This window comes from Aulostomus chinensis, chromosome 14 (genome assembly GCF_037954235.1).
Source record: "Aulostomus chinensis isolate RoL2024-O1b breed Wild chromosome 14, RoL_Achi_v1.0, whole genome shotgun sequence".
Lineage (NCBI taxonomy): Eukaryota > Metazoa > Chordata > Actinopteri > Syngnathiformes > Aulostomidae > Aulostomus > Aulostomus chinensis.
This window is the reverse complement of record NC_141333.1, coordinates 1,968,837-2,111,105: the sequence shown is the minus strand read 5'-3', so window position 1 is coordinate 2,111,105 and position 142,269 is coordinate 1,968,837. Positions and strand designations below refer to the sequence as shown.

General features: G+C 46.8%; 5 protein-coding genes across 14 annotated transcripts in view; 3 read left to right on the top strand and 2 right to left on the bottom strand.

The window, feature by feature from the left end:
- adcyap1r1b (adenylate cyclase activating polypeptide 1b (pituitary) receptor type I) overlaps positions 1-26,954 on the top strand; it is a 28,329-nt gene extending 1,375 nt beyond the window's left edge. Inside the window, exons 1-14 of one of the 4 annotated variants that reach the window (XM_086225338.1) lie at positions 4,630-5,114; positions 13,052-13,184; positions 15,561-15,663; positions 17,278-17,391; positions 17,627-17,730; positions 17,818-17,915; positions 19,591-19,723; positions 19,871-20,024; positions 20,108-20,168; positions 20,249-20,318; positions 20,413-20,504; positions 20,649-20,778; positions 21,209-21,250; positions 21,648-26,954. In XM_086225338.1, the coding sequence (XP_086081464.1) occupies positions 13,128-13,184; positions 15,561-15,663; positions 17,278-17,391; positions 17,627-17,730; positions 17,818-17,915; positions 19,591-19,723; positions 19,871-20,024; positions 20,108-20,168; positions 20,249-20,318; positions 20,413-20,504; positions 20,649-20,778; positions 21,209-21,250; positions 21,648-22,040 (1,551 nt within the window). In that variant the 5' untranslated portion in view covers positions 4,630-5,114; positions 13,052-13,127 and the 3' untranslated portion in view covers positions 22,041-26,954. Of the gene's footprint in view, positions 1-4,629; positions 5,115-6,928; positions 6,972-13,051; positions 13,185-15,560; positions 15,664-17,277; positions 17,392-17,626; positions 17,731-17,817; positions 17,916-19,590; positions 19,724-19,870; positions 20,025-20,107; positions 20,169-20,248; positions 20,319-20,412; positions 20,505-20,648; positions 20,779-21,208; positions 21,251-21,647 lie in introns of those variants that run through there. The other 3 variants (XM_086225341.1, XM_086225339.1, XM_086225340.1) reach the window with 3 other exon arrangements.
- A 388-nt stretch (positions 26,955-27,342) lies between these two features.
- On the bottom strand, positions 27,343-47,619 carry ghrhrb (growth hormone releasing hormone receptor b). Its single transcript, XM_086225342.1, has 13 exons — positions 47,299-47,619; positions 43,314-43,422; positions 36,041-36,145; positions 33,550-33,650; positions 32,751-32,848; positions 32,465-32,597; positions 31,132-31,285; positions 30,963-31,023; positions 30,414-30,483; positions 29,903-29,994; positions 29,691-29,820; positions 29,564-29,605; positions 27,343-29,334 (listed from the first exon to the last, which is right to left on the bottom strand). The coding sequence occupies exons 1-13, from the start codon at positions 47,401-47,403 to the stop codon at positions 29,131-29,133; spliced, it is 1,404 nt and encodes a 467-aa protein (XP_086081468.1). The 5' UTR covers positions 47,404-47,619; the 3' UTR covers positions 27,343-29,130.
- An 8,309-nt stretch (positions 47,620-55,928) lies between these two features.
- cyldl (cylindromatosis (turban tumor syndrome), like) lies at positions 55,929-63,095 on the bottom strand. 2 transcript variants are annotated; one of them, XM_086225384.1, is made up of 15 exons: positions 62,619-63,095; positions 61,979-62,420; positions 60,988-61,266; positions 60,442-60,520; positions 60,266-60,354; positions 59,757-59,886; positions 58,862-58,997; positions 58,163-58,273; positions 57,987-58,078; positions 57,849-57,912; positions 57,576-57,708; positions 57,167-57,275; positions 56,971-57,089; positions 56,532-56,745; positions 55,929-56,461 (listed from the first exon to the last, which is right to left on the bottom strand). In XM_086225384.1, exons 2-15 carry the CDS (start codon positions 62,411-62,413, stop codon positions 56,277-56,279), a joined length of 2,175 nt encoding a protein of 724 aa, XP_086081510.1. In that variant the 5' UTR covers positions 62,414-62,420; positions 62,619-63,095; the 3' UTR covers positions 55,929-56,276. The 2 variants fall into 2 exon arrangements, with proteins under 2 accessions (XP_086081510.1, XP_086081509.1); XM_086225383.1 differs by having other exon boundaries at positions 60,176-60,354; positions 62,619-63,094.
- Positions 63,096-63,326: 231 nt separating this feature from the next.
- On the top strand, positions 63,327-123,389 carry zc3h3 (zinc finger CCCH-type containing 3). 5 transcript variants are annotated; one of them, XM_086225380.1, is made up of 13 exons: positions 63,515-63,624; positions 64,744-64,899; positions 64,992-66,226; positions 67,136-67,302; positions 96,669-96,819; positions 105,331-105,494; positions 108,890-108,968; positions 109,394-109,549; positions 110,293-110,359; positions 112,818-112,949; positions 119,419-119,573; positions 119,655-119,806; positions 123,155-123,389. In XM_086225380.1, exons 2-13 carry the CDS (start codon positions 64,771-64,773, stop codon positions 123,184-123,186), a joined length of 2,619 nt encoding a protein of 872 aa, XP_086081506.1. In that variant the 5' UTR covers positions 63,515-63,624; positions 64,744-64,770; the 3' UTR covers positions 123,187-123,389. The 5 variants fall into 5 exon arrangements, 4 of the variants coding, with proteins under 4 accessions (XP_086081504.1, XP_086081506.1, XP_086081507.1 ...); XM_086225381.1 differs by lacking the exon at positions 63,515-63,624 and adding an exon at positions 63,674-63,886; XM_086225379.1 differs by lacking the exon at positions 63,515-63,624 and adding an exon at positions 63,913-64,415.
- A 3,110-nt stretch (positions 123,390-126,499) lies between these two features.
- On the top strand, positions 126,500-141,138 carry mafaa (MAF bZIP transcription factor Aa). 2 transcript variants are annotated; one of them, XM_086225382.1, is made up of 3 exons: positions 126,500-126,517; positions 127,390-127,575; positions 130,586-136,428. In XM_086225382.1, exon 3 carries the CDS (start codon positions 131,700-131,702, stop codon positions 132,630-132,632), a length of 933 nt encoding a protein of 310 aa, XP_086081508.1. In that variant the 5' UTR covers positions 126,500-126,517; positions 127,390-127,575; positions 130,586-131,699; the 3' UTR covers positions 132,633-136,428. The 2 variants fall into 2 exon arrangements, 1 of the variants encoding a protein (XP_086081508.1); XR_015119373.1 differs by lacking the exons at positions 126,500-126,517; positions 127,390-127,575 and adding an exon at positions 140,762-141,138 and having other exon boundaries at positions 130,066-135,239.
- The last annotated feature ends 1,131 nt before the right edge of the window (positions 141,139-142,269 follow it).

The window sequence follows — 142,269 nt, the reverse complement described above, 5'->3', positions numbered from 1 at the left end:
TCTCCCTCTGGTTCCTCTGGTCTCTCTCTGGTCTCCCTCAGGTTCCTCTGGTCTCTCTTTGGTCTCCTGGTCTCCCCTGCAGCCGTGTCCCTCCAGGCACTCGGACCCAGAAACAAGCCAGGGACATAAAGTGAGGAGCTGTGGATCAGGAACAGGAGGGTCTGTCTTTCACCTCCTTAATTGAAGAGTGGTCCATGCGTGTCTGTAGCACCGCTAGGAAGCTCTGACGAGTCCCATCATGCACGGCCGCTCGCTGGAGTCTCCATGGCGATGGCAGAGTGAGGAGGAAGAGCGGGAGGATTGTGAGGACCCATGTGGAGATCTCCATTGATCTGGATGAGACTGTAACTGGAGAGGATGATTCACTCACTCAACAAAGACAACAGAGGGGCATGTGGCTACGAGGGCAGTTCAAAGGCTCCTCTGTGGAGAGAGCCCCGGATTGTTAAATTCACACTCTGAATTTGCCAGCAAGAACCCAACCAAGATGCGGCACCATCACCGGCCTGAGGGGATCAATGGCGCTGCTGCCCTCTCGTTAGCTTCTTCCTGTAGGGCGCCGCTTTCATTGCTCGAGTCCTCTGATATCATATCAGTCACAGCTGAGGCTTTGTTGCTGCAGAACACACACTTGAACGGTATTTGATGTCGTTTTGGCAGAGAGTTTGCTGGTAAGCAGCAAGAACAGTCGTTTGCGATGCAGTAAATGAAGGAAGAATTCCAAGAATGGAAGTGTTTCTCTCTACCAGAGGGGGACGCCGGGGCTTCAGTGACAGTGACAATAATGAACTCTATTTTTAAAGCACATTTCATGTCCTACAATGCGTAAAAGTTCCGTTTCTGGAACACAGAGTGACTCCGGTGGAAGTGACACGTCTGCGCGTCAGACTTTACTTGAGCCAAGGAGTCGGACCTCTCACATTAATTTATATGCAATAATTAACAGTACGATTAGCGCGCAGCTACAGTAAAGCTCCCCTCACACCCCAATCATCCGGTCCAGACCTTCAGACATATCAGTCCAATATTAACATGCTCCTTAAAATCTACTCAGGTCCACAGTCTGGACCAACTACCAGCCTACGGGGGTCCTGGACAGCATCAGAACCCAGAACTGTTTCCAGAACCTCAAGTAGAACAACGCAGGAACATTTGTGTCAGCCTTCCTGAAGTTAGCATCTCCTGGGACTTTTACACAGGGTTTCAGATAATTCCAGAACACCTTTTTGTCTCATCTGTCTTTTATGATTTTTTTCCATCCATCATCCATCATCCCTCCATCTTCCCCCTCTCTTCCTGTTGAGGGTGGTGGGGGTGGAGCCTATCCCAGCAGCCTTCCCCCTGGACGGGTCACCAGTCCATGGCAGGGCCAACACATAGAGACAGACAACCATTGGCTCTCCCAGCCACGCCTGCGGTCAATTTAGAGTCTGGATTAACCTGGTCCCTCTTGATGTCTTTGGACTGTGGAGGAAGCTGGAGTACCAGAGAGAACCCAGCAGGAACAGGGAGAACATGGAGACTCACCCAGAAAGACCCCGTGCTGCAGCCGGGGCTCCACCCACAACCTTCTTGCTGGGGGGCCACGGTGAGGACCACTGCTCCACCCTGCTGCTCTTTTGTGATTCTTGAGAAGTAGTCTTTGTTTTTGTTTTTTTTGGCGTGATGAAATCTAAGAAGCTCTCTCGTCTGGTTCAGCCTCCAGTGCTGCCTCACCGCCGTCTTTAAGACGCATGAAAAGCCTCGAAATTCCTGCGAGCGCTGTTTACTGACGTATTTTATGCAGTAGGACAAAATGTCACAATATCCTGGTGTTGGTGGAACCGCTGACGATGCAATGGGACACTCAGCAGTGCTGCTCACTGATTCCTGGGTTTTAGGGCTCATTCCTGCCTCACCGCCACAGACAGCAAAGCCTAACCTCCAGACAGAGGAGAGACGAGGGTTTGTGGGGGGACACGATCATCACTCGGCTCTACAGTCTGTAATTGTTATAATCTCGTCCGTCCAGTTTTTCTTTTTACAGTTTGATTAAAAACAGCAGGACGACCTGGAGGAGGGAACATCTGTAGATAATAGGAGAGAAGAGCGAGCTGGACGGAGAGAATTGATCTGGTCTCCTCGTCTTTAATGCTTCACTTTCTCTCTCAGGGTGAAGGGTTCTAAATGTTCCATCCCAGATGTTCATAAATCATGCGACGTTATGAGAGCCCCCCCCCCCGCCAGCTCCACAGCCTTGCTTTCAGGTAGAAACTCTGTTGCCATGGTGATTTCAATCGTTGTTATTGCTCCAGCAGTGTGAGGCAGGGCCTGCTGGTGAAGGGAGGGATGCTACATTCCCCTCTTCACCAGCAGACAACCGGGTCAGCGTTCACCCCCACCCCACCCTCCACCCCCCCGACTGACGGAGGTGTTTATAAGTCCCTTATGATGTCCCACAGCTGCTGCTTAGGCCTGCAGGTCCTGCCTTTGCTCAGGGAATTCTGGGTATTTTATCTGTGACCTAGCGACCTCCAGCTCGTTGCTGGAAGATGGATTTGCAATTTTGTGTCTTTGTCTTTGTCATCACTGGTTCTTTCTCCTTCCTGCAGGTCATTTTGTGTGGTTTCAGTCTTTACGTGAACCTGTTACTCAGAGACGTGGTATTTTTCAGAGCTCGTCCTGACGACTGCGAAGGAACGTGAAAGGTTGATGGAACAGAAATATGAAAGAACGCCCATTTTTTGCGAAGAAACCCTCGAACACGGTGACTCTTTATTTGCTTCCCGCCATGGTTGCAGATATTATAAATAGATGAGTAAATCCAACATGGAGGATGGATGCGGAGGCGTGGAGCTCCACCTGCTGACTCCATCAAGCCACAGCTGAGGAGTGAGCAGAGAGGCTGCTTAAATGATTCTTTATCATTTTCCAGATGATGGGAGTGATATGATGGCCCCGCAATCAACGTGAGTTTTTCCTCAGCTTGCAGTCAGGGAGAGCATTGAGACTGATTAATTGATTAATTAATTGATTGATTGATTGATAATTAATTCTGATTCAAGGCTCAGTGGTCTGTAGTTCCACTGCTGCTGTTGCTCTTATGATGGATGAAGGTGTCTGTGTGGACGCGCTTTATTGTTTGTGCTGGTTGGAAACACAAGAGAAATTCACTCAGATGATCTGAACGCATTTTGGTTTTCACAAGTCTTTCTTTTCCTTCAGGCAGCAGAAATACACACACACACACACACACACACACACACACACATACATAACCCCCATCCTCCCAGCCCAACATCCCCAATTACCCCGTTTCCAGCAGCAGCACTCCACATCCCCCTGCATTGAAATGGGCCAGTTGCTATGGCAACCCCATACAGCAGCATATCATTCCCCTTTCAGAATTCAAAAGAGGACCAATTAGTGATGATGTCACAGCATCAAGCGAACCCCTCAAATCCAGATCACGACTCCTCCAGAGCTACCTGAGTGTGTGTGCACGTGTGCGTATGTGTGTGTGGGTGCGTGTGTGTGCGTACGTGTGGGTGTGCACGTGTGTGCGTGTGTGTGTGTGTGTGAGGGAGCTATTTTTGAGACATATAGTGATTTGAGGAAGAGGGAAATGAAAGAGCGAGGCTTCGTTCTTCTCTCTGCTGCTCGGGAGGGAGATGAAGGCAGACTTGAGGTGCCTGAGTCACCGCCACTCTGAGTGGGAGTGTTGGATGGCAGCAGGCTAGGGAGCAGAAGCAGCGTGAAACCCTTCCACTTCCACGAGGAGAACCAGAAATCAGACACCAGAGAGGATGCACGAGCAGAGAGTGAGACAGGCAGAAACGTCCTCAAATCCTTTGAGGCTTTTTTTTGTTCCAAGAGTCAGAAAGTCACATCAAACAAGTCCCACTTCTCCAGCCTATCTGCCCCTCCCTCCCTCCTTCTTCCTGGAGAGGAGAGGGATGGATGGCTGCCCTCTGCTGTGGACGGTGGATGTGTGGAACCCTGGTGGTCCGTCTGCTTTCCCTGTTGTGGTTTCAAGCTTTTATTTTTGTCATTTCCACTTTTCTTTCTCCCCAGTCGTTCATCACCACCCAGCTACCTGCTCCTGCTCCTCCTTCCCCACTCCCACATTTCATATCACTACTAGGAGGTCTGGGGGCTGTGACATGACACCCCCACTCAACACCCCCCCCCCCCCCGACCAGGAAATGACAGCATCCCTCCGTCTTTCCACTCCTCCCTCCATCATCATTGCTGTGTCAGGGAACTGAGGCTCGAGTTAGAACAGTTGGAGAAATCCAAGTGGAACAAGAACTCAGAGCTAGAATGTGAACTGGAACCAGAAACTAAACTGGAACCGAGGCTGAGGACCAGAGCTGGTCTTGGTGACTGAAGGCTGCAGGACTGGTGTCATCAAACCTCCTTGCTTGTGTGTGTAATGTTTGATTCCTGACATTTCCAGATCAGTTTTCTTTCTTTATTCTTTTCTTTTTGCATAAGCCATCACGTGATCATATCATATTCATAAACGGAATCTCAAGATGGTTTCCTCTGTCCGTGGTCCTGAACTCTGACGTTTCAATCACCCGTTATGGCTACTTCAGGACTGCAGGCGCGCGCGCGCGCACACACACACACACACACACACACAAAGTCCCACCAGCCCTCATCCACATCCTCTTTAACAGAACCAGTTTAATGTCCCACTTTGATGAAGCTCAGCTGGGTTTGTGCTTGCTGGCTCGCGCTGTGTTCATCCTGAGAGAGAGAGAGAGAGAGAGAGAGAGAGAGAGAGAGAGAGAGAGAGAGAGAGAGAGAGAGTTAGTTGTAATGCGCAGCGCATTCTCCTGTAGTGGGCGAAGCGAGCAGCCATCCGCAGCGCAGCCGGTTTGCTCGCTAGTTCGCGGGAGGACATCGTCGCTCATCCCTGATTTGCTGCTGGCTTATCGAGAATCTCCTTCACCTCCGTTGGAAAGTCCGTCATTTGTCGTCCATTTCTCCTCGAAGTTGCGCCGCCGGGAGCCACCGGGGACCCCTGAACCTGCGGAGCCCCGCGGGGGTCCGTCTGCCCCCTGCCGAGGAGCCTCCGCGGCAGCCGCGCAGGAGTCGCATTTTTGGAGGAGAAAACGATAAAAATGGTGAGTTCAGTGAGGAAGAGATGAACTGGAATTGTGACATTTCGACGTGAGCGCCACGTTTGTGCGCCGAAGTTGATGTGAGGTGGCGCGTGCGTGAGTGCGTGAGTGCGAGGAGGAGAATGGAGAGCAGCAAGCCGGGATCCTGCGGCATGTGGCGGCTGGGACGAGAGGACGGTCCCCTCCCTCACAGTGTGTGTGTGTGTGTGTGTGTGTGTGTGTGTGTGTGTGTGTGTGTGTGTGTGTGTGAGAGTGTGTATGGAGGCTGAACCTGCTGGTGAATTTTCAGCCTCTCATCTCAAGGACGCCTCCTGGTGCTCATCGGTTGGTGGGTGAATTCTCACCCTCTCATCATCAGACCTGCAGCCTTGACGGCTCTGGCAGGAGTTCACCGCCCGCTCGGTGCGGCCTCATATCGTACTGGTGGATGTTTGTGAGTGGAGCTTTACGACGTGGTGGTAGAAGCTGAGAGTGACCTTGTGATGCACCCTGCTGTCACTGAATCACAATTGATGCTTCCTCCTCCTCCTCCTCCTCCTCCTGCTGCCTGTGGAAGCCTCAACTGGAGGTTAAAACACCACAGAAAAGCTGTTCAGTCACTGTGTGTGTGTGTGTGAGCGTGCGTGCGTGTGTGCGTGTGTGTGTGTGTCGGATTGCTAGCTGTTTGTTTCCTAAATCCTCTGCCTCATTCATAAATAGTGATGAATGAGTGACACATGCACCCAGACAGGTGTGTGAGCATCAGTGTCATAGTGTGTGTGTGTGTGTGTGTGTGTGTGTGTGTGTGTGTGTGTGTGTTGACGGCTGTGATGTGTAAACGCTGTGAGAGCTGTTTGAACATCAGCTTGATCCAGAAGCACAACAGTAGATCGTTTACTCTCCTCCCAGCAGGCAAACAGGTGATTCCTGTTCAGAGATTTGATTGGCTGACGGCTCCCAACTGAAGCAGGACGACACCAAGACAGCAGCAGTTGGTGGGACGGCGTGAGCAGGTTTCAAATCAGCCCTGCCTTCACACCAACATGTGGAGATCCACTCACCTCTGCTGCAACCTGCTGCAGCTGAGACGGCCTGCTGAGGACGTTTGTATTTCCACTCTTGGAAGTGATTTTTTTCCAGCAAAGAGTTCAGATGCAGGGAGAGGTCGATACAGGAGAGTCAGCCTCGGGGGGGGGGGGTGTTCAGGGTGAAAATCAGACTGTTGAATTTAAACTCCGCTTGAAAACCAACAACAGCCTGACAACCAGGCTCCGTGTAGCTGCTCGTGCCCCTCGCCAGTCTCGACCCACGTCTGGTGCGTGTTTCTGTAGAAACGAACCAAACGCCCGTTGGGCGTCGCTCACTCACCGAGCTCCCACACAGGCAGAGCAGGCAGCCGACGGCCCTGTGCTACTGATGCATTAACATCAGAATTATTACCTGCGGGCCTCCATTAAGAGGTTAAATTAATCATGAAGCAATCAAAAGTAACTCCTGATCTTCGTCAGGTCGCGTATGGACTCTGAGACGAAGCATCTCCCGGCGCTGGAAGTCTCCGGGTCAGTCGCTCGTTCAGCGGGTCATTAACTGCTGGCTGCTCCAACCATTAGTGAACACATTCAGCTTGGAGGAGCTTCTCTGTCTCCCAGCTGGGGGACGCTGACATTTGAACGGCCCAATTAGCCTGGTGTTGGCTGGCCGAGGCAGCGGAGGGGAACATCAGGGACGAGAGGACATTGGGCAGCGGGCCCAGTCTCAGAACTGACCCAGCACCAGACACGGTGTCATTTAGTCCCGTCAACGAGAGCCAGTGGTGGGCGCAGGATCTACCATGACCAGGCTCCGGTGGATGGTAGTTTCAACAGAACTGCCCTCAACTTTGTGCGTATTGCTGAACCTTCTGTGATTCCAGCTCTTTTTCTTTCTGCTCGTCTCGGTTTGTAAATGTCATTTAAATGGAACAGTTTTTCATCCCAGACTGGGGATTGAAGGAAGAAGCAATTTGTCCATGGAAACTTTTCACACGTTTCTTGTTATTGATCAGAATGATTGGCTTGAAGAAAGGAAGATGTTAGTTAGTTGCAGCAACTACAACAGGAAAGAAGAATCCTGGTTGAGCAGCAGAGTTAAACGGTTCGAGCACCACAGGAAACACGCCTGCCAGGGTTTCACCATTGATGGTTTATGTTGAAACAGACAGTACCTGAACGAAAAAAATGCAGTGGAATGAACTTCAATCACTGTCTTTTTAAATTGTTGGCAAAAGCAAACGTCTGGCACAAACCAGATCCTGTAAAAACAAGCCTGACTCAGGTGAGACCAACAATCACCTGACAAAATGCTGCAACACCTGGTCTGAGCTGCAGGCTGCGAGGTCAGAGGTGTGCCAGTTGTTCAGTGTTTCCTACAAATATTGGCAACATTTTTCCCCCTGATTTGTGGCATTTTGACTGTAACACCTTGTGATTGAAGATGCGGCAGGAGCACAGAGATGCTCAGAAACGTGCAGGTTCCAGTCAGGGGTGTTTTATTTCCTCTCTGTCGGTGCAACGCAGCCGTTTGCAGGTGGCCATGATGTCGGGATCCAGAGCAGCTGTGATGAGATGATCCAGGCAGCTGATGCTGGCTGCAGCCGTGCAGGAGGAGATGCTGCTGGGGACCGGAGCAGGTCTGAGAGTTGCTCCGCTGCTCCGCTGCACAGCTGCACAGCTGCACAGCTGCACAGCTGCACAGCTGCGACCTGCTTCTTGTCTGTGCTGCACTTCTTGTTAAAATAAAAGCCAAAGCACTGGAGCGGTGCTCTGTAGCACTACAGGGTAAAAACATTTGAAAGGAAAAGACATTCATTTGTTTTTAGTACAGGGAACGTCATAACACAGCAGATGGCTCGTGTGTTATCAGGAGCTATCGTCTATGTCCTAACAGCTGTTTAGACAGCCGCCATGTCAGACACGCACACACACACACACACACACACACACACACACACACACACGGCTGCATGAGTGGAGACGTGTTGTTTCAGCTTCAGCTACAACAGAAAAAACTCTACAACACTTTATAACACACACAACACAGCCTCATGTGTGTCTGGAGTCCTGGTCTGTGCCAGGTTCAGTCACACACACACACACACACACACACACACACACACACACACACCATGGATGAACAGCAGTCTGTCCAGCCGGTGCTGGCGTACTGTGGTGTGGAGGCTCTGACGGTCACACCAGCGTCTTTAGATTGTATAAAAAAGTGGATGTAGCTTCCGAAGGCGGAAACCTGTAATGTCTTTGATGGCCAGCGGGGGCGACTCCACCATTGGCGAAAATAGCAGGACTGAAGGAATCGTATTCACGTCTTAGAAGCTGTAGGAGAGAATCCCTGATTCTTAAAAATAGATGTCGAACTGACTGAGCAATCGTTCAAGGAATTTAATCGTTGCATTTCTCGTCCCCTAGATGATAAATCAGGGTTCACTCGAGAGGACACGGCGTGTGGAAGCTGGCGAGGCAGTTGGACATAAAAGCAAAGAACCTGCAGTTTTTACTTTCAACTTTGATTTTGCTCCTTTAAACGCGAGTTTTGAATTGATCGGAAGAAAAGAGACGGAGATGTGGGTGTAACTTCTCATTTCCAGTCTGTCTTACAAATCATTTTGGTGGTTTATTACATCGCTGTACGACTCGACTCGTAACTATTTAGACCCCCAGTGAATTGTGGGAAAAACGGGACATAATGGGGGCAAGAAACCAGGACAGTTTTCTCCCACTGTCTCTCAGTGAAATATGCACGTCCCTCCCCCTCCCCTCACCGAAGACCAAGTCTTGTCTGTGTATATTCATGGCTCCCATCATTCCCTGGCTAAATTTAGAGCAGCAGACTGGGATATTCACTGGGAATCAGACAGTCCACCGCGAGATTACCACGAGACGGTGATTCTGAAGGATTTCTATCCCTTGTTTTCTCTGAAGAAAGCAGCATGAAGAAGAAAAGAAGGAGGGAGGAGTTCAGGGTCTTTGAGGGGATGAGCTGGTGCATGCCTTTGCTCCTCAGGCCTGAACGGCTGTCAAAGCCAGACCAGAACAAGTCCTGAGGGGCCGAGCTGCTCCAGGTGCCCCACCAAACATGACGACACACACATTCTCTCATCCCCCTCCTTCTCCACGTCCCTCCTCGCTCTAATGATGCGTCTCATCAGAGTTTTCAAAGCGGCGGCGTTGAACAGTAGGTGAGTGATCGTTAAGAAGCGCTCGCCTCTCGCTTCCCGCTGGTGGAGATAATTCCTGGTCTCCTGGGAGGAATTCTTCTTCCGCCTCAAACATCCACTCACTCTCTCAGGAAAGGAGCTGACTGTTCATCTTCCCCTCATGAGGTGTGACACCTAATGGATGAGGCTAAGTTATCATGCTATACAACTGATGAGTAATGTGAAAGGAAACACTTTGGTTTGTGTGTGTGTGCGTGTGTGTGTGTGTGTGTGTGTGTAGCAGCTGCCCAGGACTCTCTTCCCTGAGCTGTAATCAGTGGCTTAATGAGTATCAGCGGCTTTCATGTTCGACACTCTCGGCCTGAGAGAGTTTGTGTGATGTTTGATGCACCGTCTCAAGAGCATGCGCGTGCACACAGTTTGCACACGTGTAACAAAAGTGTTATGCCAGTGTGTATCTGCTGCATGTGTGTGTGTGGGTGTGTGTCTGTCCTGGTTTCCCAGATTAGCAAAGCTGCAGCTGAAGATGTTTGCGGTTATCAGGATCTGTTTCGTGATCAAATTTGACGTGTTTATTATTTGGTGATTGTCCCTTCACAGCTGGTAGAGGCCCATCAGACTTCCCTGTGGTTCACCAGTGAACAAACGAAGAGGTTTAGAGGGATAGATTCTGATTCTGCTCACTGATTCGTTCGCGGGTTTCCAGTCAGACGTCGACTTAAACTCAAAGGCATTCAAAGCAGAACAGCTGACGGAGCTGCAGGGTTTTTCTGGTTTGTCAGCGTTGCTTCTGCCGTAGTTGCCCTCATGTTGCCACCCTCGACTGGGTGAAGCGCCGCCGTGGGAGGACCAGCCCAGTTTGGGCTCCACAAACACGATGGAGCAAATCAGTCTTGAACATGCTTCAAAAGTACAATTCTAGTTGGATCAGAGCGTTCATGCGTCTTTACAATCCTCCTTTCATCAGACTGACACCGTAAATTGAGGGATTTTGATGGGAAAATATCTGACATGACTTGGTGAGTTTATTTTAGAAACACACTCAGGTGGGAACCCAGCACCTATTTGTTGCTCGGGGTCGGAGGATGTGCTGCTTCTTCCGTCTGAATTCACACCTCCACATCCTTTTCATGTTCAGACCTTCGACCTCGTGGGAATCGGTGATGTCACAGACTGCATCCGCGGTTGAAGGGTAAAGATTTCATCAGGCCCAGTTACATCAGGAGGTAAATACTGCAGAAGTTTCGACTCAAAGTTCCCAACAGAGTTTTGCACTCGCTGCTCTGTCTGTTAACAGCTGCACACACTCACTGCGCCATGGATGAGATGGCGTCGGAGTTTTGCTTGTTTGTAACATGTAAGCGTTTTCTTCCTTGGATGAATTAATGGCTGTTTGTGCTCGAGCACTCAGCATGAAAGCGTTCTATGGCACAGCGTCAGCAGTCATTATGTGGCCTTGGCAAAGCTGCACGCTCCCATTCATGTTGTGTCATGTGTTGTTATGTTTCTGTGCATACCCCTGTGACTTACTCCAGCGCCACACCAGCGCAGCTGCTCCGTTTGTGCCCGCGAACAAAGGTGTGATTAGATGAGGAGCTCCAGTTTTTAACGTATAGAAAATGACCTCGGCGATCGGATCTCAGAGTCTATTTACAGTAGAAGAAGCAGAAGAACGAGCAGAAGGGGCTTCCAGGTCCACGTGGTCCAGCTCCGATCCAAACTCAGCAGCTCTCTCAGCTGTTGCTCCTGACAACGGCAGGAGGAGGAGCTCGGCCCTGGCAGCTCTGCGATGGCGGAGCAGGACTGCCAAGCTGCCAAGCTCTGCTTGTGGGATGAAGCCCGAGTGCTCCGTCCTGCTACTTGGCTTCACTCATGCGATCCCTCCGGGCCTGCAGAGTCAGGCTGCATCATGAGGACACACACGCTCACACACACATGCACGCACAAGCTGACATGCTTGTGTTCATGTACAGAGTTAATCTGTCAGGTGATGAACACACTGGGATGGCTGCAGTAACAGATGCAGCCTGGTTCAAGTTCTATTTTCATGAAAAGTGGAGAGATTTCAGTGGAACTTCATGGAACGTTCGGCCACCAGCCAAGAACCAGTAATTGCAGTCTGTGGTTTAAATCCTTATCGTCATGAAAGGTTGGAGCTGCTTGCCTCACAATGTTCTCATGACTTGCTGTGGCCTCGTGATGGCGTTCAAGCACTTCTAAACATTTTATATAATGAGACATTTGTCCTGATTTGCTGAAGTTCTCTTCAAGCTGAGCTGTGAGCGACTGCCACCATTCACGCTGCGCCGGCACGGCGGTGCCAGAGTGTTTACAGGATTAAAGAAGCTTGCGTACCTTGATGACGTGTTGGAGGTGTCCATTTCTGTCTCAGCTCACTTTGGCGGCGCCTGCTCACACGCTACACTCATCTACTCACTACAGAATCATACCACTTCCATACTGGGTCCCATATCTGCTCCAAAAGAAAAGCCTCCTGCTGGTCCCTCAGTGGAAAAAGTTCAATACACAGTAGAAGAGCAGCCGCCGCAGCAGCAGCAGTCGCAGCAGCAGCAGCAGCCGCAGCAGCAGCAGCCGCAGCAGCAGCAGCAGTCGCAGCAGCAGCAGCAGCAGCAGTCGCAGCAGCAGCCGCCGCCGCCGCCGCAGCAGCAGCAGCGTGACAGTTTCATGAGCAGAAGCTTCACACACTCCTGATATCTCCTGGAAGTAAACAAAGCCAGTATCTGCAAGTACAGATATTCAACTGTTAAACTGCCAGTTTTAAAGTACGCAGACTCCAGAGCTCTTCCTCTGGTTTGAAGTGTGTGAAGTGTTTAACAAACAGGTCCACTTGCATTTCTACAGCGATCTGGAGGAAAGAAGACGGACAGAACAAACTCCAGGACCAGCACCGGGTTCATGATTCACGTTCCTGCCACGTGTGCTGCTGGTCATGAACGAAACTACCTCGGTTCACTGGGAATGTTTTCGAGGAGTCCAAACCGAGGACGTGTTTGTAACTCAGTGTCTGAGCTGGAAACAGTCAAAGAAAAGCAGCGCCGCCTGATGGAGCGCCTGCTTCTCACGGAGGAGAGCTACCTGTCTGTGTGGAAAGCATCGTCACTGCAGCTTCCTCACTTGCAGCAGGCCGCCATGCATCATTCATGCGTCACCCAGCTGGAGGCACTCACATGGACACACAGTCGCTGCTGAAATCTTGTGGGAAAAAAATAACAAAGACGACACAAAGGAAATGATGAAGGTGATGTTGTGTGTTGAGCCGCTTCTCTGGTCTGGGCGAATGAGAGGGAGAGAAGCCGCTGGCCATGTAGCACTAAGGAGACGTGACAGTGGAGCAACTGTCCTCTTTGGTCATGGGGGGCAGGGGTTGCCAGGCTGTCCCCTGAAACACTCCTCCTCCCCGTGTTTTGACGAACTCCTTCTGTCTCCTGGAAAACTGCAGCTCTTCAAATGAGTCCAGGCTCCCACACTGACTCTGAACGGTTCTAGAACAGCTGTCTGCGTTACTTTCTAGGCTTTAGTAACAAAACCTGACCGGGCCAGACCAGAACTGTGTGTGTGTGTGTGTGTGTGTGGGGGGGGGGGGGGGGGGGCTGATGAGATGATTCGATCAGGCAGTGGCACTCGGCATTGAGGATTTCTGTGACGTGGTGGGAGCAGCTTCCACCACGACACCTGCTTGTTACTCCAACGTGCACACGGCATCTCACGTTCTCTCTCTCCTCTCCGTCAGATCCCGAGGTGAAAGGACCTGCTGCTGTGTTCGTCCGTCCAGCTGTTTAGAGAAGAGGTCCTGACCGAGAAACAAAATGTCTGCTGCTCACCTGAGCCCGCTGATCCTCGCCGTCCTCCTCCTCCTGCCCTCGGTAAGACCAACCCCTGTACAGTTTCCTCATTTCCTGTGTGATGGAGTGAGCACAAGTGTGTGTGTGTGTGTGTGTGTGTGTGTGTGTGTGTGTGTGTGTGTGTGTGTCAGGATGCTCAACAGGTGCAGCTTCACCTGAATATATTCAGCAAGCACAGATTGGTCATCGCCCATATGGAGTGTGTCATTAATAATTCACTGACGAGTGTGAGGCAGGAACAATGGACCCCCTCATCCTTTCTTCATTGTTTATTCAATGTTATTGTTAAAACTGTGATGGAGGAGCTCCGTGTTCGTGGCCGTTACCTCCCGCCTGGTCTCCTCCCATCACGAGCTGCCAGCGGAGCCATCTTTTCTTACGGCAGTAAAGGTTGAGTCATCATCACCCTGAGCTGAAGGGCTGTCTTACAGGCTGAGAGCTGAGCTTTACTGAGCAGAGGGGAAGATGGAGGATGCCAGCAGATGGTGAAAAACTAGTGAAGAAGAAAGTCAAAGCTCATCATTTCAACGGAACCTCAAAGCAGGAATGAAGGAGCGGGAAGTTTTAGCAGCTGAGGGGATTTCACTGATGGTTAATGCGGTTGCAGCCAAATATGAATGCAGGGACTGAAATATTGTGTAAATGTTTTATATGATGTCACAGCAAATGACTTACAGCAGAGAGGAAAGACCTGACCATTGGTTGTGAGAGGAGGGAGGAGAGGGGAGGAGGGGAGAGGAGGGGAGAGGTTAAACTCCTCTCAGCTTCAGAGGAGCTCTTACGTTCGTTGTGTGTCCCGTCTTCTTCTGCTGTCTGGGTTCATTTCCTCTTTTGTGGATCTCCAAATTTTAGATTGAATCTCTGTGTGTTGGGAAGCGTCACCCTGGTTTAAGATGAAGGAGCTGACAGAATGCGTCTGTTGGTTTGTTCAGTCGCAGGAGAACATTTGCCGTCAGACAGAGAGGTTCCTGCATGTTTGCCCCCTGACTACAGAACAAGCCTCTGTCCTGATGGCCAGTTTGAAGGTTCTCTGTGTTGGACTCTTGCTCTCTTCAGAGGTTGATGTTGAATCACAGACACACACCAACGTTCTAAGACTCACACTCCAGACACCTGAGACAGCAGCAGCCCGACGCTGATCGGCTGGCCTGCGTCCATCCTCCGTGTCGTCTGCTGCAGCTGCATCAGAGACAGTGGAGGATGTAGCGAGTTTGAGGTGGAGCAGGGAGGAGGAGGTGTGGGGGTCTGTGCTGAAGTACCCAAATAATGAACTTTAACTTGAGAATAGAGGTGAGCAGATGTCTGTAAGCCGCCAGTTCCACCATCACGCTTCCTCCTGGAGTTTCTTTAAAGGTTTAATTTCATCCATGTCCGGTAGATGAAGGTATTTAGATCGGAATAAAGAAAGAGCCGCCTCTATTTCCTCCATACACGAACACCTGGACTGCTGATGCTGCTCGTGACAGAATGTGCTTTTGTGAGTTGCTTTGGCTGAAAGAATCGGCTAAATGACACATCACACAGTCATTGACCCCGGTTCCCGCGACCTGCACGCTGGCTGATGGCTCCAGCCCTTTAACTGTGTTCAGCTGGTTTCTGCTGCTGTTGTTCAGAGTGCAGCAGATAAATCATCCAGCAGCGTCGTGGTGACAGCGACACTTGTTCCATTCTTCGCCTCCAAACTGTGAATCTATCATGCTGCTAAATCTTCACTGCATGAATCTCGAGCCAGCGCCGCTGACGTCAGTGGATAAATGCTCAAGTGCCCCCCGCTACACCTCATAAAGCTGTGACGTGGCTCCTCCCGGGCTGACGCCAGCTCAGAGACGCAGGATCATCTTTTTAGCAGACACCCACCACAACTACCACCTCAACCCCCCCCAAGGCCCAGCGTCAGCCCAGCATTGTGCAGCTGTCATCTCTGGAGAGCTCCATGTTTGGAGTCTGATCTCTGGTCCTGATTGTGTAGAAGTTACAAGAGAGTTCAAGTACAAGCAGTCATGTGTAGCGGGGGAGGAACGCCTGGCACAGCCCAGTGTGAAAGTGCATGTTTAAAAGCCTTTCCTGACTTGTTTTGATTGGACCGGTGCCTCTCTTCTGGGTCAGTTAGCTCGGGGAGAGTGCCAGCAGCTCGGAAATGGTTTGTTTGATTGGTGGTGTTTAAACAGATCCCAGAGCTGAGACGGCTCCCACGCTGGAGCGACCCGCACGGCCAGGCTCATGAAGCTCCATTTTACTGTTGGTGCTTCTTCTCTGCACTGAAGTCTTCTTTAAGCACTCCCGCTGACTCCCTCTTCCTCCTCTGTGGTGTGTGTGTGTGTGTGTGTGTGTGTGTGCGTGCGTGCGTGTGTGTGTGTGTGTGTGTGTGTGCGTGCGTACGTGCGTGCATGCATGCAGGTTTCAAGCCAGCAGGTGCCTTCAAACTGTGTGATCAAACGAGAGGAAGAGAAATGCATGGAAATGATGGCATCGCACGATGCAGCGGACGATCCAGAATTCGGTAGGTTGTCAGCCTGGGCTGGTTTAGCCTGTTTGTGTTCTAACTGGTTGAGATAATGAAAAAATAAAAGAATTAACAGGGACTAATAAGATCATCTTCAACCTGCAGGAAAGGAACCTACAACTGTAGTTGACCTGCTGGCCTACAAAGTGAGATCACAACGAAAAGACTTTGATTTTAAAATAGAAAATAAAACAGCAGAGCAAATTAACTGTGACTCCCAGACAGAGGCAGCGTCAGCTTCAGTCGGCAGAGTCTCATGATGAGGATGATCCCTGAAATGGGAGCTGATGAGTGAGACAGTGAGTGACAGGCGCCTCTCCGGCTGATTAGATCATAAATGACGGCAGGATCACGCCAGGAGGCTTCCAGCTAATTCTCCCTCTTAACACATGTTCAGGAGCCGCACTGCTAAAACAACATTCCACTCTTCACACACACACACACACACACACACACACACACACACACACACACACACACACACACACACACACACACACACACGCACGCACACACACACACACACACACACCTCCTCCTCAGGGTGAGTAGTAATCTGACTCCCTGCCACACACAGACCATCATTCTGTCCACTGCTAAGTCTTGCCGTCACCGCCGTGGTTTGTCTGTCTGCCTGCAGGTTAACTGACGGATTCTCGTTAATCCTGCTGTTAGAATTTACACTGAGAAACAAGATGTTGGATTTGTGAATGAATCCAGATCAGGATGAGGATCTGATGATGTCACATCACCCTGGCGGAGGGATGTACACTCTCAGTGCCCTCAAGTTCCCAATGAGCTGACGCTTTTTATAGTGGGACCAACAATTTAGTGATTATGAGCTGAGCTGAGAATCAGCTGCAGTGTTCCAACTCCTGCTGAGACACAGCTTCATTGCATCGATGGAGGCGACTCAGTTAACCAGAGAGGACTGCAGGGATGAGGTGTTTTTGTAGTCCAACAGGAAGTTAGCCTGTCAGGGATGAGGTGTTTTTGTAGTCCAACAGGAAGTTAGCATCTCCATGATTTCTCAACCAAAAACTAATGAGACTGTTTGATTATTGTAAAAATTCAGCTCTGTGGTGAGCTCTTTTTTTTTTTTAAACCATTTCCTGAAGTGTAATTCAGTGGTTAGCAGTGCTAAGCTAACGTTAGACTATGAAGAAACTACACCAGGGTCACATGACTTTGAGGTCACCACCACTGAGCTTCAGGCTTCTTGTGTTTCCCCCGATGACCTTTAATGACCTCCACACCTCTGTAGGCTCCTCTAGACTTTTGTCTTGTTAGCAACCCAGGTTTTTTGCTACTTCTACATTCACCGTGCTGGTATTCACTGATGGGTCTAAATATCTTCAGTGTGCACCAACCACATATCTGATTTTAGACATTTAAGCAAAAACTTGAAGACGGGAGCTGCCCGTCCAACAGTACATGAGTTGTTCCTGGGTCCTGCTGTGGACTTCATTTGGAATGTGACACTGAACTGACAGCAGCAGCATTCATCAGCAGAATCCTTCACTGAATTGCCTCTGAAACCAAATGTTGAGGGTATAAAACAAGATTCCAGGTGGAAAGCATCTGAACGGAACCTACCTGTTGTGTCCTCAGTGTGTCCGTGGATGTGGGACAACCTGACGTGCTGGCATCCTGCCAGGATGGGTGAGGTCGTCGAGGTCAACTGTCCTGAACTCTTCTCTCAGTTCATGAGTGAGGAAGACTACGGTGAGTCACTGGTGACGGCAGCAGCGTCAGTGTGTGTGTGTGTGTGTGTGTGTGTGTGTGTCAGGCTGTTGGGGCTAAATATTGAACCAAATCTACTTATCCAGGATATTGCAGCTGTAAATCATATATTTGATGTCAACGGTGACCCAGAGGGTCTGCGTCTCTTCCTGAGTTCAGTCCAGAACCGTCTCCTCAGTTGTTTGTCCTGATCTAACGCCGTGCGCTGCGTCCACAGAGCTGGGGAAGGTGAGGCGGAACTGCAGCGAGCAGGGCTGGTCGGAGCCGTTCCCCCACTACATCGAGGCGTGTCTTTACGAAGAGGGCAACAGCAGCCACCCGGTCCGTGCACGACTGATGCTCGACTGATACAAGGTGATGTTGTGAAAAACACTTTGCTGACGGTTGTTGCTGGTGTTGCTGCTGCAGGACATGTACTACGTGTCGGTGAAGGCGCTGTACACAGTCGGCTACAGCACATCCTTGGTCTCGCTCACGACGGCCATGGTCATCCTCTGCAGGTTCAGGTGAGACGAGACGGACAGTAAAACTCTGGTGTAAATACATTTTGAATGTAGAAGAATTTTTTGTTACATTCGCCTGGTATTTCCAGTTTGTTGGATGCTGTTTGTTTTTGGACGTTTCAGGGAACTCCTGAGTTCTGTTGTTTTCCTTGGTTTTTCATTTGCAGGCTGCATGTCTGTGTCTGATTCTGGTTGCAGCCGTTTCTCTGGAATGAACTTGAAGGATTTGCTTTCAAATTTGGCTCAAGTGTCCACTGGGACTCCCAATGAACTGAAAAGATTCTAGTGGTCAAGGTCACCGTCTCAGGCAGTGGCTCCCATCCTGGAGGCGCCGCGCTGTCTCCAGCCAGTCATGTGTGTCTCCCTGCCGTGCGTTTGGTCAAACCCTGTTTTGTCGGTTCCTGTTTTATTTTGGGATCCGTCTTGTGTCCATGCATGTCTCTGTCCCCGCCTTCTTGCTGCGCTCACCTGAGCCTGGTCTGTTCATCACTCCTCGCCAGTCACAGCTCCGCTCTGATCCCATCAGCTCCTTGCAGCCTCCAGTTCTCCCTCCTGCTTCTTGTCATCACTCCAGTTTGTTTTACAGGGTTCTGTGTCAGGTTCCAACTGACCGCCGCTCCATTGGGGTCCACCTGCCTCCATCAAACACCTCTAACAGTTCATTGAAAATCCTCGTCAGGAACTGCAAGTTAGAACGTGGGGCTCAGTCGAGTTTAACACGTAAAAAGGGAGTTGGGCATTTGGAGAAGTGACGTTTCCAGAGCTGCGTGTCCTCACTACTACACACCAGGCGGAGCCAGAGACGTCCCGGCGCTGATCCCCAGATCATTGCTAGAGATAACAGGCATATTTTACAGGATCAGTAGGGGCCACAGTGAAGCAGCTTCATCTCATTAGAAACCATCAAGATAATTGGTCCTAATCAGTTGGCTAATTATAAAGTAGCTGGGGAGAACCGATGTCAACATTGGTCACTCTAGAATATTCAAGAAGAGAAGCTAAAACTTCCCCGCTGACCTTCAGGTAGCATGTTGATCGCGTGTTGATCCACCGGCGTCGCTCTGATTTGTCTGCATTTTTCTGATTTGAGGATTTTATCCTCACTGTATTTGACGGCGCCAGCGTCACCGCGTGTGTTTCCTGCTTCCACATCAAGTCATTGTTGCTTATTATTCCCCCGCCCTTGAGGTCGCGTTTCTGGTGGCATTGGTCCGCTTGTTAGTGTGTTGCAGCCTGTTGGAGGCAGGAAGTGAGGTTTTCTACCTCATCACTTCATATTTTCATTTAAAATACAAAACTTGTCAGGTCTCACCTCGCTCTCACTCTACAAGACACACACACCCACACACACACACACACACACACACACACACACACAAACACTCACACACACACTCACACACACACACACACACAAACACTCACACACACACACACACACACACACACACACACACACACACTCTCTGTCTATCAATCACTTCTCTGCCTTGGTTGGTTGTAGTTCTTTTCCTTCTTTTGGTGTAACAGCTGCTGCTGCATGTACAGTACTACCACAACTACCCTCCTACTGCTGCTACTACAGTACTTTCCTCTGTGCTACTGCTGTGGTACTGCAGCCTCTGCCGGCACGATTCATCTACACACACGCACACACTGACGTCTGGGTTCTACACAGGAAGCTGCACTGCACGAGGAACTTCATCCACATGAACCTATTTGTGTCGTTCATCTTGAGAGCTATTTCTGTCTTCATCAAAGACGGCGTGCTGTATGCCAAGGAGGACAGCGAGCACTGCTTCATACACACTGTGAGTAACACACACATGCACACACACACACACACACACACACACACACACACACACATATTCATATGCCCACATCACACTATCAATTCACCAAGCAGCTGCCAAGTAGATGCTCGTGCTCCATCTCGTCTCGTGTTTGTCTCCCAGCTGGAGTGCCGAGCGGTGATGGTGTTCTTTCATTACTGCGTCCTCTCCAACTACTTCTGGCTCTTCATCGAGGGGCTCTACCTCTTCACGTTACTGGTGGAAACCTTCTTCCCTGAGAAGAGATACTTCTACTGGTACATCATCATCGGCTGGGGTGAGACAGCTCTTCCAGAGACTCAGTGAGCTGCTGGCTGTGTCTGGTGTCAACACTAAAAATGATCTTCTGTGCTACAACAGGGACTCCCACGGTGTGTGTGACCATCTGGGCAGTGCTGAGGCTGCACTTTGATGACATAGGGTAGGTCATGAACGGCGGCATGCCCCCCCCCCCCCGGTGAAGGATGCTCATGAACTGAATGTCTTGCCTCTGTCTCTCAGCTGCTGGGACATGAATGACAATGCTGCCATCTGGTGGGTGATCAAAGGACCTGTCCTGGCCTCCATTATGGTGCGTTGGCCTGCCTGAGACTGGGTGGCACCTGATCACCACTTCCTGTACAACAGCTGCTGTTAGTGACGGCCGTTTCTGTGTTTCTGTGCAGATCAACTTTGTCCTCTTCATTGGAATAATCGTCATCCTGGTGCAGAAGTTACAGTCCCCAGATATCGGAGGAAACGAGTCCAGTATTTACCTGTAAGGGACTCGTTTCGGTTTCCTTGAGATCTGACATTAATGTCCAGCCGCTGGTAGAATGTAACCAAGTACAGTTACTCAAGTACTCTACTTGTAAGTACTCAGTTGTGTGTGCGTGTGTGTGTGTGTGCGTGTGTGCGTCAGGCGCCTGGCCCGCTCCACCCTGCTGCTGATCCCTCTGTTTGGGATCCACTACACTGTGTTCGCCTTCTCCCCCGAGAACGTCAGCAAGAGGGAGCGCCTGGTGTTTGAGCTCGGCCTCGGATCCTTCCAGGTGAACCTCCCGCATGTGAGATGGAACGGTCCTGCTGGTCCATCTGAACCTCCAGCAGGGTGACTGTCTGCGGGCTTGTTTGTTCGCCCAGAGGAAACAGGACACTCATGGCTGGAGGGGCAGCTGGTGGTTGTGGTCGTTGGTGTGATGTTGGTGTTTGGTTCAGAGGGTTCAAGCCTTCAGGTCTGAGCTGATAAATCCTGACATGGCAACACAGTTTAGAAGCTGTAGCTTTTTATTAATTTGATTTGCACCCTGAATTGTAATGAAGGCTTCGTCAGCTCAGAGGGGCAGCGGCTCGTACTTTAGTCACATCTGGAAGAAATCAATGTCGTATTTGCTGCATGTGGACTCAAAAGGTGAAATGTGACGTTTACACTGACGAGGGTCGTTGTCAGGTCTCACATTTTGGACCGTCGGTGTCTTTCAGGGGTTTGTGGTGGCCGTCCTCTACTGCTTCCTCAACGGAGAGGTAAACCTCTTTTACCACGTTTGTTCATTTGAATAAAGACACAGGAACAATCAGCATATTTTCAGGGAACAGAGGAAGTTTGAGATGTTTAGATGCTGGACTTGAATCCATGTGTGACTGTACTTGAGAGGCTCATTATTTTCAGTTCCAGTCAAAAACACTGATGAACTCATTAGAAAATCACTTTAACGTCAGCTTCATTTGAGCTGCGTCAGCTGCTCTAACAAAGACCCGTATCTTGTTGACAGTCGTACAGTTGTCGTACATTCAGGAAGTGTGGAGATGAGACGTGAGGATAATGAGCCTGAGACAGACAGACAGACAGACAGGAGTAGAGACTGAGGGACAGACAGCTTGTGTCTTTCCAGCGAGGTCCATTAATAATGACCTTGTGAAGTATATCCCTAAAGGTGCAATCGGAGATCAAGAGGAAATGGCGCAGCTGGACGGTGAACAGGTACTTTGCTGTGGACCTGAAGCACCGGCATCCTTCGCTGGCGAGCAGTGGGGTGAACGGGGGGACGCAGCTGTCCATCCTCAGCAAGAGCAGCTCGCAGATCCGCATGTCCAGCCTGCAGGCCGAGACCCCGGCCACCTGAGCGGCGGCGCCGGGGATGCCGCGGCCACCAACAACGACGGACCTGACGCTGCCAAACCTACAACGCCCACCATCCTCCCAATGACCAGCCTGGCCAACCCCTTCCTCAACCCGTACCCCAACCCCTACCAAGACGACGCCATGATGGAAACTCAGCTCAACTCCTGCGACCCGGAACAGCCTCTAGTGTGACCTGCTGCTCCCTGAAACGTCCCGTGACCGTCAGGCGACGCTGACGGACGCCACCGGGTTGAAGCGTGCTGAGGAAGCATCTGTACATATTGTATCAAAGCTGCGTGGTGCTCCAGTATCCAGCAGACTGGGACCAGTTTCCCATTCCAGTCTGAGGAAGAGACATTTTTCCATTTGTTTGTTCCAACTGTCGTTTGTCTATCAGACTCCAATGTTCCTGCTGCTGCTCCCTGGTGTGGGAACCTTAAAGGGCCACTTCCACACTCAGTTTACACCCATGTAGCGTCCGGGGTTCTGGAGGTGCTGTAGCTGAGATATAGTGACATCATAGTGATGTCATCAGGGTTATCTCACTTTGAGCTTTGGGGCAACAAACAGAGTGGTAGTTGACAAGGCAGCGAGGCTCGAACCCTCTGGAGTCGCGATGTCGACCGTGACATCGTCAACCACGGCCACTCATCCAAAAAGAACAAAAATATAGAGAAGAATCTTTCAGAGGAGGCGGCAGCCGCTCGGAGGTCAGAGGTGAATTAGACGCTATCAAGAATGTGCTCTTGACATCCTGGCGTTTCAACAGCGAGCAGCCACGTCTTTCATCATGACTGAGAATAAAACGACAAAGACTCTGAACCTGTTGCACGTCTGAACGGGAACCAAGCCGGTAAACACGCGCCCACTCCTTCGCTCCTGGGGAATGAGAGGTGATGAAGAGATCTGCCAGTTCATAGGTTGGGGGGATCAGTGTGGTCAGTGACTGGATAAAAGACACGCGGTGAACTGCAAACACGTGACTGAGTGCAGCAGCCAGTCGCTGTCACTGCACGCCTGCGTCTGTGGCATTGGTTTGTTCCATGGTTGATGCACGGAAGCCACCAACGGCTCGGCCTTTAATTGCTCTTTAAAACTGCTTTCATCCTGACATCAAAGGGTAATGGTTACATCACATCTCAAGATAACGACGCGCGTTTTCTCGTGATAGCGAGTCAGTGTGTGTCTCTATCTTGAGAAAGTTAAAGAATCTGTGATCGTTCTAATTCATTGATATATAATTAGCTTGTGGTCATGGCGGCTCTTGGCCCGCGAGGTCACGGCCATCAATCAGTGACTTCATCATCTGGATAGTGTGGTTCACCGTATTTGGTAGTGAGCAAACCTTTGAGTGTTTTTTTAAACTAGAGTTTCGTTTCATGGTGGTTTCAGATTTAATCTGAAGGTTTTTTGTAGTTTAGAAAAAAATGAGGCGGCGCTCTGCTGAATAAAGGGAGGTAGAATCGAACATCACAACCTAAAAAGGCTCCAGGGGGTTAATGACGCGAGCCTGCTTGTTGCATCATGGGAAGTGCAGTCCTCTGTTGCTGGACCTCAGTTCCAGACCCTCCGCTGCTTCCTCGTGTCCCTTTAAGAGAGGAGACTCACGAACGAACAGAGAATCAGTTGAAGGAGTTCCGCTCACATCAGAGACGAACGCTGGTGTTCGCGATGGAGGGTCAGCTGACCCCCGCTGACCCCTGCGTGACCCCGACTCACCCGGGACCTGCTCTGAAGTCATTTCTAAGCCATTGCAGCGCTCTAATGTATGTACAGTGACTGTGTGGAAGCTCCGTGTTATTTCTGCTGACCGACTGAACTGTCATGACGGTTGAAGACAACCGCACGGAGGAATGTGGAGGAGAAATTGGAATTCAAGCAAAGGACACGTTTTCTACCGTTCTGAGAAGCCAAAAAGAAAGGCAGAACATTGCAGGGTTCTCGATGCTTGAGCCTCTTCGGATGCGCAGCGAAGAGTCGAGGTTTGAGTGCGACCACAAACACGAAGCTCTTTCAAAGCCTCCACACTGGAGCAGCCGTCAGGACAGCACAAGTCGATGGGAGGAGGCCGTGGCCGCGGCGTCGCCAGCGCACCTGCTTGCATGAAACTGCATTCACAGTCCAAGTGGTTTTGTTTACAGATTTATCTTCCTCTTTTCTGTCTTTTGATGAGAATTCGGTGTTCATTGGGATGGTGACGTGTCTTTTCCTTTTTCAGTATTTAACAGGCTGTTGTGGAGGCTGAAGACCTTTCCAAGCCTCCACAGCTGCTAAGACGAGCGAAGGTGCAGACCACCGGAAAAATCCCTGCCCCTCACGGCCTCAGAGACGAAATGTCCTGCTTTTGTCTCTAGAAAATTTGTTTCGGGTCAGGAATCCACGAATCCCCCGCCGGTCGCTCTGCAGTGACTGGCTCCGCGGCCTTGCTCGGGCCAACCTGGTTTGTGGGTCAGTCCAGGTTGAAACTAGTTTTTCGGAGGTTTGCAGTCCGAGTCAAGTCAGTTTGTGGGGACGCCTCCTCCCGTATGTCCGTGCTAGAAAGGTCGGCACTGTGTGACGGGACGAACCTGCTGTCACGCTGAGTCCGACCGGGGCCTCTCTGCTCTCACTCAGGCGATACCGGCCCACTCTCACGGAGGCGCGAGGAATGGAGTCCTTGCCGGGTTTTAGCGGCCGTGTCCGTTTGCGAAGGTTAACGCGACCTCGCAGCTGACGTCACTGCAGGTCGCTCCTCTGGTCCGACTCTGCTTCGTGTCTCCAGAAGTGCCTTTAAGCACAAAATGTTGACTTCTGTTGATTATACATTTAAAAAGAAAAGGATTTTTCCTTTCATTTCAAAAACAAAACTGCAAAGGGAAGAAACCGATTAACGAAGTGCTTTTATGACTAAATCGGTGTTTTAAACCCGGAGGCCTTCAGAGAACTCGTCTTCGTTGAAGAGGAGCGCAACACCCGACCAGCGCCGCGGGAGTCGCTGCGTCCATCCGCGGCGCCACAGCTCGCAGGCACACGCCGATTTAAACGTTTCCAGGTGTCTTTATTTTTCTCTATTACTAGAAAATGAGCAGTAATTAGTCTCATGTACCTGAAGCACAGGAGAGAAGTACTTGTACTCCTATTTTCTACGTCACAGTGGCTTTGCTTTAAACTTTCAATTTCTGATAAAACAGAAACTAAACGAAAAACTGCAGAAAGGTTTTTAAAGCCACCGGGACCTGGAAAACTCCCCAACAACCACGAGTCAATAATAAAAAAGCACATTTCCTTCTTTCATTTTTTATTATATCCTTTGAAGTATTTTCTCTTCATCCTTGTTTGAAGCGACTGAAGCAGGTTTTTGGTTGTTTATTCGTATAAAAAGACGTCCAGGAAGGATTTAGAGAAGCTGACGTCAAATATTCAAACAGATCTCATTAAGCACCAATAATTCTATCAGTTTATTCTATGATGGTTTATCATCTGGTTAGAAACAAATCTGCAGCACCCAAACAAGATTATTCTCTTGAGGGATGATGAATCTCTTCATCTAATTTACATTTAAGTGATGAGTCGGCGTGAAAAGTGGCCAAATTTAAAGACGTGCAGACAAAGAATCACGGACACAAACACGCCCGTGAGCGGACCTCGAAACGTGCAGTCTCATGTGGAACAACACTTGAAATCATAGCTGTCTTTATTAGAACCTCATCCACCTGACAGCCACGCTCCTCCTCTTCGTATCCCGGCGTTCGTGCGTGTTGAGCCCATTCTTTGAAACTAGACGGCGAGTGAGTTGGTATCTCACGTCAGAGCGACGTCAGTGTCAGGAACTGCGTGGTCCCAGCCGCTTCTGTGCACGTTGGAAAACGTAAAACATGGACAAGCATCGCTGCTCTGACGGTCCACTTACAGTGTCCAACTGAGTTTTAATTTCATTCTTCAAGGAAGAACTCTGTCATTCATTTTTCAGACAATGTCACTCTCATAATTAGAGAAGGTCGTGTGGGGAGGATGTTTCTCAAAGGGCAGGGCTGATATTTAGGGGGTTCCTGGATATTTGTGGTCCCAGCTAGGGTCTGCCGCTCGGGGCTGAACTCTAGACCAGCACCTCTAAATCCTCCCGTCCTGGACGTCCAGACAGAGCAGCTGACTGGACTCTGTGCTGTCCTGCTGCTCTGCAGGGGCAGCAGTGCAGATCCAACAGCGGCCATAAGGGGGCCCTGCTTCATCGTGAGACGCCAGAGCAGAGGGCTGGAGGGCCAGCTCCTCTGCTCTGGTCCAGCTGAACCCTCAGTCAGAGACCATCTCTGGCGCCGGTTCCTTTCTGTGTTTGTAGTGGTGGTGTTGATGGGGCCTCCTGTTGCCTGTCGGCCGTAGACGTCCCAGATGTTCCCTTCTTCCTACGATAAGAGCCTGTTGTTTGGATAGTTGGGTAGGTAGACTAGCTCCAGTGTTCCAGGTCTGTAGCCAACCTTTGTGACTAAATAACCTGCAGTTTCAATGTGCCGGACAGAAACAAGCTGCCAACGTCGTTCCTTGTGACTGGTGGTGTGAGTCGCTGTGATGTCATCTCTTTATTTCTTTGATGTGACCGTGTTTGCTAAAAGTATTGCGCCTCCTGTGATGCCTCTCTGATACTCTGATGCATGCGTGTTAAACCTCATGTTGAACCAGCAGCCGTGAGCACACGGGAGCGAGCAGCTGTCTGAGCTGCCCCCGCCCCCCTCCTGCTGCCCCCCCCCCCCCCCGAATGTTAATCTTTCCAGAGGTTTATCATCACAGGAAAAGCAAAGTGCCATCAGAAACTGCTGGAATATTTTATGTTTCTGCTTTGCATGAAGAGAATTTTCAGTGTTTTTCTTTTTGATGGTTATCTTTATTGAACTGCTTCACTGCGTCGGGTCATTTGTGGGGTTAAAAACGGCGCCCAGTATCATCATCAGCAGCAGCAGCAGCCGCCTGCGTGCTGATGGCTGAATGTAGACCTTTGGAGGCGCTCTGCTGTGCGCCCGCCTGCTCATGAACTCACCGTCCCTCATCCGACTGCACAGTGCGCCGTTTCTCTCTGAAAGGTTTTTGTACATTATGGAAGTATCAACAATAAATGTTTTTAACTTGTTGGCTCAATGGAGTCCTGCGTTTCTTTGGCTGAATAATTCAGAAGAAGTCTTGTCTTCTTGTCTAGAAATGCGAAACCACCAAAACGAATTTCTTCTATTATTAAAGACGTGTAAACCGGCGATGTAACAAAATGAACCACAGCGGAGCCCCGCTGGTCAGGTCAGGAGGGACGTCAGGGTCTGAGTGTTCTCTCGTCTTCTAATATTGAAAATCGCTTTTGCCGCGCGGTTTGTTGTCTCATGAAGGGCAAAGGTTTTTGGAGTTTGCTGGTTCAAACTTTTCGACCAGCCAGGAATTCTGCAATCGAACAAGTTGAAGCTGTTTTCAGGTCATTTCCGTTTCTCTCCGTACCGTTGCCTCAGAATCTGATGGCGTTTCCGTTCAAACGTTTTGTCAAGTTCTTCATAACCTTAAATCTGCATGTCAGGGTCCATGAAAACACAGCTACTGCCTAACATGAATAAAGGAGGCTCTAAAGACAACCTTTGTGATGAATCAACCCGCTGCTGGTTTTGGTCACTTGGAGGGATTTTTACTGTCAAGAAGAAATTGATCACGAATCTCATTAACGCCTTCAGTCACAGTGAGAACACACCAAAGCACAGACTTGTATATGCGTAGTACAGCAGAACCTGCGAGGAGAAACACGCACGGAACTTTCCAGAAGAGAAAACCATCATCATGACACTGGAAATGCATCGAATCAAAAGACACAACATGAAAAGCTTTCAAACAGAGAACATTCTTCCCTCTTCGCTGAACACATCTCAAGCTTTTTGTCACTTTAGCACAATTTTCACATCGTGAATCAAAACACAGAAGCACTCATGCAAGACTCAGATAGAAGATCGCAACTGTGTGAAGGCAAACCTGCTGCAGGTTCCATCGACCGCACAGAAACACGGTTACATTTGTGGCGTAAAGGCACTGCAGTGGTCAGGAGCTGAGGATAACCGCCATCATTTACATTTACATGTTGCACAACCATCTCGAAAGCAAAGAGAAATAAAACAGCACAACTAGAAGAGGAGAAGAAGAAGCAGGTCCTGGTTGGCATTAGCAGTAGCATTAGCAGTAGCATTAGCAGTAGCAGTAGCGCGGAAGTCGGTTACTGGGCAAAACCAGCGCAAAGCAAACAAAAGAGGATTTAATTTCAACACATTTAGCGGAGCGACAGCATGAACTATGTGGATAGAAAAGTGTTGAATAGAAACACCTGTTTTAAAATAAGTTGTTGAATCCTCTTCTTTCGAGTATTCAAAATGGAGTGGATTTACATTCACACAAAGACATAAAAACAAATAAATAGCGTTTACAGTCGAGTGCTCCAGTTGTGTGCGAGTGCACTGTGCAACATACTGCATGCAGAGCCTTCGCTAACTCGGGTGCAGTCCCTTAAAAAAAGAAAGCTGAGGAGTGTGAGAGCTCGCTCACGAGTCGGGACGTCCAACATTCAAGAGACCGAGCGGCACCGAACACAAGTCTCAGCTGAAGATGATGACTACTTAGTCTTGATCTGAATATTTCATATAGTTTAAAGTAATACTTCACCCCCAAAGTACTCACTAATAGGTGTCCTGATGTTTTTCGCTCCAGCATTACTTCTTCATGACTCCAGTATGCAGGCAGAGCCAGCCACTTATGTCTAGCTTCAAGCTCGCCATACGCGCTGCTAACAAAAGTGAACCGCCTTTACAAACGTCTTCCTCGCCATGAGCTTCAGGCTAAATGGTGTCGCTGGCTCTGGCTGCATTCTGGCGCTACAAACGTGTCTTTAGCAGCTGACTTGAGAGGTTATAAAACCAAATCTGCAACCTTGCGGGTAAAGCACGACTTCAGCTGAGTGAGAACTCTGAATCAAAGTAAAACGCCCGACATTCAAGGGAGCAAGTGGCGCTGAACCAGAACAAACTGAAATACGGCGACGATGGAGACGCCAGTCACGGCGGCAACAGCTGAGCAGATTGAGTTCACCTCTCCCAAGTAAAACTGCTTCATCAGAAACAATAAAATAGCGTTTGGGGAAAAATCTTGAAAAGCTGCAACTTGGTCGGACTAGGAGGGATTCATGTTGAGGTACCTTAAACATTCATGAGTCAGGCAGGCGGTTTCGTCACTCGCTTGTCCACTCAGCCGGCGTGGTCGTGACATTCCAGAGCACGGCGAGGGCGCGGAGGGCTCCTCACACCGTGGAGATGTTGCTGGTTGTGACGGTGTTCGTGTGGGTCTCTGAGCCCGGCAGCGGGTCTTTGGGGGCAGATTTATCCAGGACGGATATCTGAGTGACGGTGCTGCTCTCGGTGAACAAGGTGCGCCGCCGTTTACTGTATCTCAGGTAGCTCTGCGTCTGCCACTTCCAAAACCTCTTCTTGAGCTCGGCCTGCACCTGAGATCACGGGAGAGGCGCGTGAGGAGAAAATACAAATGCAAAATTGAATACTCACCACTACTTGAGTCTTAAGGTAAAAAAACCCAACAGAAATCACTGGTGAACGTCCAGGACCCGCGTCTCGAAGTCATGGACGTTAAACATCAGAAAAAAGGTTGAAGTTGCTTTTCAGCGGTGTGACGGATACAACGAGATAAAGATGAAGAGTCCAGGTCCATTCACTCACCTCACCGTTGAGGAAACAGTAGAGCAGCGCCACAACGAACCCCTTCGGAGTATAAAACACGTCATCAAATACTTTTGAATACCCAAATTTTTGTGCGCAGGCTTGGAATGTTGTGCATGTGTTTTACCTGAAAGGATCCCAAACCCAGCTCGATGAATATTCGCGCCTCTGCTCCGGTGTTCTCCGGCAGGAAGGCGAACACCATGTAGTGCATCCCAAAGAGAGGAATGAGAAGCAGAGTGGATTTGGCCAGTCTCCTGGACACACACACACACACACACACACTCAAATAACTGAGTTTCTCGACGCCGTCGTGTGGACGGAGTCATTCTGACTCACTTGAAGTGGCTGGTGTCATTTCCTCCGACACCAGGAGACCGCAGCTTCTGCACCAGGATGCGGATCACGTTGATGAAGATGATGAAGTTGACCTGCAGGACAGGACGCAGGCGCCACACTCACTTCTCTTTTACTCCCTGAGGTTTCTGCCTCGTCCCAGCGGTAAAAACAGGTTCTTTCGGCCATTTTTCCTCCTCTGATCGAGGGTCCCGGGACAGATCGTGAGGTGTAAAACCTCTGAGGCAAATTCTGATTTGTGATTGGGGGCTTTGATCATAATTTGATTGATTAATTAATTTATTCACAAGTGGTATTAAAAGACAAGCAGAGCCCAGCAACAGCTTGGTGAGGATAGAAAAGTGCACACTAAACCACCTGAGACGCCTGCCAGACGCCGGTGTGAGATGACCAGCTGGGCGTCGATGCTGATGTGCACGTCAGATATGAGATCCAGAGATGGAAGCCTCTTGTAATCCTTCAATCGCTCCCACTGTAGCTGTTTTGTACTCACCAGTAGTGATGCAGTTATTGGAGCTTTTATGATCCACCAGATGAAGGCCACATCTGTGTCGTCCCAGCAGCTGAGACGCACAACATGAAATAATGAGATAAACAAGACCGTTACGAGGCCTCGATACGGTCGATCTCATCACAAAACCCATTACAACCCACTGTTAGAAATAATGGAGTGAAATCCTTATGAGATTGTCTGAATGCAGATCCCAGATCAGCTTTTACTTTCCAACGTTCTGTTAACACACATCATACATCATCTACATCATCCCCTCACAATAACCCAGATATGAGGGACTTGACTCGCTATGCTAATGAGCTCATTAGCGCATTTGATTCTTGCATACCGCAGCGCCTCTGCGTCACCTGAATGAGGCCCAGTGAATCCATCCTGACCACCGTGATGAAAACAATGTGTTTTTCTGCATTTATATGTTGATTTATGAAGTATATCTGACCGTATAAAAGCTAATCTTTTAACCTGCATCCAGTCAATCGTTTCACAAAGTTGAAGTCTGTATTTGTTTGAATTCCCGCGGCGGCTCACCCTCTGTTATCGTAGAAGTTTCGAGTCAGGATCCACGCCGTTATGATTGTGGTTGGGAGACCTGAGGCCAGAAAACAGCGACCTGATCAAAGGAGTCACAGAGGAAACCTGGAAAACGACAGAGGCAGGAAGGAGGGAAGGACACGAAGAGAAAGAGAGGGTGACCCACCCCAGCCGATGAGGATGTACCACCAGAAGTATTTCTTTTGGAAGACGAAGGTGAGCGCCAGCAGCGTCTGCAGGTACATGCCCTCCACCAGCAGCCAGAAGTAGTTGGCCAGGATACTGAACTGGAAGAAGGCCACCGCTGACTTACAGGACGTCTGCAGGACAAAAGCAATCGCAGCATCAGATGAGAGGCTGGATCTCGTTTCTGAGGTTGGTAAAGGCCTCGCGCGTCAGCCGAGGGTCACGGGGCCTTCATATATTTAACAAAGCCCCGCCGAGGTCTGGGAGACCGTTGAATTCACCGTCACCAGCGTGATGATGAGTCCTTTGTGAATATCTTGCTTTGCATTACTACACAATGAACTAGCCGGTCCCGGGGACGGCTGCCACCCCTCGCTCCTCTCCTGCTCCATCATGTCCAAATATGGTTCCCTCCCTTCACATGAAGCCAAGATGGCCACAACCAGGAGGCAGAAGTGGAGGCTTCAAAATGGGAGTCCACGAACCGATGAGTGATGTCATCCATTCCTCGTATTTCACTCGAGACAAAGGGTTTTCATTAGCAAAGGGAACAAGACTGGCTCTCTCGCCTTGGTCAGCAGCCGTTGATATTTCGGGTGTTTCCCTCCTCATCATCAACCAGTTATCCAGCTGCTGGGATACTGGCACTGAGGGATCGCTGCCCAGTTCAGCAGCTAAAACATTAATCTGCATCTCAACGATGACTTCCTCCCGTGTGCTGGATGATGGATTACATTTCAAACTCATTACCGCAGCCACATTTATTCCAAATTTGAACTATTTGTTGCTAAGCGTAACAGTTTCCCGTTTTTCCTTAAATTCGCAATTTAAAAACTAAATGAAACTAAAGTCGTTTTCTATTTTTTTTTCCACTGACTTCACAATTGGATAATTGTCTCCGTGTATAATTCTCGTAGTGCGTCAGTGAAGGGCGTCTGACCCTGCAGCAACTCACCAGCTGAAGCAATTAGCCAAAACAATAAAACCCCTGACAGCTTTTGTAGAAAGTCTAATTAGGCAGCGCCGCAATATATCCTCTCTCCACGATCGTGCTCGGTTTTACTGGACTGGATTTAGGGGGTTGATTTATTCTGATGGTCAGTAATTTGTGTTGCTGCTGTAACTCGTCAAACACCCAATTAAAGTAATAATACCAATACACATTTTTAGAGCTGAGGGGCCTTCATAAGAATGCTACTTTTAATAATGAAGTACATTCTACTGCTTATTTGTTTGCTGAAGTGGGTTTTTGAACGCAGGGCAGGACACAGCGTGTGGTTCTACTTGTACGAGTCATCGCCCCCGCCCCCCACCGTAGACATGAAGCAGTGGTCCAGGGTCTCGTCAGAGAAGAGGATTTCGTCTTTGATGAAAACGGCGCTCGCTCTCAGGATGAAGGAGAAGAAGAGGTTGATGTGGATGTAGTTCCTGGTGCAGTGAAACTTCCTGGAGAACAGCAACAACAACAAAAACCCTCTCCTGAAGTGTTGGTGGATTGTGAATATTGATAACAACCGTCTGAAACGTGCGAAAGAAAAAGAGGCAGCGCTACAGCTGCATAACCGCGAGTGTTCAAAGGATTTCACATCAGACTGTTACCTGAACACAGTGAAGACAAAAATGGCGGATATGAGCGAGATGAGGGAGGTGGCGTAACCGGCCGTGTACACCTGCTTGAAGTTGGAGAAGTAAGTCGTCTGAAATGAGAGACAAAGGAGAAAAATAGAGAAAAAACTAGTTTGAACAGGTTTGACTTCACACGCGTCCCTGTGCAGAGACGTCGTCGTCAGGGGTGCTGAGCTGAGACAGCGCATGGAGACCCTCAGCGTGCGATCGATGTGCCACGACTGGTCATCAACTCAATGTAAAGGGTAACTGTATGAACACGACCAAACAGGTGATCCTCAGTTTCAGACGTGCAGCGTGAAGCTCGTTGCTGAGGACGAGACACAAGGCTCATCAGGCGGAACCACAAGGTTTAACAAGCTAACGTGTGACCACAGGTCTCGGGGTCACGACCGTAAAGGAGCTGAATATGGATTTGTGACACGGACGACACGCGCCAGACAACTCCGTGTGTTTTGCTATGTGAGCTGCAGCTGCTGCAAGCCTCCTCACAGACGTCTGCAGCTCCCTCGTCTGCACGACAGCTGTTTGAGACGTTCCATGAATCAGCAGACGCTCAGGAGCGCACGGCTAACTGTCTGTCTTACAGTCGGCTTGAAATAACATCGTTCGCTGAGCGTCCCCTGAAAATAACACGTGGGCAGCCAGTAATTAACACGAGTGGGTGTGAACTGAGGGCATCCTGTGTGTTCGACAGTGACTCTGCTCTGTGACTGACCAGAAAATCCTCATTTTCAGACGAAACAGAGCTTCGCAGACATTGAACTTCTACCTCTGGTTCAATTTTCTTGTCGTCGGCGAAGTCGCAGGCCTCCGTATAGGGGGGGTAGAGCTTGGACCATCCCTCCTCCGTGCAGTTCCGGTAGATGTAACCTACGAAATAAATCAATGTCTCTGACACTCGTAGAGAAGAGAAGAACCGCCATAGCCCTGAGAGAGGATGTGAGCTCAAAACCACAATGGGGAGGGACAGAACTGATCAGCCTGGAAGGCGGGAGGTGTCGTGGAACTGAGACGGCCATGAGAGCGAAGTGAGGTGTAAATGCAGGCCTGCCCTGAGGGACGGGGAAGTTTGTGCTCTGCTGGCACAGAAATGAAAAATACAGATGGAAAAGATCGGATGCTGTCGTCTTCCAGGGATTTGGGACTTTGATATGAAATAAACATCCATATGTTCAGCTAGCTCACCTAACCTAACCTAACCTAACCTAACCTAGTGACTAAGCACTGAACTAATAAAACACCTGCAAGGATGATCAGAACTTTTTCCTGATCGATTTCCTTTTAAACATTTTCACGGCTCACAGAATTTAAGGAAGAGCAGCAACACAACTGGTCCTGGTTCGTTTGGTAGATTTGCCAACTGGGAATGATTTTCTTCCACAAAGAAGATGCGGCGTGAACAATTGTCCAGAAATGTCTGTTTACAAACCCCACAGGTCGTCGTCCGGCGTGACCCGGGTCTTCTTCATCCCAGTGGCTCAGGAACCCACCAAGACTCTGACTGAGCTAAAACAACAACAACTGAACGTGCAGCTCGTTGACACCAAGAACAAAAGTGGAGTGCCTGGTTACCAGCCAAAGACTGCTGATGGTACACTTACACTGTTGTTAGCCCTCAGTCTCCATTAGCATCAAGCTAAATATGCGTCGCTGGATCTGTCTACAAAACAACGTTACTCATTTGTGAGAACTTGAAAGGCAAAATCCACCTTGATAGTAAATCCACCAGGGACAAACAGTGATTGGGATTCTGGGCTGAATGAATACGATCTGACTGGACGAAGTGGGCCGTGCTGCCTCTCACGAAGGCCTGCTGATATCAAGATGTACTTTCTGTCTGGGTAATAAATGTCAGAGGAGAAAAAAAAGATCCAGCCTCTTAATTTAATGCAGGGTCCAGAGGATGTTTAACTTTAGCCTGACCAAAATATAAGATTTGAAAAATGAGATTCTCACTTCACTGCTTGAGTGTCTGCAGGTGAGTCAGCCAGGGGAAGCTGGAGTTAAATCAAATCTCCAGCCGCGTTCTCCCACCATGGCCCGGAGTCAGAGTGGCGGCGCTCTACGACAGCGATGATGATGATGCACAAGGTCACCAGATTCTCCATCTGAATGTGTTTATACGACGGAGGATAAGAAAGTTTACAGCCACATAACAGACTCCAGCACAGCTGAGGAGAATGCGGGGGTTTGAGTCGTGGGCGGTTTTACCGATATCACTGGCCACAGTACAGGGTGGCGTGTAGAGCCTGCAGCGGCGGCGTTGGTGGGTGAATGTTGGGATGTGAAAGGCTGAGGCTCCTGGGAGAGTGTGGTGATCTAACCGGCATGCTTAACAAGCAGCGCCAATTCCTTCCTCATGCTCCTGGCTCCCACACTGAACTCTTTGATTTTCCAATTCATTATTTTCTCTACGCACAATCTAACCATACATCGACAACTCCACAGCACTTGACTTCTCCTGACAACTGTGGAGGAGGAACTCCAGCGGGGTCCAGGAACCCACTAACACTGAGTTATGAGGTCACGAGCAGCAACCTCCACCTCCTGTTCCGTCCTCGCAAACTCGACTCTGTGCTTTTGTGGTCTTTAATTCTCACTGTTATTTGAAATCAGTCGAGTGCATCATTTCTTCATCCAGCATCCCACGTTAGAGAGCGAACACGCCGCTGCTGCAGAGAAGAACTCAGCCTCACTGATGGACAGAGAGGAAGGTCTTCATCAGGTTGGTCATGTGACCAGAGCAAAGCTGCCTTGCAGGAATACCTTTGTGTTCCAGTAAAGCTGCACTTGAATATGTTTCACTTGTGAGTGTCAGTGTGATGGCTGGGAATCGTGGCCGCCCTCCTCTCACGTGTTTACAAGCTTGAACACGAGGAAACAAGGGAAAGACTCAAGGAGACCTGAGATAAACGCGAGGAAAGGAGGAGCAGACACGAGAAAAACAGGAAGATGGATGAGTGCTTCAACTACAAAAAGAGCATGATGACAACTTGGCAACTAAAAGGATGACAGGAGCTTTTACAAGAGGGACGGAATAACAGAATGAGACTCGGACGAAGCACATCGGGGCATGACAGCCAATCACAGGGGTGGAAAATCAAACAAAGAGAGGAAGTCAAATTCCAGGAAGGAATCATGACACGTTTGGTGATGTGATGATTTTGGTCCGTGAAGGGCGGGCCTTAATCCTCCTCCAGCGGTCCAAACAGCTCCCAAAAGTTACTGAGGACTGTTGAAGGTGAGTTGTGGTGATTTACCTTGGTTATCAAACAGCAGGGAGATGTTAGCACAGGAGACTCTGACCACCTGCCCCACCTCAGCACGGTACCAGCAGCAGATCTCGTCCCACACCGTCGGACAACCTACGGCGGGGAAACAACGTTACTGGAGTCGCAGTCAGAGCAGAGCAGGACAGGCGAACGGCAGAAAAACCTGGATTTAACCGCAGGTCCCAGCATCCAGCCTGAGACAGCAACTGCAATGAATAAGAACATTTAACTCCGTCATCAACAATCAGGAGGAGTCAACAGCAGTAAAACAAATGAGGAAACCCACAGAAGCCCAATAAAGAGAACATAATAAGCAGTGAAAAAACTGAGTGAAATAAAATATCATCAAACAAAGGCAAAACCCCAAGAGATGATAGACGAAATGTAGCTTTATATTAAAATCAAACCCGAAACATCATTCCTGCTCGCCTCATTGCAACAAAAGATTATGTGAAAGGTGCCACGCTGGAGCAGTGGTCCTCACTGTGGCCCCCAGCAAGAAGGTTGTGGGTGGAGCCCCGGCTGCAGCACGGGGTCTTTCTGGGTGAGTCTCCATGTTCTCCCTGTTCCTGCTGGGTTCTCTCCGGTACTCCAGCTTCCTCCACAGTCCAAAGACATCAAGAGGGACCAGGTTAATCCAGACTCTAAATTGACCGTAGGCGTGGCTGGGAGAGCCAATGGTTGTCTGTCTCTATGTGTTGGCCCTGCCATGGACTGGTGACCTGTCCAGGGGGAAGGCTGCTGGGATAGGCTCCACCCCCACCACCCTCAACAGGAGGAGAGGGGGAACAGGGAGGGATGGATGATGGATGGATGAATGGATGGAGGGATTATGTGACTAGCAGAGCAGACACATAGAGATGCTACAAATGCTGCAGATGCTGCAAACGTTTTATTTTTTGTTACTAAAATTATGTCAATCATCAATGTATAATGATTAAAACGATCAAGAGATCAATCGATTGTCTGAGGAAACAGATGAATACACACATGTATGATATATAATATATCATGGACATTAGAACTTGAACTTTTTGGCAAAAAGTTGCTTGTTTGCATACATAAACAGTTCCAGCCAATCAGAGCCTGCATGAAGCTAACAGCTGCAAGCTAAAGGCGCTACTGAAGCTAAAAACACTTCCGTCGACACTGGCTGGCAAAATGAGGTGCTTTTTTCTCCACAGTGTAAAATCAATAAATGCAGAGAGAAAAGGGCAAAGAGGACAAACGTTTGTGTATTTGTGTCATCATTCAAATCATTTGTGTTTTTAACTGTTTGTGCAATTTAACTGTGAGAAAAAGTCGCTTCACATTCGGTGCGAACACATCTGAACTCTTCAGAGGTGAATTCAGTGTCTGCACCACAAAACGCCGTCATGCGCTGGTGGTTAGCATGGAACCCAGACTGAGCCGGAGGGAATATTTATGTTCATCTGATTAAAGAGGTCACCAGCTTCTCTCTTCATCAGTCCTTTCACGCAACACTTAATATTCACAGTGAGCAACTTGTCCGACCTTGAAAGTCCCTGAATGCATCCTGGCTGCTTCTCCTGACACATAAAGTCAGTCGGATGGTTTCATGCATCCAGGGTTTCCCTCCAACCGGAGACATGAAGGGACGTCTGATTTAGTGACGTCTGGAGCGTCTCTGCCCACGCTCCAGTCTGCTGCTCCCCTCACACTGATAAGCTGAGTGTGTGTGTGTGTGTGTGTGTGTGTGTGTGTGTGTGTGTGTGTGTGTGTGTATCCACCACCACACACATCAAAGCATCCTGGCCCAGCGTCAATTAAAGCAGCAGCAGCAGCAGCAGAGAAGCTCCACTCATTCATAATAAAACGCAACTGTTGGCTGCAGCTGGAGGTTCTGCTGCCAGAGCTGGGACCAGGAACCGTCTCAGCGGGTACTGCTCCTTCAGAACAGCTCCACCATGACGGTTTGGATGTTAGGTGAGGCAGCTCATGGCCTAAGAAGAGTCTTTCAGCAGCAGACTCACAAGAGAGTTTCCAGGTGTACAGTCAGTGCCCTCACATCCACCAAATAATGACTGTGATGATTAAAGTCAAGGATATGAACACGTGAGACATGCAGACAGTCACCCTGATCCTGGAGGGCGGGATGTTCCAGTGTGGATTTTTCTGTTCATCAAGACAAAAAAGGCAAAAACCTTTGATGAAGGAAAAGTTTATACTCCACCTTCAGAAATGGTCCCCATGTCAGTGTTCGCTTGGGATCTTTTCTCTGCTCCAGGTCCTTTGACTACACAACTACCTTTCACTCTCACGCCAACACATTTGATTTTCGAATGTAAACAAAATATGAAATCTGAAAAAGAGCTTGATGGAGCAGGAGGAGGATGAGGGGAGACCTGGAGCCTCGTCCACAAAGCTTCAGCTGACATCTCCTATTATCGAGTCCTTGAAAAGCCTCACCAGCTAATGGACGCCCGTCCATGCTTCTGAGGATGGAGGTAGAATGAAAGGCCTCAGCACGTCGGGGCGGGGGGGGGGGGGGGGGTGGTCCTTCATTAGCTGCTAATTAAAGCCGGTGACATTCTGACTGGATGATCCGGCGAGGGCTGAGAGGAGCGTCGCTCTCGTTCTCCTCCTCACAGCTTTTCATGCTCTGATCTTTTTGTTCTGCCAACACTTCAACACAAACCCTTGTTTTGGTCTGAGCTTTGAATAAATCGGCTCTCCAGGGCCTCAGGGGCCATGGCGGGATCGGGAGCCGTGTGTGTGACAGCGTCTTTACGCTCACGCGTGACTGAGCACCAGTGAACATCCACACACACCTCCACTCCCCTGACCTGCAGGTACTCAGCCGCCAAACACAGAGGACATCCCCACGTGTCTCCTCCCTGACGCTTCCAGCCTCTGATCCTTGGAGGGAGCGGAGGAGCAGACCGCTGCATTCTGCGTAACACACGCGTGTGATGCACCTCCTACTCACCTTTGACCCTCTCAGTCCCACAAGGAGGTAAACAATTAAGATTGATCGATAATCAATACAGATATTGACAGTATTGCTTTGAAATGTGTTTGGTGCTGCTCTATGAAGCATTAAGAAGACAGATCAAACCTGTATGATCTCTCTGTTTGTTCATTACTTCACTCATTCTCTCACCTGCATTCATCACCCCCTCGCACACCGCAGGGTGGAACAGCCTGCAGTTTTTCCTAGTTTAACTGCTCGTTTGTCTCTCTCCCTCCACCAGGGGACTGGGAAAAGTCACAAATGGAGCAAAACTAGCTTTTCAGAGTGAAGCTGTTTGGGTGTGGATGCAGCGTAGAAGGCTGCCGTCAGTGCTTCTTTTATGCCTGAAGCAAAGCTGCCGTTTGAATCTGATCAACAGGACGCTCTTGCTGGGGAGGCCTGGGCTGGACTCAGGGCTCCACCCCCTCCAACTGTGTCCTGTGAGCTTCCAGGACACGGACTTCCCTCTTTGACATTTATGCGACCTATAATAAACACCAAGAACAAGTTATGAGGGGAAATTTGTCATTTCCGGGGGGGCACGATGAGGGAAGGAGAATTAGATTGACTTCATGTCCTGTAAATTCTCCTCAGCAGCGGCGTCGTATCTCAGGGCTTTATTCCTCCTCTGGCTCCACCTCAGTGTTTTCATTGTCCAATAAAAGATTTGTCTTATATTTGCTGTGTATGTCACTGCTGCTGTAATATTGTCACAAATATTGCAGGAAAAAGTTCCGCTGGGATGTTCGGGGTAAAATCCTCCCTTTAATAAACAGAGAGAAGAGAGAACCGAGAAGTGGAAGGTGGAGGCACACAGAGGCCTGGACACACTTGGATCATGAAGACACAGCTTTCATGTTGGGGTTAGACTGAGCAGACGTTCCTGCTCCGCAGCGCTGGAATCTTCTTCTAGTCTTCTTTCAGACTCCTCAAACCCTCCATGAGACCATGAGACCCTCCGTGAGACCATGAGACTCTCCGTGAGACTGTGAGACCCTCCATGAGACTGTGAGACCCTCCATGAGACTGTGAGACCCTCCATGAGACTGTGAGACCCTCCGTGAGACCATGAGACTCTCCGTGAGACCGTGAGACCCTCCATGAGACCGTGAGACCCTCCATGAGACCGTGAGACTCTCCATGAGACCGTGAGACCCTCCATGAGACTGTCCTTGAGACCCTCCATGAGACCATGAGACTCTCCATGAGACCGTGAGACCCTCCATGAAACCATGAGACCCTCCATGAAACCATGAGGCTCTCCGTGAGACTGTGAGACCCTCCATGAGACTGTGAGACCCTCCGTGAGACCATGGGACTCTCCGTGAGACTGTGAGACCCTCCATGAGACCATGAGACTCTCCGTGAGACCGTGAGACCCTCCATGGCTCTGCAGCGATGTCTGCGTCCCTTCCAGGCTCGTAAATCAGTTCAGCTGCGTTTCTCTCCTCTGGTCTCTGGAAGGAGAACTCAAGCCAGACGCTCCTCTAATTGACGTTTGTACCTGTCATGATTTCTCAGGTGTCTCTACAAATATATCTTTTTTAATGATTCAAAACACAGAAACATCAGCATATTTGTGAACTTGCAAAGCTGAGAAGCTTTGAACACTTTTACCTAGAAACTATGGTCCTCTCACATTTTCAAAAGTCCAAGATCAAATTTAAAGTCAGCTCTGTTGTCCAATCTACTATTTATGCACGGCATACAGCACGCATGACATCCCAGTCCTCCTGGACCCACGGTGCAAGCAGGCACCAAACAAAGTGTTGGAAAGAAAACGCACTAAAAAATAAAGAGTCAAGGGCGCTGGAGGTGCTACAGATATTAGTAGATATGTTCGATCATAATCATGACTCTGAGTGTGGACGGGGGAATGTCATGGCTCATTTCACGGCCGGGTTTTAACTGTAAAAAACTGAATGTCAATAAAATGTTCCTCGCTTGCTTTGTTCCTTCATGTATCCAGACTGTAATTAGTTCTGACAGCAGCGCCGACTCAGACCACAGAGACGGCGAAGGCACCACAGGATCCATGGAAATGCCACTGGGGCAACACCACAAAAGCTGGTTTGAAATCAGCAGTGTAAGATCCTTTTGTGTTACGTGCGCGCGCACACACACACACACACACACACACACACACACACACACACACACACACACGCACGGTTGCTCAATGTAAGTCTAATTACACGTAACCTTTGGAAACAGACAGGATTGTTAACCTTCTCTGTCTATTTACTCCTGCGGTGTTTCTCTATTTCCTCTCTGTCACTGACTTCCCATGTTTCTGCTCCGATGGTGTTCCCTGTGGGACTGAAGGCGTGAGGTTAATTAACACAAAGACCCCTAACACCGCAACACCCCCCCCCCCCCCCACACACACACACACACATCCCCCCCTTCTATTGGACAGCAAAGTGCTCGATCTTCCTTCATCACACCATCACTGTTCATGAGCTCCTCCAGTCTCGTCCAGTCTTGATTCTTGGTTCTGGGGATGATGGACAAAAAGAGTCCTAAAAGGTTGGCGTGTGTCCTTCAGGCAAAGACAGTCAGACAGTGTGGGACGAGCGGTTTGCGTGTTCCACTGATCTCCCAGAACCAGCGAGGATGCTGCTCCCCTATGGAGGCTCCCCTTTCTGAAAGGGGGGTGAGGTGTTCATTCAGGATGTGGATGCCTGACATGTCTCTGCTTCAACAATCACAAGAGGGGATGACAAATGGCGCCATCACCTGTGAGCAGCACCGGCGGGGGCGAGCGCAGCCTCACGGCGCTTTCATCACAGCCCTGTTAAACTCTTTATAGTTTGGGTGTCACGGACATTCTATCAGATGGGAAAGGAAGTGTTTCCAGGGTGGGCTTGTTCCTCCTGAATCACTCAAGGGAGGCTAATGGCAGCAGAGGGGCCGTCCAGGTACAGAACCTCGGCCCGGCACCTCCTCACCTGATTAGTCTGTTTGATTGTGTTGTGGCTCTGGCAACTGCAGGGTGGTAATTTGTTAACAGGAAGCAAATGTGCTTACTGCGCCTTTGATTAACAAGCTGCAATCATTAGCAACAGGAAGCCTGGGATTAGCTTCACCCCCCACTGTGCTTGGAGGTGGAGGTGAGTTCCTCCATCGATAGTTGGAGATGGCGCATAAATCATGGAGCCCGCATCACGACATTGTTCAGCTAAAGCAGCACTTCACCAGGGTGTAATTTGCCCTTCAAGTGCTCACTCATGGTGCCTTGAGCTCACACAGATGACAGCTAGGCGCATTAAGCTTGAGGCTAATGGCCAACGCAAGCTAAAAGAGCGACTCCATTTATAGAATTTTTGCTGTTTCCATGCCATTCTTCTGTTTCCTGGATGGAAAACACAGAAAATCTAATCTTGGACGCGTCAGGAAATTCAAACAGAAAAAAAAAAACAGAGGCTGATTATTTGGCCAAAGAATGATCAGAACCAGAAAGTCGCACTTTCATTCCTTACATGTCTTCAGTTGAATGAAATCAAAATGCCATGCGTGTCACGAGAAGCTGCGCCTTCTCCTCTAATGAGGAACCTCCATCCAGTCATCAAACTGGCAGGGATGTGGGAGCGTCTCTCCTCCTGACATCAGCTGTCAGGGCGCCTCTTTCATTCACCCTGGGTGTCTGACGCAGGCATGCAGCTCCTCAAAGGCGCAGCAGTCTGCCAGCCAACTCCAGTGCAAAGAGCGTCCCATCACGATGAGACGCCGCTGCACCAGCAGACACGCGTCCAGGACTAGTCTGTGTTTTCAGTCCAAGCATGGTCTCTCCTGAGCCTCGGCTCCAGCTCCACGTGACATCTGCACCTTCATATGGGGGTGATATTCATGGGTGTAGTTGATGCTGTGGAATGGAAACCTCCCTCAGACGTGTTTGAGAAGCTCCCATTTCCATTTAGCTTTCAGTCCAATTTATTTTATATTGAATACGTTGAACAATGTCAGAGTTTGGATGCACCGCGGCCTTTGTGCTAGCAAAACCGAGCTAATAGGCTATGAAGAGGCTGCCGGCGGCTCTGCTGCTGTCTGTCATTTGCTTTAATCACTCTGCCGTGGTGCTGCACCTTCACACACACTTAAACACCTGGATGAGGCAAAGCTTGACCCTGACACGGTGGAGGTTTGGCGTGATAGACTCTGCTTGTCAATTGTGTCATTCAGGTCAAAGTAGAACTTGAACACACAGAAAAGGACAAACACATGAACGCCCTCTGACGCTCCATTTGAAGACCATGTTGACTCCCGTCTCTTGTCAGGAGTTTTTACCTGAGTGGGCGGACTGGTTGCTCTCCTCCTTTCTGAGGATCTGGTTGCATTCTTCCTGAGCCTTCATGTGCTGCACCACCAGGGCGCAATCTGGGTGGATGGCGTCCGCCTGTAGCCAGACAAACCACATCAGTCACACATGAACACATGGTGAAGTTTGTTCCGTGCAGTTTGTGTTGTCATCAGACTCACAGGTCCAAACACTTGGAGAAGCTGACTACATTCAACAAGTGGGTGGAAACGATTAGAATTCTGCTTTGCAGAACCGACCCTTGTCAGCTGACAAGCAACCCGGACAACAGAACCTGCCAGTCCAACCGTGGTGACTGTCAGGCCTGCTGGACAACAGGAAGTGGAGGACTGAAGGCAGCTGATCATCTATGCCTGTAAAATCCCAACCACACATGAAGCGAACACAAATCCTCAACTGGATCTCCACCTGCAGCTAAAATCAATCTCTACTGTAGGCTGGCCCCTGGTTTAAGCCGACTCTTCCTGCTAGAACCTGTTGAGGGAAAATTAATCCCATCTTTGCTGTGATGGACTCTAATTGATTCCCCTGGTGTGTATGAGGTTTGAACAGTGTGAAGCATGGTGTGGAGCACCTGCCTGTCAAGACAAATGGACACCCTGCAGGTGAGTGTGACCTTTGACCTCGTCCTCATGCACTGCGGCTTCTGGGATTAAAACCACAGAGGAGATGAGTTCTGCTTTCAGAATCACCGAAAAGCCTCAGCAGCAAGAATGTCAATAACTGATGAGGTGAAAAAACTACTCAGATATTTTGGACATTATTTTCAGAATTTGATTTGATCCAAGTGACTTTGTACAGGAAGTCGGTGTTACTGAGTGGACTCAATATTTCAGGCCGTAGCACAAACACTGCAGGATCAGTATCTCTAGCAGGGTTCAGGTTTTTTAGTGAAGCCCCCCCAGCAGTCTTTTATTTCCCTTCTCTAGGACTGATTGCTGCTCTGGTCTGAGACCTCACCCGCTCGCCTGGACGGACATTAAACAGCAGCATGAACGACAACTGAAGCCTCGCCTTCACTGTCCTGCGCTCTCGATTATCACTAATTCTCTCTATTCTAAGCAGTATCAGATACCGTGTCTCCGGCGCTCGCTGCTGAACATGAAGAGAAATCGCCGCAAAGACCAAATCTTTCCAGCGTTTATGTCGGCGCTGCGCCAGCACTGGAACCTCAGACGCCCAGGACAAACACGGCGTCTGTGCTGCTGGAAAAACTCCACTTGACAGCTTCACTGTGACACAAGACAGCGCTGTCAGATCTACGGACCACCACGCCACGGTCGGTGTGTGTGTGTGTGTGTTTGTGTGCGCGCGCGTGTGGAGAGCCATTTCAACATGCACTTTAATTATTTTAACCTGAAGCTCCTAAATGGCAGCAGTTTATCTGGAAGCGGTGTCATTCAAATTCAATCTGTCGCTCCTAAGCGGGTCATTATCGCGCCACTCGCCTCCGGCCAACCTTTCCTGAGCCGCCGTCATTTACATTAAAAGTTTCACAGTGACACAAAGGACATGACTCACCAGTGTCATTAGAATGGGGTGTGTGTGTGAGAGAGAGAGAGACTGGCTCATTCTACTTTATGATTATTGGTTAAATTTCATTTGTGTGTGATTGACAGGAATGTTGATTCTCCCAAGCAGCCCCCCAGCCTGAGCTCACCCTGTAGCAAGCCCCTCCCACTCGGACACTCACCTCTGGGTCGTGTTTGTCAACCAAAACAACAATCAGTTCGACTACAATGCAGCTAAAACTTGAAGACAATTTGTGGAGTTGGAAGGAGATCATGTTTCTGCAGCCTGGTTCCTCCCAAACTGTGGAGGGAACTCCTAAAATGGCCGACAGTGACTGGGCCAGTATGCATTTCCATGGTAACAGCGGCTGCCTGTAATAAGCCGGGTCCCTGTAGGATCTTGAATCCAGCTCTTTTGGGCCTGAGGCTTCTCCAGGAGCAGATACCATCTTTTATAACCTGCTCGCTCGTGGTGAGTCGACCTCACACAGTTACGACATCAACTCCTCTGTGGAGAAGAGGATTGTACTTCCAGAACCAAGGTGGGCGGGTCGCTGTTGAGCTCTACTGGGGGAGCAACTGATGCCTCTGAACCACCAGTGGAGGCTGTACCAGCCCTGAATCAAAGGAACCACCAGAACTGGTTCAGACCCCTGTCACTGGCGTTGGCGCGTCTGCAGAGTCAAAGATGGCTTAATAAGATCACGCCGTGTCCCGGTAAAACTGCTCCCGTGTTTGGTTCTGTGTGAACCAGCAGAGCGTTGTGGGGGCGGAGTCAGTTTGGCCGCGCGACCAAGTCTTTGTGTGAAAGCAGTTGTTGTCTTAGCTGCAGGTTGTTTCACGTCTCAGCGTTACAGTGATGTCACGCTACAATTTGAGCCAAACTGAGGCATAAAATGTGTCCAAGTGCTGACAAACACCTGGAGGCGTCCCTGAGCGCGCTGTCTCGTAGCGGCCTTCTAACCAGCCATCAAATGCAGCCACGAGGCCAGAACGCCCTCGTGAACCGGATCAGAAGTGATTTCCCTCATTCACCTGCGGTCAGCGGGGACCTGCGGCCTTCAGCATTGATTTTAACGCTCTTTGCCTTGTTTTAATGGCAGAGGCAGGAGTTGCTTCAGGCTGGAAGTGTGTGTGTGTGTGTGTGTGTGTGTGTGTGTGTGTGTGTGTGTGTGTGTGTGTGTTTGTGGTGGGGGCCTCCCGTTTGACAAGAGAACCCTCAGTGTCTTCTGTTGACACTCAGACATCAGATTCTTTAGCTAAATGAGCTGTTTAGCACATTTAAGGTGATCAGTTCCGGCCGTGTCGTTCTGCTGCTGCCCTTCGTGGTTCCTCGGTTCAGCGACTGCTCCCGAGGGCTTCACCAAACCAGTCCACCAGGGTAACTGCCTGGAATTAAATCGGAATGGAATCCTTCGCAAAGATTTAACTGCTGCCCTCTCACCTGGAAAATCTTTAATGTCTGTGAACTTCACTACAGTTGTGAGTTTGGAGCACGAAGTCGACTGAACTTCAAAGAAAATGCATCAAACTAAATCTCACTTTGAAAGCGGTTGGAGAGATGCAGCGCGCCTGCTGCCACGGCGACGCATCAAATCCATGTTGCAGCGGCGTGGTGGGTCTGTTGGTGTGGAATATTGCACATCTGCATCTCTGAGGACGTGACCTTTAACCCCCACAGACACACAAACATTATTTGAGGCTGTCTTACTTCTTTTATTTGCATCCCACTGCTTTTTCTCTGCTAGGGTGTCTTAAGATCATTTGTCAAATACGCATAAATCCATAGTTTTCCAGATGATGGAAGAAGCTCTTTCATTGTGTTTTAAACATTTCTTAGTAATTGTGTATTGGATAATACTCCCCTAATTAATATGATTGTTTTTCTAATTATTACATCATCAGGGATGATCTCAGTTGTTGGGGGGGGGGGGGGGCTGGGTGATGACTTGAGGGAGTTTTATTTCTAAGGATCAAGGTCGTTCATCGCAGTATTAGTACTTGGTATTTTCTCTGAAGTATGGAAACGCGACCTGGGATTTTCGTGTTTCTTTGAGTTCCGGGGATCTCAGAAGGATCTGTTGTGTAGCAGCTGATGGATCCAAATAATCAACAAACACAAACACAACGACCTGAGTTATTAAAATGAGATTCCGTCATACAAATACTGCGTTTGCTAGCAGACTCGCAGCCGGTCAGGGAGTAAAACTTGTAGTTTTTGGATCAAGAAGCCGTATTGCTTGTTCGGCGATGACCACCTGCGTGCAACCAAAGGTGGAAGAACTTTGGGATCTGCTGGATTTATGTCGTGTTGCGCAACTCATCGACATCCCGATGTCTGCTACTTTCCCGCAGCAGGTTCGGAGGAGAGCTGCCTCTGACGCGTCTCTGCGCTCGGAGCGGGACGCGCTGATCCCCGCAGCGGCGTCTGACGAGGACTCACCGTCTCCCTGCAGGCGGCCAGCAGCAGCAGCAGCCCCAGGCGGAGGAACGCGCTCATCCGGTCCATCCACGGTCCCCCGGAGACGTAAACACCGTGGAACAACATGTGTGTCCTCCTGACAAAGTACGCACGCGATGGGTCTCCAAAAAAAAACAAAAAACTCCTCAGCAACTGAACAGCAAATTCCCAGAACTGTCAGCAACCCAGAGGAGCTGGCCGGCGGTCCGGCGTGAAGGTTTTCGGGTGGTGCCCGGTGCACGAGAGGGTCTGCGTTCACTCCACGGAGAAGAGCCGCGACTCAACTGAGCCACACGAGGTGCGCTCATTCCTGAAAAGGCTGGGGGGGGGGGGGGGGGGGGGGCTCTGACGCTGCGCAAAGACGCACTGGCACCGTGACTGGCTGAGGGATTCATGAAGGTCTGAGTGAGTTCAATGAGCCTGAATGCTGCACAGCACTGTCACCTCTCTCTCATCAGCAGGGGCGGGGACAGAGGGGTGTCCAGGGTGCTAGCGGGTCAGCTTCCCCTGATATTTGAGTGCCCTCCCCACATTTTATTTCCTGACCCTGATGCCCTTTTTTTTCTTACTGGTTATCAGAATCTCATTGATCGATATCAGGACCCCGTGTTTCCAGATTGAGGGTGGGGGTGGGGGGGGAGTTGGACTGAGACAGCATTGGGCAGGAAGATGATGATATCTCTCAGTAACTTGGGTGTTGATTCCCACTTACATAAACTCTGCTGTGGCAGACCTGCATTTGTCCATGTTCCCGGCTCCTGCTTCTGGTGCAGGTCTTGATGAAGGTGGTGTCCTCTCTGGAGGTCTCCTGGTCCCTGCACGACTGGTGAAATCCAGTCTTACAGCTATTTATAGTGTGCCCTTGCAGTTATATTTCATGAGGACACTTCATATCAACATTTGGGATAAACAGTAACTGTGTGTGTGTGTGTGTGTGTGTGTGTCCTTGTTTAACTTGCAGGATGTGAAAACAATGGAGTCAAACAGGTTTTCAGGCCCGACATGCTGGACCCCACGTCTGAGGGTGAGGACTTGGTTTAGGGGTTCATCTTTTGGAACAAGAGGCTTGATGATCCTCACAGGGTCCCCACATAGATAGTAATACCTGACCTGCAGGTGTGTGTAAGCAACCTCAATTAATTTAGGACAAAAGCTGCCAGCATGTCCTCGATCAGTGTGTGTGTGTGTGTGTGTGTGTGTGTGTGTGTGTGTGTGTGTGTGTGTGTGTGTGTGTGTGTGTGTGTGTGTGTGTGTGTGTGTGTGTCAGAGACAGTGATACTTACAGGCTATGGTTCCGTGTTAGCGAACCTTCACTAACACAGTCGACCAGTTCCATCGTGGCTGTGAGCAGAGGAGCTCCATATTAGCTGAACTGCATTATTCATCCTATCCACCGTCTCATGTAAATTTATTTTCTCTCTCACTTGACACGTAAACAAGAGGCCACTGGGGAATAAAGGGTAGTTAATTTTAAGCTTCCGAACAAAAGGTGCCGGGTGTCTGGTCAGGAGTCCATGTTTAGCTTCAAATCAGCCTCCAGAGGGTGAGTGTAAATCAATACCACGTCCTCACAAGTACACAAAGATCTTGAGTTTGTGTTATTAGCAGCGGATTTCCTTTAACTTGGGGACAAACTGTCCTCCCTTCTGTAAATCACACAAGATTTCTCTTCTTCGAGGAATAAAACTCAGCGGGTTTGCTTGTATCAAAGAGGGGATCACCAGACCATCGGGGAGACGAGACCGTCTCACGAGACGGTCTCGTCTCCACGGCGCTGGCGCTCATCCAAAAGGCTGAGAAACGTTAGCCAGTCTACGAACTGTTGGTGAATTCTTCCACTTCATCCCGGTTTCAGACGTTACAGACTTGAGGGGGACTTGCTGAACTCAAACCTTTTTAGTGGAGCAGAATTATCAGACGAGTCATGGTCAGACGTCTTTGACCTCTGACCTGGACCCCTGCTGCTGACCCGTTCTCTGCTGGATCAGATCTGTCCCCTTGTGGATCAGCGCTGGTTTTCAAACAACATTCCTGAGGGCTGTGTGTGTGTGTGTGTGTGTGTGTGTGTGTGTATTCTTCAAGCCGGACACCTGCTGTTTGCAGCTGCATGTCCCAGAGACGCTGTGAGCCCCTGATGGACACTGATGGACAGGACACTTGTCCAGATGTTTCACATAAACCTGATTCATCCTGTTCCCAGGACGATGAGTTGCTTCTCTGATTTTTAATTTTATGATGTTTATGCACGTTTGACTTCAGGTTGCTGGACCTGAAAACAAACTTCTTCTTACAGTTGGAATCACAGTCTTCCTGGGGAAGGAACGCCCTCGGTCCTGACAGCCTCAGTGGGGGAAAAACTTCACCCATAAAACCCTCTTAACAGGGAAAAAATGAGGGAAGCTGAGGGGGAGCCAGGGAGGAGGGGGCCGCTCCCAGGACCGACACATCAGCAGCCACGGCAGCACGTGATGACAGAGCAGTCTGAAACATGTCACCTACAGATGCGATGATCCCGACGCGGGTCAGATTCACGTGTCACCAAGTGGGTCACGAGTTAAGTGTGTTGGATCCGCGTTGACAAGACCAGAAGCCTGTTTGTGAGGACACAGTGACAGCGACCTTTGACCTTAACCATAAGGCCAGTTCACCCTTGAGCCCTCGTCAAAATCTGCGCCGAGTCTGTAGAAGTGCCATCATGGCGTTTGCGAGATGGTGAGGGAGGAGAGCTGCTTTCTCTTCTCTCTTTGTTCAGTATGAAACCTGCAGCTCAGCAGAGCACATCTGGATTTTCCCACGTGTTCGCCACATGTGCACATCCTCATCCTCCACATGTCCCTGCTGTCCTTCGTCACCTGACTGCAGACGGAGACGCTGCTTTGGAGACACCGGGATGTGAAACCCTTCAGATAAAGAGTAGGAGGCACGCGGGCTGATTTGGACGCTGACACAGCAAAAGTAAGGACTGTGTAATGTTGATATTCCATATTGTGAGAGGATGGATTGACATTTTAATGTCATTGCTTCGCTGGAAGGCCCAACTCTAATCTCTTCCATTTCATCTTTTCCTCTTGTAGCCGCTGCTGCTCGGGGTCGCCACCGGAGATCATCTGTTTACTTCCCCTCCTGACAGCGTCTTCCTCTGTGGCACCGCCCACCCGCCTGTCCTCCCTCACCACCATCCATTAAGCTCCTTGTTGACCTTCATCCTGCAGCTCCTCCAACAGTTTGATCCAGAATCGCTCCTCCGACATTTCACAACTCCCTGAAGGAATACTTCAATGGAAGAGTATTTTCCTTTCAAATACTCACTAACAGAAGTCCTGAGCTAATAAAGTACATTTTTCCTCCTTCGTTCCTTGTTTGTTACTCCAGAGTGCAGGAAAACCAGCCTTGTAGGTTTAGCTCAAGTGTTTCTTCCCTCTGAGGAAGGAGCGTCCTCGGGCCTCCAGGCAAAGTTGGAGGAAGTCATCCGTGATGTCAGAGCGTCTATGCTCCCTCAGAGGCTACACATCCGACGTCTGCTGGAAGGCTTTCGCCATTTTTACTGGCACGTGTTGAATTCTTGAGGTTTTGCCTCCCAGCGTGACGTCTCGCACTCGTTGCTGGGAGACACTGAGACCGAAGATGAACAAAACCTGCACTCACCAACTCCTGCAATCCGAAGCATCTTCATCCTGTCGCCAACACGCCACCAGTGCCTGCTCGTTTTGAAAAACACTGACACTTCAATTAAATCCAAGGCATTTCTGCACCCCCTTCCTTCAACGCCTGGTTGGAAGACAGGAATTCTGTTTGGAAAATTCTGAATTCAGGTTATCACAGCAATACAGGTTAAAGTTCTAAGTAACTTCATTTTAATGAGTGAGCAGCTTAAAAACATGTTTATTCAAAAAAAAGGAAAAGTGCCTCTGATCGTTGGGGAGAAGCTCAGCCACGACTCAGATTATTGGCTGAAGTTGTCACGATTTTGAAAGACAAATGGAAATTTGTTTTTGTTTGTTTCTGTTGTGGTTGAAGGGTCTGTTTACGGAGAATGAGGTTAAAAAGGAGCTGAACCAGAACTATCACTCCAAAGGGATTTACCGAACACAGAGCAGGTCCATGGTGATGAGGAGCGCGTGTCACTCCTGCGCCGCGTCTCCGTCGAGGAGGCCGTGATGACCGCTCGCTCCTAATCATCCGTGTGCCTTTTAGAGAGAACTCATTGATCTCGTCTGTTTACATGTCGCTTCTCCACGGAACCGAGCTTTCTGTGTGACGACGGTTGCTATAGAGTTTCAGAGGTCTCGGCTTAATCAGATGAAGGAGGCGAACAGTGCGCATTTCCTCCCGTTCTGATGATGCCTCGTAATTGAAGACTCCAAGCCTCGCATTAATCGTCATTATCTGCGACGCTCGCAACCGCTGCTCACATTCTTCCCATTAGTGTTCCTGTCATTCATTTGCGTGATTTGTTGTTTAAGGTGCTCAGCTACATTCAAGCGCATGTCTCAATGCGTTCACGTGCATAAAAAGGCTCCAAACACCACAGTGTTCCATTCTTGGAATTGTTACGTCAGTGTTTTCAAGGCAATTTCATGCCTTCCAGGTACTTCCTGTATCCTCTATCAGCCAAGTTTAGTGATGTAACACGTTTCTTTCGACAAGCAAACTCAATGTGCTTAAAAAAACAATAACAAATAGACGTCACACATGACCAAATCATGCATAATAAACATGTATGAGATAAACACGCAAAATAGAATATGCTAACACGATGGAATGGAACCAAGCAAAAGGGTTATTATTATTATTATTATTGTTATAGAGAAAAATCACATCGACCCCTTGATAAAGAGCCACCTGTCCATCATCTAAGACAGCAAGATGTCTTTTTGCTCTGCTTGTGAAAGAGGACACAGTGGAAGCAGACCGTCGCTCTGGTGCTCTTCATTCTGGTTGATAATCATTTCTGTGGGAGTCACGTCTTCTGACCTCTTGGTTTTTGTTCAAACTCTGCTCGCAGCATTCTAACGCCCGCCTTCTCAGTCCAGCATCACAGCCCCACAATGGTCCAGTCCTCTGGAAATAAATTCATCAACCAACTCCGCAGAATCTGACAGAAAGACAAGACGGGACGTTGTGGTCTCTCTTCTGCGACGGCACGACAGCTGTGTTCGTTTGCACATTTCACTGAATGACTGTTATGGATGTTAAACTTTTCCCGCCAGGATTCCAGATCATTCCTCTATCAAGTTACTGGCACAGCAAATGATGTCATGATTCTACACGTGGCACTGCAACAGTACAGTCAGTGAGCTCAGCCATGAGTCATCATTGGTGTGTGTGAGGCAGCTGAATGTCAGGTAGCAGGTAACCTGCTCTGGGTTCGCACTCATCACGAGTTCTTCTTACACCCTGCATCGGCTCGAACGTCCGTCAAAGTGCCAATATTAAAAGTTCAAATCAATATCGGCAGCAGCCACGTGAGTCATGCTGTCAGAGCCGAACAGAAGGCTGGAGCACCGTGGGAGATTGATTAGCGGTTTCTGTCTGAAAGCCTGTTTTCGTGGTCCCTCCATGGGCAAACTCATCTCGCTGTTTACTGAGATGGATGAAACTCCCTCGGGCAGCAACGAATACACAACACGCCTTATTATACTCTTCCCTTCAAGGCTTCAAGCGGCGATCGTCCTCTACAAGGTTGAGTGTTGCAGCCGTACACGTCCACATTCATGCGTCGTCTTCTCACGTCTCAGCTTTGCTGAGTCTCGACAGAAGAATAATGGAGGACGTGGAATTAAAGCTACTCTGGGTCGCTCTTTGGGGAGAAACGCTACACAGTTAACCTTTCCGGCGGTGAATGATGCAGCTGCTACATTGTCCAGCAGCCCTCTGTGAATACTCCCCGCGACGGTCCCTGCGCTCATCACGACGGCTGATCTGCGTCCCGCTGGTGCTGATGACATACAAATCTCAACTAATATCAGCGGAGCCACTCAAACTGATTTCACACTCTGGAGACGTGAGCCTCACAAACCCCTGGAAAGACAACTGGCCAGCGTGAGAGCTTTAATGACACATTTATGAGCTCTTATGCTGATAAGTGATTGAAAGAGCATACGGCAACGAGCGTCATAACTCTCAAGTGGTGGGGAAAGAAGCAATAAAAGTCTGTCTTCACATGGGAGGCGAGGAACTATTTAATGAATCTGAATTGATTAAAAGTAAACTCGGAGCAAAGAGAGATTTATGAGAATTTTAATACATATTTGACCTCTGATGCAAATGTTTTTTTAAAAGGGAAGAGCCAGGAGAACCCATTCAGAGATCAAATGAAGTGTGTGACAGACTGCAGAATAAACCAGACCTGCAAGCCAGTGGGCGCGCCGGCCAACCCCCCCGAGAGTCGAGCCCAGTGGACGGAATGCTGGTCGGACCTCACGCCAGAGGTCCACAGAAACTGGACAGAAACAACTGAGCCTGGTTTCATGGCAATAGGACTGGTTGTTGCCAAGATACTCAGCACTTCCCTCCTGAAATGCGTCATTTTTTGGTTTGTAAATGAGAGGGTCACGCACCTCATGGCTTCCTCTGCTCTTCCTCACCTTCAGCAGATGGAGATTTGATGCACGCTCAGTGAACGTGTTTCCTCACAGACTGGAGCCACGCTAGCAGAGATCTGCTGATTCTGGTTATGAGATGTTATGAAGACGTGATTTCCTTCAACAACCCGAGCAGCACTTCAGCGATCCTGCTCAGACAAGCACAATTCTCCTCTTGATGTAAACACACACATGCAGGATCTCTACTTACTTTGCATAATGATGAATTTGCTTGAACATGCTGAGCATCAAAGGGAGTTGCGGGGCTGTACATTAAGACTCGAGGCTGCTCCGCTCGCTGCAGCTGCCTGTGCCCTTGGGTGTCAAAAACCCGGCCCATCGCAGAAGCCAGTACGGCACTGCTACACCGGGAGAGGTCATCCACGAGCTGCTAGCAGCCAGATGAAGGCGGAACAAAGTGGACAGCACCATCAAAAGCATCCAGAATGAAGACAAATATCCAGCGAGGCGTCATTAGAAACCAAGATGAGACGGAAGAGTGAGCTGCACTTTAATGTGAGCATCCTGGGCTGCATTAGCATCACATTAAGATGGAGCACACGTGAGCTCGGACCGATGAGGTTGAAGTTGGCGTGACAGCGAAGCCCACACGTCTGAGCTGACAAAGCAACATTCATCACGTCGTAACAGACGTTTCAGATCCCAGCAAGGTTGTGGCTCTCGCTGGGATCCTTTGAAGTGCGCTAACAGTTCATTTCCCACGTGTTCATTGCTTCTTTCTAGAGGAAACTCTTAACTAGTCAGCAGGAAAGCTGCGGCCATGTTTTAGTGAAGCCTGATCTGAAGGGCAGGATGGGTGGGACACCCCCAACCCTCACCCCTCCTGAGTCAGACAGGGGCCTGCTCCAGGTCCAGGATGTCTGTGTGCCATCTGGTTTGATCAGACCTAAAGACTGAAGGTGACTGTCAGCTCCTGGTTTTACAACCTCCAGCCTTTCAGGCTGGCCCACAAACCCACTGGCACCTGCCAGCACCTGCCAGCACCTGGCTGCCACCTCCGCCCGGAATCGAAGCAGCTTTTTGTCATCTTGAGCACAAATTGAATCCATCTAACTTTGTTTAGACGACATGGCGATGGAGGAACAGACTGGAGATATGAAGCAGTAACCACAGAAACACTGCCGCCACGCCGTCGACTCACCGTTGTGACGTGTGACTCTGGTTGTGATGGCCAGTGTGACTCTTCAGGAAAACTAAACAGAGGCAGTTCCGCATCGACCTCTCCGACTGCGACTCTACCTCCAAAAACTCAAAAAGGCCATTCTTTTGTGAGGTACTTTTTATTCATGAACAGTATCCACTGTAGCCAGGACGAGAGCGAGGCCGCCTGTGTGCAGGAACAGTTAAGATGCAGACAGAAGCCACCAACATATTTAAAATAAGATTGTTCCAAACAGCCTCAGTACCTGAGATGAAATCCACATGGACCACATCCACTGAACTGTGTAGCATGAACTGGTCCAGTTAAAACATTCTGGTACCGTCATGGTTTTGATGAGTAGCACTGCCATCTGGTGGCAAGAAGAGCAAGCTGCACTAAAATTTCACTCTTTCGTATCGTTTCTGGAAACATCATCACATTTCCCCATGATGACAATTGTCAGACCGCCTAGATCTGTTGCTTTCACACTCCTCTGGTGAAGCAAATTCAAGGCTGATTTTAATCCTGCGACACTTACATTTCCAACATTGAATTCATTTTTTCCCACAAAGTGATGGCTCTACTCCTCACAGATGGGTTACAGAAAATCTGACTTCTCTGAGAAGCACCATGACATGGCATTAGCGTGTCATTTTCATCAGATTAGAGACAGGAAACGCTTCTGACAGGCTTTTCCAGCTTAAAAAGCTTCTGTGTGCTAAGGAAGATTAAAGAGCTTCAACAGCAGAAGAGACCCTGGAACTCCTGGTGCCATCTTTTGGGCCTGCTGGCCTCCAATACTTCTTCTTTGGTGGATTTGGGTAAATTTCACAGACTCATTCATTCTCACTATAAAAACCCAAGTATAACCTTTAACAATCATTTTACAACAGCAGGACAAGACCAAGTCTCAACAGTGCAACACGTCATGTTCCTTTGCAATCACGTTCTGCATGTCAGAGATTGTCATCTTCACTTTCTATGAGCCAAAATGATCACGCAAAGCAATGTCAGATTTTCTGTTTGTTATTTACATTTCCTGCTCCTCTCAACAGTTTTCACAAAGGTCATAAAAAATCGTATCAAAACTTTCCCTGCACAGGACAGAAAAGCGTGTATGTACATGTTTTAGTTCATACGTGAACATCCAGACATTCATGAAAGAACAAAGCGGTGAGGGTCAAGGACGAGGACAGAGGGCCCAAGGACCCCCCTCAGCGGTACAGACACATGCTGGGGCTCTGGTACAGGTACATGTACGCATCACAGAAGAGGCGTTTAGCCACACCTTTCATGTCCCGAGGCACCTGATTGGCCAGCTCTGCGGGGGGCATAACCAGGTACTCGGTGACCTCAGGACAGGGGTGCACCACCGGGATGTTGAAGCCATCGCTCTCTCCTGAAAACAACACACGTCTGAGCCCAGGAGTAACAAAGTGGACGAAGCAGGGAACGGCGAGAACGCTCACCTTGTCTGTCCGCCATGCTGTCAAAGAAGATCCAGTCTTGGCTGTTTGGGCCGTATTTGATGAAAGAGACGTAGTGGCTCGTCTCGATGCACAGCACGGCGAACAGCTCCAGCTTGTCTCGGGTAAGGGGGTGAGTCACGCCTCGCCGCAGGTAACCCTTCGGGATGTCCAGAGCGGCTGTTTGGTGGCGCCGGCGGCGAGGATGGGAGTGAACCTGGGGAGAAACGGAGAATCTCTTGTATTTTCTCTTCACAGTGACAGGAAAAACAGAAAAATGAGATCAAAAAAAAAGTGGCGAGTGATTCAACACTGAAGTCAACCCAGCAGCAGCGTTTTTGGGAGTGGATGATTTGTTGTATTTATTTACAGACGAATATCTTCAGCCCCTAGTCACTGAAACACAGATCAGACGACTCAGACGTCAAGACGACATGCCAACCTGAGAGGAACACTCCACACAGAAGATTTTGCATCCTGTCAGGCTGAAAACTGGATCATTAAAACAGTCGATGCACTCCACTTCGGCCAGTTTTCCACAGAGCATGCACTGCTGGGGACCTGCCACACACACAGCACACGTTGTAGTCACTCCTTCTGTTCTCTGTTCAGTCGGCGTGCAGTCAGAGTTGCTTCACCTTCGGACCGGAGGTCGGTGATGTCCAGCTCCAGGGACGGGATGATTTTCTCAAACATCTTGAACTTCTTCCCAAAGCGTGGCATCTGGAGGATGAGGCACGAGGGCACCTGAAGTTGGAGCGATCAAAAAAGCTGGTCACACAGCGCATTAGAGGAGAGTGACACAGCGCCATCTACAGGAGACTGCAGGTGGTGCATCAAGCATTGTGTTACTACGGTGTAACGGTCATGAAGTATTTTTTATATGTTTTTGTGGTGGAGCTGATTCATTTGTCAGGGTCAGCTCCCTATTTAATGATGATCACCTGTGATAGAAAGAAACAGGAACAAAGTTTAGCGGACGTTTGCTGTGTTTCTGACGCCTCATCACGGAGGCGCAGGCTGCACACACGGGAGCAACTGTCTCACCTCAGCCAGCTTGAGTCTGGCGCTGTGGAAGGAATGTTCCAGCAGCTGCTGGACTGTAGGCAGCACCAGACTGTGGTTCTGGTCCAGGAAGATCTGATAGCAGTAACTCTCCTGCACTTTACCACTAGCTGAGCTGAACAGAAGAGAGCCAGAAACACATGTGACTTTATTAAAAGGTTGAAGGCACCTTTATCACTGGAGTGTGACAAAAAAATCAGCTGATTGTGGCTGTAAAGCAGGAAATAGCATTTAGCCGTGGGGTTGTTATCGTACAGTTTGAGCAGAGGATCCAGTGCAAGAATGTGATGCATGATGACATTGAGAAACTCTTCAGGATCTGAAAGACAACAGTCACATCAGCAGTCACTTCAATCTAAACACAAGCCACACGTGTCAAAGCTTCCCACCGACCCTTCTCATCCGTGGTGAAGGAGCGGCTGTAGCCGTGCTTCTGCAGCAGCTGCCGCAGCTTCATGATGTGCTTCCCCTCCACGAAGCCTTTGCTGTGAAGAACACAGACAAGGCAACGCTTGACGGAGCAACCACCAGAACACTTGGATGCTGGCTGAACACATGAAGGCACGCACCTGCGGAGGGGGTTGACGATGTCATGGAGCAGCGTCTTCTGAATCGGAGCATCTTGGGGCTCTGTTGATTTGAACAGCATGGAGTCCAGCACAGAGGAGCAGGAAAACAAACTGCCGGAGAGGGACGGACACGTCAGAGCACTTAATGTCTGGAATTATGAAGCAGATTCCATCCAGAGCCGTAGGACAGGGCCGCAGTGCCACTGAGTATCAGGCCCGTTTATCACAGGACCACATAAACATTGAGAATATGAACGTTTTCAACTAATTTCTCCACAGTGACTCAAAATCAGTTTAGATTTGATTGCATGAATCTTCAGTGATGGATGAACACTGACGACTCATTGGTTAATGCTGCACTCGGCCGTCTGATGTCATGACTGCAATTTAATTTGGAGACATTTTAGACTTATTTCCACTGGGATAAGTTTAATTTGAATGCAGATGCAAACAAACACAGAACAATATAAAATTTAAAAGATAACAAAACGGAGTCTGGAAAAAACAATAAAATGCATGTCATGTGACCTGATGAATCTAGAAATAGCTGGAGGTTGGAAATTCATTCTAATAAACAGAACTGCGCATGGGAGCAGTGCAGGGCTGTAGCTCATCAACCTCAGGGAGCTTCAGAAAGTCAGACATCGTTCTAAACGCTGAAACCTTTGTGCCATCGTCAAGTACATTCCTCATCCTGACCTGAAGAGGGCAGCATCCATGTAGCAGGAGTTACAGTGTCCTTGAATCCCCTTCATTCGTCCAATCAGGACCTGGTCGACTTGCTCTGCACTGATGGGAAGAACGGGGTCCAAAATCCCTGTACTCTGCTCTCTTTCTGAAACAACACACACACACACACACACACACACACACACACACACACACACACACACACACTCTTATATAAGAAAGACATGTAGCATAACATTCTGTATGCAATTCCAGCAGCTGTTGGCAAACGCTGTGTTTTCCTTTGAGTGAGACATTCATATCGCTCACGATGAAACATTGGAAAATATATGGAACTTACATTTACAAAATAGCTTTTTAAATATTACATGGAAAAATATGTTGTAGCTCACAAGTATTTTCTGAGGCAATCATTGCACAGCTCTGATGGGACCTCCACATCATTTGAGATGTCGTATGCTGATGCTTTTTGAACCGTTTAAGACCACTTTGGCAAGGATGGTCATTTCCATCGAAGCCAAAGTTCGACACTTTTTTGTTCTTAATCACATTTCTCTCTCTACTATGGAGGATGAGAAATAAAGGTTTCTAGTAAACGCCGTCCATGAGGATCTCCAGAAAACCCTCGTGGTTAGGAAGTTATTTTTTTTTTAAAATGGAACCGAAGGGGACGAGGCTGATTGATACTCTAAATTGACCGTAGGTGTGAATGTGAGTGTGAATGGTTGTTCGTCTCTCTATGTCGGCCCTGCGATGGACTGGCGACCTGTCCAGGGTGAACCCCGCCTCTCGCCCGTTGACGCTGGGATAGGCTCCACCCCCCACGACCCTTAATGTGTAGGAATAAGCGGAAGATGACGATGGATGGATGGAACCGAAGGTCATCGGTCGGTTCTGCACAGACCTGGATCCTCACGGTAAAACCTGGAGTCGGGCCGGAGGGAGCTGAGCTTCACGAACAGAGCTCTCTTGGGAGCACATGTGAAGTAACGTTCTTCTTTTACGGTTCCATCACTCACTCCCAAAGGCTCCTCCTACGGACGGAAACGCACAGGAGAGATTCAAGGTTCCGTTTTAAACAATCACCTGAAACCAAAACCAGTTCTTGTTATCTCTGAACGAGCTCTTTAAGTCCATCAGCTCAGTCCACAGTAGAAGCTGAAGCTTGTTCTACCTGCTTGGAATGGTGTTGGACGTCGTCACAGTGAACCGACCACAACGAGGGCATATTTTCTTAAAAATACTCCCAATTATATGGCAGCTATTCAGTTATATGACAGCTGCTCTGTAATAATTTGTTGTTACGTGCAAGACAATAATTACAAGCTCTATTCCAGCCATGAGGTTGTGACGATCAGGCAGCGTGCCGATCCAGCGGATGATTCCAAACGAGTTGCCTGCAGCCAAAGTCACCTCTACCAGAGAGCTGATACTCAGGCCCTTGTTCGCCGCTTCAGGGTTTGGTTCCAGCGCAGGTCTGTCAAGATCCATGTGCTCTGTCTCTACAGGGAAGAGCAGATTTAGATCAACTTCTTATGATCAATATGAAAAATAACTTAATGAGTTGCTGTGTAAGTCGATGCTCCAACCTGCAGGCACCTCCCCCTTCGCAACCAACTGCAGTGGAACGACCAGTTCGCCCCCCGTCTTCCCTCTCTCATCCGTGTCCTGAAAACACCAACAAAGAAAAACCAGAAACTCACTGCAACTTGATGACTTTGCACCTGAATATGTTAAGTTTTGAGGCGCTGCATTAAATCGCCGCGCCCAGTCAGGAGAGTGATTTTACAATTCAGTATCTCTCCATCTTGTTGGTGTCTGCCTACAGTGACAGCAATGCCCAACGCTGCCAGCGTATCTGATAGCTTCTTACAGATGTGAGGTAACCCTTCCCAACCACCATCATTCATTGTGCTAAGCTAACTAGCACTCACCTGGTCTCTCGTGGTTCGGCCCCACATCAAGACCACGAGAGCCATGAGACTCAACCAAAACAACTGAGTTGCAGCTGGACGCTAACGAGCTGAACATTGCTAGGCAGCTCTAGGTAGGTCGGTTCGTCACTGTATGTTGTGATCTGATGATTATTATGAAAAACTGAACAGAAATATCACTTTTGGTCAATCATCACTCACTGTGGAGATCCGAACAAAATAGTCTCCATCCTTTTCCTGCATGTCCACCACCATTCCATGGCGACAGTAGTCGTTGGTGAAGTAGGTGACTCTGTCTCCGGGGGCTAGCCCCTCCGTTTCCAGCTCTGGGAGGGACGTGAGCGCTGCAGGTGACAGGGAGCTTGAAAGTCGCGGCCTGACTCTGGGGAAGGGGGCGAAAATACCACAGTCCTTCTCGCAGCGGAAGAGGGCTTTATGGTAGAAGGAGCCGTCTGTTTTGCCCTTTCCTCTGTCTTCCCCCTGGAGGGAGAGAGCAAACCGGAACTGATGTCACTTCAAATCATTCAGCCACTGATCCCAATTCAAGTCCACCAAGAAATATTTGACTTTGGGTGTGATGGTTCTTCTACTTCCTGGCTACTATGATTATGGCACGTGTGTATCCTCAAGGACATGCAAAAATAATAAATCTTTGAAATAAATATAACAACTAATTGTTTTATCAGGTTCCCACACATACGCAATATGCCATTACTGGCTAATATATGACTCAGGAAACTAAGTTCATCATGCTGGAATTTAGAGATACAGCTGAGACATCGGCTAAGGAGAAAAGAAATTAACCCCGACATAAAAAAACACCATTAAATGTGTTCTTTTGCCACTTCAAATATGCTTTTTTAACGGGTACAGCGCGCCTGTCTTTCATTATTCTCAGTCTAATACGTTCCAGTGATGTGAGGAACACAACAATTCACTTCCGTTGTATTTTGGTGGAGAAGAAATGTGTAATAATCAGGAAACTGCAGTGTTCTTCCTTTGGAAATAAAAGAGCGTAAACAGAGGGGAAATCAAACTGTTCTATTAGTTGAGGAACCGGCTAATAGGAACAGTGCCAACACGGACAGCAAGAGGACGCCACACATCCCCAACCTGAGGATGAAACCAAACGTGCATATCTGGAGAAATTCCTGATTCAGTATGTTTCCATCTTGACTGAATAAAATCACACCTGCAGTTCAATTCCAAAGAATATTCCCGATAAAGGATGTGATGTTGGAGGTGTCAGGTATCCAGTGTAGCGGATGATGCCTTTCAGCTTCTTTCCTCCTTCCTCCACAGTGACCTCACTGCCCTCTGAGAGCGTCAGAGCTCTCTGGAGAGCATCTCTGTCTTTAAACATCTTCAGCCTCTCCGAGTCGCCTTCCACCGAGAGCAGCATACCGGCCTCCTCTGCGCTCACTTCCTCCATGAGTTTCATGTCTATCTCATAGGGTAACAAGCTGTGTGAGTTCAGTGGGGTGACTGGCAGCTTCACGTGACAGCCAGGCTTTGAGACGGCTAATCTGTACTTGGAATCATGGGTGTAACACAGGCAGCCAGCCTTGATGTGTGTGGGGTAGTCAGGCTTCTTTGTGATGATGAAGAAGCGGTTTCCTGATGACATAATGAGGCTGAGACCACACACACACACACACACACACATTAATAACAGCGCACCAGTCGCGAATATGCTCGACACAATATTGTAGCTAATTTAGCCTGTTAGCAAACTACAGAGGAAGCTAACAGGCTCCATTTCCCCAAGTAACTGCTGGTAAATGACAACTTGTGACTTTCAAACCCCAACTCGCCAACAGACTTGGTTCTACCTTCCTCCACCTGCTGCTGCAATAACGGCGAACTTTTCCTTTCCTTTTCTCCTGGATAATTCTGGCTCAACTCCAGTCCGACCGTCTCGCTGATTTCACTTCCCCTTTCACTCCAGCGTCGTCCGTCTCTCTCTCTCCCCTGCTGGAAGCGGCCGATCACCGGGCGCCTATCGGCTCATTTAATGGGCAATAAGTCATCAATATTGTGAACCGCAGAAATCGTGGGTATTTCCAGTGTGACGCTGTTGTTTCGAAATCCGTTGACAGCCAGCAGCGTGAGTAGGTGGTCTGCAAGACACAGTGAAGCCCTCAAATTTGTCTTACAGGCAACAACCAGTTTAGAAACCTGCAAGTCGTAAATTTGTTTGTTTTTCGCCGTTAAAAAGCGGTTATGGCCTCTCCAGCATTTCTGCTTTCTAAAATATTTTCTTTTTTTTTTTTCATTCGGCTCAGCCAACTGACTGTAAATCAGCCACCAACTGTCGTAGCCGTCGTCAGGTGACGGTTGACGCCATAGCAACAACACTGCCGAGCAGCGATGGTTCGGGTTGCTTACAGTCAGAGCAAGGACGTTTAGTTATGGAGCACCGCCCCACACAGAGCAGTTCAAAGTGCTTCAGAGAGTTAAAAGGGAGGAAAAATGACTGCACAAAGACATAATTAAATATAATGATTAGAAAACTAGCCCTAAAAAAATGCTTTTTTGTACATCATAACCAATAGTCAAAGAAGTTAGGCAAAGACAAAGACATGTAATTACATTTTCACGACATTCGTCATTTTAATTTCATAACTTTAGTGTGTTTTGCAATCACAGCCTGTCACACACAACTGAGGGCAAAGTCGTATTGGGTCATGTTAAGCGCCTCCTGCGATTGGTCAGCACAAAGAACCATATGCAAAGAACTACCGTCGTCTTCCTTGGGCGCGCATGAATGACGTCAGAGTTATGTTGTAAACATGGAGGAGAGAGAAGCGCTCAAGAGGCAGATTGATCTTCTTCAGGGTAAGCGTCCTTGAGGAAATGTGGACGGTTTTATTCGTGCCAGGCGAGTTGGCGAATGTCCCCGACTTGTTGCGCACTTAAATTTCCGAGCAGTCGCAAGGATTTGGCCTCGCGCTCGTCCAAGTCTTGGGGACGCTAGCTTCCAGCTCGAGCGGCTCTCGTGACTACGAGGCACGTTGGAGGTTTTAACTGACATGAACTGCATGGACATGAACTGCAATAGACCCAAATATTCATTCGGAGTTCCGGACTCGTGGTTCAAGTTGGCTAAGCCCTGTTTAACTCTCTCTCTTTCGGTGTCTCAGTAGCTAGGCTAACTTCTACAGTTGTGATGGTCCAGGCGTTAATACGACATGGGTGGTCGGGTCGTTTTTTACATTTCTATTCTCTGTAGTCATGATTTGGACGCAGTCGTTGAGGAATATTGATTTCCTAAATAGAGAGTTCCGATAGGTGAAGACAGGGGAGTTTGTTGAGGAACTGTACAGCTTTTTGACCGTCGCCCGAATGTTCTACTGCTTCATGAAAAAAAAGGAAAAAACAAACAAACAAAACGAAAGATTGATGTGTCATACTTGGATGAAATGACAAAAAAAACAACATCTTCCCTGGAGTGGAGTGCAAAACCTCACTGAGTGGATAAGTTGAAGATGTTGGATACAAGTGGAGGCTCATTTTCTACTGTCCACGTCGAAAGAAGCAGCAGAACTACAAACGAACATTTCAACGGGAATTTGGCCTGTGGGTCTGGACAGAGAGTGGGACAGACGGAGCTAAACGGAGGATAAATGGTCCAGTGATAGAAGATTTATCACATGCACGTTGATATTTCCAGCAAAAGGGGCGCTCAGATGATCAGCTGCAGGATTTTGTCCAATTCTTTGGTTGCCTCTGTGGCTCAACGCTAATAGCCACAGTTGCGAGCAAAACAGACGGACAGCTGTCAGCGGTTGAATACATGATGTCATGCCATAAGTCTTTCTTTTTATATAATTATCATCTTTTGAATGATCTCAGCTTCACAATGACACAGATACTTTTACATGCTTTCATAGTGTTTTTTGGTTGTTGTCTCCATGTGTTTGTAAAACTGATTCCTTCCCTTTTGTTCATTTTTAGATCTCATCAACAAGCATAAGAGTGTCCATGGCGATGCTCCGAATCCGAGCGTTGGGCAAAGGCACCCCGAGGCCTCTACATCTGCTACAGGCAGCGGGGGTCGCAGAGTGCATCCTCACAGTTTCAGGGGGGGGCTCTATGCTCCTCACAGCCGGGGTACGTGGCGGAAGACATATTCCCTGAGCAACAAGAACCCGCAGTCCTCTGGTTCACTCCCATTAATGTCAACTTCATCTTCGGTGCATCAGACCAGTTCTCAAGGTTCATCTGACAACACAGCACTTGCCAGCCACCTCGCCGCAGAGGAGGGCGGTGCACCCAGAACCTCTGCCTTATCATCAGGGATTGCTCAAGAGAAGACAGGACATATTAGCAGCGTCTCAGGGATTAGGAGTGTTGCATCAGAGACAACTGCCATACACACTAGAGAAATGGAGATGGCAGTTTCCTGGCATGAAAATGATCCACAAACATCGAGCTCTACAGGTATTCAGCATGAAAGGCGGCGGCAGCAGTGGGCTGAAGGTCAGCAAGGAGCCCCGTCAGGAAAGAAAGTTAGTTCTGAGGGGGTGTCTACAATCAGGGCAAACATCTTGACCATGGCGCCACCCATCTCCCAGTTACAGATCAAACCTTTCCTCACTAGCAAAACCAGCACTGAGGCCAAACAGACCATTCCACGAACCAGCTCAGCCAATACTGCTGCCTTTACCGCATCATCTCACCCTACTCCATCTGAAGAGTCTCAGCAACCTTCAGTTAATCCTGCCACATCTCACACCAGCCACACCCGAGATCGGGCTCCTTTCATGAAAAAATCCAAGTTCACCTGGGTAAAGAGTCAGAGTATAGGGGGGGTGGAGCCCAGACAGAGAAGCGCAATGTCCTCACCCTTGGGCAAAGTTACGACTGTTTGCCCAACATCAGGCCCCAAAGGTGATCCTTTAAGTCGAAGCTCCCCCTCACTTGCTGGCAGTAAGAGATCCCCTGCTAAAAAGGTGCCTCGAAAGCTAAGTCCAGTCATTGCAGCCCCCAAGACCTCCAAGTACAGATGGGTTTCCTCCTCTGCTGGAGCCCAAGCTAAGACATCCAGAAAACCATCATCGCCTAAAGCCTTGATTCTAGCTCAGAAATCTCTGGAGAAGGCAGAGGTGACGAAGAGGCTGAAACCAGGCTTCACTCCCTCTGGAAAATTTAAAAAGGGAATAGCGGGTTCCTCTACCAGTTCCTCCCCAGGTAGCCGTTACAGCTGGAAGGCTGGTGGTCAGAGGACCTCAGCAGCAGTGGCAGGAGGTGCAGCTGCAGTCCGTCGTCGATCCGCCTTCCACTGGACTTCAGACAAAAGCAACAAAGGACTGAAAGCAGGACCAGGAGTCTCCCCTACCTCTCCTACCGTGCTGCAGCGTGCCTCCTTCCCGTCCTCCTCTCCTGGGGGATTCAAGTTGCGCAGCAGGATGAAAATCATCAGGAAGTCAGCTGGAAGGTAAATGGTGGGAAGTAAAGATGCACTGATCCATATTTGTCAGATCTGATTCCAATACACATCTTTCACGGCTGATACCAGAGGGGATTTTTGTGAATGTTCTTGTTGTTGTTTTGACATTATGGTTTTAGTTACATCTATCATAACCTAATTATTTAAATGTGTTTCAAAGTTATTCATTTGAACTGTGTGGATCGATACTGTTGGTTCTTGGTCGGGTGTGAGCTGTGGAAGGGAATCTGGACTGGAAGGTGGATCACTACTATAAACTATATTGTGAATATAATGAATATTCAATTTGCTTTAATGTGCAAATAGGTTTTTTTTAATATCAGCAATAGAACTCAAAGGATTATGATCAATATGACAACACACCTCAGGCCTAATTAAGCCATAAACAAAGGCTTTACACGTTGATGAGTGATAATGATCACTATTATTTATTTATTGGCGTCTCAGCACAAGACACCTAACAATATGTCATGAAAGCCCCAAAGTCTCCCAGTCATCAGAGGTGTCATGGTAACAGCTTGGGGGGGAGGGGCGGGTGCGTCAGTGCCGAGATGGTCCATCCTGCTCAAGCATCACTGCGGTCTTTGCGTCGCCATGTTTGCAGCCATCAGACCAACAGCTTGTAGAGAGGGTTGCATCAGTCGGTAGCACTGTCATATCTGAAAGGTAGCTGGTGAAACACGGTGTATTTATTGAATTCATCCCAGCATCATTAGGACTGATAGTGAGCGTATGAGCGCTGTCACTGGCTGATGTCAGGAGGGAGTGTTGGACAAGAGAGCCTCCTACCTCATGAGCTGGGTGTAGCTTGCTGGCCAATCTTTTAACTATGGTCATGTTTTATTGAACTGATATTTCTCTTTCTTTCCTCTCCGGTCCTCTGTCTCGTGGTCTCAGTGGATGTGGGTCGGAGAAGTGGAGCAGCCCCTCAGCCTCGAGGCACTCCCCCAGGGGCTGGACCCCCACTAGGACTCCCGCAGGAGTTAGGAGGACTCCCTCCAGGGAGCTCGTGTCTTTCGGAAGACACAAGTTGAGGCGGCTCTCACCCACCTTATCAAGGACAAGTAAGCACAAGCACACGACAACATTTATTTTGGTGTTTTCAAATGCCAAGGAGTTACTACAAATCTTTTAAAGTTTAAAAACGACTTTAATTGAAATTATTTTATTTTTCAAGTTGGGAATAGGCTTCAGTTCAGATGTACTCTGAGAAATGCTTGCTGTTCAACACAATCTCATGTTTCCTCCTCACAATCACTCATGTAAGCTAAAAATCTTTTTAGTATTTGAAATTGAACAAATTGATAAGATTTGTTTGTTCTTCCCCGGCGACATGAGGGAGCATCATGTAATCATGCTGGATGGAGAGCTCGAAATGTTCAGTTCAGTTGAAGTGAAAATGCTTGAATTTTACTCTCAAACGCAGAGACAGGCATGAATATCTGACTGGGTCTTTTTTTCATGTGTTTCAGCAATAAATAATGTCACAAATACGTCATACATGTGCAGGGACATGGCTTGCTAGACTTGTGTTACCTTTTATTTCTTGTCATGACTCTTAAGCACTGGTATCAGTTGTGGAACTACGGCTCTACGTAATTCTTGCTGTTTGTACTGGACATGAGTGTTTTACCACTATCACTGTCACTTGCAATTTATAATGAAAGTGAACAGTGTTCCTACTTGTACATGGAACCCTGCCTTCACCTCGGACATCAACTATTCCCTTCATCTCCAGTAGAGGGCAGCAGCTCCCATTCCTGCCTTCCCTGTCTTGGCTTTGTGCTGCTGGCTCTCACAGTAGAGGCTTACAGGCGGACCATAACAGGAGGAGGGGGGAGGTTAATTGATTGCCCAATTCAGCCGTGATGGCGAACAAGTGCAGATAGCGGGTAATTTGCAGAGGTGGAAGCAGGCAGCGCCACTGCTATCAAGCCCGGGCACTGCTCTCCCTCCAGTAGATAAAAAGGAGCTAATGCATAATTATCCTTTTGCAAATTGGATTGTTTTAACGAACTGTAGAATATAGGCCTAACCTGATGGAAAGCAATCATTGTTTTTACAGCCCCCTCCTCTCCCTCCCCCCTTCTCTTGCCCCTCCAACCCTCCGGTCATTCCGCCTGTACCCTACACGCCTCATGCCCATCTTGGTGTAATCTTCCACAGTCAATGGAGTCGGAAGACATTAGAAAAGCCATCACTATTAACATTAGGCTTTATTTGTCCCCATGGCTTTGTTGTCTTATCTGTCTGCCTCTCTTTTTCCAATTCTTCAATCCAACTTTATTTGTCCTGCCACTCCATCCCTCTCCCTCAGTCTTCCTCTCCATCATGTCTCCCCGCCTTTCCTGTCATGTGTGGAACCTAAATGGCCCACAGTGGGAACACATGCATCTCTAATTAAAGATGGGGATTCAGACCTGGAGCCACAGGAGAGGTGGAGCTGAGGTGACTGTAGAGAAAGATGGAGTGAGGAGGGCTACTCAGAGCCGTCTGTGCCTCCGATAAGAGCTGCTAATAAAGAGCAAATTGAATTACTAATGATGGGAAGCAGAGTCCCTGTAGATGAGCCCGTTAAAACCAACCTTATGACCACTCACACATGCGTGATAATACACTCACAAACAATGTTTCTTAATTTCCTCCACGATGGCGAGCTTAAGCTTTCTCCCGCCATGTTAGCGGATGGTTGTTTTTCTTGCTGCTCGCTTATCTGGGGTTTAATTTAAGGTGGGCATAAACCTAAGTAAGCAGTTAAGGCTGAAATGAATCGAGAGGTGTGCGAAGGTATATATCTATATGTGCATGCGCCCAGGACAGCCACGTATCCCAGATAATCTAATAAAGCAGATAAATGTCAGGAACAGACAGAACACAGAGAGGAAGAGTGCTGAGCTGAGCGGCTTGGGGCCCCATGTGACTGGCTTCTGGAGCCTTTTAGGTCTCTATCTCATTCCAGGGTCCTTCTTCCTTTGGAATCTCTGGAGTCTTTATCCTTTCCCTCACTGTCTGCACTCTTCTGCTAATATTCACAGTGACTTTTCTCTAATCCCACTTTATTGAAGGCCACTATTCCACTTGGATGACTGCAGACAATTTATTGTTCTATTTTTGTCTGAATGGTACAATAAACTCCATAGTAAGTTGAAATGCTAATGTAATAGGACAAGCTAAGAAATGCATGTTACTTTTTTCATAACAATATACTGATAACGTCACTGTTCAAGTAGTATGCCATTAATTATGTTATGATTGTTTTTACATTCATTGTGAGACGCTGAGGGTAAAACTGCTCTGTTAAGATCCCAGTTGAACCAAAGACTCGTGAGTGCTGCAGGGCTGCAGTCTCCCAGCTGCGTGTGCTGAGCAGTTTTCTGAGGAGATTTAACACGTGTGCTCTTGCTGTTTACATCGCTTATCTTTGCTCACATAGGATCAGCTGCTCTGAATGGTCTGCATGGATACAGGATCATATAGAGATCAATTTGATGGATCTGTTTTATCCATCTGTTCATTGTCTATACTGCTCCTCCTCCACAGGATGCAAGCCCATTCAATGTGTGAAGAAATCCCAACATCTCAGCTGTCTCATGTTGCCTCTGACGGCATGAAATGTCCGTTTGAATCGTTTTCAGACACTGCTCGTTCAGCTCGTCTGGTTTGACATAACTGTGACATTCTTCTTTGTTTTCACATAAGTAGCTAACACGAATGATTATGGTGTGACTGATGCCACACGAATCTATGAGACATCTGCACACAGACATTCATCTGGAAATCAACAACATTATTCTGTCTCAGTGAAATAATGATTGTTTGGGTGATAGTTGAGTTAAAATAACATCCAGTCTCTGACTTGTTAGTGTCATGTATCTTCAAACATGTGGATGTACTCGATCGTGTCCTCTTCCGTCCACCTGCCGGTTGCTGTAGCAACACACCAACATCACTGCATACCACTGCATTTTTTAATGCAGTCCGATTGCAGTCTAAGTCTCTTTTATCACTCTGAGGCAGTATTTAGAAGTTGAGGGATCTGCCGCCTACTCTAGTTTCACTTCTGACATATTTATGTAAATCATAAAATCACACACACACACACACACACACCAGGGTTTCGATGGTTGACCTGTTGGTGTGTTACTGTAGGAGCGGTTCTCCTACAGTTGCAGTGTTGCGATCTTTCCTTTCCCAGCATCAGTTTACCAACATGCTGTCCCCACACCCCCCTGACACCATGGAGCCATTACCACCTTGATCCCATTTATTTCAGCCATAAATCACAGGAGCTGTTCTGCATTGAGGCTGTGCTCCCCCTGACATTTCCCACCTCCTCCATTGAGACTGTATGTACATGCTACTGTGCGCCCTGGGTAAAACCGTATACATCATGATTGACATTTCATCGATAGCAGTTTTTCAAAGAGTGAATTGAAAACACATTTGTTACATTTTAAAGGATTTGAATGAAATCATCATGAAAGCAAATTACCAAGACGCTGAGTTTGTCTGCTTGAGAGCGAGCGTGCTCCCTAAACAGCCAGTCACATCCTTCGTTGGTGGAGGTCCTGCTTTATTCAAGGGACCAATATGGCAACATTTGCCTGTGTTGTACGTCGCTTTGGACAAAAGCATCTGCTAAATGAAATTGTGGAATTGTAGAACATTTGGTTTTGCCTGTAAATATGACGACTATAAAGGGAGCAGGGAGGTCTGTGCTTGAGTCAGTTGAACTGAACCGTGGTCCGGTCCGTCTCCTGGCCTATGCTCGTATTTGGTGAAACTCAAAGGTTTCCTTTGGAGAGAAGTTGATTTTTGTGTTTTTTATATTCTGTCAAGTATAGTTCTTAGACAGAAAATATGAATCTGCAAAAACAAAAAGTCCCTTGCACACTTGCCTGGCCCCAGACATGTCTGACCAGCCCACAGCTGCAGCACTGCCACCTAGTGTGGTTCATAGTTCCCACTTTGCTAACGAGGAAGAGCTCGATTGATTAACGCAGACCAGAACGTACCAACGAGAGGTGTGAACATACTCACAAAAACAGGTTGCAGGTCTTCAGTGTTGTTACTTTTGAAATAATATAATTTTGATAATATGAGCTTATTGTGGCATTTTTGCCTCTAAATACAACAAGACTGTCACGCTCAGTACCCTTCAGCTGTCATATATGGATGAGGATTTGGTAGTGTCAGAACCAAAACCACATCATGACCTTTATAATCGAAAGTCAATCTTAATAGAATATTCAGAGAATCACGATGGGCTTGTTATTAATAGTCTAATTTTAATGTTTTATTTATATATGACAGGTTCCCAGTCAGCTCTAATTCATAACAACTGCTCCTCAGCCTAGCGTGGCCTTTTTTGACTGCAGCTTGGCTCAAGGCACCTTTGTGTATTTTTGTTTGTTTATTTGCATCACTCTCTGGTTCACACTTCCTCCAGTTTCTCCCACTTTTCCTTCACGCCGCAACCACTTGTCGTGAGCTCTCCTCTCATTGACTCGGTCCAACATTTTCACACACGCAGCACAGACACACAGGCGGCTTGTAGAGGACATGAACTCACGGATTGTTTGTTTGTTTGTTTGGACCTCCGAGCACACAGTTGGTGTTTTCACTGGAAGAGATGTGTAGTGGAAGTGTCACTCTATATCTTGTGTGTGTGTGTGTGTGTGTGTGTGGTGAATTTTACCCAACTTTTTATAGGTCAAATGATTTTAATACTTTGTGTGTGTCGTGTGTGATTCTCCCATCAGCTGCTTTTCTGCATGCCACACTCTAAATGCCATTCCCCAGTACTACCACAGTATTATCAGCTGGACACACACACACACACACACACACACACTCTCTCCCTCTCTCTCTCTCTCTCTCTCTCCCCCTCTCTCTCCCTCTCTCTCTCTCTCTCTCTCTCTCACTAACATATAGGCATTCTGCTCATTCCTTTGCACTTTCTCAGGCTCTCTGTGTCGAACAGGTGGATCTCTGTCTTCTCTTCTGTCTGTCTCTGTCTGTGGCTTTATGTTTCCTCCTTTATCGTTCTATCCGTCCCCATTTGTCTCTGTTAAGCTGCTCGTTCCACTGGACACTGAGACGGAGATTGAAGAAGTAGATTTAATAATTGTGTTTATATTTAGAGTCTTTTATACTACAGGAATGATTCTGTTCCCAGTCTCTGTGTTGCTCTCTATCTATCTATACCTTTGATTAATATCTTTACCCAGAATGTTGTTCATGCCAGTGATCAGACCACCTGTACACACTGTGTTTCCACATTAACTCCTCATCTGGGTTTAAGTCAACCACCCCCACCCCTCCCCCTCCTCCTTCTGACTCTCATCAAACTGTCAACTGGCCATAATTAAACTTCAGACACATGTGAGTGTAGCAGGACCCTGCTTAACCTTTGACATTCATAGAATAGTTGGTATTTCTAATGCTTCGCTGAACTTCATCTTAATTCATAAACTTCAGTTGTATTTCCTGTAATTAAAAAAAAAAAAAAAAAGGATAATCCACAACACGGGCTTCCAAACATTTTTATCTGGACCCCCAAATTGACTTGGCGTGCTGCGGACCCCCGTTTGAAGAGTTGTTGTTTTAGTTAAACCTTGTCAAGCACAAGAAATCAGATCCTGCATCCCTATCAATTAATAGAAAATTATGTATATACACTTTAAAATTTTATGAAGTTTGATCAATGCAAAGTCACATTTTTGCTAATTGTCTGGTCGCATTTGTGTCAATTCTTCAGGAATATTATCATTTTAACTGCAAATATACTTGCTCTATTCAAAGACCATGGACCACAAATAAATTAGAACATTTTTGGTTATTATTTAAACTATAGCTCAAATTTCCGAATTTTTATCTTGGAGGTCGGATCAGTGATGCCAGGTCAGGTTTCTGGAAGGTGTTTCCAAGCGTTAAACACTGCACTATGGACTGATACCAGGCAGGAGCAGCAGCCACTCCTGATGTAAGCAGTGAAATACAGGATGGTGGTTCTGAGAGACATTTAGCAGAGTGCTGCACTATGTGACATGATTTGAGTGGAAACAGCTGATCTGGACAACAAGTTTGGGACACAGAGGAACGGAGGCATGTGTTAACATGAAGGAAAAATGTTCGACTGTGACATGCTTTATGATTCTGGTCAATCTCAGTACCGTGACAGTTGATCTGGACCCACAGCAGTTGTGATGTGTTAAAATGCAGTTGCTAACAGCTAGCATTACACTGGGTGAGGGACATGTCTCATTTTTCTCTTCTTTTCTTCTTAGCTTCCTCCATGAATGTCCTTTACTTTCTTGTAGAGGAGTTCTGAGCAATGTTCCAGTACCTGAAAACGCTACAAGCTGGTGGGGGTATTGAGTCCTTAGGAATGAAAAGAACATCATTCTTTATTCAGTGTACCATCATAATGATGTTGAAGTCGTTAGTTTAAACTAAACATGTATTGCTTTAAATGAAATTCTTCTTAGTTTTGCTGAGGACCACCTGGAAGTGGTCCATACACCCCACTCGAGAACGACTGATCTTTAAAATTCTACACGTCCGTTTATCCATGAGTGGATGAAAGCTGTGTGCTGTCACGTGGGCTGTTTTCATTCGTGGATCTGCTTGCGTGGTTCAGTGCATGTGTTGAAATGTGTAATCAATACTATTGAGTCCACCAAGAACTTAAACCTGAGATTACTCTGACTTCTTCCCAGTTAAGGAGGGAAATGTCTTCTTGGTATCCAGAGGAGTGGCACATGTGCAAGGCTCTCTGAATAAATCAGAAACCCAACAGGCCGCTGGCAGGACCCTACTAATTATTTGAGGATGCATAGCTGCCAGAGCTGGTGTCATGTTTATGTAAATGGCTTTGCTGGGAAAGGGTTGTTGCCATCTTTAGCTGGAGGAGGTTAATTCTGACGTCACATGGGCTCTAACTTTCCAGTCTCTAGTTCTTGTTGCCGTCTTGAGTCTACATGTTTTGTTGAATATATTTAATTCATTGTACCTGATAGTTCCTTTTAGTTCAGTGAAATATTGGTAATTTTATGTAAAAATAATTACAGTATTTTTGCGTTTGTAAGATATTTCTGCCCGACTGTGTGCTTTGGAATTTGAGGCTTGGTGGTGTATTTTCCCTTTTTTTCAGGCAGAACTGGCATTTGTTTGGAAATTGAAAATGGTGTTTGACAAGAGCTTTGAACTGTACCAGCTGCACATGTGGATTATGTTTGTATGCCTGCTTTATTACATCCTGTAGATCTGAACTTACTTTTTAAAATAAGGACTTTTTGGTAGCTAACAGAAATTGGTACATCGTTTTAAATTGATTTATACCTACAGGTTCTCCCTGCTGACATGAATTTGTCCCTTAATTGCAGGAAAATATATTTGAAACTCATGACGAGGTTTGTGGAATAGTGAGTTTGTCGTTTTTTTTATGATGTGTTAAATTGTGTAAAACCTGCAGTCAGTATGACCTTTTCTGAGGCGTTACCCTGATAAAATGTTCCTAAATTATTAAATCAAAAATGAGATAAAGTCTCTAACCTCATTTCAGTGTTTAGTGTTTTTTTCTAGTCTTGGATTTGATTAATTATTATACTGTTAATCGGTGTGTTTCAGTGTGTCTGGTGGTGTTTGGTTGTTGTGTTGCGTAAGGCACTTCTGTTTTGGTGAAAGGGTTGGGAAAGTCAGGAGCCATTATGAGCTGTTCAATAAATCTTCATCTTGTGTCAGTTGTAGAGCGTGCCGGTATGGCTGCCCAGCCCCTCACCCTGCTGTACCCCCGCCCTATGACTGTAACCCTATCCTCCGAAGCTCTCCTCCATATGTCTGCACACACTGCCGTGTTACCATAATAATCATTGGGGGTGGGGGTGGGGGTGGGGGTTGCCGTTTATGTGGGAAGATGAGCAGAGGGCTTGAGGAGTGCCTGGCATGTTAATTATGTCCCCCACACACGGGTCTGGACACATGGTGGAGCAGAGATTGTGTGATCCGATACGGGGGTGGTCACTGGTTGGTCATTAGGGCTGGGGCAGGGTTATGTGGGCACTGGGCATGGCTGTTGACATGTGGGGATGGTTTATGACTTCAGGGCTTGTTGGAGATTTCTAGAGGGATTAAATATACTGTACTGTGTATATACTGTACAATTTAATTCTGCCATACAGCTGTTAGGGGTTGACATAAGGATCTCCATAGCTGTGCAGAGCCAAAATTCATGATTCATGTTAGATTCTAGTTAATTATGATGACTAGGATCAGGATCTTTAAGTAGAGCCTTTGACAGGGGTTTCATTCTCGCTCTGGAATCAGGACACACATGACTGTAACATGTTCAATGGTTTCAACAACAGCTCCTTTTTCCTCTAATTGGACAACAAAGTATTCTGTGGTTGATGAGTTGATATTTTTGGCTCCCCAAATAGACAAGGTGACAGCGTCATTCAGAATTTGGCTGTATTATAATTTGAGTTCATCGTATGTTCATAACGAAGTGTCACTTGCATTCAAGCCCTCACCAAACTCGTTCTCACAATCTTCATCATAAAAATTGCAGGCAGATTTGTGATAGTTCTGTAGATGTTGCCAGGCATATCTGATGTTCTTAAATCACTGCTTCTTCATGTATCATAGTTGGGTGGCTGGTGGAGGTTTGCACTCTCCTGATGCTTTTCAAATGCTTAGTTTATTTGGTTTTACTCAGTTCTTCATAGTGACATTTGGGGTCTGGTTCCTTGGCAGACACCCTGACCGGGATCACACTGACCAGACATGTAAACAGTACACCGTATGTTCCTTCCTCTGACTCGACTTCATTCCTCTTTTCGGCCTTCTATCTGCAGTCATTCTGTAATTGCTCATTCATACCCTCACTCTAACTCTCTGCTTTCTCGCCATCCCTGGAGATTAAACTTATTCTCCTAATTGATGGCTTGGCTGCAGGTCTCGGTAGCCTGGTGGAGCCAACGAGAGGCCGAGACCCATATTCATATAATGTTGTGAATTTTGTCTGGTCATGCGAACCGATCATCCCTTCTTGCTCAGTGCTGAGTATTTTTATGGCCATAAGCTCTTATCATTTTTATATCCATCTCTCAGTCTGTCTTGTACACTCGGCTGTGTCTGTGCCCCCCCACCCGCCATCCCGCCTGCTCCACTTGGCAATCCATTCAATCCGTAGAGCAAAGCTTCAGGTCGAGGCTGGGAAACCTGACCCTTTATCTCCTTGACATATTTTTTTTCAGCCTTTCCAACTTTCCATGTTAGTCATACAGGCCTGGACACTCGAACCCTTCAGGTCTATTCTGGTCTCGTAGAGTTATCCAGTGACCCCCAACAGTCCCCCCCAGTGGTCCCCACAACTCCTTTCCCACCCATCTGAGTGCTCTCTTTCCTCTCTTGGTCACCGCTCGTCTCTTTCTTCCCTTCCTTTTTTCCCACTTGCATCTTTGTCCCTCTCAGGGGAAACTTTAGTTGTGTTCGGTCTCTCAGGGTCTCCTGTGGGCCTCCAGCCATGTCTGGCATGCCAACCGCTGTGCTCGGTGCCGTGACTTTCTCTTATGTTTGTGACCTCTCCCCTGCTGGGGAAAAGACATCCCTAAACCCACTTTAACCTCCTTTCAGGTGTCCCCCAGAATTAACCCTCGGGAATTATTTTGTCAGTGTTGGGGACAAATGTGGAGCAGATGTAACAGAGTGATGGATTGGTGCTGTCAACTTTGTATCTTCAAAAGGCAACTACTCACTATACATGTTAATGACTGCAAAAGTAGCAATTTAATACGTTTATTTGTAAAGCCGCATTGTAAAACAAACGATTACAAGTGTAAGAGAAAACAAGAACAGCAAAAGTACAAGCACATAATTAAACGACTGTATGAGGAAAGTGCAGATCTATCATCCAACGTGAGGTAAGTGGAAAATATTAGAATTTGAAGTTAAGCAAAATGAACTTATGAGGACGGTAGAGTACAGATAGAGGTAATAACATTAACTCAGTTAACCAAAGCTGTCATGTGTAAAACTGATAAGGCAAGTCTTTTAAAATGTGCCTGAAGACAGAATTTGTAAGTAGAGACATTGACTTTGTTAATATGGAGAGTATAAGCTATTGATCATATTCTTAATAAGACAATACTTTGATTCCATTGGTTAACATGAGGTTCTTGTAGGATATTCCTTTTTTTTACATGCTAAAAAGTCTGACTAATGACTTAAGACACCCACACATGACATCATGAAGGATGAGTTTCCTTCTTGAATTTGACATGAAACCTCTCTGGAATATTTCACCTGGTATATTTTGAGTGATTTCTCATTATTAATACAGAAAACTGTCCTTGGTGCTGAGTGTTCATCCCCCAGTGAAAGCTGGACCATGCTTTGTAAAGCACTTGAAACAAGTGAATCACTGCGTTATTCACTTGTTTGAGTTTGCCAGAATGCTGTTTCCACGGCGGAGCGTTGTCTTAATCCTGTTACTGTTCATGTAAACGTTGCCAATGCCATCCGACTGAATTCTGACAGGAAGACTTTTTCTGGTTTGAAGGGCTAAACTTCGATGGCTCTTTAACCTCTAGGCCAGCAGGCAAATACTTTGGCTGAAGCCAGTTTGCTGTTGAGTTCTCCCACAATGTGCCGGAAAGAAGAGTTGTCGTAGCAGTGTAGAAGAAGCTAATCTGCAACGTTTTGAATCATCAGAATTCTCATTGAAGTTTTCTTTCTTTATCTTGTCCATTCATCATTCTCTCTCTGTCTCATTCAAGCTCTTACATCCTCACCTTCCTCCCATCACAATACCCTCAGTGGACTCAATTGTCCTTCCCCCTCCCCTCTGTGCTGTTTGGGTATTTAATAATGGATGAATGTTTGTGTTTGTCCGTCAGTTCCCTCTTGTTAAAGAGCTGAAAGATAACTGCTAATTCCTGAAGGCTGTATTGATTAGCTGCGGTGGGTAAGGATTGTTTTATAGCCCAAGAAAAACGTTGCATCCCCCTCCAGCACCCCCTTCCCATTCTCCTCCAGTACCTTCTCCCTCACTTTTTCCCTCGTCAAGGGTCTCTTTCCCTCTGTGGCTGAATAATTAATGTCTAACCTATTTAATTAGTATTTGCTCTGAACAGAAGCAGAGTAATTGAGTCCTCAGCTCTGTGTGGCTGAGGGATGTGTGTTTGTTTTGTGTGCATCTGTCATGAGTACCGTGACTCCTGAATTGAGTGGCTCACTTCCTCCTCATTTAAAATGGCTTGTATGATTCACAGTGCAGCAGCGGCTCCTCTGCTTGGCTGTCAGTGACTTGGTATTAGCAGCATTGGCATTTGTGGCAAGGGAGGTATAACCTCTTGGTTTGGCAACTCTGTAGTAGGACGAACTGGTCCCTTTCAGCAGCAGCCGTGCCAACATGTTAGCACAGAGGGAGGAACGGTGTTAGCAGTGGTAGGTGGGAGCTGCTGTCTCTTAGCTCTGGTTGTGTGTGTTGTTGTAAAAATGTGGTAGTAGCTAGTACTTAGTAATCAAGTAATCATAATTATTGCTACACTAATCAATTTTATGAAACATTTTAATGGCATCAAATGCCCTTGAAACTTTTGACTATTGTTTGACCTGGATGTGTGTGGTGGTGTTTTTTTTAACCTGTCTGAATATATTTGGTTTGTAACATGGCTCTTTCTTTTTATAGGGTATTCATGGCCTTATAACCACTGGTTCAATGACTGTTTAGTCTTCAAAAACCCTGTGAAAATTTCATGTAATAATCAATTTTCCCCAAATCCAAAATGATGCATCCAGATTCAGTTTGTTGTCAGTTATCCAGAAATGAATCCTATTCAATCAACAATGACTTCAAAACCCAAACACACAAAAATAACAAGCCCTCACTGTTGTGAGCCAGAGAGCATCCATCCATCCATCCATCCATCCATCCATTTTCTTCTGCTTACCCTGTTAAGGGTCGCGGGGGGCCTGGAGCCTAACCCAGCAGCTTTCGGGCGAGAGGCGGGGTTCACCCTGGACAGGTCGCCAGTGAGCCAGAGAGCAGTTTTCTGAATTTGGCTATTTTTTACTTGTAGTTTCAGATCTACAATCAATATATCATTTGTCATCCAGTAGATATTTTGATCCAGATCGATGTACCATTCTTGATCGACCTGGTGGCAAGACCCTCTGGCAACCCAGGAGGGATGCTGTTGGGAGTCATGTCAGGCTCCAGTGTTGTATTTTTCCGTTCTAAATGAGATAGATTGGATGTTAACAATGAAGAAATGTGGAAATGTTAGATAGGTACCTGGAGAGAACTGCTCTGAAAACGAGGTCAAAAAAACAAGCCATCTGGTGGAAATGGATCCTGAATGTAATCATGTGATATCCTGATAGTGATTAGTTGGTCTGTTCCTAAAATAAACCCTGGCCTGGTTGGTTATCTGCACTTGCCAGTGTCTTTTGCTGGTGTTAATAATATGATGGTGGTCCCACATTGACTGGCAGCAGACAACCCTATTGGGCCAAAGAAGACAGCTGCGCCATCCTCTTAGCCCAGCAGTGACTTGGCAGGAAAAGACAGAATTGAGGTCACTAATATTTATACCAGGGGCCCCATAGATTCCCACGGTTACACGTGGATACAAAATGTCTCCAAGTCATTTTTTTTTAATTATGGTGGGGCAGGTAGGTCTTGCATTTTTTAGGTGCCAGGCAATCAAGCGAGAAAGCTGGTGTTCATTTGGGTCAATGTCTAGTTTTACTGGCAAGGTCATACCGTAAGATCATCCCCATCAAACCATTCAGTGACCTGTCTGGGGCTATGAATGGGGGCTAGTGGCATCCTCCTCCTCCCCTCATTTATTCATTAATTTCCTCTCATTTGTCACTGGTCTGCTGCTGCATTCCTGCCTTTGAGCTACAGAGGGGGCTCAGCACATGTGCTCCGCGCCTCAACCTGATACTCCCACAACTCTGCTCTTGGATCGCCACATGAGACCATCAGCAGCAACCTTTTCAACAGAATACAATTTTTGGAAGATGATTGTCAAAGAACGCTGTGCCATGTTGGGACTTCTGTCAGCAGTTGAATGTGACTGCTCTCACAAAGTTCAGTTCTCGCAAGCAAATGAGATGGAACTCACCAGGGCTGATACTTTTCAAAAAGATGAGACAAGATCAGTTCACATTAATTCAAGCAACACATCGTTTGTTTGAATTCATGTTGTCATAGCACATGGTTAAGTATTTACATTCTCGTGGCAGGACTTGCCACATAGATCCTATGTACACAGGAATAAACAGAGGAACAAGACAGGAACAGTTCTGTAATTATAGTTACAGTTTTGATCATTGCTGCTTCATGTTACCTCAAAAGTACAATTGTCAAGATGTCAAAAGTAAACTTTTGACTAAAATAAAGGGTACAAATTGAGCCGACTGGAGCACATTTGACTTTTAAAAGGGTTCAGTCCCAGCGATAAACATTTGCACTCTTGGGTTTGATTCCTCTTGAACCAGTCTCTTTTGCCTGGGCTTGCTGTCATTGGGACCTCGGATGGACTCGAGTAATTGATTCCTCAATTGCTCATCATGAGGAGGAAGCCCAAGGAGTTCATGTCAAGTCTGACTGTGAAATAGAGATGCTTTACAGAATAAACATTAAAAAATTCACAACATTAGAGATCTGTGATGAAAAATGTTTATGCTTATTTTGAAATCAGTCTACTAGCAATGGACAACCTCCCCTCAGTTGGTTACATCACTGGAATAGATTTATAGACTCTACTATTGACTCGTTAAACGTGGATACGGTCGGTGATATCCAACCAGCAGAGGTCTGAGTGTGTTTTTCATGTCATACGGCCTCATCATGTGTCATGAGTTGGCAACAGGCCGTAGATGATGTAGCGCCACTCTATCGATGCCTCTTCTGCCTCACTTGGATGCCAAACCTAGCAGCTAGATGTTGATGGGCAGTTGGTTTTTACAAACTTGGCTGATTCATTCCCAACAAATTGTCCAGAACTCACTGCATCTTGTATGTATTTTCAGGCAGTCACAGGACCAGAAATTGATAGAAATCAGTATCACCTCTCACCCAGTCTCTGACCCATCAGCTGTGCCTGACAACTTAGCCTCGGGGAAAAGGGAAATAATTCAGGGTCTCCAGTATAGAAAGCAGTTATCTCAACCAAGACTACCAATTTCTGTCCGTTATTTATTGTTTATAGTCATTATACCAACTTGAGATGTTTGCATGGAGCTGAAGGACGACAAATACAAGCAGATTTTTCAAAATTAGTCAGTTTACCCTTCGTTAACAGTTTAAAACCACTTCAGTGGCTTTGTTAAATAGTGGTCAGACAACAGACCTTTTCTGCATTTTGACCATTGTGTTCCATCTCTTTTGCACTGCACCCTGACTGTTTACGTGGACGCAACGAAGGACCGGCTAAACGTGTTCAGTCAGAGCTGTAACGGACATCGAATCTTCCCTGTCCTGACATTTCTCCCTCAGCTACAGATTCTGCCTTTTTTATGTAGAATCTGTTTATAGAGATAACCGCTCGTCTATCTTATTTTCACTGGCACAAATAACCAAATGATACTTTGTCATCGGAAATTTGGGTCTTTATCAGTTTTGACAACTCACTTGAGGTATAAAATACTTCAATGCATGATCACCTTTCCCAATGGAAAGGTGATCATGCATTGTTTTCCTCAATTAACTATCACAAAAGTTCCTGTGCAAAAAGGAGTCATTCTCATTCCCTTTAGTGAAATCTTTTCTCTCATCCCACTTCGCTGCCTATCAGTGAGAGTACCGTATTGATCTGGGGCAGTTCATTTTCTGCTGTCCCCTTTGAGTTGTTCTGGGGGAAATAGCTAGTTTGTCTCCTGTCATTGTGGTTTCACAGTTAAAGAGGAGCACAAAAAAAAAAAAAGAGAGACAGAGCGAAGGAAACCACTTGTCTAACGGAGACAAGAGCATCAAAGAATTCCTCAGCCACTAAAGAGCTACAGGATCAAACTCCCTTTGTCTGTTGCTAAAATGTGTTGTTGCTCATGATTGATGTTCTGTCCCCAGGACACGTGTTTGTGTATGTGTGCTTGCACATGCTCTTGTGTTGTATGTATCTGAGCATAGTGCTAATTTTGCGTGGGCCCTCCTGAAGAAGGCAATATTGATTATTTGCCGTTTACTGTCCCCTTCTCTCTTGTGAATTGCTCAGTGGGAAGTGGTTAATTTGTCTCCTGTCCAGGGGGCTTCTCACTGTGTGTGTGTGTGTGCGTGCGTGCGTGCGTGCGTGTGCACACATATGGTGTTTGTGGGTAATTTGTGTCCTGCCTTCGGGGGCTTAGCTGTTAAATACCTCACTCTGTCTCTGTGGAGAGGCACACTGATATCATTGATCGCCGTGTTCGATGACAGTAATGCCGGAGTGATTGCCAAATAGCTGCCATTAATTGTATGAACTCTAATGTAAATAAAGAAATGAAAAGTGATGTAAACTACTGACAAACAAGGCTGGTGAATATGTTAAGATTTCTCATGGTTAAATGGAACTAGGGCAATGAAGCAGTTATTTTTTATCCGCAATTAAACTGGATTTTCTTTCTTATTGCCCTATAAAATATCAGAAAATGGTGAAAAATATTTTTTCCCTGTCATACAGGGGTAAAGAAACAAGAAAAAAATACACATGAGAAATTGAAATGAGAAATGTGGACTTTTTTCTTTTAAGAAAACGGCTCTGTTAATCCAGCATCAAAATAGTTTACAGTTATTTTAATAGCTGACATTTAATCAACGAATCTTCTTTTGCTTCCTTCCCCATAAAAAATGTATTTTGGTAGCTCATCTCCCATCAGAGAGACAATGTTGATCTCTGCTCTGGTCTACACAGTCAAAATAAATAATTGAATAAGGAACAAATCTTTGTAATATTTGGAATGCAAGTATTATTATATGTATATAGTACAAATATGTATCATAATGTGACATTAAAGGCATACTGTAAGTCCTCTGAAGTGCATTTAGAGAGACATTTTTGAGAAAGCTCCCACCTGCAGGTACAAACAAATACACTGGCAACTCTGCAAATGCAGAATTGTTGTACCACATAACTAAATGAATCAATTAGATACGTGAATGATGAGAACTTTTCCATTTAGGTTTCCATCATTAAAAAGCTGAAGGTTAAAGAGATAAATGAATGTTCTCGTTTAATGAAGACAATTTTTAAAGCCACAGAGAGGAAGCTGGCGGCTTTACATCCTGCACAACACTGTGCTTCAACAAAAAGATCAGGACGAATGGTGAAAGTCACCTTGTTTCATCCTGCTTCTGAAACATTAGACCCGTGCCTCCTGCTCACACCTCCTCTGTCTGCACGCATGCCTGCAGATGACACTCAGGAGCATTTCTGTGCTCTTATGGTTTAGCTTGTGCATGTGAGGTTCATGACCCCTGTCCTATCTTAGGGATGATTCACCCTGTTTTCCCTCTTATCTCTTCCACATTGAGACTTCTTTTTACTGTGCATTCCTACTTTTATGGTTTTATGTACCTGCGTGTATATTTGGAGTAACACATATTGAATTATCAAAATAACTAAAATAGTTGAAGTAATTCAACATCCACATTCGTGATTTATCAAAAACGTCACTTGGTACTTTAAATCTTCTCTATATTCTTCATATGTATTTTGTGGTAAAGAAACGTCAGAGACTTGAATTTGCTGCGTATCACCATGGTGGAAGCGCCTGGGAGGAGGCTGTGCGGTAATGGCGATGTGCTGGTGAGGCTGCACTGTCGTGTGTGGGCAGAGGTTGCTTGTGGTTTGCTCACAGCTGTGCAACAATGGGCTTCAATGCACCTTCCGATTACAGTAATTTGATATCCAGATCATAGGGTGACGATCAGGATAATAAAAACCCATCTCTCTGGGTCTCATGATCTTTGGTTATCTGAAAACATCTTCAGATCCTGTGGCCCTCTACTAGAATTGCCCCCTGCTGGCCACTAGAAAGACTGCTGGTACCTCTGCGAATGTTGTACTCTACATAATTGTGGGGTCAGTCCGGTTCTAGGCTATGGTCCAAACGTTATGGAGCTGAGGCAGTCTGTTCCTGACCGTGTCACGATCTGCTCTGACTTTGAAGGACCTTTACAAATATATGCGTCTGTGTACATCCGTTCGAGTTGACCGTGCCAGTGGTTCTACAGTGGTGTCCGCTCATAGCAGATGCCCACTCTTCCTGGTTGTGATCAGCATTTTAGCAGGCCGCTGCCAGCTCTTTGCCAGCCCAGAGGGACCAATTAGGGCCTGGCAGCTGCATCTAGAATGCCATCATGGAACGAAGGAGGATGTGGGTGGGTGGGTGAAGGTACAAAACGAAGGGCATATCGACCAAAGGACACACACGACTAACAACATTGAGGTGTTTGAGAACGACTCCAGTACTGAGACTGAAGAGTGGATGTTTTTTGCTCTCAAATTACTGGAAAGAAGTTGATTTAGAAGAGAAATATGTAAAGTAGTTGGTGGGTTAGAGAGTTTATTTGAAGCTCCTCTTCTGCAAAGCATCTGCTGGTCTTGTACTTGATCAGGAAGGGGAGAGTAGAAGCCCGTTGGCCCCCTGCCCTCACCAAATTAGCACCTAAGCCGACAAGAGACTTGACTGTCCCTCATCACGCGGCTGTCCCCCTTTCTCCATCCTAACCTTTAGCCCCTGAACCCTCACTTTTCACCCCAGTAAATGCAGTGCCATGTCAAGAGCCAGGTCCCCCTGTCACTGAGCTGAGCATGGCTGGAGGCCAGAGTGAACTGTCCTGCACAAGTCCTGTAGTTATTCCAGCAATCCCTCTTCATTACATCCAGACTCAAAGTTCAAATATCAGTATCATTGCCAAGGGTCGTCTGTAAATCTATACTCTATATATTATTGGACACACAAATCTTTACAGTAACACAAGGAGGCCACTTTTTCATCCTAATTCTGTCATAAAATACTTTCATCATATGAGATATTCTTAGTTAAAAGGTTGTCATTATTGTAGATGGGGTAGAATTAACAAAAATGGATGGATAAAGGTAACATATATCTAAATATAGGAGTGGTTAAAGCCTGAAGGACACAAGGAACATCATGTATTCAAGTTACTTGGTAAATGCAGACTATTAAATATAGATAAAAATGTATTCTCTTGTATTATATAGCAGAATAAAATTAGATGTACAATGTTGTCTTGAAGGATGTCTATAAAAGAATGGAAAAATATGAAACTAAAACCACACAGAACGATACAGTATGTAATTAGGATTAAGTGGTCGATGGAAATGTATCATGGTGAATTATTTCATTTCAGTCAATATTAATAGTTATGATTTGTATTCATTCATTAACCTCTTTATTTTAATTTTAATTTAAGCCTTGGTCTTTGAATTGATCAAAATTTGCTCCGACTCAGCCTCAACAACATGAGTGTCTTCCAATCCTGACGTTTGCAATAAGGCATGTTTGGCTCACACTTGACATTCTAGTCTTTATGGACCAGTTCGTGGTTGCATAAACCATCTTAAGTTTCAAACTAAGTTTTGTCCCTGGGGTTCATAGAGTGCCGCAGGGATGATGTATTTTTGAAAGCCAACCCAGAAGTTAGCGTCATCATGGGTTCTCCTGACCAAAAGCCAATAGGGTTTTTTTTAAACTTTTTTTTAACCCCTGTAGTCTTGACTAGTTGACTACTTGTTAGCGACCATTTTAAAAAATGCTTCTAAAATTCTGCCACTTTTGTAGTTAATGTTGTAGTGATGCAAATATGGCATGCCTTAAAATTATATTCTATTGACTTTGGCTGATGGAAACCCCACAATATCACTCCATTATTATATGGGGTTTTAAAATAGGAATAAAAATATAAAAAGAAAAAAAACATATCCTCTTATGTCCCAAATTCCATCAATATCAGTCGAAATGATTCATTTAAATATTTTTCCCATGATGCAGACCTGTTGTGACTAATTGTGTGCTGCAGCGTTTTCCTGTTTGAATTGAGGACCAATTAAAACGCTTAGATATATAACAGTATGGCAAAGAGCCATAATTCGACCATGTAGACAAAGTGTAGCATCTTTATCCCCGTCCTCGATCTGCAAATTCAACATGGAGAAACACATGCAGAAGGGCCAAATATTGCCATTGCCTAAGAGTTGAGTGGGAAACTGTTGCCTGTTTTTTTTGTTCCGTGACCTTGAAGGAGTGCAGCTGTATCTGATCCTAACCGTTACCCCTGAAAGATGCGCCTCTGCTTACAGCCAAGTGTAAAGAACACCTAAATGCCTCCTATATCCAGTGCCACCCTCCTGTCTGTGTGGTTGTCTTTTTGACACTGCGGCACCCCCTCTCCTCCGCCCCATGCTCTGGCCTCATTTGCTCTGAACTCTGATACATTCATGATGTTTGTGTATCTCCCGGTGGGCTTGGACATCACCTCCTTCTCTCTCACTTAGCTGAAACAGAAGTTGAGGGCCGTGTCCAACCGGCTGACTTGGGTCCATCACTCACTGGACCGAAAGAATTAGCAGCTTGATGGATGCACCCTTACTGATGCATCTGCAACCAGAACCTCACTCATGGTTTTAAATCTACACCACAGAGCCTCCCCTGCCCCCTCTATGTGTGTGGTGACTAATAAACTGCATGTGTCTCTGTCACTTGACTCATCATGGTGCACAGTTAACTATGTAGATAAAACCAATATTCCAGCTCTTCTCTCTCAATATTGCTTTAATCCATGGATGTATAGAAGATGAACTGAGCTCAGAGGCCTTGAAATTGAAGGTGAAGTACCTTAAAACTGCATTCTATTGAATGGTCAGCAGGGGGGGACAACTCTGGTGCTTTTCTGCTTTTCTGGTTCTTTTTTTCAATTTTGGTCCAATTTAGAGTAAATGACAGAATTGTCTGCTTTGGGGCGACTGCAGCAGTCATAGTTGAGCTGCACACACAGCTTGATTAGGCAGTTTACTTGGACTACACCAGCAGCATCCTTGTTGAACTGCACATTTAAATTCAAATACTAGTAAATAAAAATAGACAACTCTTTCAGCTGAGACAACATTAAGTTTATCACCTCGTCTGTCCAGAAATGTGTTTGTTTTTGGTTTTGGTTTTTGTCTTGTTTTTTTGCTGTAGCCTTTGACTGTGGAGTTAGGGCAGGTTTCCACTGGCTCACTTCGGCTTGGGTCAGGTCAGTTTGGCCCCTTTTCCAGCAGCCCCAACAGGGTTCTAACCGTTACCATTTTGGTCCCTGCTCTGCTGAGGTTCCACATGCAGGGGAATAAAATGTGACATAAACACATAGCGGGGCACTGATTGGGTAACTTACCCGCTTATGTCATCTACTTCGTACCATCTTGGCCTGAGCAAAAACCACTGACCGAGCAACAGGATAATGCTGCCTCCATGTCCTCCATTGTTATTGTTGTGTCAAACACAAATTACGCCGGGGAACTCTCGGCTGGTGAGTCCACCCATGTTAACGTGGTACCAGTGCCAGTGGAAATGCACCCGTACCGAGCTGTACCGACCTGAGCCGAAGTGAGCCAGTGGAAATGCGCCCTGAAACACCTCAGCAGGACCTACGGAATGTTTACGCTAGAGTTATACATGCATGGAAGAAAAATATTTTTAAAAAAAAAGAATACAAGGAGGAAAAGTTTTAATAAAGGACAATAATTGAATACAGATTTCCTCTCCATATCAAGTTTGCAATATTTTTTACCTCATTATCCCTCAAATTTTCCTCAGACATTTCAACCCCATCTCGTGGTCGATCACAGTCAATAAGAGAGTCCGTCTTCAGACTTGATAATGGCGTACTATTCTGTCCACACACCTCCCTCTTTCCTTTCCATCAGTCAGTCACTATCTGTTGTCATTCCCCTGCCGCTTGGCCCTCGCTCTGGGATCTTGATGAGTATTTTTCAGGGCAGAGGTTCACATCCCCTGAAATCTTGTTGCCCTTTAGGGATCCACTCACTTAACCTTGAAGTGCCCCGGTCACACTTGGAAAAGGTTTCATGACACATTCTCCCCTGCTTTTCATTCTGTCTCACACAAACACAAACACACACTTACACACTCACACTCACCGCACAGAGTTCAACGTATGTAATAATGGCAGTCCTTAAGTGGTCGAAGCCTCAGGCTCTTCCTCCTGATGCTTCTAATGGGATTTGCTGATTGACAGCTACAGTCATCCCTTTGACCTAAGACAACACCGTGTGTGTGACACACACATCATGGGACACATATGACATGTTTGTGGCAAATCACAACCTAACAGAGTCCTGATCACTGCTAAAGATTTTGTCAGCTCTCAGGGTTGGGGTTGGGGTCAAGGTTGAGGTCATAGGTAATGCTTGTTTTGGTCATGTCTTATTTACGTTGTTGATGTTCTTTATGGCTGCAGGAGCATCTGGCTGCCCTGGAAGAGCACACGTGGCTATTATCATTGAATTATTCATCAAGGATGTTGTCTTGCATGTGATGCAAAATTTGGAAAAATACTTAAGACATACATTGTGCTCTTAACGTGTGGAAATTGCTGGTTTTATCTTTTGATAATGTGCATGTATGTATTCATACATGCACATTGTTTGTTGACAGTGAGGCCTGTAGTTCATCTCATCATTATTACCACTGGCAAGCTACTGTTTTCACTACTCTCACTGGGGTGGTTTGACTGAAATCATACTTGTGAAAGTTGGGCAACAAACGAACTTGAATGAGGTGTTCAGGGATCCTATCACTCCCCATCTTGGCTTGATGTTCTGTGCATGCCCCAAAGGTCTCGCTGCAGTGTTGTAATCTGGAAGTCGGAAGAGCGAACAAGGGGGGTCATCATGGAGGCTGAAACTTTACAACATATTTCTGGACGATTGATGGGACAGACACATAACGGTGTTTCATCTAAAGGAGATGTCTGATTTCTTAGTCGTTTAAATCCATCGTTCAACAGAAATGCTGCTTGTGAATGCGTTTGGCATATGATACAAAAGATGGACTGGAAGAAGGCTGATTGTAAATATGATGACATTTTTGTGGCAAAAACTCAAGTGTGTGTGTGTGTGTGTCTGCGTGTGTATATATATATGTATGTATATATATATATGTGTGTGTGTGTGTGTGTGTGTGTATATATATATATATATACATACATATACATATACACATATATACATATACATATATATATATACATATATATAAATATATATATATATAAATGTGTGTGTATATATAAATGTGTGTGTATATGTATATCTATATTATATATATTATATATGTATATGTATATATATATAAATAAATGTGTGTATGTATATGTATATATATTATATGTATATATATATTGTATATATGTATATGTGTATATATATATTATATATGTATATGTATATATATATAAATAAATGTGTGTATGTATATGTATATATATTATATGTATATATATATTGTATATATGTATATGTGTATATATATATTATATATATATGTATATATATATATATTATATATGTATGTATGTGTATCTTTAAGGTAAAACAGCAGCAGGAGCAGCATCTGACCAGCGCTCCAGTGGTGTTTGTATTTGTGCCTGTGTGTGAGGTTGTGTGGAGGAATTCCCCTGGTCAGCCTTAGTTTCCCTGGGTCAGCTGGTATATGTTACACTTGATGGCTCCACTGTGATGATGGACAAGGCCACAAGCCCCACACACACACACACACACACACACACACACACACACACACACACACACACACACACACACTCTTCACCTTTGAACACGCCTCCCTACAATGACATCACCACCATACAGACTGACAGCATCTGGTGATGGCATGGGGCCTCCTGTGTCAGTGTGTGGCCCTTCATCAGCCATTAGTCTGTCAGTTCATGTCAACCCAACTCTTCATCCACACGAGAAATAATGGAGCCTCTTGACTGCCACAAACACTGTCGTGAGACCATCCTTTAAATAAATGCCCTTTTATTTGCTGGTGCTTAACTTGAAGCCAAATGTTTATCCACAAATGACAAAGTGCAGAAGTGAGTCAACTTAGGACTTTTTAGCCCATAGTTTTGATGTTAGAAACATTTACTTTACTTCCATGACTTAGGTTTACTTTATGCTTCAGTCACTGATTGACCCTCACCATTAAAGAAGCCCACGCAATACATTTTGCATTTAATTTGAGAGGTTACAAGCACATGTTAGACAATCAGGAGTAGAGCTGCAGTCAGGGATTCAACTGTTTTTTGTTGTTTCTGAAGAACACACACACACACACACACACACACACACACACACACACACCTCAGCTGAATTGCCCTTTAGTAGAAACTTGAGTAGTATTTTTAATTGATACTTTTCCTTTGACCTGAGTATTATCTGTGTATTATTGTAAGTAAAAGAGCTGTGTACTTCCTCTTTGCTGCAGTCCCCGGTTACCCATCAGTTGACATTTACTGACACTGATGTATCTGAGATACGCTGAAATTCACTAATATTAATGCAGATGAATTCTTCAGTTTATTTCCTGTCAGTGTGAGATGTCAGCAGATGTCAGCACCTCGGAGGCCTGCTTCTCTAACCTCCTAAAACAAGATGTTGAACTTGCTCACCTGCAGCATCTACTGCGATCTCTCATTCTAGTATTACTTGAGGAGTGAACATACACCGCGATGAGTTACAGGATGTGGTGGGTTTAAAACCAGGGGAATGCGGTTCTCTGTTGGAGGGTCATGGCGTCAAACTCTGTTGACATCTCTGGGTAGCCTGTCAGAAAGTATCACAGTGTGTCAAACATCCAGGATCACATTATCATAACCACTCCAGCTTACAGCGGGTTATTAAGTTGTGGTAACTCCCTTGTTAAGTCTGATGTTGGCGTGGCTCTGCTGTCTTCTGTAAGAGCTCCGGAGCAGTGGGAGTCAGAAGATGAGCCCCAGGGGACGGGAACATGGGATGGCAGGAGGAACAGGCGCTGTCAATAATAAGATTTATTATCCATTAGGTTGTCCCGGGGAGGGGGCAGACACTGACTGCTGTTCCCAGGAATTTGCAGTCAGGTGTGGGGGGGGACTACTGGGGGGATGACTAAGAGGATGGAGGATGGGAGGTGCTGTGTGTGGCCTGTCAGTAGCCCCAGTCAGAGGGCGAAGGATAGAGCGATAAGGAGCATGGAAGTCGGAAATCTCGGAAGTGGCAGACAACTTTCTTCAGTCCTGTCCATGCTGCTGAGACGAGGCTCCGTCATCTTAAAGAGGGTTCTCGAGTTCAGCCCCTCCAGATCCACTTATGTGACGTTACATCTGCCTCTTTGTCGCCATAAAACAGGATCTACATCAGTGATTTGTCACAAGTTTGTAGAACAAGTCTGATCCTACTCTAAATGCAAATGAGAAATCCACTCCAGACTGAATCCATGAGGAAAAATCACTTACCCTGAGGGGTGTCAAACCATGTACGTTTCCTAGGGTTTATTAGCCCCTATTTTGAGATAATCTTTATCAGGGCTGGACAATATAATTTTATATATATATATATATATATATATATATATATATATATATATATATATATATATATATATATATATATATAAAAATTTATATATATATATAAAAATTTATATATATATATATATATATATATATATAAAATTTTATATATATATATATAAAAATTTATATATATATATATATATAAAATTTTATATATAATATATATGTGTGTGTATATATGTGTGTGTGTGTGTTACATATCCTGTTTCCTATTAATGCTCCTGTTTTTTGAGTAGCCAATAAGAAAGATGGAAACAATTCAGCAATTTGGAAAGGCTTGATTTTAATGAGTCCAACAAGGAAATACAGCAAAAAAGCACAATATTTCCAAAGTTAATCACTATTCATGTTGAATAATTATTTCCAATATAGAGGTTTTTTGCATTACTCAAGCATTAGTATTCTATTTAATTTTGTTTGGGAAAAGTCGATTTACCAAAATAATGTGGCTCAATTTCAACTTGGTTCTAAGTCTAAAAGAAAATAAAAGAATGTTGGCATCAAATTGAAAATTTGAATTTCCAGGCCTTGAAAAGGATTTTGAAAATAGACTAAACCAGAAAATTTAGAGAAAGACATTAAAATTTGCTTTACAGGTACCTGTATATTTGCGTACCTATGGACTGAGTGAAAACAAGTTATTTTGGTTAATATTGACTGATTTGAACACTGATTAAATTGTATTAAACTACACTGCATGTTTACTTTTGGTTAAATGCACACTGGTAAATTTGAAAAAATAATGGCTTTATTCTTTGGATATAAAAAGAATTTGAATTATGAAAATAGATTGTTACATTGGCAGCCCGGTGGAGCAGTGGTCCTCCCTGTGGCCCCCCAGCAAGGAGGTTGTGGGTGGAGCCCCGGCTGCAGCACGGGGTCTTTCTGGGTGAGTCTCCATGTTCTCCCTGTTCCTGCTGGGTTCTCTCTGGTACTCCAGCTTCCTCCACAGTCCAAAGACATCAAGAGGGACCAGGTTAATCCAGACTCTAAATTGACCGTAGGCGTGGCTGGGAGAGCCAATGGTTGTCTGTCTCTATGTGTTGGCCCTGCCATGGACTGGTGACCTGTCCAGGGGGAAGGCTGCTGGGATAGGCTCCACCCCCACCACCCTCAACAGGATCTATCATTTTTGATAGAAATACCTTGTTAAGTACTTAATCAATCCAGTGCACCCAACACATGAAAATCTGAATACTTCAGATGTTACTGAGGGAACTGTTGGTGTGATTGGCCAATCATCTTGATTAGCACAGTGTTCCAGATGTGATCATCATTAACACAGTTCTATTCACCTCCATTGATTGCAGTGTAGATGCAAATCTTGGCGATAGCTTTGACAGAATCCGAGCAAATAAAGCCAAAGCTGTCGGCACAGATGGATATCTCTCGGGATAGGAAAAAAACAACCCGTAAATGGAAGGCTACTTGCTGGAGGAGTGATGAGTGCAGTGCGTGGTGAGCAGAGTAGATTATCTCTGGATTCACAGCAATAAGTCAGCAGAGAGATGGATGGACGGCGTGTGAGCTGCATGCGTTTGTACGGCGTCTTCCCTGAGCGGGGAGCCCCTTCACTCACTCCCTCCCTGCGTTGTGAGGCAGGCCACTGTCAAAGGTCTATTAAGGGAAGATTGAGACCCCAGGTGTGTATGTGTAAGTGTATGTTTGTGTGTGTGCTCACATGCTCATTGGTCATGGTCCCATAGTGGAAGATTGAGACCCCATTGCTCCCAGAGCCACTCAACCAACACAACCTGCTGTGGTTTACAATCAGAGCAACACCGTCCATCCATCCCCACGGCTGACACACACACACACACACACACACACACCGGACACACACACACACACACACACACACACACACACACCGGGGACACACACACCGGGGACACACACACACACCGGGGACACACACTCACACACACGCACGCACGCACGCACACACACACACACACACTCACACACCGGACACACACTCACGCACACACACACACTCACGCACGCACTCACACACACACTCAAGAATACGTGCTAACCGCAAAGCTCACTATAGATATCATTAAACAGCAGCCAAGGTGGAACAGCTGTGTGACAGCAACATGAATGTGGTGGCCATCAGGATGTTTTTCAACAGTTTAGAAACAGATTGAAGCGCAGGTTAGCGTTGCTGGGTGGGGGTGGGGTGTGTACAAGGGTGGTAGTCTTGGCAGCACCTTTGACAAGACCTATTTGTCATCTGCCAGGACTCCCAAATAGCTCTGACTGCAATACGGATGAATAGTGGAAGAAAAAGTGACTACAAGCCAGGCAAGTAATCCTGCACCAGCCCAACCAGCCACCCTCCCGCCTCCACCCATGCACTCTCTGAGGCACTGGGAGAGAGTCACTGTCTCTAAGGCTGTCTCTTTTCCCTCTACATTCTCCTCCATGTTGGTGATCCTCACATGACTTCAAGCTTCAAGTCAAATCATTTGTTGGTTTATTGCTTGTTTATTTCTTTATCCAAATGGGACAACATCGTGTGCACTGACATTTACTAGATTTTGATTTGCTGTGAAATCTACTTATAGTGTAGTGAAGATCATCTATTTAGAGATAAAATGGAGAAGAGGTATATTTGTGTAATGATGGTAATAATTGATCTTGGCCCATAAATCAGGGCCTGTGTGAGCTGATTGTTGAAGAACAGAATGTTCTTGTCACCAGAAGTTAATCTGGCAACATTTTAAAAACACGTTTCCTTTACAAATCCTAGAGCCTGATGTTCGGTCAGGAAATTGTAGGTAGTTTTATTTAGATAAAACAACCGCAGACTACAGGTTTAAACACCTACATTCTCACATAAAAGATACCTAAAATGTACATAACCAAAGAGTGCAACAGTGCTCTTCTCTTGCCCAGAGGAGGCTGCTGGCAGATTCCTGATCTCCAGGGACGAAGTAACTCAAATGACCCTGCAGCTGAAAACCAAGCAAGGAAACAGTTGTCTGAGCTACTCAACTGCTCGACTTGTTTGGTTTTTCAAACCATAGAGTTCCAGGTGGCAGTAGATATTAAAATTATGCTCAATTAATCAATCAACTGATTATGAGAGAGGGAGAAGCTCTACAATCAAATATGATCTAATCTGTATCAATGAGTGAAAACATGACCAACACTGATAACTTCAGCGTTGTTTTAGATGCCCTGTGGTATTGAAGGACACCTGCCAGTTAAGCATAAGGGTGTAGCAGCACGGGGGTGTAGCAGCACGGGGGGGGGGGGGGGGTGTAGCAGCACAGGGGTGTAACCAGAATGGTGAAGCAGCACAGTGTAGGTGTGCAATGTGTCTATTACTGAGTGAGTCCTGCACCCCCAGCAGTCATTTGTTCAGCAGTAAATGTTGGTCTGAGATGAATTCTCCATCTGATCCAGAGCTGCATCCTCCTTGACAAATGAAAGTAGCGCCTGGGGGAGGAAGAGCGAGGCAGAGGAGTAGAGAGAGAGATGCCGGACTGTGTATTAGTGGAAATCGAATCATTTTATTGTTTGTCACCGCTGCCTTCATGGTCACGGTTTGTTATTGGACGCTAATTAAAACTGCAACAATCCTTACAATTGGCAATTAAAGACTTGTGAGAGAGGTGATAGGAAATGAGCTCCTCCCAGGCTGCATGGAGTCGTTTGTTATCCCTCCCTCACACCTCTCTTCACTCTGTCTTCTCTTCACTCATTAGGAAGACAGAGTGCTGTCAGTGACCACGGCAGTGAAGGATTGGTGGATGGGGGAGAGGTAGTGCAGATTAGCTGGAATCATTTTAATGAATATGTGAGCCCCTGATTCATGTTGCCTCTCCGACTAGTGAGGTTAGGTTTGACCCGTCAGTCATAATTTCATGTTTTTAGCCATCATTTTGTTTTTTTTTTATGCTCTAAGGAAGTTGGATCAGGTCTGCCAAGACCAGAACAATGTAGATGATGCAAATGGGTTGTTAGATTGCATTTTGCAGAATTTAAAGAAATGTATTTAAATGTATTTACAGAAACGTGTTGGTAAAAATCTGTATGAACCCTAATTTTAGCCAACATGGTCTGCATCTTCCGCTCTCCCCACAGACTGCCTGTTCAAACGTGATTGGTCGGTACTTCTCAAATTAAGGAGAGGGTTTATAAATCCACCTCCCTGCCCCGCTCCTGCATATTCTCAGGTTAAATATTTGCCATTGCAGTATTGATGAAAATAATTGGTTGTTGTTGTCGTCAAAATGGTTCATTTCTGACCTCAGGAGACTCCTAGTCTGTGTTCTCTGAATGTGGCAAAGTAGAATGAAAAGGGACTGTCATGATATTCAATGTAAATTAAATTCCTTGTGTGTGTGTCAGCCATGCTACTATAAAATATAACAGGTTCACAGCCAATAAATAAATATAAATACTTCCTTTTTTCTGTTCTGGTCCCTCTCCTCCTGCGCTCCTCTACTGATGGATCAGTAAAATGATATAATGAATGAGACTTAAGGGGAGCGAGGGAGGGATGCCAGGCAGGAGCGATGAAGGCAGCGAGGATCGAGACAGTGGATATGATTTATTAGGCTCATAAAAATTCTGCCTTTGTTATTCCCTCTCATTTTTATATGTGAGGCTTATTAAAGAGCACACCTGCCAAAGTCCTCACACTAACTTGTGTCTGTGTGTGTGTGTCTGCGCAGTTTTATGGATTTAAATGATGAGTGTGTACTGTACATGCATTTGTTCTACGAGTGACTCTGTGATCGGATTTTAATATTCCACTGCCTTTTTTGCTCCTCCCAGGTCTTACCTCTACACCCCTCCGTAGCCCCACCTCCCAGCGGGTGTTTAGGACACGATACAAGATGGTGACCCGCCCGGGCTCCAGTGTTGCATACACTTTCCAGTACAACCCTGCTCTGTCTTGGAGAACCAAGAGGGTCCAGTCTGCCAGGTAGACAAATACAGCCACCTCCTGCAGGTCTGGTTTTAATGTGTCTCAATGGCTAATATCCTTCAGTGCAGAGCGGTGGCTCGTCTTTTATGTCACCGTCAAATGTAGCATGAGTGGAAGAGGTCAGAAATTTATGGTGCTCATTTTTACACAGTAGATAACCCAGAGAATAAACCATTTACGCCAGAGCTCTCCTCACATTAATTTACACCAGCAGAAATGGCTTCTCACCCGCGACAGAGAGTGAGGGAAGGATGGCTCGTCTTCTTAATGGCATTACAACCACCATTTCTCCTCTTCCTCTCCTCCATTCATTTATATAAACTCCAGCCACTCTGTCTGGTCCTCCTGACACCACCCAGGTTGTTTAGACCTCTGTTATAAAGCTGCTACTGAAGATGATCCTTTTCAAGCTTCATCATTTTGGGGAGTTCAACTTTTAGTCCATGTCACAGAATAATATGTTACTCTCTATTATTCAGTGTGTAAGGATTCAGACAGACAGCAGCAGGGAGCAGGTTGTCCGTGCGAGGGTTTGGCTCCAGGGAATGTTTGATAAATGTCTGCAGTTATTTATTTATAAATTCCATTTGTTTTAAACCAAAACTGTTGAGCACTAATCTGTAAAGGAGTGCTGATTTTTTTGATTTGATGATGATTTTCACACAGTATTCTCAGTCCTGCTGAGTCGGTCCCAGTCTGTACTGGTTTGGGTCAGTCAGCATTGTGAGCTGAGACAGTAATCTATGACGAAGACAGATTCTTCGCATCCTGAGTCAAAGTGAATCAAATGTTTCGTTTCCTTGCTGACTCTGGAGGGAGACAGGCCGTGTGTACTCGCCGCCAACCTAAGTGAATGTGTAGTGTTAACAGCCAATGACAGCAGAGGAGGCAGAAGCTTATGTGCCATTAGCCTGTGGTTAGCACCATATCCCTTTGACCTAGCGTGAGCCTACTTAGGCTAGTCCGGACTTCAGTATGTGACATGACTAAAAGATGTTTGATTCACTCAGCTCCAACTCCCTCTGCAGTTCAAAGAGCTCGCCCTTCCGTCATCTGCCTCTCTACCGCTTCACCCTCAGGTTCCTTTTCTCACTTACTTTTTCTGGCGCCGGCAGCGGTGCATATAAAACAGTTGCTAGCTTTCTTGCTCCTATCTTTGTTTACTTGACAAACTATCGTTCTTCTGAGTCTTTACACTAGAGTTGGATGTGTTCAGTCAGAGTGACGAATCCTGTAGTCTGTGAGCTCTGATCTGGCCCAGTCTTTTAAATGTGTTATTGTTTAGATGGATGGATGGATAGATGGATGGATAGATGGATAGATGGATAGATGGATGGATAGATGGATGGATGGATGGATGGATGGATGGATGGATGGATAGATGGATGGATAGATGGATAGATGGATGGATAGATGGATGGATAGATGGATGGATAGATGGATAGATGGATGGATGGATGGATGGATGGATGGATAGATGGATGGATAGATGGATGGATGGATAGATAGATAGATAGATGGATAGATGCATGGATGGATGGATGGATGGATGGATAGATGGATGGATGGATGGATGGATAGATGGATGGATGGATAGATAGATAGATAGATAGATGGATAGATGCATGGATGGATGGATGGATAGATAGATAGATAGATAGATAGATGGATGGATGGATGGATGGATAGATGGATGGATGGATAGATGGATGGATGGATGGATGGATAGATGGATGGATAGATGGATGGATGGATAGATAGATAGATGGATGGATAGATAGATAGATGGATGGATAGATGGATGGATGATAGATGGATAGATAGATGGATGGATGGATGGATAGATAGAGAGATAGATGGATGGATGGATAGATGGATAGATAGATGGCTGGATGGATGGATGGATAGATAAATGGATAGACAGAGAGATAGATAGATGGCTGGATGGATGGATAGATAAATGGATAGACAGAGAGATAGATAGATAGTGTGTAATCCCAGTCTTCTGATAATTTGTTTGGGCTGTGAAAGTCATCTTGTGTGTCTAGAGCTTGTAACAGTGTGGGGAAAGGTAGATGTACATAGTTGGGAAGATAATCGTGTGTGTGGGTGGCATGGTTGTGAGGTCAGCTCTGAGGGTAGCACATTAATTATGTTAAGAGGTAATTATTCAGTGATGGACTAAAGGTTGATGCCCTAATCATGGCTTCGTCACCCAGAAAAAGACACTTTTTTCCCAACGACATTAATTAACCCGGGTTGTTGATTTTGTTTTTCTGAATTTTCTTTTTTTTTAAACAAAAATTTGACACAAGTGATTTTGTTTGCAGAAGCGCTGAACAGGCGGCTGTGGTTGGTTTTGATGATCTGTTAATGTGTGGCGAATTAACAATGAATATGGTGTGACTGGACACACACACACACACGCACACACACACGTTTCTACACTCACTTGGTGTTTTATTGGTAGAATATCAGTGATGATTACTTTGAGTTTTGAAATATTCTTTTAGACTCTAAAATGTCAGAAATAATGTTTGAGCCCCAAGTGGCGATTTGTTCTTTTAAATCAGCAGCCAAAAAAAAGGAAATTCTAACGTAAGCTGAAGTTTGCGTCACTAACTTGCCACAAAACATACAGACTGCCACGAAACCATCAATTCATTTTTAGATGATTTTCTTGGATCATTCTTATGAAAAGTAAGGGGCAGTGGAACTCATCTGAGGTGAGAGCAGGTGATGAACACAGAGTAAACGTCTCTGAGGTGAACGTATCAAATCCAACCTGTGATCACAAGACTGTGTTGCAGTGATTTAGATGAGGCTAAGCCTTTAAAATGTCTTTTGGGCGACAATGTTGAGTAGGCGAACATATTCCTGTGTGTGTGTGTGTGTGAGTGTGTGTGTGTGTGTGTGTGTGGGTGTGGAGAGGTTCATTTGTGTTATCCAGATTTGGTGAGACAGAAGGGCCTGGACTGTTGCTGGACTCCGGTGACTTATTACTATTCATTTAGCTGCAGCAGTAAATATTGATTCATCAAGGGATTTTCAATTTGAGCCCCTTGACATCCTGTGAAATATCACCAAGTGTGTAGAAGTGAGGAGAGAGATAGTGAGGGAGAGGGACAGGTCAGGTCCCCAGGGAGAGTGTATCACCCCTCCAACCCAGCCATCCACTTCCCTCTGGTTCTTATCTATCAGTTTAACTCCAGAGACCATCCACTTTTATCAGCTCGGGCCTATTGAGTGGAGCCTGAGCTCATATTCTCTCCTCTTTACTACTGAGAGCTGCTCTTCATCTTTGGGCCCACTGATCCCTGTCCTCATATGTTCTCGGCTCTTATCTCTGAGCCTGCTCATAACTGAAGCCTCCCTCTCAGGATCTGTCTCCTTAAAACCCAACCTCGCATGATGGTCCAGTGGTAGGCATTTCAAATATATCGGGGTGGTTTTGTTGAAGGTTGAAGTTGTATTCTAGCTTAAAACAAATGAATTTTATCGGAGGTAACAGAAATCAGACATTCTGGGGTAGACCTGGGCGACACAGCTGATTAATCCAGTAACATGAATCAGCAGTGGGTTGCATGAGGTTCGGTCTGGGTGCCGCACCGATCAAACCCAGAAAAGTAAATGTTGAGGCCTGTTTTGCACATTGCTAGTTATCAAAAATGAAATGTTTATGTGCAATCAGAGATGAGCACAATCTTTGTTAGTCCGGTCTGTACTGAAGCAGTGGAGATGGGAAAGATCCCAGCAAAGATGGAAGATGCTGTTGTGTCGTATCAGTCACTCCGTCATTGACAAGTCTGCTTTTTTCACCACTTGGCTTTTTGAACTCTGACCGTATATTCCACAAATCTACGTCTCGGTACAGACTTCAGTGGAAGGCCGACCATACTGATACTTTGATTGGGGGAAGAAGCTTTACTTTTATTTCTTCTCAAACACCAAAAGCCTCCTGTCATGCCACAAAAACGGTTTTGTACAATTTCACAGCAACCAGCCTCACGCCCAGCGAGCCCGAGCCCTTTCCTTCTCCCAGGAGGTGAGGTGACCCGTTCTCCCCATGCCGTACTCTTACCTGATTTCAGCCATAACATGCCTGGTGGGTGATTTAGTACCGGCCAGCAGTTTGAAGGGGCGGAGGAATTGGCAGCAGTATTTCAGCCCCCGCCACCAGAAAATAGATATAATCCCAACATTAACTCCATTAATAGTAGCAGGAGTTGAATTAAGAAAGCCGTAAAGCATGCACACCGGAGTATAAATTACAGCCCAACCCTCCCTTCATTTCCCTCACTCCCTCCCTCCGTTTCTCTGCCTGTTCCTTCTTTAATGCTCTATATTCTGCTATTTGCTCTGTGGCATTTATTTTCTTTTCAGTGTCTATCTTTCTCTTAAAGTATTTAATTAGAGTTTAGTTGATTAGTTTGGGCCTGCACAGGAAGCCGTTTCCAGTGTACTGTGCGTTTGCTGAAGCTAATTTCCATCTTTCATCATTATCTGATTGAATTCATCCAGTTGTCCTGATTCTCATCATTTCTTGTCTTCCTCTCTCCCCCAAATTTCTCTTGAATGTAAGTTAAAGCCGCCAACCTTAACTCTTTTTGAGTACATTCATCTACAAACTCATCCACACACGCTTGGTCCAGGCGCTCATCTCCTTTAGTGCTTCAGTATCGATCAGAACAGGATGTAAGAGTCTGGGCAATAAAGTGAAGCAGCGCTCCCTCTTCTTCACTTCACTCCTCCTTTTCCCGCATTCACAGCCCCATTCATCCCCCTTCTATACCCCAATTCATCCACTTACTCATTAATTATCACATTAGTCATCTACCATCTCCCCCAGCAGCGTGTTATTGTCCTCCCTGCTGCTGTCCATGCTGTACTCTGCACAAATACTCTCACTACTTCCTCCTCACTACTGTGACTCTCAAAGAGGATTTTGTTTATCTTAGTTGGTTGTGATAGCAGTGATGCACACTAACATTTGTGGTTTGGGCCTGGAGAAGAGCAGCAGTCCTTATAGTTGGAATTAGCCAGATGATGTTTTTTTTTTCTGCTGCGCTCTGTTTCAAGGGTAACTGTTTCCCAACATGAGCTTACTAATGCTTGGGTTGCAGACAAATAGACAAGGGCAGCATTATTCTGAGCAGTCGCGCGACCCTACAGATTCTTCCCTGTCACTAAAACAAAAGTCGGATCATTCATCAACTGCACGAGTAGTGCTGAATCGTGCCCTCCTTCATCTGTATATCGCATGGTGAGATTAGTGCACACACACACACACACACACACACACACACACACACACACACACACACACACACATCTGCAGGGCCAAACGTGCATATGCATGCAGGCAAATCTCTAGGGGGGTTCTCTTTGCCCTTGCCTTCCCCTTCACTTCTTCCCTTTTCAATATGTTCCTCCCTTTTCGGGAGTTCTTTCACTCTAACCTCATAGTCTTTGTGAGGATGCATTCACAAAACTTTGTAAGTACTTTACAACATGAAACCTGCGTATTGAAGAGAATTTTAAAATGTTCATATATACAAGTTATAAAATTGGCTCCTAGGTGGAACACTTGTTCATCCAGGGTCAGACTTCATTCTATTTTTTCTTGGTTGTTGCTGCATTTGGCAACTTTAGAGCAACTTAATTTTTCTGATTCTTATCCTCCCTGGAGGAGGGTCAGGAATTGTTGATTATAATCATAAATTGCGAACAATAAACAATGAAGTATACACAACAAATACAACGAATACAACAAATGCAGACCCGGGGCGGACAGGATTCCTGATTGCCTGTCTGAACAGGCAAGCCTCTCCTGCCTTTAACAGATCCCACAGAATCCGCTCAGTGTGAGGGTGCAAGCGAGACATTCCATGGTCCAGGAGCCACATTCTCGAAAACGGGATCACCACTAGGTCTCGAGGTGCATGGCAGGGACTGCAGTTTTTCACATTTGACCTAATGGTTCCAGCAGGTGAATGGGGACAAAGTGTTCAGCCGTGTGCAGGATGCGGTGTGTTGGTGTGATGTCAAGTGCTATAGAGAGATCTTTCCTTTCAAAGAGCAGCAACATGTCACTCCCAGAGAACAGAACAGAGTAACAACAGCTTTAATTTGTTGATGCTAAAAATGAGACATGCATATCAAATGAGCCGTATGAGTCTGCTAAATGCAGCCTCAATTCATTTGCACTTCACTGTCATCGGTTTCCCAACGCAGGCTGTCTGAGCCATGTAGCTAGGTCTCAGTGCATCTGTGAATCAGCAGTGATGTTTTCTATCTGATGTCCAACAGTTGTTGGTTTAAGTCTCCACGTTCTCCTGAGGAAAGTATTTGGAGTTTGAGCTGTGACTCCACTTGTTACCAGCTTCCTCGGCCTGCTTTTTGCTGCTGGGTAGGGATGAACTCTGGATTATCAGAGCTGTGTGCCTCTGAATATACTCTAACACCAGATAAGGATAAAGAGGATAACATACTGGTGACAGTTATATGTGGTTCAGTCACTGTGACTGAGCTCTTTCACATTAAACGGTGCCATTTTATCAATTGTGTATAAAGAACACAACAAGAACAAGGTGATTTTAAATTGTCTGGCCATGTAGGTGATGACCACATGGATGTGTTGTTTCGACCGTGAAGAAGATAAGAAAGCAGTGGCATATATCTACAGTGTGTTTCACTGAAAAGGCTTCCTCCTAAAACAACAAGCTGTCCAGCAGGGTAGGATTTGTGCACCAGACAGGTCTGGAGGGTCTCTGATAACAGATGTCCCTCTGGAGGTCAAGGACATCACAAGAAACAGGCCAAGGAGACTCTGGAGACGGACAGCAACTCTACTAATTTGTGAGGGTCCGACTCTCACGCTCCCCACTTGCTTCTGATCGTCTTCCCTCCTCTTGTCTATGAACAGAGCACTTAATTTCAAAGGTAATCTGTTGACCTAGAGAGAGTTTTCAATACACGAGGAGGTGCCAACTGCTTGAAAACTGAAAATTAGAAGTTTGACCATGTAATGCAGTGACCAGGACACACCCTCACCGAGCTTCCCACCTGCAGACAAGGGGGCGAAGCACAGGTATTCAAACCCGCAACCGCATGTTTGCAGGCAGCGTAATAGACTACTACAGTACCTGGGTGTCTGATTTATGTACTTTTACAAGCAAAAACACCTGGTCAAGGTTTTATATGCTTGTAATAAGTACTCACATAATGGAACAGCATAATGTAAACAAGTAGGACATTAAAACAGCAGTGAACAAGTGTGTAATCAGACCAGCTGGATAATTACTCTGTGATATGAACCCAGTGTGAAAGCGTCCTAACAGACTGGGTGTTATACCCCCCAGTCACCCCCTGACTGCAGCCCTGTGTCGGGGTTAACTGCCATCTGTGTTAACCGTTCATGTCATATCCCCATTAACCTCCATTGTGGCTCCCCAGGCTGCCGGCTTCTTGTTTAAGCCTCCCTGGGTGGCAGTCAGTGCGCCAACATTAGCCTCCATTACAGCTCCCCTGGCTGCAGTTGCCCTGTGTAGGGCAGCCACTGATCTCGAATCAGTGGAACAGAGTGTTGCTGAGTTATGGCACACACTCAGGTATGCTGTGCAACATGAACACCACTCATGGCTGATTTTTGCTCTTTTTTTCTATGTATGTGCAGCATTGCAGCAGCTGTGTCGGCTGCTGCACATTAGGGTCCATGTCAGTTGTTTTGTGCGTGGCGTGCGTTCGGGGTAACCCTCTCTCTTCTCTGTAATGGGAGGCATGAACTCTCGCTCTAAACCCATTTCCAGCCCATCTGAAATACGGCAGCAAATTACCTCCAGCGGCGCCCTGCACACCAGCCCCAGTCCGCCCCAAATAGAAGTGACAGGACAGTGCAATTTATCGCCATAACCCCTGCACCGCCCCACCTCCACCAGCTAGCATCCCTGAACAGTCTCGAACATACACCCAGAGCACACATACACCAGTCAAGTGAGCAGCGCTGGGATGGTGAGCATGTGTGTGTGAGGAGACCTGTGATTGTGTGTACTGTACCTATTGTAGTTGAAGTGTATAGTGATACTGCATGTGTGTGTGGTCTCTACACTCCACTGTAGGGGCCAACCTCGCTGCTCTGGCCCCCTGCCCTGCCTATTATCTCATTGATTTCCTCCTCTCCTCTTTTCAATTCTCTCCATTTCCACACTGCCGTCCTTTCCATTAGAGGGGCAATTTAACAGAGTGCTGTGACATGGGAGTGGGGGGGGGGGGGGGGGTGGACCAGAGGATGGGAAACATAAAGTGAGGAGGGGAGATATAGTGTAAGAGCTGGTGGAAAGACAGGAAAAAAGAGGGGTTGAACTGAGGGAAGAATGAGCAGATAATATCATTGCAGCCTTTAGCTCATCATAGCAAACTGGGTGAACTGAGCTGATTGTCTTATAATTCAAATAAAGTTACTGTTAAATACGTATTTATTTATGTCCATTGGTCTCTTTTCCCTCACAGGAGTTTCCTCCAGAGCCGTCGGAGAGCCTCCCACAGCAGATACCCAACAGCTGCTCAGCACTGGGGAGGAACTGGCATGTGCTGGATTCGTGGTTCTCTCTACAGAGTGTCTGCTAATAAACTGTCCCGCACTGGCTCGTCCAAAATATCGATCAACCGAACAGGTACACTGACTGCACTGTTACCATAACAGTCGTGAGCTTGTCACCTGGTTTAACAGTTATGGCGACTTCCCTCTAAACCGGAGATTACCAGGATTTCAGAACTAGAAGATATTTGGTTTCTTTTGATTTAGAAGGAAATGACTTTCATCTCACAAGCTGATTCTTCTCTTACTAAGGAGACAAGAATGTGATGTAGGTTTGTTGAGGACAAACGTCCCTATATCTCGAGCCCACTTCAGTCCAAAACTAAATATGCTGCAGGCTAACCTAGAGAAGGAGCCAAATATTGATGTAAACAATAGACTGGAAGTATTGTAGGTACAAATACTCATGGATCTACTGCATATATTGATATTACAAAAGCTTTACAACTCTTGAAGGGCACGAGTTTATTCAAAAATAGCTTTTTCCAAAAAAATTTGGAGATGTTTTTTCCAGATTCGGTTTTAATTAAATTCTGATTCATCAGATTTATGGTTCAAACACATTATCATATTTAAACGATATGACAAAGTAAATGTCACAAAAACAGTTTTTTAGAGCAGCAACAGCAAAGTCACTATATGAACTCTACAGTGATTTTAATGTGTTTAATCACTTTTATCCTATGAAAGTATCAGCAAACTTGCTTTAATATTTTTTGGCAAACAAAGCTAAACCTTTGGGATACATAAAGACAGCTGTCATTCAGAATCGTCATGACAATACGTTACAGACCAGGCTGTCCTAAACAACACTGTCGCCTCCTCTGCTGGTCTGTGCTTGTTGAGCAGGTGGTTTGATGAATTGCTCCTAGAAGTATTTGTCTTGCTCCAGTCTCTAACAGAAAAATGACACGATGACTGAGGATGTTGCAGGTTATACAGTTAACTGGAAACTAGTATTACTCTTGACAGTAGCCTAAAACTCTGCAGGGTAACACCTAGAGTGGCGAGCGCTGGAGCTACTGTGACAGAACAAGCTGAAAGGTTGTGAAGGTTTTCAGGATTATGTACACACAGTGTAAGTTTGTACATTCAGGACATGGTTTGTGGGTACAAGGCAGCAAGTGTGTGTTTGTGCACCCGAAGGGGAAGCAGGAGTGTTTATTCATGTTTGTGGCTGTAACTCTGTCCACATCCCCCCTAATGCAGTTAGGAGAGCTGGCTGGATTTGCCATCTGAAATAATAAAGTTGTCATCTGTCAGAGTGGCGAGGGGGAGGGTCTGGAGGACTGGATGGTGCAGATTAAAGCCTGGATCTGCCTCTACCTCCTGCACACTTCTCCTTTCTGTACATTCTCTTGCAACTAAAGCTGCAGGGGAAATTGAAGCGCTCCATCGTGTTAAACACGTGACTGGCATCCAAACGCACTCGCACACATTCTACATTCCCTAGGACAACTCCTCAGGTGTCCTCTCAGTTTTGATTTCACATCTTTTTTAGCAAGCTTCACATTTGTTCTTGGTCTGGGGCCACTGGTGTGTAATCCTGCGCTACTTAAATCACACCCGTGTGCGTACTTGATGAGCCTTACCAGCCAAAAGAGGTTCCAAAATTAGAGGTCGGAATAAGATCAACTGCCACGCCTAACTTACCCTTTCCCTTGATGCCAGACCTCTTATGGCTTTTAGAAACCCCACAAAGACACCTTTTCATCCAGTGTTTGGCGAGCGCATTGAGGTCATGATGATGATGATGATGGTGGTCTCAGACAGAGCGGGACGTCACATTTGGGTTTGGCACCAATATGACAAACCACCACAGTATAAATAACCAGTCACACACCAAGATTCTATTGCATCTGACTGCACAGACAGATACTAACTCCCTCGCTGTTACTTCATCTGATAAACTTCATTCCAGGTAAGCTGGAAACCAAAACCTTGAGACAGTCCCAAATCATTCAATCGAAGCAACGGCAACAAGTGACCTGCGCTCCCCTTTCTGAATACGTATCTATGTCCTTATCACTATGCAAAGCTTATTGCTCATGATGTTGCAGTAATGCTGTACGACATAAGTCACTTAGGTACGGCGGCCCAACAACACGCTTCAGAACACACAGGCTTGCTTTTTTTGTCCCTCTGTTTTTGACCAGAACTCAGATAATAATGCTATCAGGTGAGAGTGAGCTGCCGAGTGCTGAGCTGTGGTCGAGCAGACAGCTGCCTGGATGTCGTTGAACCTTAGGTGTCATGAGATGAGTTCTGGTCACAAGCAAAAAAGAAAAAAAGGGGATCCAGACATTTTCATCCCTTTAAAGTGCCACTGGAAACTCTTGTGTATTTTGTAAATGCTTCCTATGTTGTCATCTTGAAGGTATTTTCCTAAGTTGCAGTGCATTCAGTTCTGAGAGCCGCCCCACTTAGGGGGGGCTCATGCTACATAGAACCTCCTACGAAGCAAAGTGTAACTTTAAAGAAGGAAGTGTGAAGCTCATTGTGATGAATCAATACCATTCACCAACACACTCCATCCATCCATCCATCCATCCATCCGTTGTCTTCCGCTTATTCCTGTTAAGGGTCGCGGGGGCGGGGGTGGAGCCTACCCCAGCGGCTACGGGCGAGAGGCAGGGTTCACCCTGGACAGGTCGCCAGTCCATCACAGGGCCAACACACATAGACAGACAACCATTCACACTCACATTCATACCAACCGTCAATTTAGAGTATCAATCAGCCTCGTCCCCAGTTGCATGTCTTTGGACTGTGGGAGGAAGCTGGAGTACCAGAGAGAACCCACACAGACACAGGGAGAACAGAAAGACCCCGTGCTCCAGCCGGGACTCAAACCCGGAACCTTCTTGCTGTGAGGCGACAGTGCTGACCACTGCACCACCGTGCCGCCTACCAACAAACTCAATTCATGCTTTAGCAGTTATAAAGAAGGTCAAAACCTGCAAACGCAAAATACATTGTCCTTTATTTTGAATAAATACAGAGGAAAAGGTTTAATCTGTGAAAAATTCAGAATCGGCTTTATTGCTGAGCTGGTCTAGTTTACCGCAGCACTGCCGCTATAAGCTTGCTATTGGGCAAGTCCCCTGCACAGACATCAACAAACTTGGCTGGCTGGTGGTGACCTACAACACACGCGGAAACACGCTACATTGACAAAACTTTGGATCATGACATAAGGCAGATCTGCTTGTTCTGTCTGACAGTAGCTGTTCCAGATGTGTCGGTACATGTGGCATACCCACTCCTGCCAACGTGACTACAACACTTGCTTTGACGTTCAAATAAAAAAAAAAGAAATGAAATAGAATCAAAATATTTACGTAGAGAGTAATTAACACGTGACAAAAACAACAAAGTTACGTTGCTGCATACAAACAGCAAAGTCATCTTTTGACTGTATTTGCTTGCAGGTACATTTCACTTGTTTTTGTCTGTAATCTGCAAAATCAGGACGGAGCTCCGGCTCGGGCCACGTGTCTCCTGTGAGTCCTGCTTTCAGTCGTCCCTCCAGCACTCGTCATTTAGCCAGGTAGGTTTCTAGATGTATTAATTCTTTTCTACCTTCAGCTGCTCTCAAGCACAATTGGAGTGAACATTTCTGCATACTTACCTAACTTCAAACTTTTGAATAAGTTATATATTGGCCCTCCTGCTGGCTCTCCTCCGAGGGCAGTGCCATCCTAGAATCTAACACAGCCAAGACTGTTGCATTTGATATCTCTCTCCTCCCCTCCCTCCGAGAACTAAGTCCCTTTCATCACTGTCATCTAAAGCCTGGAAAGCCAGAAGTAGTCCTTTAAAATTAAAAGTCGCATACGGTGGATATCTTGACCCCAGGAGCCTTCTCCGGGAGGAGAAGTGCAACCATGACACGAACAATGTCACTGTGGTTCTCACAAGCAGCTTTTTTTCTCAATTGTGTCTTCCTCTGGTTTATTTGTTTCCTGAAACAAGCCGTGCGGTCCAGCGGAGTCTCGCCATAATCAGACACGCTCGTCAGAAGAAGCAGCAGAGGCAGTACTGTATGTACTACAACCGCTTCGGCAAGTGTAACCGTGGCAGCAGCTGTCCTTACATCCATGACCCAGACAAAGTGGCTGTTTGCACCAGGTAACGAATACATTCTAAGTTTTTGTATGTGAAACAAGCAGACAGCTGTGTGCTTCATGTTATCTCAGGTGAGATAGAGGATGTGTTCAGGACAGGTAAAACACAGTGTCAGGATGGTGTCCAACACCAGCAAGGCATCGAAGATGACAGCTATATTTCCTTCCCACTGAGATGACTTGAAGGCAGCATTGACGTGTCCTTGATCTTCCCTCCTACCCATAAACTTTTGCAACGGCTCTCTGAACAACTGGAACAAATGAACAAAGAAGGAGCCAGAACTCCTGAGAACACCTATACAGATGAAGGTTTTGAGGTTCTCTTTCATGCATATGTCGTATTTAAAGATTTGACCATCTCACAAGTCTGGTACTGTAACCATTACACGTAGTTTGATCTAGACAAGCCATCTTGAAGGCAACTAGCTAATGTTAGCTGTAGCTACTGTGCTAACACCGCAGGTGTGCTGATGCCACCCATTAAGGTAGAGTGCCGACAGGAGTATAAAACTAACGTACATGGTTTCGATGGTGGGGGGATGAAACCCACACAGACGTGGGGTGATTGACATGACTTGGGTTGGACGACATGAGAGTACTGTATTTGCCGTGGAACGGTACATATTCCAAGAATTTTTTTCTTATATGGACTTGAGATTTTGCAGCTGAACTGTGGTAGAAGATAAGTAAACCTGGATCGAATTGGATGAAAATCTGACTTTCTTCACATACATGTATTTTCTGTAGGTTCCTGCGAGGGACGTGCAAACAGGCAGGAACCTGCCCATTCTCCCATAAGGTGGCTAAGGAGAAGGTAACACGCACGCGCACACACATGCACACACTTAACCATGCGCGCACACACACACAGACAAAACCATGGCCTTGACTTCTATGGGTCTCATATCAGAGGCCAGGGTTGAGTACAGTATGTTGATTTAAGGCGGCACACTAGGGGTACAGTCAGCAGGGATCATATGCATGTTCTTGGAACGGTTCCTGTTTCCATGATACAGGAAGGAGTAAGACTTGACCTGAAGGGAGGACTCAAGCAGGTTCAGTGTCAGGGTTTGATGCCTTGGAATTCCATAGCTCCCCCTCCCAGGTAAATCGGTCCAACTAAGTGGACTTAAATGTTCTTTGCCTCTTCTGGTTTACTCACCACAGTGCAGAACTTAGCTCAGGGTGGAGTGACTTCAATGAATTCCATCACATGAGGTTAGAGGAGAGAGACTGAGTCTCAAAGACATGCCTGACAGCTTGTTTGTTATCACTGAAACATGTTGTCTGAAGCTGTTGAGCAGTTGTGTAAAAGCTTGAACAATGATGAAGGGAACACTGCTGCAGCACCATTTAGCATTTTGACAACACAGTGTCTGTCTCTGGCCACCTTTTATATTTCAGTTTCAGCCTAAGAAAAAACAAAAAGAAGGCACCTGTCACCTAATCCATTACTCTGTTAATTTGAACAAAGAAATCCTAATCCAAATAAAATAGTATCATTAAATCAAGACCGTGTGTCCCACTCTTAATCAGATAAAACTTTCGACGTATGGTATGTGGACCTATTTGGTTCATAAGTTTTTAAATCAGTAAGTAGCAGCAGTCTGAACATTGAGCTCTTCGTTTACTTTAGCATATGTTTACCTAATTATTTGAAATTAACGTAGAAAATCAAAGTGTATCAGAAGTGAGCTGACATTAAACAGCAAATGTGTGCCATTTATTAAAAAAAATTCTTCATCTTTGATCTGACATGACTTTCTCTCCATGTCCTCTCAAACTTAATTGATTCCACAAAACTATCACTACAAGCAGCTTAAATAAAACTTGACCTCCAAATTGATGCCAACAAACTGAGTCAAATGACACTTTCACCTGGTGTGTGTATGTACTGTACATTTGTGCAGACGTCCATCTTATGTGGAGGGTGTAGGGTGACTCTCGTCCGTTTAGGGAAAGTGGAGCCTCTCAAAAAGGGAAAGCCGAGTTTTTTCTGTCTTCTATTTTCTTTTCCTTGAGACAAACAACCCTACAACAGGTGTACTGCAGCTTCACCCTCCACACACACACACACACACACACAATGCTGTGCACCTGTGTGTTGGTTGTCACACTGCTGCCCATATGTGCTGAGAGCCCAGCTGTCTGTTTGCAATCCAATGTCTCCACCAGCCCCACATGCTCCCACCACCCCTTTCTGTACGGCCCCTCCCTCCCAAGACACTGCCACTCTTATTTCATATGCACCCCTCAAACAGGACAGGACTGGGCTCTGTTGAAGAAGGGTGTTGACATGCGAGAGGGGGTGCAGGGTTATGCACCCAGCGGCCATCCAAACCTGATCTGGATAGTCGAGCCTGAATCCTGCACCCTGTTCCCTACCCTTCCTGACTACAACACAGATCTCAAAACTAGATACCCCTGAGCCATGAACCCCCTCCCTCCAAACACATACACACATATACATATACTGGAAGCCCACCCCCTCCACCCCTCGCCTGGTCTGTGCACACATCCAGAGCACATAAACACATCATGGAAGCTGGTGAAGCTGCAGCCTGCATAAATATTTCTGTAGCAGTTAATTAGGTAGAACTGATCCCAGCGAGGTGGCTTCCCTTTCATACTCAGCCCCACATCCCCCGACCGCCCGCTGTCCCTCTCCTCTGGACCCCCCCAGAGGTATATTTAGAGCAGGCTCACCCCCGCACGCCAAACACTAGATCTCACCACGCGCACCAGCACACATGCTGTCAAGACGTACATTCACTCTCTCTCTGCCACTGTCAACTGCAATTATGGTCATTTAGCTGCTCGCTTGGTGGGAACAGGACGAACTGCACATGATGGAGGTGTGGTTTAAAAACCGCATGTCTGTTGACAAATAATCTCCCTCCTCATCACGTTCCCCCTACCCTCGCCTCAGGTCTGTTGTTGACACAGAACAGACATGAATTATCAAATCAGATTTTTTTTAACCACAGAATCAGATTGATTGAAAATCAATTCAATCTGTTTTGGGGCATTTTGCCAATAATAGTGGATTTTTAGGCAGTCCCTGGGGTTCCATAAAAGACGGGGCCCCTCCGACCCAAGTCAGATGAATCATTATATTTACATAATGAGGAGCGTCTGTTCCAAGTCCCCCTGTGGAGGGTTTTATGTTGATCAGGACCCAGGACTCTTACACTGTCTGGCCTGGCCCGTGTGTATTAACCTGCATACAGCAAGTTCAGGAAGCTGAAGTTTCTGATGTTCTCCACTTGCAGATGCCGGTGTGCTCGTACTTCCTGAAAGGAATTTGCAACAACAGCGACTGTCCCTACAGTCACGTCTACGTGTCCCGCAAGGCTGAAGTGTGTGAGGACTTTGTCAAAGGCTACTGCCCTGAAGGGGAGAAGGTAAACTTACACACTTGATTTGTGCTTCGTTGTGTGTCTGTACATCAGAGCCTTAGTATGAAAATACTATAATTCTATCAATGCTGTTCACTTCCAGATTGCTCATTATGTTGTGTGTCAGTGAAATATGACCACAAGAATGAAAGCATCTCCTCTTGCCTGACTCGTGACCAGAGTTGAAACTCACGACAAAACTAGACGGACATGCACGTAAAACCAAAGCAAATTCAAGTCAATCTGTCTAGCTTAGTTAACCCACAGCGCACATGTCCAGACATGGCGTCCTCCAACTCAATAGTGTTTCATGCTCAGAAATGATATTGGTGTTAGGGATGTTGCCAGGAAGGGTTTTAAGCGGTTCCATATTTTGGTCTATAGAATAATTTGCGTCTGTCTCCAGCTTCAGTATCAAGCTGCCTGAGCTGCAGATGAAGCTCAGTGTGGCACCTGGATCTTTATCATAGCTTGTTTTTATTGGTTTGTCATTTGACCCAAAGGTCTGTATGCATAGACTGTTACAATAATCTACATATTGAGTGTATAGTGGATGATAGGCTGGAGGCAGTAAACTGGGGCTTTGTTAGAGCCTTGACCAGCAGGAGTGCTGCACATCAGTAGAGCTGCGTGGTCCTGCGCAGGGCCTGCAGCTACACCTGCAGATGTTTGGCCACCACTGGAGTTTGGGATTACTTACAACTCATCAAACACACATGCCAGCAATTCTTGTCTTGAGAGGCTACATTTAACAGACATTTGATCCTTTCATATGATGTTGGTGTCAGGTTAATCGGCTTGTTACTGTTGAGAGAATTCAGCCTGTGGTTTAGTTTCACTTCACTCCTAAACCTCAGACCTCAGAGGTAATGACCCGGCCTGAAGAAGCTCGGTTTCACTTTTCTTTTCCCTCAGTCGTGCACTTGCCCCTCAGTCCAACTGTACTTTTATCAGTTCCTCTCGGTCTCTTTTGAATCTTGAGAAACACATGGAATTTAGTTTTGAATCTTGATTGAAATACCTGCCCAACAAAGCTGGGCGTTCTCTGATTGGTGTGCAACTCAGTGCTGATGTAGGATTGAGGACGCTGCTCAACTGCCATGTGAAGATTATTTTATAAATTGGTTCAGGCTTAATTCTTATCACTCAGTTATTTTAAATGCGCAGTTCCTGTCTTATTTATATTACCATTTAAGTCTTTCCATTGGCCTGTTGTTGTACCAATATACAAGAAACAGGGCGACTGATTTATTGACGGAAGCCTGTCTGCTTCTGGAACAGTAGGAGGCGAAATGCCCCCTCGGAGGTTGGAGCTTTCGTTCAGTTGATCTTCTGTGTCACATACTAAGTTTGCAAGCAGTGTCACTGTCGAACAAAATTAAACCAAAGACTTTTTAAAATCTATTTCTTCACTGGCTTTTTCTCCACACTTGTACGTTGCCACTCCACCCTGCCCAGCTGTCCTGCTTGTTGCTCCGTCCTCTGCTGCTCTGGGTGGACCACCACATGCTTGCCTCGTCATACATGAAGCCATTGGCTTGTACTTCCACCTGGCAAGGAGCTTCACCAAGACGTAATGTGTTATTGCAGCTTTTATTACCGTTTGTGACGTCACGTAAACGAGCAGCCCGTCTGGGATCAATGGGAGGGTTTTGGAGCTGAAGGTTTGACCTCAGTAGAACTTTGTTTAATGCTGCATTGTCATCATGACTGGAGTTCCTCTTCAGTGCTGTGTTCTTCATTAACTGTATAATTATATAGTACAACATGTATACAGTTCCATTCAGTTTAAACTGAGGCTTAGGTAAACAAGTAGTTTGGTAACCAATACCCCCCCCCCCACACACACACACACACATACACACACACACACATACACACACACACACATGTACACATTGACACACAGGCAGGAACAGCTGCAGGGGGTAGTGGTCCATAATGGCATAACTGTGGTGTCTGAGTGACATATTGAGGGCCTGATGGGTAACAGAGAACCCCACCACCACCCCCTCCCCCACCACCACCCACACACCCACACACCCACACACCCACACAGAGACTGTCCTCACATCCACTTCAGACACTTCTTCACCTTCTTCCCCCACCTGGGTTTTTGCCTCCTTTTGTCTCCCCCCTCTTCTCCGCTTGTTTTTGAACGTGGAACAGATGCTTTTTCACACTGTCAGACCTCATTTAAATACTATATGGTGAAATGAGGATATAGAAAACAAAAGGGATATTAATATTTATTCTATTAGCTGAAGTGCTTAGGTCTGTGATTTTGTGTGTGTGTGTGTGTGTGTGTGTTTATGGAGCGCTGCGCTGTGAGGCTTCGGCGCTCTATGATGGATAGCAGGCAGTAATTATAGATGGGAAAACTGCTGAGGATGGCACTATGGGCCACGCAGGCAGACACTCCAGCAGCTCAGGGGTTAAGTCTGCTCCTCGCCTCCATCCTCCTCCTCCTCACCACACACACCCTCTTCATCCTCCATCACCTCACAGGATCTGTCTGTACCTTCCTAATTATCCCTGTCCTCCCTTGCTCAACGGCATCTTTCAGTGGCTCTCACTCATTTCTATCTTTTTAAATTTCCTGACCTGAAATCGGGCTCCTTGGTTCTGTCTCGTCTCAAGGCCCAGCCCAGGTCGTTGTAGTTGGCTCTCATCGAGCCTCAGTCATTTCTCTGACAGAACAGATGCTCCTCAGATGCCTCAGAACATGAAGGTCCCAGGTTTGTGTCTGCCTGGGTTTCCTCCTGGTTCTCCAGTTTTACCTGCCATCAAAAACATCGATGTAGTGTTAATATTCCTGTCAGTGGCGACCAAGGCACTGGCAGAAAAATCTGGAGTCGCTCCACAGTCAGTGCACACGTGACTCACAGGTGTGTAGAGGACATGCAGGAGGTATATGATAACAATAGAGACTTTTCTCAATGCTGGCATGTAGACAGTTGGTCTTAATAACTGAAAGACCTTATCACACACTCACCACCTGGTCCGGAGTTTTCTGTTTCAGTACCAATAAAAGGGGTGAAACCTTTTTTCCTTTGTTAAAGTCGGACGTGTCTCCAAGTTCCCCATGGTTCGGTTCACCTCACTTGAGACCATATAAAAGTCCTGCATTCAACTAACAATCATGAGGAAGACACCATCATTTTCTGATCAAGACATCAGGCTGTCTTTCTGGAACAAGGAGCCAGTTTCAGTCTTACATCAGACCAGCCCCATCTTCTCAGTTTTACATGATCTGAAGCCCTGGAGTGGTTTGGACCCACTTGCAGGAGGAGTCTCCTCTCACGGCACACAGGGAAGTTGTTGTCGACGGACGTCACAGCGGGCAGGAATGACTTCCTGCAGCAGTTCTTATGGCAGTGGAACTGAAGGCTCCCAAAATCTCAAGTCTAATGACACTGAACTCTCATTTTCTCAATATTATCCTCTCTAATTGTGATAATTTGGCTTTGCAAGTGCTGATTGCAAGTTGCTCCAGATGAGAGTGTTGGCTTAATACCCAAGATGTATATGTGTGTGGATGCCCCTCTTTATTTTACTGTCTCTACCATCTCCCACCCTCCCTTCTCTCTTTATTTCTTGCTTCTGTTGCTCCTTTTCTCAGTCTCTTGGTAAATGTGCTGACTCCTCCTGGTTTTGGCCCAGCAGAGAGCTCTCTAATAGGCCCCAGAGACATCCCAGCATTCCTTAAATCAAGTGGAAAATTGTTAACTTGGTGTGGGATAAAGATGTTCTGTCCACTTTAGTCTCTCTCTCTCTCTCGCTCTCTCTCTCTCTCTCTCGCTCTCTCTCCCTCGCTCTTTCTCTCTCCCTCTCTCCCCCTCTGTCCTCCCCCTATATCTCTCTCTCTTTATTAAAATGAGGATGTATGGAGCTGTAGGCAGTGGACAGAGCTTTTACAGTAAATTTCTGTGACACTTTTCTGTTTCTCTGGTAAAGTGCTTCAGCGTTAACTCCTGTTGTCCCGTCACACTCGATGACGAGGACGCAAAGATGATTTTCAGGAGTTCTTTTTTAATTAGTCAGATTAGAGTGAACACCGGCGGATGCAGAAATGGTCTTCGGCACCTTTCTCACTTACAAAAAACTGTTTACTCACACAAACTTTTTTCTGCAATGGGAACAGGTGAATCTGCATACCAGGCCAAATGACCCTCAGTAGACGAGCGTGGGCTCCAGCTCCAGTCGGCGTTGATCTGGGCAGAACACTTGAGTGCAAAAAACACAGGCAACTTCTCATCCGCTCACAATGTGAATGAGACCAACAGGCTTCTATCAGTGCTTCCCCAGGTTGAGAAGACCCACATGTATGTGTCTCTGTCCAGTTCCAGCAAAGAGCTGGGACGCCCTGAGCGTCACGAACGGCTTCAGTGGGATGAAACTTTACAACTAACAATTCCATCTGATTATGAGTCACCTGTCAACGGTCGTCCCTCAGGATGTGTGTGAGCCGCCTCAGTGCATAAACATGACATAAACATACGTGTTAGATCTGCTCAACCAGCTTTACTCATTGGCTCCGTCACCTTGGCTTCAGTTTCACTGTAGAGTGACAGCCAGTAATTTTCTTCACCCCACAGTTGGTTTAAGTTGTTAAACGCTGCAGTGTGTGTCAGCCGCTCTGTCCTGTTTGTGACTGCTGGGAAACCTATAAATACATCTTCTTGAGCTTTGGGGAACTTAAGCAGAGTTTAGTATCTGACAGTTTATCGTCTAATTAGAAGAACACATGCGAGCTCTCCCGTGGTCCACAATGCACATCTCTGCTCCTGTGTTGGTTGTTGAAAACAGTTAAGTCTTTAGAAAATGATGGATTGTGAGTGAAAATGATCAATTTGTTTTTACATTTTCTTAAAAACAACAACAACAATAACATTCAGTTAATGTAGCAGGGCTATTAATATCAATCAACCAGGACCGGCTTGGATCCGTTATGCCCCGAATATAAAACCAGGAACACCATCAACACCAGTGGCAGGTCTGATTTGTCGAGGAAAATGTGTCAAAACCGCAGCCCTATAAGATGATCTGGAGAAACATTTGACAGTGAGCTGATATCCCAGGGCCTCCCAGGCACCGATGGCTGCAGGACCACGGGTGTGAGGGTGGTGAGAGGGGTTCCGATGGCAGGGAGTCAGGGGGCTGCTGGGCTCCACAGAGAGTTGACCAAGACTCCATGGCGTTCCTGGAAAATTGATCTCCAAATCCCTCTCCCCTGTGCTCACACGCACACACACACACACACACACACACACACAAAGAGATACAAGCTCTATTTGTAGACCGATCTGCTTCCCAGTCCCACACTCCTCACGCCTCCTCACCCCTCCACACACACTCTCCTTGCAGCCTGCACCCCTGAGTGTATATAATTAGCTTTTCTGACAGGTGGGAGGGATCAGATCTCGTGGAGAATGAAGCTACCAATTTACACCCGTATTACACTGTCATGCACACCCGGCTGCAAACATGCATGTGGAAGCTGGCTCTCATGCACAATGCTGATCAAAATTACACTAACTGTGACCCACTTGCACGTTAAAGGACAGAGTTAAGGAACGAGTGGCTGTTAAAAGTAGTAAGTTACAAAAGAGAGGGAGGACGTATCAAATCACACTTCTGGAAATACTGTAACAGAACTCTGTGCAGGGAGCCCATTGGAGCCCTCTGTAAGACCCGAATCCTTTACCTAAAAACTGCTGTTTGCCTTTGTCTTGATGATTTTAGTGCATGTGTGTTGGGTTTAGCATGGATGATGAGCAGTTACCTTTGTCACATATACCCTTTTTGTCCAGGCTCATATCCATGTACATGCATAGCACCAGTGAAAGCTTCATGCCAGCAGCGGTCCGCAAGCGACTGTGTTTATCTGGGTTTTGTCTGATCAGAACTGAAGCCAAAGAATACTCATCTCGAAGCAACTGAAGAGTTCTCGGACCAAAGTGAGCCAAAAATCACTGAATTTCAAATAATGAGATTTTGGGGGCGTCTGATGGAATCCCCACATCTGCACATACTGAGAAACTCACTGTTTCTCTTTGTCCCTCGTTTTGACAGGCGGTAAATATTTCTGTCATAATCTAATATTTCCCTTCATTTCCAACTTTTTAGACATGACGACACATCAGTTGATAGCATTTGATTTTCGAATGAATTTGAATGGCTTCTCGTGGCCACTTTGATTTTGTTCTGAAGGCTCTACCTGCTCCCTGTGGTCAAGGATGTGTTTGGAAGTGCCCCCCCCCGCCTGATGCTCACAGTAAAATGACCTTAGTGTTCCAATCAGTCAAAATAATGGACGTTTTTCAGAATTGTCCATCTTTGTTAAAAGAATTGAAGAAAATACCACATCTACGCAACCTGGTCCCATCAGAGTTTCAGCATTCTTACCACCTTGTGTGAGCGGTTGAACGTACGGTCTGTTGAATTGAGAGGTCTCCTTGTGTCTGACCACCAGTGTAAGAAGAAACACACTCTGGTGTGTCCAGACTTCTCTAAGACCGGTTCCTGCCCCCAAGGAACCCGCTGTAAGCTGCAGCATCGCCAACGAACCAAACGAAGTGCCAGCAACACCTCTACCACTCAGGCCCGTGCCAAGGAGCCCTCCAAGAGGTCAGAGATCAGATCGACCATTATGTTATAATCCTTGCTTTGTCAGTGACTAATAATAATAAAGTGTTTTTGCTCTATCAGACCCCGCCTGTCCGTCATCATACCACAGGGCTCTGAGGAAGCTTCAGGCACCCCCAAGAGGTCTCTAGAGCTGCCCTCCTTTATCTCCCTGTCCAGCTCGCCAGAGGAGGTGGACGCACCGGACACTCCAGCAGAAACCTGCCAGGTTAAAGGTGAGAACACACCTGTTGCTGGAATGTCTGCTCGCAGCCCAGCCTGATGTGCACCACAGCTACCTGAAGCTATGCGCATGGAAACGGTTTGGCTTTTTAAAGAATATTTGCCAGGTGTTTGGATGAAGCATCTGTCAACCAGTCAGAACAGCAAACTGACATAGAAGTGAAGCGTGCCAGTAGAAGAACTCTTGTCCTGCACCAACAGTTGTGCTGTTGTCACAGCTACACCTCGCCACTCGGCCCAGCATAAGCACTCAACTCAAAGACAGGCAAGATGGCTCTCTTGTGATGTCGGGATCTTGCAAAATCGCCATCAGGGCGTAATTGATACTAACATTGATATGAACACACATTGAAATTTTTCCTTCCTTATTTATTTGGCTTGTTTTTATCCATAGAAATGTAATAAGTGCGCCTGATGGTGTGAGGTTGAGTTCCTCTTGTCTGTATTTAACCTGGTGAGTCAACGTGTTAATTGACAGGAAATGATGTCCAGAACTATTAAAGATAAACCCCAGTATTTCTTCCCTGGGAGGACACACGGAGGTTTGCGACAAGCTGCTGACTGTCAAATAGTCTCAGGATGTTGTGGCCTCTTGTGCCTCCGTTGATGGGATTGTTGGTCCGTCTGTGAGTCTGAGCTGCAGACAGATAGTGATGATCAGAGCAGAGCTGGAGAGTGTATGTGATGGCGCTCAGGGGAGGAGTAATAATGCTCTGAGGACAGAGGTAATAATATTTAGCTTTTGGGCTGGATGGAGGCACAGCTGAGCTCTCTGCTGACAGACTTGACAGATAGAGGATTAGGAGAGAGACTGCCTCCTCCTCCTCCTCCTCCTCCTCCTCCTCCTCCTCCTCCTGCTGCTGCTGCTGCTGCTTCTCGTCCCACCCCGTTGGACTGTCCCCCTGCCCGCCGGATGCATTTAATCGCTTCAAACAACTTAATTCTCTCTGCCTTACTAACAAACACACTGACAATGGTCTCATTTCTGATAGATTTCATCAGATACTCAACTGGCTGAGTCATTCTGCATTGAAGCATCTCAAAGAATTTGAAACAATGCTACCACTTGCTCCAAATATTTGATCGAAACATTTCATGAAATAAAACTAAAACTTAGTCATTTAATCGAGACTGAGGAGACGTCGGATGCCTCTTTTCTTTCCGACAAACAAACTAAACAGCTGCTGCTGGAGTGGAAAGATTCATCGATGCGTTTGATGAGTGCCAGATTTGAAAAACACAGCTTGATCAGCCATCAGTAAAAAGGAATATGCATTCAAGATAACGCAGATTTTTTTTACCAGAATATGTTTTTCTAATCCAGCTTGTTTTTGTTTTAATTTTTGTGTTCATTTATTCATTCCTCATGATTGGGAGCTTTAAAGGATATTTATCTAATCAGCTGTTTCTTCTGCAAACCCTATAAATGATCCGGTTTGCAGCTGGTCTGTTGACTAGAAGTAACATGGTCCTCGAGTCACAAGAACACCTCAGGTCAGGAGCTGGAGAATCAGAGAGACCAGCGTAGCTCTGCAGGGGAGACTCATGTCACCGCCCTCTTCAGCGTGGACTCAGTCACACCGTAACTGCGCATGTGGCGTGAATCGTCAGTGACCGTATCAAGCACAGATCTAACCTGAGCCGGAACCTTTACCAGAACCGTCTCTGGTAGCCCCCCTCCGTCCTGGTTCATATATACTCTCCTCTGCTTGGAAACAAGCAGGACCTTTGACCTGCAGAGGGTCATCTTGACCCCTGACCTTCTATATGCACACAAATACAAGCACACACAAACACGGTCCAAATTTGTCATGATATTGTCGCAGCATGTTTTCATACATATCCGTGTAGGTCATGGCGTGTTCTTGTGTAAACACGGAGAAGTTCTTCTTCTCATTCAGAACATTTGGTAGCCCAGCTGACGGCCCCTGCCAGACTTCCTCACGTGTCTGGAACTCCAGTGGAAGACTGGGAATAAAGTTAAACCACCACTGTCGGAGAATTTGTTCCTTTTGCTGCTGGAAGTCGAGGCTTGTGTCTTCTACACCCTCATTTTGTCGCTCTCCCACCTGGCAGCAGGTCAGCATGAGGTCACCCATAGAATGATCAATCAGAAGACTCGTACGGAGTGGAGGGATAATTGATTAATTGCTATGTATGCTTTGTTTTTTATTAAGACAAATTTGATGGAATTTCAAACTTGCCCAGTTGATGTCTGTTTGTGATGATGGGTTTTCATCCATCATTCCCAGCTTGATTCATGGAACATTTTACTCCCAAAAACATGGTGAAAAATGACCTCTTATGGCTGTCGACAGTATTTCTGTTTTATGGAGTGATTAAAAAAAAAAAAAAAGGGATCCAAGAGATGTTCTATAAAAACCTGAACTCTAATACATCAACAAAAGGACACAGTGACCCTGCAGCTCTGTCCAGGGTTCAAGTTCCTCCTCTAGAACTTCAAAGCTGCGCATATTAATTAGGAAGTGCTTTTATACATCAGAACGAGGCGTTCACAAGGTTGGTATTATGGCCAATGTTTTCCAAATGATTTGGCCGACTGCTGATATTTAGTGATGCCATCTGTGTAGAAACGCCCTAAAAACTTATACATGTAAAAATGGTGAATTTGAACAAGTGGCTTTTTCCCCCAAACAGTTGGAAAAGCCCATAGATCAAATATTTACAGCATTTTAATGTCACAACAGATAACAGGCAGATGCAAAGATTTTTAACAGTGGTATCTACAAATTAAAATCTTCACTCTTTTGATGGAGACCCCCTTCAATTGTCAAAAAGAAATAAGAATAGTTGGTTGACTCCTAAAACTGAGCGTCTTAGTGCGCATGCACCAGTGATTTGTTGATCATCTCTTTGTCCCTCCTCCTCTTCCACCTCTCCTCCTCCTCGTCTGTCCGGTCCGTTTGCGCTCTTAAGTATTACTAATAACAGTCTGGTTGCTCACTGCAGCACCCAGAGCCTCATTAAAGGTGGAACTCAGCCAAACAAGCTCCTCTTCACTTTGCATAAATTAGCTCAGATGCAATGTATCACTGCCAGACCGCGACCTCTCACACACACACACACACACACACACACACACACACACACACACACACACACACACACACACACACACACACACACCTTCATTCATCGTTGTTGTCACGCTCACTTTCTCATTTACTCATCAGCTGAGATGTCATCGCTCAGCATTTCAGCAGGATTCAGACGTTTTAACACACACAGCGGATCAGTTACACATGAGCGATCACACGCGCTCCGTCTCCTCGTTTCTTACTATCCTCCTCTTTTATTCTTCCGTCGTTCTTTTCTTCCAGAGAGAAAACTGCAAATCAAGCCACGGCTGTAAGAAGATGAGCAGCACCTGTGATTTCTCGGCCCCAGGTTTGTCCTGACAGGTGTATCTGAACTAATTCACTCAGGGCCAGAGGGTTTTATCTTCTCTATCTTTGAACGAGTTTATATGTGTTTACAAGACATGACTCTTCTTCTCTTCAGGTTGTGTCAATTTTAAAGACAATCAATAAAATATCAATCCTTTCACCGTGTGGTTTTTACGCATTCTTTCTGAAGTAGATTGTGAGTGTTTATAGGCTGCGAGTGTGTTTCTCTTTCTGTGCGTCACATGATCCGACTGTGTTTGTGAGCGTTTTCATCGAGAAGGTGTTGACAGCAGGCTCTGGAGACGAGACACATGAGAACGCGGTGACTTCATCCTTGCCGCGCTATGTGAGAGTGCGTGTTTGACGTCAAGTTTACACATTGACATTTGCCTCTTGTGTGTTAAAACAGTCGCAGTTGAGTTCAGATCCACCCTAAAGGCTCCACGCTCTCCTCCCGTGAGGACGCGCTGAGGATCGACGTGACAGTGAGAGAAATAAAACATCCTGCTTAACCGACTCAGAGCTACAGAGCATATATTGTCCTGCAGGGATGAGGTGTGTTTGTAGTCCAACAGGAAGTGGTCATGTCAGGGATGAGGTGTGTTTGTAGTCCAACAGGAAGTGGTCATGTCAGGGATGAGGTGTGTTTGTAGTCCAACAGGAAGTGGTCATGTCAGGGATGAGGTGTGTTTGTAGTCCAACAGGAAGTGGTCATGTCAGGGATGAGGTGTGTTTGTAGTCCAACAGGAAGTGGTCATGTCAGGGATGAGGTGTGTTTGTAGTCAAGCAGGAAGTGGTCATGTCAGGGATGAGGTGTGTTTGTAGTCCAACAGGAAGTGGTCATGTCAGGGATGAGGTGTGTTTGTAGTCCAACAGGAAGTGGTCATGTCAGGGATGAGGTGTGTTTGTAGTCCAACAGGAAGTGGTCATGTCAGGGATGAGGTGTGTGTGTAGTCCAACAGGAAGTGGTCATGTCAGGGATGAGGTGTGTGTGTAGTCAAGCAGGAAGTGGTCATGTCAGGGATGACGTGTGTTTGTAGTCCAACAGGAAGTGGTCATGTCAGGGATGAGGTGTGTTTGTAGTCCAACAGGAAGTGGTCATGTCAGGGATGAGGTGTGTTTGTAGTCCAACAGGAAGTGGTCATGTCAGGGATGAGGTGTGTTTGTAGTCCAACAGGAAGTGGTCATGTCAGGGATGAGGTGTGTTTGTAGTCCAACAGGAAGTGGTCATGTCAGGGATGAGGTGTGTGTGTAGTCCAACAGGAAGTGGTCATGTCAGGGATGAGGTGTGTGTGTAGTCAAGCAGGAAGTGGTCATGTCAGGGATGACGTGTGTTTGTAGTCCAACAGGAAGTGGTCATGTCAGGGATGAAGTGTTTGTAGTCCAACAGGAAGTGGTCATGTCAGGGATGAGGTGTGTTTGTAGTCCAACAGGAAGTGGTCATGTCAGGGATGAGGTGTGTGTGTAGTCCAACAGGAAGTGGTCATGTCAGGGATGAGGTGTGTGTGTAGTCAAGCAGGAAGTGGTCATGTCAGGGATGACGTGTGTTTGTAGTCCAACAGGAAGTGGTCATGTCAGGGATGAGGTGTGTTTGTAGTCCAACAGGAAGTGGTCATGTCAGGGATGACGTGTGTTTGTAGTCCAACAGGAAGTGGTCATGTCAGGGATGAGGTGTGTTTGTAGTCCAACAGGAAGTGGTCATGTCAGGGATGAGGTGTGTTTGTAGTCCAACAGGAAGTGGTCATGTCAGGGATGAGGTGTGTTTGTAGTCCAACAGGAAGTGGTCATGTCAGGGATGAGGTGTGTTTGTAGTCCAACAGGAAGTGGTCATGTCAGGGATGACGTGTGTTTGTAGTCCAACAGGAAGTGGTCATGTCAGGGATGAGGTGTGTTTGTAGTCCAACAGGAAGTGATCATCTCTATGGTTCCTTCCACGAGCAGCCAATGGGATTGTTCCATTTGGATGATTGAATCAGAATAGCAGCTCTGTGGTGGTTAAGTTTTAGTTTTGCTACAAACCACAACTCTGCAACATTTTCAGCTTATAGATCTTTTTTTTGGAAAGGATCAAACAAACAAATGCTGAAAAGACGATGTGTCTGTTAGTGCTGAGATGGGTACCTCCCCCCATCGCTCGGTTCTGACAAGCATATCATGCAAGTGTTACCACCCAAAAATAAGTAGTGGAAATAAAATGAAGAATTAGTTTTGGAGATAATATGAACTCCAGGTGTTGAGGAGGCACGCGAGCTGGATCAACTTTGTAGAGTACATTTTGTCTGGATGGTTATTTGTGTGTGTGAGACAGAGTGAGTGTGAGTGTGTACGTGAGTGTGTGTGTGTGTGTTTAACTCGATTTTCCCTCTGATGTATTGACAGCAGCGAGCTGAGATGGAGAGCACGACATGTTTCTTAGAAAAGGCAGGAGACAGGGACCCATCACTCTTCTCTTCTTGCCACGTTTTTTTTTTCCCTTCCTCCTCCTCCTCCTCCTCCTCCTCCTCACCCATGATGCTTCTCTCTCACGCTGAAGACATAAGTGCCTGAGACAGATGTCTTCTGCCTCTTGTCTAAAACCCTCAACGCCAGCTGCTGAGCTCGGCAAACTCTAATTAAGATCAATATTTCAATTTTTAGTAAAAGCGCATGAGACCGAGAGAGAAATCATCCGTCCACGGAGACTTGGAGACACGAAAAGAAAGGTCAACTGTGATTCTTCATCGTGTGTGTGAGTTTGCGTGTGTGTTGGGTGGGGTTGGTCGGTGTGAGAGTGTGTGTGGGGCCCTTTTACGCTGCAATGTCTCTGTAAGCGTTCTCTGTCTTTTTCAAAGTTGGATCAGAAGGTGGTTATTGCTGTCAAGTCTCCAACTTTGGATTGAGATTTTGATGTCATGGGTCACGTGACAGACGCAGAGATCCAGGATCCAGGATCCAGGATCCAGCCTCGGGACGTCCACAGAAACGTACACTGACACAATGTTAGACCAACGCTTCAAACTGTAACTTGTTCACTCAACAAAGTGAAATATGTGGATGTTGTCTTCTATATCAAATACACGCACAGCCACATCTACATTAGCAGGGCGCCATCAAGACCGCATTGTTAGTGTCTTGGCTTTGGTTCAGTTTGTTTTGTACATTATCCATCCATCGTTCTTCAGCGGCGCTGCCAGGCCCGAGTGGAACTATAGCCCCTCCCTCTGGTGCGGTTCTCCTCGTGGCCTCCTCCCTCCTGGGTGTGCCTGGAACACACAGCATCCGAGTTAGACGCCCGAACCACCTCCACTGGGTCCTCAGGTGATTGAGCTTCTTATTCCTCAGGGTGACACCAGCGACCCTCCTGGGGAAATCCCCTTCAGCCGCTCATATTCACATTCTCATTCTTTCAGTCATGATCCATAGTTTAGGCTGTAGGTGATAGAAGGAAAAAAAACTGGGCTCTCCCTGTCTTGCTGTCTCTCTCTCTCTTTCTGTTCCCTGAGTCCCTGGAACCCCTTTGTCTTCATTCCATTCTTAAATTGGACGATCCACAGTTTTCCTGCTGAGAACTATTTTTTTATTTTTGTTTTTTTAAATCCAGGAAACAGAAACATCCCCAACATGAAATCATTTGCTGTCATTTAGGTTTCTGTCTGCACTCTGAACCGGGGAGTCGGAGACATCAGGAGGACCTTTGGGGTTTTTCCTCCACGTCGTTCATGTTAGGATGAAACAGAAATGTGACCCTGACAGACAACGTCACTTTTCTACCCTTTTCACTTCTTTCCATCTTCATATAATCCAGATGAATTGAAAAAAATTGCTAAAAAGGTGGACCAGGTCCAGTACTTGGAATGATAAAAGTGTGTGTTTATGGTGAGTCGGTGAACCTGATCTGACCCAAACTACCAGCTGAACTCTGCGTGTTTGAGCTCCTGCTGTGTTTTGCATTTTGCAGCAGACACAAAGTGTCGCAGCTTCTTTGGTAAGAGAGTAGAAGACATAGGCTCACTCGTGTGTTCTGGCTTCTTCCCACCCACACACACCTGAATGAGAAACACAAACTGAGCACTTATCAGTGATGCAGTCCTGAAAAGCAGAGCTGCAGGGCTCCTGATGCCTTGAGCTCGCCAGCGCTCCTGTAAAAGAAGAAGTTAGGCTGATGAGTGTGTGTCTCTGTTGTGGTTCAGGAACACAAGAACGTTCTGGCAGCATTTCTTCAGCTGATCAGTGACTGACATCTCAGCCTGGCCTCTGTGTTTACTGCCGTTCAGTGTGAGATCCTCTCTGAATATCCAGCCTGAGAATGAGTGAGAGCCGGTGGAGGAAACACTAGTCATGTGCAGTGTGTCCATCCAACAGAAGAACATGGCCAAGTAAGTTGTAATAAATCCTGCAAGTTTTCCTTCTTTCAGCCCAGATTCTGTCCTCATATTTCCTGCGTCTTTTAGGCCAAAACCCTTTTATCTCCCAGGTGATAAAAAGGATTTCTGTACGAGCGAGGCCTCCTACATCCTGATTTTTAGAGTAAGCCTCCACAGCCTGATGTGCACGTGTGTGTGTGTGTGTGTGTGTGTGTGTGTGTGTGTGTGTGTGTGTCACATCCCTGTACAATTAAAGCTGCTTCCTGTGCAGCAGACAAAACCCCCAGGCCTCAGATAACCCTGAGCCACCTCCTGGAGCCGGGCTCTTTGCTGGGGATGTGCGGCTAGCTCGGCTCAAAGCTCGCCTCGCCTCCTGGCCTGCCTAAAGCCCACAGCCGATCTCCACCTTGCTGATGTCCGTTTTGCTTAAATCGGTAGAAGTGCACTTGCAGCGAAGTCCCAGTATGCAAAAGCACAATGAAAACCCTGACTTCAAAAATTTATGTCTCAAGCCGTGGGCCGCAGACACTCCCCTTCCTCTGACAATGAATGGACCCCAGCAGATCTTCTTAAATGTGCCATTTCAATGCAGTCTGCTTAGCTTGGCGTTTGAGGGCCAGCGCCTGCTTCTTTGATTAAAAAAAAACCTCAACTAATGACTTAACTTAAAATACCTTGATATGATTTAGTCCTTTCATCCTCGCCAGCAGATTTGCGGGGGTTGGGGGGGCAGCTAGGACTGGAAGTTAAGCTCAGCAGCTGTGCAAGGTTTTCCTCTTCAAGTTCTCCCACCTGTTCTCCACCTCAGACGGGCACTTTACTCCACAGATGGATCACTCAGATCCCAGTGGATCCCTGGTCCCCCGGGGCAGGGAGGTGTGCGGGGTGGGGCATTTGGCCTCTTTAGCTCAGCCGCCCCTCCGAAGGAGCCACATCATCCAAACTTTTTGTCTTTCACCATCAAAAAAAACAACAACTTCATCTAGAGGTGCAGTCGTACTTTTTACTGTGGTGGGAGAAGTACGCAGTTCCTTTACTTGATTAAAAGTAGAAATACTCAGATAAATTAGTTGTCAAGTAAAAGTGTCCAGTCAAGATGCTACTTGAGTAAAAGCAGATAAGTATTTGATATTGAGTTTGTTTAAGTATCCAAGGTAAAAGTACACTGAGCTAAATGTTCCAGGTTTGCTGCTCTGTGACGTCCTCCTGAGGTTGGTAGTAAAAGTACACCATCATGTTTTACGCAAAATCCACATTTCTAAAATAATTGGCTGTTACAGATAAATGTAGTGGCGTAAAAGGTGAAATATATCCTTTGAAAGGTGGTGTAGTAAAGTACAAAGTCCCCTAAAGACTCAAATAAATTACAGATACCTCAAAGTACAGAGCTTGAGTAAAAATACTTGCCCCTGTCCATTTATACTTTGTGGAGCACTTGTGCCCCTTGTGGACTTGGACAAACTTTCTAAATAGCATGAAAGTTGTTGAAAAAGAGGTTTTCCCCCCTTATTTTCATTTGCTGACATCCGTGTATTAATGATCACTTCCTGCTTTCACCGCAGCGTCTTAGTAACCACCGAAAAGCAAACTCCTGCCCATCGTCAGAATTAAATAACTGGATCACTGAATGGTTTACTTCCAGCAGGAATGTCTCATGGCAGGACTTCTAACATGAGAGGACTTTTAAAATACCATCTCCTAGGGTATCTACGTGCAAGGGGGTGGGGGGGGGGGTGCCCCTTCTCCCCCGGTCTCCTAGTTCCTGTGCACGCCCGTGCTCCGGGAGGCTGCTGGAGGACCAGCGGGGTCAGGTGCAGCAGTGTCCCGGTGTAAGTCCTGCTCCCCTGGTACTTATCACCGCAATCGACATCCTGCTCAACCTTCCGCTCTGATTTGCTTCGCCTCCCCCTTCAACTCCCCAGAAAAATAAAAGAAGAGGAGGAGGAAGAAGAAGAAGACATATGTGTCCGGGATGGAGACGCGCGCGGCGGGGCTTAAACATCCGTCGATCCGCGCAGATGAGACGGGATGCAATTTGTGGTTAATTGCGAATGAAAACCCCGCGGACCACCGCCGGGACCATCCAATCACGGCGGACCGGCGCGCAGCCGCGGCGCGGCCTCCTCACCGCCTCGCGGAAATGCGGATTGATTTTTGGCAGAGGGGCGCGCGGTCTTCAATCGATCAGTGATTGATAGATGAGGTGGTGTCAGAGGCTTCCTCGCGGGGACCGGGCGCGCGGGGCAGAGAGAGTAAGCTCCTCTTAATGAAGCCACTGGCGCGCTGCGCTCCTCCAGCGTCCTCCTCCTCCTCCTCCTCCTCCTCCTCCCCGACCTCTCCGCTCGCAAACCATCACGAGCCCGTAGCCTGGAGCTGCGTTGTTATCCTCGCTGTAATTAATGCAGTAAAACGGTCCCGAGGGCCGCGGCGGGGGGAGAGACGCGCTGGCCTGGGCTGAGGGGGGGGGGGGGGGTCCTAATATTTTGGCCTCCTCACAGTAAACATTCATGGGAGAGACATGTACTGCTGCTACTACTACTACTACTACTACTACTACTACTACTACTACTACGATTATTATTACAAATGGATATAATCCACGCAGTAACATGACGTCAGGGGTATATAAAAGAGTTCTGACCTTTACGATGAGTGTCAGAACAGACGTGTGTGTGTGTGTGTGTGTGTGTGTGTGTGTGTGTGTGTGTGTCTAAATAAATCTCAAAATTGTTTGTAGAAATTAAATATTAATTGCCTCCATAACATCGGCTCATAACATTTATATTTAATGTGAAACTGCAACATAAAGGTTTTTTTTTTTTTTAATAAAGATGTCTAGAAACACGCTCGTGGTCACTGAGACCAGCCGGAGTCCTGGAGGCCCCTCGGCTCCGTTCCCTCATGTTCCTAAAAACTACATGTAGAAGTCCTTCTCATTTCCCCTGAAACCTGAACGGAGGCGATGCCCTCCTTACGTAACTGTTGTCGCGATTTTCTCTGTAAACATTTTTCTTTCTCTGAGAAACCAGCGGAGCTCTCGTCTTACTGGTCCCCGCCGTGCAGTAGCACCCGCTCGGTCACTAGAGGGGGGGATCTGCCGCCGCCTCCGCTGCCGCACCTGTTCTCCGTGTGCGCGCTCGGCTCCTCTCGGCTACGTTCGGCTCCTCTCGGACGGTCCCCCCGCCACAGTTCGAGGCTCCGCTATAGGACAATGCAAATGTTTCGCCGTGATCTCCTCCCATTGGCCCGGCGCACCTCCGGGTGGGGGGGCAGCGCCGGCTTTATAAGTGCACGTTGCCTCGCAGCGCCTCAGTGACACTGCGCGGTTGCTCGGAAGAGCTCAGCACCTCTGACCGGCCGCTGGAGAGACACACTGGAACTGTAACACACACACACACACACAGTCGCCACCAGGTCGGCGGTGTGCCCCGGGTGAGGGGGTGAGGAGCCAGGAACCAGGACTGACCACAGGGGACCAGACTCCCCGGTCCAGGATGAGAAGCACCTGAACTCCGGCTGCAGCTCACAACTCCGGTTTGGATTCTTGGGGACTTTCTGACGCTCACCGGCGCGGCGCGTCTGACTTTTATTGTTGTGTGAGAAACTTTTTCCCTCTCGAGCCATGCGGCAGTGACCTGGACCCGCTTCAGCCCGGGATTCACTCATCGTGCAGCACACGTCTGGGATGAGCGGAGACTAGTTCCACCCGGCGAGGGAGCCTGTGAGCGAGCGAGCGGCGGGGCTGAGGACTGTAAACCCGCGGAGGCGAGCGGGCCGCAGAGGTGAAGCGAGGACAAGACAGGTTGGTGTCTCCAAATTCACCGGGCTCCAGTTTCAGCCGCCCCGGGGGCTCCTGGTATTTGACCTGGGATAAGTTGTCAACAAGAGCAGAGAGCGGACGCGAGCTGGCAGGTGTACAAGTTCATTTACATGCGTTCATATATTCACGCCACTATATATAGAAGCCGCTTGAGAGGCGAGCAGCCCTAATAAGCTGCTCCACCGCCCGCCGGCCCGCAGCAGCGTGAGTCTATATATACTCCACACGGGCTTTTACTCCGCTCCGCAATCTGTATCCGAGGAGGCTGCCCGCCGTCGGTTTGGCTGTGAGGGCGGGAGTCGTCGCATGGACTGACATGGCCACCGACCTCGCCATGAGCGCGGAGCTGCCCAACAGCCCTCTGGCCATCGAGTACGTCAACGACTTCGACCTGATGAAGTTCGAGGTGAAGAAGGAGCCGCCGGAGGCCGACCGTTACTGCCACCGCCTCCCGTCGGGCTCCCTTTCCTCCACCCCGATCAGCACACCCTGCTCCTCCGTGCCTTCCTCCCCAAGCTTCTGCGCGCCGAGCCCGGGCGGCCAGCCCAGTCAGAGCCTCGCCGGCGGGGTCAACAGCAGCAGCGGCGGCAGCAACAACAGCGGCGGCAACAACAACCACAGCAGCGCGGGCAAACCGCAGCTGGAGGACCTGTACTGGATCCCCAGCTACCAGCACCACATCAACCCCGAGGCGCTCAACCTGACCCCGGAGGACGCGGTGGAGGCCCTGATCGGCAACGCGCACCACCACCACCACCACCACCAGGCCTACGAGGGCTTCCGCGGGCAGCAGTACGTCGGGGAGGACCTGTCCGCGGCCTCGGCGGCCCACCACCACCAGGCTCACCACCATCACCACCACCACCACCACGGCCACCACACTCGCCTGGAGGACCGCTTCTCGGACGAGCAGCTGGTCAGCATGACGGTGCGGGAGCTGAACCGGCAGCTGCGGGGCTTCAGCAAGGAGGAGGTGATCCGCCTGAAGCAGAAGAGACGCACCCTGAAGAACCGCGGCTACGCGCAGTCCTGCCGCTTCAAGCGCGTGCAGCAGAGGCACATGCTGGAGACGGAGAAGTGCACCCTGCAGAACCAGGTGGAGCAGCTGAAGCAGGACGTGGCGCGCCTCGCCAAGGAGCGGGACCTTTACAAGGAGAAGTACGAGAAGCTGGCCAGCCGGACCTACACGGGCCCCGCCAGCACGAGGGACCCGTCCGGGAAGCAGGCCAACCCCGAGTTCTTCATGTGAGACTGGTTTGTAGCAGAGACTCCATCCCACCCCCTGACACCCTCCCAACATTCATTTCTACTTCTCAGCGTTTGTATTTTGTTTACAGTTTTTTTCCTGGACAGAAATGCGCAAACGAAGCTGCGCATAGAAACCACCCTGGTGCGCCATTCTGAGTCTTAAAGATGCAAAACTTCTGTTGGGATCACTCCGCCGGCCCGGTCCAGAAGTCTTACTGAACCCGAGACTGTCTTAGTCCAGAGAGAGGGGTTTTGTCTTAAGGGGGGGGGGGGGATTTTATAATTATCAGCCCGGACTGAAATAGAAGCGGAATAAGCAATACACCGGTGGCACGAGAGACTTTTCAATATTGCAAGTCTATAGCTCCCCTATTGCAACCCTGCATGCAGGACATGTATGGTAACCTCCAGTCACACCCCCCCCCCCCCCCCCCACATGTATGGACAGCATGGCCCCTGGTTCTCCTCCTCCTTTTCCTCTTCCTCCTTCCTCTGCCAACAGTAAGGCCTGCAAAACAAAAATACCCCCCCTCCTCCCCTACACACACACACACACACACACACACACACGCACACACACACACCAGAGGTGCAAGGACAAAAAAAACAAATGCAAAACAATCTGCTGTTGCAAACATGGATGCGTCTCGAACTGCTATTTTCAATCAATTTTTTCTATTGTTTTAAAAAAGAAAAGAGGAAACCCAGAGGACAGCAGACAAACTGAGCCAGATTTTAGACTGTATTTATTTCCACCTGTACATAGAAACCTCTTATTTTCTCTCTTTTTAACAAACCTGCTTTTTGTTGCTTGGGATTATTCGACATGTCTTAATATTTGTATGTGACAGCATGCAAACGTCTACGGTGCCCCCCCCCCGCCCCCCCGCGTGTCGAACCTCCAACTGCACTATGAGAAGAGATCAAACCAGACTTTTCCTCTCTTTTCTTTTTCTAGGACCTTTTTGTGTCTCTGTCGCTCTCTGAAGTCCCGGATGTAAATTTTGATGAGGTTCTGTGTCGGACTGCATTCGCTGCTAAAACTCTATGCACCCACCTGACGATTTAGTGGTTCTTAGTTCATGTTTTTTACTTTAAATATTTACGGAGAGAGAAGAAGTAGAGGGAGATGAATAATCCCGGGCGCGCGGGCGGGGGTTTCGGAGCCCGCGGCCCGGTGTCTTAATGAGCCCCGTGGGAGGATGCTTGATTGTTTGGAATGATGATGATGATGATGATGAAGATGGTGGTGGTGGAACATCACGGTGTGTGTGTGTTTCTGCTGCCTGGATATATGTGCAATATTGTGCAGAAGTACCTGTCGCGTGGCGCGTCCATCACCGTGACAGGAATCAGAAAAAAAAACCCGCCCCCAAAACAAATTGACGTTAAAAACCGTTCCTGATTCGAACGCAGCCGCAACCCTCCAGACGTGGACGGAGGTTCGGTCGCTCCGCAGCTCCACTTTGATGCAATCAGATTTTTTTTTGTCTTAATTCGTCGCAAATTCAAACTCAAAACGTTTAGAGTACAAAAAAATCAAAACCCCAAAGAACTTCCCCCTCAACAAAAACTGAGACAATAAAATGGAGACGAGACGGAAGGAAGGCGAACTTCTGCACAGTGCTGTCAATGTATATCTGTACATATAATTTCTATATTTATTCAAGAAACGTGTCCGAACATGTCAACAAGTGAAAAACCTACCAAGTGGAACGTTGTTGAGACTCTTGTTTTCATAATGTTTAATAAAAAGTTGTGTCCCAAAAATCTGTCCAGACTGCTGCTGCCGTCATTGTTCCGGGAATATTTTATTATTATTATTACGATTATTATTATCATCATCCTTCTTCCTGCTAAATTATTAAAACTCGCTGATTCTGGATCAGGCGAGCGCGTCTCGGTGGTTGCAGGCCGGCGGAGTCCAGGCCTGAAAGATTCATGAGCGGGAAGACGAACCTCTGCAGGACGGGAGTCACCATTCAGGCTCTTCAAGCCAAAATATTGAATATTTTGAGTCCTGATGAAGCAGTGCGACGTGATGACGACAAAAAACCAAAATGTGGGAAATTATTTTAGGACGTTATTTTTCTTAAAGGAGGCATGAAGAACAACTGGTTTCTCCTGACAATTCGCTTTTATGTTTTTCGATTTTCGACAATTCGATTTTTATGTCATTATTATTATTATTATTATTATTATTATTATTATTAGCACCATTTATTATTTTTATTATCATCATTGTTATTATTATTATTATTACCACCATTTACTATTATTATTATCATTATTATTATTATTATTATTATTATTATTATTATTATTATTATTAACATTATTATTATAACAAAACTCGCGTGCTGTGAGTGATGGAGCCGATGTGAGGTGCAGGTTGTTGGGCTGCTCTGATATCCGAAGTGTGTGTGTGTGTGTGTGTGTGTGAGAGAGAGAGAGAGAGTGAGAGAGAGACCGAAGTACCAGCGGAGGCAGACAGCTCCGCTGCACCGGCTCTGACTGCCTGTCAACCGGCTTCTACGCGCCTCGTCCCCCGGTGATGGAGGACTGAAGCCGGGCCGCTCTCTGCCTTCCTCCCGCCCCGGACATCCAGGTGAGAAACTGTTCGACTCACGCATTTGATTTTGTCCTGACTCAGCTCCGTGTCCAGCTGCGTGAAACCGCGCACTCGTGCACGCTCTTCGGAGGCAGAAGCGCGTGCTGAGACAGATGCCGACCCACAGCGCGGCGGCTCACTTACACACACACACACACACACACACGCACACACACACACACACACGCTGGTGTGTGGGAATTTGTGGGGGAGGTGAGGTGGTGAAGGCCATGAGGTCAATAATAGAAAATCAGCGTTCTGAAGAGTGTTGCATGTGCACGTTCACACGCTGTTAAAGTCTCGCGGGAGTGTGTGCCAACCTCCGGACTGATACACACTCCTCAAACTCAAGCTGGAACCTCGTTAGCCTGTGGTTGTCTGTCAGACAGGAGCAGACGCCCCCCCCCCCCCCACACACACACACACACACAACTAAGTTACAATTGTAAGGCGAATTAGAAGACTTGAATTATTCTAATGACCATCATTTAATTTATTTACACTTTGAAAAGAAACCTTGAGACGTTTCAGGCATCTCAGGGGAAGTCAAAACACTTCTGTGTCACTTCTTACTTCCTTTTTAACGCGTGTTCAATAGGATGTGTGTGTGTGTGGATGCATATCCACAAACATATTTATACACACACGTGTATGTATATATATATCCACATGTATGCGTGTATTAATCAGTCCATGTAGCATGTTACCAGCACATATCTGATGGTCTTATCCAACCATGAAGTCCAGATTCAGCCTCTAAATTGTCTTTCTGGACCTCATTAAACGACTGAGCAGCGATGTTTTTGTTCATTTTTCTTTTTCTTTTTGTAGTGGAACCCTTCGGCTCTCAGCTGAGTCCAAACTCAAATGTTCTCCCTCTCTCTCTCTCCTCGTTTCACCTCTCGCCATAACTCTCCTCCTCTTCCCGCGTTTGCTGACTCAGAGGAAACGTAGAGCAGTTTGACAGCCGTCACCTCAGAAAGAAAGAGAGTGTGTGTGTGTGTGTGTGTGTGTGGGTGTGTGTGTGTGTGTGTGTGGTGTGTGTGTGTGTGGTGTGTGTGCGTGCGCTTATAACACACATAATGATAATATGCTTCATGCGATACAATCGTGTGTGAGTGAGAGATCACATTGATGTGGTTTGTCTTTCCATAAATCAAGGCAAAGTCCATCTGAGAAACCCAAACATGCCAAGCGGTGTGTGTGTGTGTGTGTGTGTGTGTGTGTGTGTGTGTGTGTGTGTGTGTGTGTGTGTGTGTGTGTGTGTGTGTGTGTGTGTGTGTGTGTGTCTCTGGCGTCTGGAGCTTCTGCTGTCGCTGAGATTCAACACAGTCAGCGTCTCTGCGGCTCAGCTTACACACCTACACACACACACACACACACACACACACACACACACACACACACACTCACATCACAAAGACAGTCCAGACAAACAGTGAGGAAGCTGCACAGAGTCACATCCTGTTAATGAGACCGGTGCTCTCAGGCTGGTCACCTGTTGTTGTCAAGGCAACCCCACTTCCAGAACATCAGGACCACTGTCTGACAGGATGTGTTTCTGGGAGGAATTTGCTTCATTTGGAACGTCTGGTGGAATTTCCTCCCTGTAAGACCAGGATGGGACAAGAGCAGCTTAATCCTGTGAGCGTCTCTGTCCTGCCGAGGGGCCAACGTCTCCGTCCGGCTCACCCGCCATGCTGCACCTCGAATGCCAATGCTAACTCTGTCGTCGCACCGTTTTTTTAATATCTTAAACTGTGAGATTTTGATGTGTGAATGCAGTTTGGTGCTTCCAAACATGCAGGCGGAGCGAAAGTGCAGGTTTATTGGAAGGTTCCATGAATGAATTTAGTATTTTCCCAGTTTTAGTCGAGACAGAATCTGAGGGGAGGCTCCACCTCCATTAAACCAAGAAAGGCGCCTCTAAATGAAATGTATCATTATTATTATTGTTGTTGTTATTGTTATATTATTATTATTATTATCATTGTTATTAAACCGCTTCTTGATTAAGCAGACGGTCATGAGCAGTTTCCTTGTGGGGTGAATTGATGTGTTTTTGTGGTCACCAGTGGTGGTTCGAGCCAATCAGCAGTGTTTGGGGACAAATAATATACACATAATAATATACATAATATTATAATATACATGTAATCATATACATAATATTATAATATACACGTAATAATATACATAATATTATAATATACACGTAATAATATACATAATATTATAATATACATGTAATCATATACATAATATTATAATATACACGTAATAATATACATAATATTATAATATACACGTAATAATATACATAATATTATAATATACATGTAATCATATACATAATATTATAATATACATGTAATAATATACATAATATTATAATATACACGTAATAATATACATAATATTATAATATACACGTAATAATATACATAATATTATAATATACATGTAATCATATACATAATATTATAATATACACGTAATAATATACATAATGATATAATATAAACATAATGGGGGTGTGGTTAAGGTGTGACAACAAAGGTTCCACCTGCTCACGTCCCCGTCTTTCCATCAGTCTTTCCTCCTTTCTCTCTCTTTATCTCTGTCCCTCTTTCTCGTTCTGTCTCTCTGTCTTCCTCCATTCTCTGTCTTTGTCTCTGTCCATCAGTCTTTCCTCCTGTCTCTCTCTTTATCTCTGTCCCTCTCTCTCCTTCTGTCTCTCTGTCTTCCTCCATTCTCTGTCTTTGTCTCTGTCCATCAGTCTCTCCTCCTGTCTCTCTCTCTTTATCTGTCCCTCTCTTTCCTTCTCTCTCTCTGTCTTCCTCCATTCTCTGTCTTTGTCTCTGTCCATCAGTCTCTCCTCCTTTCTCTCTCTCTCTTTCTCTCTGTCCCTCTCTCTCCTTCTGTCTCCCTGTCCTCCTCCATTCTCTGTCTTTGTCTCTGTCCATCAGTCTCTCCTCCTTTCTCTCCCTCTTTATCTCTGTCCCTCTCTTTCCTTCTGTCTCTCTGTCTTCCTCCATTCTCTGTCTTTGTCTCTGTCCATCAGTCTCTCCTCCTTTCTCTCTGTCTTTATCTCTGTCCCTCGCTTTCCTTCTGTCTCTCTGTCTTCCTCCATTCTCTGTCTTTGTCTCTGTCCATCAGTCTCTCCTCCTTTCTCTCCCTCTTTGTCTCTGTCCCTCTCTTTCCTTCTGTCTCTCTGTCTTCCTCCATTCTCTGTCTTTGTCTCTGTCCTGCTCTCCTGCTCTCTCTCCGTCCCCACTGATCCTGGATCTGCTCCACCTTCCTGCTGGTAAAGGAAGGTTCTGGTGGCTGCTGTTGCAGGATGTGCTGCTGATGGAGAATTGTTGGGTGGAGGTTCATTGAAGGAGGGAGGTGCTGGACCTGCTCTACTTGGACAGAGTCAGGACAGAACTTTGGTTGGGATTCGGCGCCGTACCAATAAAGCTGACGTGACTTGACAACTGTCCATTCACCACAACAATGGCGGCTGCTGAGGAGGTCAGCGCCGATGCTGCGATGGCATCAACCACAGCAGAACTGGAGGGAATTTGTTCCTTCAAAGAACAACGCTGAAGGTTTCTCGCCGTGGCAAAGATGTTCTCACTCTTTTACTCTGAGTGGTTGAAATGAATGCTGAAAACACTGATGGACAGCTGGTTCATCCAATCACCTGCTGAGTATTTCTAGAAAGTGCCTGCCCCTTTCCCAACGCATTCTCGGGACAATCCCGGATGGTTGTGAGTTAGGAACGATGTGGCATGTCAGGCTGAGGGCATAGTCGTCACTCATGAAATGTTCCTGAACTGCAGTGTCACGCTGAATTGATGGGCTCTGCTCTGGAACTGAAAGGGTTCTCTGGGAACGTTCCACCATGTGACTTGTAACGTGTCCTGGATGTTTTTGTGCAGGAACGCATCCAGGAAGCTGCTGGATTTGATGGACTGATTGATTGATGTGTCATAGTCTGCACTCGGCACCTATTAATAACTCCATTACCGGTGCAGCTCCAGCCGTCTCACGCACCTGCAGGTGGAGGTGTGTGTGTGTGTGTGTGTGTGTGTGTGTGTGTGTGTGTGTGTGTGTGTGTGTGTGTTCCCGGCCGGCCGCCTCCCCAGGGACGTGTTCCGCTTTAAAAAAGTTGTCACCCTGCGCAAAATGTAATCGACATTTTTGATAAATCACCCGCGTGCTGTTAACGCTCAGAGGGTATTAATAATTATTACTTCTGATCTGGTGATTGAGTTAGTGACCCGGGGCCAGGATTGGGGGGGGGGCATCAGCCCGCCCCAGTCCCCACCCGATGCACCCAGGAAAGCAATTTGGTACAGGTGGCGTGCTGCTGCGACCCCTCAGTGTGTGCCCTGCCTCCACACTGTCTCACACACACACACACACACACACACACACACACACACACACACACACACTCTCTGACATGCCGCATGCTGAGTAGACACATTCAAACATGCTATCACAGGAGAAAATATGCCCCAACAGCAAATCTAACCACGTTTGTGCTCTGAAAATATTGTAATAAACAAACCCAGCAAACAAACAAACAAATAAATGAGGTTGGGGGGCGACGTGCTGAACCAGGAGAGGGGCCTGTGCCAGAATCCCAGAAAATAGGCCATATTTTACCTGGAAGTGGAAATGAAGCCTTTAAAGTGCTCCATAAAGGGAGACAACGTCTTCAATAACTTCTAATCACGCAGTTCTAACTCGGCTTTCCCGGTGCTGCTTGATGGTCTCTCAGAGACTTTCCTGCGTGTTTCCTAATGACGGCGGTCACGGGACGATTTACTGAGTCAAGACTTTAAGGAGGGGTCAAGTTCCCGCTGAGTCCCTCAAACCTCGCCGACCTCCTCCCTCCTTGTTTCACTTCCACATCAGTGAGTGACTCAGCATTCCAGTGACTCCAGGCCTCAGTGTGGCTTCATTTTTGTTGAGTCACTGGTGAGAGGGCCTGTTGGTTAGATAGTGAGCCCCCCCCCCCCCCCCCACACACACACACACACACACACACATATATGTATATATATAGACATGGAAGGTGCAGACCTGCGGTTGACTGGATGAATCTGTGCAGGAGTGTGGCAGTGGAGGGTCCATTGGCAATCAATTATTCCACTCAGCCTGCAGCCACACCACGCACACGCACACACACACACGCACACACACACACACGCGCACACACACACACACACACACACACACACACACACACACACACAGGGACTCAGTTATGTAACATGACTGTGTATTTCCTCTGTGTTTTGTGGTTACAGTCCAGGATTGAATGGTTAATCTGTTTCCTGTCTGCGGTGGTTTAGAAGTTTAAAACTTTTACTGAAGTAAAAGTATCAATAATCCATGTGGGAAATAAACCAAAAGCTTCAAATCCAAGGTCTTTAGGGTGACACTCCAGTGACCTGCAGCAGTAAACGCCATCCTGTTGCAGGACGCCCTTATGAGTGGTGGGTTTGTTTGCTGCCTTTCAGGCAACTCCCTGGAGTTCAGTAAACCCAGGTGTGTGTTGTTGGAGATCTTCAAGTCGCCGCTGAGTGGGAGCGTCACGCTGTCAAGTACAAACCCAGCACGACTTCACTTCAGGTAGGTGCTTGAGTGATGGGCCCCAGTGATTCAACCCTGACCTGAAAATATTGAAGCTTTCTATACAAGTCATCATGTCTCAAGTCTCCTAATCAAGTCATCAAAACTGTCAGTCAACTGGAGGCCACAGGATCGTCCAGGTTTAGACGCGAGGTTAAGTTCAGCAGGTCTGTGTTTCTGTGAGGCTTCAGATTGATGCAGGTTAGCGAAGCGCGTCAGTACCACTGAGGGCCGTGAGACACTGCCAGCACCCGTCTGCTTGGGATGAGAGGAAGCTCAGATGTAAGAGAACGCGAGTTCCGTGAATGTCTCCTCGTTAGTCGTCCTGAGAGTGGAAGTGTGTCTGCCTGGTGCCAGACGCACTCCTGTACATGACGCCCGAGTGCCAGTACACACGCCGCCTGCTGTCATGCAGCCTGTCACCTTCTGCACCAGCAAAGTGCCGGGCAGGCACTCGCAGTGGCGAGGATGACGCCGCCGCAGAGCAGAAGTGACTGAGGTGTCACTGAGCCTGACACACACACCCAGGACCTGGAGCCAGAGGCAGACACACACTGTCCACACAGATGCTCATCGAAACACTGACAGCGTGTGTTTGTCTGTGTAATGTTTGCTAACTGGCTTCTTCACGTTTGTCACGCAGGAGGATGTTGAGGCGGGAGTGTGGAGGGACTCAGCTCCCTCCGCAGGAAGTGTCGTCTCTCACAACATCTGCGCTGCTGCAAGAGTGCAAAGCAGCAGTGCGTTTGCAGGTCGTTCTCCGTGCTCCACTGATAACCACAGTCCAACCGGACTTTGGCTTCTTTACACAGAATCACTGTTTCAGACGCAGAGCAGCAAATGATCAACGCGTCGTGTTGAGACTTCGTCTCTTGAATGTCTACAGAGCTTTGATCAGCTGTAGTTTACGGAATCTTCCACCTTTTATTGTGTTGAAGAAGAAGAAAAGAGAGGTGTGGCCTATAAAGTCAGCAGTGGCTCCGTTTGAGATGAACAAGTCATCTCTCTCAGGGCTACCGTTCCCTGGTCAGGCCTCATGAACGCTGCTGAATTGCACTTTAATCTCTGATTCACGTCTGTGAGAAGACGATCCAATAAAACAATAGCAAACAGCAGCAGTGAGATAAAATCATCAGTCGAACTCTGACATCACACAGAGCCTCGGGTCACCGCGCCCGCCGGGCGCAGGCGGAGGTTTAGAAAGTGTCAAAACAAACAGAGGACTTTCCTGGGGGTTTCATCTCATTCCGTTTGTCCTTCATCAAACATTTGTTCTTTGCGGGATGTTGATGATTGTCTGCTCTGATCAGCGCTGACTGGCGCATCAGTCCTGTCGACACAGAAGCTTCCAGAAGTTTCAGGATCAGGAAGGATTCTTAAGTTATAGTGAAAGTTG

What these genes read in the sequence shown, in the direction of transcription:
- ghrhrb (XM_086225342.1), bottom strand. Translation starts at nt 47,403, where the DNA reads ATGTTGTTCCACGGTGTTTACGTCTCCGGGGGACCGTGGATGGACCGG. An exon ending in CAACCAGTCCGCCCACTCAG is followed by an intron (nt 36,146 to 43,313) that starts GTAAAAACTCCT and finishes TCCCCGCCGTAG; the next exon opens with GTTGTCCGACGGTGTGGGAC. An exon ending in TTTGTCTTCACTGTGTTCAG is followed by an intron (nt 32,598 to 32,750) that starts GTAACAGTCTGA and finishes GCTGTTCTCCAG; the next exon opens with GAAGTTTCACTGCACCAGGA.
- cyldl (XM_086225383.1), bottom strand. Translation starts at nt 62,413, where the DNA reads ATGTCATCAGGAAACCGCTTCTTCATCATCACAAAGAAGCCTGACTAC. An exon ending in TCTTTGGAATTGAACTGCAG is followed by an intron (nt 61,267 to 61,978) that starts GTGTGATTTTAT and finishes CTCTCCCTCCAG; the next exon opens with GGGGAAGACAGAGGAAAGGG. An exon ending in GTGTGGAGTGTTCCTCTCAG is followed by an intron (nt 56,746 to 56,970) that starts GTTGGCATGTCG and finishes GTTTCTCCCCAG; the next exon opens with GTTCACTCCCATCCTCGCCG.
- zc3h3 (XM_086225378.1), top strand. Translation starts at nt 63,579, where the DNA reads ATGGAGGAGAGAGAAGCGCTCAAGAGGCAGATTGATCTTCTTCAGG. An exon ending in ACCCACCTTATCAAGGACAA is followed by an intron (nt 67,303 to 96,668) that starts GTAAGCACAAGC and finishes TGCTCCTCCCAG; the next exon opens with GTCTTACCTCTACACCCCTC. An exon ending in ATAAGGTGGCTAAGGAGAAG is followed by an intron (nt 110,360 to 112,817) that starts GTAACACGCACG and finishes CTCCACTTGCAG; the next exon opens with ATGCCGGTGTGCTCGTACTT.
- mafaa (XM_086225382.1), top strand. Translation starts at nt 131,700, where the DNA reads ATGGCCACCGACCTCGCCATGAGCGCGGAGCTGCCCAACAGCCCTCTG.